The sequence below is a fragment of the Bactrocera tryoni genome, chromosome 3 (genome assembly GCF_016617805.1).
Source record: "Bactrocera tryoni isolate S06 chromosome 3, CSIRO_BtryS06_freeze2, whole genome shotgun sequence".
In the NCBI taxonomy this organism is placed as follows: Eukaryota; Metazoa; Arthropoda; class Insecta; order Diptera; family Tephritidae; genus Bactrocera; species Bactrocera tryoni.
The window spans coordinates 43,799,460-43,943,638 of NC_052501.1; the positions used below are offsets into that span (position 1 = coordinate 43,799,460).

The window sequence follows — 144,179 nt, forward strand, 5'->3', positions numbered from 1 at the left end:
CAAATACCAATCAAAATCGCATTTATGCGCCAAGCCAACGGCAGCCAACAGGGACAGAACCATACAGGCAAGCCACTCATGCAGTCAATCAATCCAACAAATGGCGTGGCCACCGGCAACAGCTGTTTTGGTGTGGCTGCCACAACTACCCGGACAATTGCGATCAACAGCCAGCGGCTAATAAGCGAGCGCTTGCAAATTATTGCACCATTAAAATGCGATTCGATTCGTTTTTGCTGATTGGTCGAATTGGTCGAATTGGCGGCATCGGCGGCTTTGGATCAATTGACTGAATTGGCCCGGCCGAGTGATTGCTGAAATTATATGACGGCCAACAGCAGCAATGGCAACTATTTGCACAAATCCAACCGCGCAATGCATTCGTGTGTATATGTATTTGCAAGCGGCATGCAGTGGTAATTGCAATTGTGGCAGTGGCAACATCCATCGCCAGCAAATTGTGGCAATGGAAGATTGGTGAGCGGCAAAACCTGTCAATGCGCAGCAATTTGCAATAACCAGCAAAGCGTACAACATAATCACATGTTGCCCGCAGTGCGTACATACATACATATGTGTATATGTATATAAGTATATACGAGTACTACGTATATTTATGTACATATATAAACGAAGGCATATGAGCATAAGTGCAGCAGAATAACAATAAATGCTCATCTCTGTAATTTGCGTTGGGCGCTGCTTTGTTGCCAATTACTGTTTTGTTATTGTTGTTGTTTGTGTAGTTCAGCGTAACTGTAAAATTGTCGACTGTCATCTTTTATTGAATGCGATATTGACATTTGCGGTGAGTTTTCAATGCGCTTTCGACGGCCCAAAAACGCCCAAAACCGAGTGAAATCGATAATCACTAGTCCAATACTTATTACCGTTGTTGCTGTATAGGCCGTTACGCGCGATCGTCGTGTAATTGTCACTCATTAAAAAGGAGTTAAACATTTTGCTATACGCTTGATGTTAAACATATTTATCATGCAACAATTTGCTGGTTGAAACAGCAGTGTGACGAAGCATAGCCAGCTGATCTCCTGTCGTTGTTGGTGTTCTTGTTTTTGTTGTTGTTATAGCAGTGTAAAACATCCCTGAACTAATATGGAGGCATGTTGCCGAGTTCGCAATCCTTGGTCGAATAAAAATGTGAGTCCGTTCCGGTTCGTTGAACCGACTGTCGTGGGAACGGATCGCCACAACTCTAGCGGTATACAAAGAAGTTTGAAAAAATATGAATAACTAAATCAAAATAAGTGCTCAGTATATGGTAAATGCTACCTCTGTTCGTTAGTCGCAGTGAAGAAAATATAGCAGCCGTAGCTGAGAGTGCACTCGAAGACCATGGAGAGTCGATTCGTGACGTATGGAACGACTTGGCGCATTTTACGTAGAGATCTTAAATTGAAAGCGTACAAAATACAGCTTGTGCAAGATTTGATTACGCTCGACCTTCTCAAGCGACATCGCTTCTCCTTAAGGGCTCTTGAAAAGTTCTTAGAAAATCCGACGTTTTCAAGCCAAATTTTGTACAGTGATGAGGCCAATTTCTGGCTCAATGGGTATGTAAACAAGCAAAAGTGTTGCTTTTGGGACAAAGAGCAACCTGAAAAGATTTAAGACCTGCCATTTCATCTAGAAAAAATAGAAGTTTGGAATCATCGATCGATATTTCTACTAAAAATAATGGTAGTGAAAACGTAACCGTCAATGACGACCGTTATCTCGCATTTAAATGCGACTATTTGATGCCTAAAATTGAAGCTCGTGATCTCGCGACATTTGGTTTTAACAAGACGGCGCCACTTCCCACACATCGCATCCATCAATGGATTTATTGACAGACTACTTCGGTGGGCAATTAATTTCACGTTTTGGGCCGATCGATTGACCACCAAGATCGTGTGATATCACACCGTTAGACTTTTTCCTGTGGAGATATGTAAAGTCTAAAGTCTATGTGGACAATCCCGCTTCGATTCAGGCCTGAACCGAAATATCACGCATGTCATTCGCCAGTTACCAGTCGAAATGCATAAATCCAAAACTCATCGCCAGTAATAATACGTTTCTTGACATCCTGGTTATAGGAAAGCATTGCTTCACAAACATTAACGCGACGCTGTTTTTCGAAAAAATTGAGTGATTTTGGAACTAGTCGTGCTTTCACTTTTCTTGGTCCCAAATGATCTTTCAAAATGGTTTTCACTGATCCTTCCTTTATTGCAACGATGCCAGTAAAATCTCTGACTGTTAATCGTCAAGCATTTTCAAGCACCCATTTCTTTATTTTATGTTGATCATCAGTTGATGTTGCTGGCCGTCCTGGACGTAGTTCGTCGTTAACGCGTTCTCGACCCTCTTTAAATAATTTGTACCAACCAAAAACACTTACTCGCGACAAACAGAAGGCCTTTTCCAACATTCTGAATGTTACGGCACCAAAAATTCAATTCCGCACACAAAATTTAGTAGAACTTCTTTGTTAAATAATTTCACTCATCGTGAAAATCGCTGAATGTTCTTTATGTATTTCAGAAAGACAAGCGTATACTAAACACTAATGATAATTTTGATGTAACATTTAGCACAGATGTCAACAGTTTCAGCTTAAGTTTGTAAACATGGTCATCATCCGATTTCAGTTCCTTCCAAAGACATTATCCTTTAAAAGTCTTAACTGTACAGCAAATTTCATCATCATATCTCCATGAATACTCAAGTTATCGCTTGGACGGACGGACAAAGAAAATGATTTAGTCTTGTCCTCCTGATCACTTTAATATATGTATACAACCCTATAACAAATTTCATTAATTTACAGACAAGCGTTGTTCAACATGCTAAGCGAGTGCAGTAAATTTTACAAAACCACCCCAAAATCACAAAGCAAAAATATTTAGTAAAACTAATTTATTTGTTTGCATTGTTTTTATTCAATAATCGGTGAATAGTTTTGAATTTTTTTTTTTTTTGAAGCGCCCTGCGCTTTTATCTGTTTTTTATAGTTTATATTATATTTATTTTTGACAACCCATTATTTCATATGTACTGTGACTGTGTCTTGGCTGGTGGTTTGTGACTTTGCTCAAAGAAAATAAAAAAGAGGTCACCCTGTGTTTTGGGACAATCCAACGAGAATGTTAACGCAGAGAACGTATATGGTAAACAGAGAACGTTTATCCAGATATAGGAATTCGCCAAGCTCTGGCTATTTAGCAGAATTGAACACTTTCAGTGGCAGAAATACATATGTGTAAACAGTGATGCCCAAACGCATACTACCAAACTGTGTGCTTGTGTTGGAGTATGAGAGAGCTTGCCGCTACTCCCAAAAAAAAAATACAAAACTTTAGTAATAATTATTATAAAAAAAATTTGAAAGTGATTCGACAACTTTTACAAAATTGTGAAATTAATGAAATTCCTTATTAATTTTTTATCAATTACAAAAATAAAGACAATTCACGTGTCAAACAGAAATTAAAATTCAAAAAATTTTAAATATTGAATTTATGTTGAAGTTTTCACCTAAACGGCTGTATCAAAAAACTAAAAATCAATATTTTCATGGTTTTGAACCAACATATCTAAATCTAGTTCGGAGCCGCAAAACTTTATACGAAGTAAGTCTTCAAGGTGCCGATCGCTAATTTTATTTCTAGTATTTGATTTTATTAATTTCAAAGTGGAAAACGAAACTTCGCAACAATATGTAAGTAGTTCCAAACATTGAAAAGAGATTTCACATTTCGTTCTTTAATTTCGGATGAAAGTTGTCGTTCAGATTTTTCCAAAACTGTTGCCCAGTTTCACGAGGCAACAATAAGTCACGTTGCATCTTTTCTCATTCGGATTTTAAATCTAAACTCACCCCAGAAGTATTACACCCAGTAGGGTCGTCATGAATTTCAATAATATGCTTAATTTTATAAATGTCATGAAATCGGTTATGAAAATTAGTCTGCAATATATCAAGGATTGGTTGATATTCTTGCAGACTTGCATGGTTAGAATATTTTTCTACAATAAAGCGTGTTCTTCTTAGAACAGTGAGGTCGTTTTCTTTAAAATTATTAATAAGCAAGCTTAATTTATGGTGAAATTTAAATAATTCTCTAGAACTGCCCGTTACCGATTCATAAATAGAATGGTTTCCGCTATAATGCCTTTTAACATAGTATTCCCTATTTCGTTTAGTTATGTGTTTACAACAAACAACAACATGAGTCAACAGCCGTTGATCAAGTGATTTTCAAATGCACATTAATTTTCCACAATGTATAGAGAGCGCTTAACTAATACGTGTGAGCGAATTTGTGACAGAGCAATAAAGTCGGCCGCCCGCGGGCTAGGTAAAGCGCTTCACCAAAGCAGATAATATGAAGAGAGATAAATATATTAACATGCCCATGACGATTTTCGTTTTGCTTGTTTATATTTTATTTCATTTTGAACAGCGAAAAATATGTACAAAACACACGTCTCACACAGAGAACATAAACAAATTTTTTATGTTCTTGTCTCACATGCCCAAGAATATGAAGAGACATAAATATATGTAAGTATGTATGTATACATGCTCCTTATGATGCTCCCAACAACAACGTTGTGATACTTAAATGCTTCAATTTTTCTTTAAACTTGGGAATCGCAATGTATGCAAATATGTATGCTTTTGCGTTTTGTCGTCGGCAATTCAATATTGACATGTAAACATACATATGTAATTATGATATGAGTATAATTTTGTATGAATGCATGCATAGTAATATTTATCGTCAATTTGGACTTGCATATTTAATAATTTTCTTTGATGATTACATAATATACTATTCTAATAAATATTTTTGTATTATATTTCCTACTAATAGAAATTAAATTTATCACAACAATATACACATACATATGTATGTATGTATGTGTGCATGTATGTACATCTTCTATCATATTTATCCTATGTCTCTGCACATGCTCATATCATAATCTTATTATGTACACGCATGTGCGCATTCAGAAATTCAAATCATGATTTTATCACTTATCAATATAATGTATTACATGCGCGCATTGATCTGCATGTTCATGCATTCATATATATTTATATGTATATATATTTGCATACACTTCCGAACAAATAATGCACAAGCATACAAACATACATATGCGTACACATGTGAATATGTCACCAACAATAAATTGAAGCATTGTTCTACAAAAACAACAATTGTCTAAATAGCAGAAGCATCACAAGTCAATATGGCAGCCAAATTGGCGAAGAACAAATGTAGTAAATTTTACAACAAAAACGATTTCATTCATAAACGCAGGCGCAAATTCCACAAGCGGCCTCGCTTCATTCATAGAAACAGACGCCGTAACATCTCCCCGAGCATGCCTTTGCCAACAAGCGTATTTTCGCGACGATGGCAAAAGCTAAAAATCATAAATTGAACAACTTTCTGAAGCTTCTTCACAGAAAGAAGTGACAAAAGTGGCAACATAGCCGTTGTCGATTTACAATATTTGTCTAAAATATTTTTCCGTGACTCGCAAAAATCTGCGTCGATATGTATGCACGCTCATACATATGCATACATATTTACGCTGGTTTGTAGGCGGAGCTGTACAGCGGCAAGGGAAGCGGTGACAATTGGCGGCCATTCGTTTATTTTTTTCGGCACAGCTTGGATTTTCTATCATCACAGAAGTGCTGCACACAATGAGCGCGACAGACTGCAGGCGACAATTGTCAAATATTAGAATACACACGTTCCTAGGGACACATTTATTGAGGCAGCTTCACTGTGTTCAGCACTTGACTCTTTGACAAAACGCAAGTTGCGGCCATTGGTTGACCGTGACAACGGAGATACGAAAGAAGCGTGCGACACTTGTTATTATGAATGTATATATGTATGTACATATGTATATGGCTCGCATTTGCTTTCGTAAATATGCAGACAAATGTGCCAAAGAAATAATATATGTACATATGTACATATGTATATGCCATAGAAATTCTATTGGTGCAAATATGGAAATGATAACGAAATAATGCGAATATGCATATTTCATGAAGGTCATCAATTTTCGTTGAAGAAATGAAGTTCATTTGACATATCTTCGCTTTGTAATAGACGAAATAAATAAAAATTTTTTGAAATAATTAAAAAATTAATTATTTTTTATCTAATTTTTTACGATTTTGTAAAAAACTAAAATTTTTACAATTTTTCTGAAAAAAATGGTTCATATGACACAAGATCACGCATACTTATGTGTCTCAGAGAATGCTTCTTTACATTCTTTGTGTGACTTTGCATTGCACATGCTCAATTCTGCTAAATAGCAGCGAGAATGGTGAAGTTCCGTGTCGCAATCTTATAAGCTCTGTTAGCCGTCCAATCGAACATCATACAGAACTCAATTTGCACCTTCTCTATGTTTTATGTTCTCTGATTGAACAATTTCTGATATTTGTATGAGAAGGAAAAAGTGACAACCTCGCAAATATAAGTATTCAAATATATTAGAATAAAATTGACAACATAGCTTATTTGTCGATATTCTAGTCAAGAAATGTTTCAAAGAAAATATTCAATATTCCTCTGATTTATGTATACAGTGATTCCCGGTTAAATAGTAATCTGCTTAAATGAAAATCATCCCTCTTAACTGCCTATATCTTGCTGCATCTCACTGTTTGTTTTTTGAAATACATAGAAATTATTGTTTTAAGTACCACTCACTTAAGTATCCGCACTCGCTTATGTACCATATTATATTTTTATTTTTAACAAACCACAAAAATCTGTATCTTTGGTTGCGGCACATAACCGGGATTGACTGTATTTGTGAAGGAATGTAAAAAATATTTTTACGCGGTTTGCAAAAATCTGCGTCGATATGTATGCACGCTCATACATATACATACACTAGCCAGAAAAAGTCTCCGCTCATGATAAACAAATGCTTTTAAAACTTAATAAAATCCAAACAGCTGTTTCAAATTATTTTTTTTTGTATGTATTTAAACATTGACATTAAAAGATAACACAAACATTTTTAATGAGTATTTCGTTTGTTAGAAAATAAAATAAGACACATTTTCCTAAAATTCTAATTCTAAAAATAAGTATCAGAAAAAGTCTTCGCTCATAGAATAAAAAAATTTTAAATCAATACAAATAAAAGTAATTAGTAACTAGTAGGATAACCCCGGCGTTTTAGAACTTCAGCCAGCCTTTTGGGCATCGAATGCACAAGTTTCGTTGTTTCCTCCGCGGATATTTTGGACCATTCTTCCAGGATGACATTTTTCAGCATGTCCTTGCTGGTGATGGTATGAGTGCGGATTCTGCGTTCCAATAGAGCCCACAAATGCTCTATGGGGTTGAGGTCAGGAGATTGTGGAGGTGTATGTAACAACTTTGGAGCGTTATATAGGAGCCAAAGGCGCACAATGTCAGCAGTGTGCTTTGGGTCGTTGTCCTGCTGAAAGTAAAACACCCCTGGTAACCCCAATTTCACAGCACTTTCTTTCATTTTTTGCTTCAAGATATTTAAGTAAACAAACTTATTCATTATGCAATCAATGAATTCTATTTCCCCCACTCCACTTGCCGACATACACCCCCACAGCAAAACTCCTCCGCCACCGTGTTTCACCGTCGATGAGAGATTGTGGACATCCAACGCCGTGCCAGGTTTTCGCCATACCAATTGCCTTCCTTTTATTCCAAAAATGCAATATGTTGTTTCATCGGACCACAAAACTGATTCCCAAAATGATAGAGGCTTATTTATATGCTCGTTGGCGAACGCTAAACGCTTCAAATAATTTTTTAGGGATACAAACGGCTTTTTACGTGCTACTCTAGCCTTAAAACCAGCCCTTTTCAAAATTTTTCTAGCCGTATCACTACAAATTTGTTTTTGAAATCGTTCTTTAACATCTTCCGCTATCTGCGCAGACGTAAGGCGGGGATTTCTTTTAACCAAAGATATAACTTTTCTTGTTTCCCGGTCTGTTAATATTTTTGGGCGACCGGAACGAGGTTTTGAAGTAATGATTCCAGTTGTGTTAAAGGCTTTGATAACGTATCTAATTGAAGACTCAGCTCTACCAACTATTACTCCAATTTCGCGAAAAGTTTTACCCCTTTCTCTTAATTTTGTAATAATTTTTCTTTCATCCACTCCAATTTCTTTTCGTTTTTCGTTCATTGTTACTAAAATAAATTATTTTAAAACAAACCTGTTGCAAGACCACACATTTTTACTTACAGCTTACGAATTTTTAATTCTTAGCGGAGACTTTTTCTGCTCGTTTCGTTCAAGCCTAACGGAAAATATGCCGTTATCTTAGTTTCTATGCAAACAATTTTAACAACATTTTGCACACGTGTTGCTTAAGCTATAGCTAACTGATGTTCTCAGAATTTTTGCTTTAATATAATTTTAATAATGTTATTTGCGAAAAATGAAAATTAAAAAACCATGAGCGAAGACTTTTTCTGGCTAGTGTACATATTTACACAAGTTTGTTGGTAAAGCTGATAGAGCGGCAAGGAAAGCGGCGGTGACAATCGGCGATCGTTCGCTTATTTTTTCGGCACAACAATTTTTTCTACCAACAATACAATGTTGTGACGCTTTGTTGACGCGTAGGTCCGTCGACACTTTGACTCTGACAAAACGTGAGCTTCGCCATTGGTTGTCCGTGTCAACGGAAATTTCGCATGAAGCATTGAGTGTACATATTTACATACATACATATGTTGCATGTACACAAATTTACAAACATTATGCGTATGGTCTGTCCTATTTGTTTACATGCACACATAATTATATATGAGCACATGTGCGACTTCTAGATCTTTTAAGACGATATGAAAACTTTTAATGTTAAATTAAATTTGAAACGAATTACCTTAAACTTATATATATATGTATATTTTTTTTTTGCGGGTGAGGGGGTGGAAAATGCCTTCCGCATCCTCGGTGCTATCGTCACAGCAGCGGTATGTGCCACTTGCAGGTCACTAAAAACGCCCCTGTAAGGAACCGTCGCTCACCATGGGACCGCATTTACATTACTTCAGGGTGGCGTTCCATTTTTCTCATTGAGAGATTTACATCTGCGCACCTGCGTCCAGGTCCCGCTTTGATGCGAAATTCTTGATAATCTCCCAGTTTGCTTCACTCTCCAACATGGCGCTGACTAAATTGTCCGCGTTTATTGGGCCAACCAGGTTTTCTACGGCAGTGCGTTCTCGTTGCCAACGCACACATTCAAAGAATGTGTGTTCAGCGTCGTCTTCTGTCACGTCGTTATAGAGGCATGACGGCTCTTCGACTTTTCCCATTCTGTGGAGGTACTTTTTGAAGTATCCGTGACCGGATAATAGCTGGGTTGTGTTAAAAACGACTTCTCCGAATTTAGGGCTTTTCCATAAGTCTAGATTTTTTATTAGCCTGTCCGTCCTTCTGCCGTCCTTTCATTCTCCCATCTTTGTTGCCATGTTTTTATTGTATCTTTCCTTATTCGTTGTATTGCGCTCTTGTTATTATCGAATGATTTCTTTAGCTCCCACAGCTTTTTCCTTTCATATGCTAGAAGGTCAATTGGGGCATTACCGCTTATAACTAATATTACATTGCCTGATACTGTCCGGTAGGCTGATGCAACTCTGAGGGCTGCGGCGCGGTGCACTCTGGCCATTACCTTACGCCGGTTTTCCTTTTTAAGCGCGTCTGCCCAGATCTCGGCTCCATATAGTAAGACGCTGATTGTCGTCGACATTAGGAGCGTTCTCTTTTCTTGGCTGGGGCCCCCTATGTTGGCCATTAATCGGCTCAGTTGAGAAGTGATCTTCGCTGCCTTTCCTGCGGCGTGCTGGATTTGAACCCAGAAGGTTATTCTGGGGTCCAGTCTTACGCCTAGGTGGTTTACTGCTCTCTGTGTCCTAAGAATATCCGTAGTTGTGTGCATGATTATCTCGAGAGGTATGTGCTTGTTTGTTAGCAGCAGTAGCTCTGTTTTCTCCATAGCGAGCTGGAGGTTGTGTGTGTCGAGCCATGTTTGCGGCCGTATCATGACCTGATTCAGCTTTCTTTGCGCTTCTTCTGTATCTTTTGCTGTGATTACTGCCGCAATGTCGTCCGCGTAGCCAATTAAATATGATTCGTCTGGCATTTTTAGTTTTAATATAGCGTCGTAGCTAATGTTCCATAAGTCTGGGTCTAGAATGGTTCCTTGTGCTGCTCCTGACGTAACCGCTATCTGTCGTGACCGTTCTTTAGTTTCATACAGCAGTTTTCTGTTGCTAAGGTCGCTCCGCACCAGGTAGTCGGGTATCTTGAAGCTTTTTTCGAGAGCGTCGATCATGTCCACCCATCTAGCACTGTTGAAAGCGTTTCGGACATCTAGAGTCTAGAGCCAGTAACACTATTCTTTTATATTTATGCCATCTACGCTGCGCTGCTTCTACGCTTTCGATGACGCATTTTATGGCTCCTATTGTTGATCTGCCGGGTCTGAAACCATGTTGTCCTCCAGCTTCGCTAATAGCCGCTTCGAGTCTGGGTTTTATTAGGCTTTCATATAGCTTTCCCGCTTACATAGTGGATGGTATGCTGATGGCGAATTGGGGTCTCCTTTTCCCTTACTGATTAGCACCAGCCGTTACTTTTTTCATGGTTCAGGGAATATTCCGGTTTCAAGGCAGACGTTGTACATGTTCAGTAGTACTGCCGGGCGCTCTGCAGCGATTATTTTGAGGATTTTTGCTGGGATCCCGTCCGGGCCGGGTGATTTGTTGGCCTTGAGCTTGCCAGTGGCTAGCTGCAGCTCTTCAGGTGTGAACGGGGGGATTTGCGCAGATCTTAGTATTTGTTCTGGATTACTAGCCCTGCTTTCGTGTGTAGGGAATAGTGCGTTCACGATGTGATCCATTTTGACAGCGGTTAAGTCAGGTACCTTAAACTTATTTTAATATTTGGGTAATAATACAAAATTTACTCTGATATATGTACATTTTTAATGACTTTATGGAATCATCATGAAATACGCATATGTAGGTAAATTTTAATATATGTACATGCATACATACTCTGTTTACCACAGAGAACGTTTATCATAGAGAAGGTTCACGTTTTACGATATAGTCATATACCAATACTCCCACTACCAACAACATACACTTCCTTCTTCATTCTTTCTTTACCTGTCTTACTTATCCTCTCATATCTCTTTTTCTCATTTCATAATTTCCATACTTGCTAATTGATCTTTCCTTAAACTAAATTCTCTCTTTCTCTTAAATAATAACAACAACAATAAACATTTGCACTCATTAGTTTTAAGCTCACATACATTATGTTAACTTCCTAGCTGTAAGGATTGGAAATTGTAATTAATTAATAAAGTTACATTCGAAAAGAACGGACTTGTTATTATATCTAAAACGCGATATCTTTTCGCAGGGGTACTAGGCAGAGATGAAGGAGTTTCACCAGAGTTTTGCAGCAGGGGACTCGAAAATAGCAGAATTGAGCATTTTCAGTGTTAAATGAGAAACATAATGCTAATTTCAATGTAAAGAAATGTACGCCTACAGATTCGTTTATCTTCTATGCGCAACCGACTCGGCATATAATTTATAGATGATCGGTATATATTTGGTATCAAAGCATATACTTAGTGTATAAGTATGTATGTATGAATATTAAAATTTACCTACATACATATGTATTTCATGATGATTCCATAAAATCATTAAAAATGTAGATATATCAGAGTAAATTTTGTATTATTACCCAAATATTAAAATAAGTTTAAGGTAATTAGTTATAAATTTATACATTTCCTTGATTCGGTCATTAAGGGATCGTCTCAGTGTGAAATTTTCGAAAAAAAAAAAAAATCGGATAGACTGTAATAAACATTCTCTCAAATTTTGAAATCGAAATTCAAATTATTACGGTCGCTACAGCGTTTCTTGTAGAAAGGTAATAGAGTAGGGAACATAGCGACTCCAATCTTTAAATGCGAGAGAACATCTTTAACTTTATTCTCTATCGCGCTATGGAAGCTTTTTGTTTTTTTTTTTTTAAATCTTCTTTTTTTTACGAAAAACTGACGAAAAAAAGGTCCGCCACTTTGTTAAGTTTCAAAAAAAAAAATGTACCTAGCGCGATAGCGACTTTCCTACAGATTAATTAAATTTTTGAAATGTTTGTTGTAGATCAAAATTGTGGCCGCAATCGTAGACATCGTACAGAACCTTTTTTGTATTTATCATTTCAACAATTTATTTAACTATTATACGCCCAATAAATAATTATTAATTTATTTTAATAAGTAATTTTGTATTTGCCTTGAATGTATGTATTTATTTGGAAAAAAAACAACACCCGGCCGATTAATTAAAACATTAAAGCAAAAATCGCGAAAATCACGCGATTTTGCAACAGGGCGCCAGTCGTTATTTGGCGGCTTCCACCGGCGGGTACTGCGTAGAATACCGGACACTGGAGCTGGCGTGTTTCCATCCATTCGGACGACATGACCTATTCAGCGCAGCCGCTATGTCAATGTAGTCGTACATAGCTCATCGTTCCACCAACTGCGGTATTCCAAATATGTGTGACCATATTCAATATATGTTTCATTAACATTCTCCGCTCTGTCACCAGCCATGTCTGCTGAAATGATTAAAAATTATTATAAAATTTATTAAAATTGAAATTAGGTGGATAGTTATTTTTCCAAATAAAATATTTGAATTAAAAATTATGAACAGACTAGTTTTTCGAAACCATGTCACTGAGGCCGACTTCGTTAGACAAACATAAAAAATCCAAGAAATGTTTCTACGAGTTCGTGCCTTAAGTCTTTTGTTGGGAGTCAGTTATAAAAAATGCGCTGCATTGTTGTTGTTTGCCCTTTTAAATCGTTTGGAATTCATAACGCAAAGGCGTAAACAATTTTCTCAAAAACACCTGTCAAAATCAATATATTTCACCGTGTTTAGAAAAGTCCATTTATTTCTTCAAAAGAAATTGAATGTGACTTGAACATTGATGTTGACCCATCAACTACCCGCAAAATGCTTATAAAGAAAAATCCCAAAAAAGTTCCTACTATATGTTGCCAAAAAAGATCGTCCCACAAATGCTAAAATTTGTAAAACAACATATGCTTTGGCCTAAAGACAAATGACGTAACGTTCTCGAGCGAATAAAAATTAAACTCATTTAACTATCATCGAGGTACTATTCAAGTAAGAAGAGTGAAAATGAAGTCCGCAACCATATGTACACGAAAAGAAGGCGTGACACATGGTGGCGGAATCATCGTTTGGGTATTGAAAACTTGTAGAATACGGCGAGGGGGAAGAGTTCAACAGCGAGCTTTGACAACTTAAAAAATTAATTATTATAAATTTCAATTTATTCCCAAAAATTTGCTTAGTTAATTAGGTGCAATGGGATTTAGTCATGCTTCTGGGTAAGCAGATACAGTCGTACCCAATTCCTACTCTTGTATCTTCGCCGCGCATCTTGGAAACGTGAGTAGCCCTTGTGTAAGAGGCGGTATCCAACCCGTGTGTAGCCTGAAGTCACGGCTAAAAGAGCGGAAGCTTCAGCGGAATCCCTCCAATATATTTGATTTAAGGGTTCGCTGAAGTCTAATTGCGGCGTCTGTTCACCAGCGGTGTGACTATGAGCGGGCGCCGGTCTTGAAACTAGCGACGTGCTATATAAATGTGTATACAACTTTATGCCACTCGCTTAGTGACGTTGTGCGCTGGGTTCTGGACAAGCCAGTGAAAAAGAAACAACAGCTTCGGATAAAAGACGCCATTTTTGAAGACGACCACTGCAAACGTAATAAGGACTATGATTTAAGGGCATGCACCTGGAATGTCTAGTCCCTAAATTGGGAAGGTGCCGATGCCCAGCTGGTTGATGCCCTCGTAAAAGTAAAGGCTGACGTCCTTGCGATAGACGGGTCAAGGACTGAGACGAGTGGGTCCTTGTGGTTCTTACTACAGTGGCCATATAAAGGAACGCAAATTCGGTGTGGGATTTACGGTGGGAAAAATATTCAGATGTCGAGTCCTGGCATTCACATCGGTGGATGAACGTCTAGCCACAATCAGCATCAGAGCAATATTTTTCAAGATAACACTGCACCCAATGTGCCCATTACAGCAGTCAACCAAAAGATTTTCTGCTCGCCTTGCACTTCTGCTCTCTGAGAGCACTCATCAGCAACTCGGTAGATTCCAAGATAGGCATTTGCAGACAAAAAAAGTGAGGGATCGAAATATATGAGTACGAAGAGCTTGACAAGGTGGCCGACAGGGAAATTGCTCGAAAATTCTTCGAAAAGATGCGGCGAATAACAGAAGATTTTAAGACCATAGCATGCTGAAATTATGGAGGGAACACTTCTTCAGTCTACTGAATGGCAGTAAAAATATAACAACAGGAGATGGTGAACCCGACTCAACAATCTATGACGATGGAGCAGACGCTCGATTGCCCGAACAAAAAGAAGTTCGAAGTTGGATTGCCGGCCAAGCTATTCAAATACGGCGGAATTTAAGCATGCTTTCTCCAATCCACAAAACAGGAGACCTGCACCAACTACCATGAGAAAAGCTTCCTCAACATCGCCAAATATTCAACATGCACCAATTCTTGGAAAACACTCGTGAAAAGAGATCGACCCACACCACATCTTCGTCGATTTTAAAGCTGCTTTTGACATCACGAAAAGGAACTGCATTTAAGCCGCGATGTCTGAATTTAGTATCCCCTAAAAACTAATACGAATGTGTAAACTGACGTTGAGCAGTATCAAAAGCTCCGTCAAGATCGGGAAGGACCTCTCCGAGCCGTTCGATACCAAGTGAGACTCCACACAAGACGACACCTTATCGTGCGACTTTTTTAGTCTAGTCTTGGAGAAAATAATATGAGGTGCAGAATTAAATAGAGAAAGTAAAGTCTTCTATAATAGTGTACAGCTCCTATCGTACGCCGATGATATTGATATCATTGGCCTCAACAACCGCGCCGTTAGTTCTGCTCTCTACAAACTAGATAAGGAACGAACCAAATGAGTCTGCTAGTGAACAAGGGCAAGACGAAATATCTCCTGTCATCAAACAAACAGTCATCGTATTCGCAATTTGGCTCCCACGTCACTGTTGACAGCCGTAATTTCAAAGTTGTAGATAATTTCGTTTATCTTGGAACCAGCATTAACAGCAACAACAATGTCAGCCTGGAAATCTAACGGAGAATATATCTTGCCAACAGGTGCTACTTCGGACTGAGTAGGCAATTGAAAAGAAAAGTTCTCTTTCGACGAACAAAGACCAAACTCTGTAAGTCACTCATTATTCCCGTCCAGCTATATGGTGCAGAGCCTTGGACTATGACAACAACAGATGAGTCGACGTTACGAGTTTTCGAGAGAAAGGTTCTACGGAAGATTTGTGGTTCTTTGCGCATTGGTAACGTCGAATACCGCTTTCGATGGGATGATGAGCTGTACGAGATATACGACGAACTTGACAGAGTTTAGCGAATTAAGACACATCAGCTACGATGGCTGTGTCATGTCGTCCGAATGAAAACACTCCAGATCTGAAGTACTCGACGCAGTAACCGCTGGAGGAAGCAGAGGAAGACGAAGACCTCCACTCTGTTGGAAAGACCAGGTGGAGAAGGAACAAGCTGCACTTGGAATCTGCAATTGGCGCCAAACAACGAAAAGGAAAAACTACTGTCGCGCTGTTGTTAACTCGGCTATAACCGCGTAAGCGATGTCTACGCTAATAAAGAAGACCTATTAACAAAATACAGTTGACGTTTTTGGTCAGCAGTGAGGCCGAAAAGCCTGATAAAGGGAAAAGTTTAAAAAACGAAAACAACGCAAAAGTGCATATATTTTGAATAAAGTTACATGATTCTTCCAATAGCAAGAGGTCTTCATCGAAATCGATTTCAGAATGAAAAGAGGTAGCCATCCGAAAGCCAATATTAAAACAACTGCCATTAATTATGTATATTTCAATTAATTTATTTTTATTATAGCTTAATTATTTACTTCTGAACTTACACAAATTAGGATTGCAACTTAACTAATACTTAGTGACAAAAAATTACAAAACTAAGTACAAAATTAGTATTATAATAATAACATACATACAAAATTTAAATATTTTCACTTTCATGTTTGTGTGTGTGTATGAGTGTGCATGTATGTATGTCACATACACTCGCTCTAAATATATATAATATTTATATATATGTATATGATAAACATTGAAAATATTAATGCTAAGAAAATGAAAATTCACACAAAATTTCTTACAATTTTCTCACTTTTGCTCTTTTCGCACTTGCTCTCCCTGCGAAGCAAGGTCGTGGCGCCACAAGTATTAATCAGTAGTATTGAACGCGTTGCGGGTTTTCATTTATTTTACTTTAGAGTTTTCTTTATTTAATTTCACTTAAATTATTATCATTTGTTATGTTAGTTGTTGTTGTCCTATTTTTTCTTCTTTTTCTTTAAATAAAAAACAGAGAAGTAAAATAAAAGTAAAAAATTCATAAAAAATACTGTAGTTTTTTTATTTGTTGTTGTTGTTGTTGCTGTGTGTGTGTGTTAGTCAAATTTCTAAGCTTGCTAAGTGTGTGTGCTAACGGTTTAACGGTATTTTCGCAAGCGAATTGAGTTGCCGGTAATGCTGCTGGTGGTACATGTGTATGAGTTAAGCGTGTGTGTGTGTGTGTATGCGTGTGGTAGTGGTGACTATGTATGTATTTGTTTTTTTGTGTGTATTTATGTTGTGTATGCGTGTGTGGGGGGTTTGGGGTTGGTTTTGTAGCGTAAAAAGTTTGCCTTAGCTTTTGTACGTTCTTTATGCTGCTTCTTCTTTTTGTTTGTTTTCTTTTGACGTTTTACGATTTTTATTTTGTGTTTTTGTTTTGCTTTAATTATTTTACTACTGTTTTTGCATGGCTTACGTGTTAGAGTTTTGTTTTTTATTTTTATTTTTAATAAAAGTGGCCTTTTAAACTAATTAAATTTAATTTTAATTTTAAAAAATACTCAAGTGTCGTGTATTGTGTTTGCATAAATTTTATATTATTTTTCGTTTACTTTAAATTATTTTTCATTGTTTGTTGTTGTTTATTTATTTGCTTCATGCAGCGCAGTTGTCTATTTGGAAAATACTTTGTTATTTTTGTTTTTGTTTAAATTAAATTTCGTTTCTACATTTTTCTCCTTTCACATTTTTCATTAATTATTACAATTAATAATTTTTGTTTTTTTGTTTTTGTTTTATATTTACTCATATACGCTTAAAAGTATTCGCTACTAATGTCAACTAAAACTAGCTCATTTATATATGTATATGTATGTGTGTATGTATATATATTTTAAATATTATGCAATTTTATTTCTTTTCGTTGGGTGTATATTGTATACATGCAGTAAATTGTATATATATAAATATGTATGTATGTATGTATGTATGTATGCGTTAATTTACTTTACTTTAATGGAAAGCTGCTTTAATTTTTTATTTTAATTCTTACTTTTATGCATTTTTCTTTGTCTCAATATGTACAAGTGTTCGCCCACCAACGGTGTGTTTGTGAGTAGTGTTCGTTTGCGTGTGTGTGTGTATATATATAAAAGTTAAAAAAAAAGAAAATTAATTAGCGCGTGGGTACCAACAAATTCAGCAAGTGGCCGCAGCGTTGGCGTTAATGGAATATTTTTATGAAATAATTAACAAACTATAACGCTCAATTTGTGAGGAAGAAGCGTGTGTGCGCGTTTATGTCAATGCATGTGTGCACTGTTTCGAGTGTTACAGTTACTTAAAGAAAACTGAATAAGAAAAATATTAAATAAAAAAATGTTCATATGTATGTCAGACTAAAATTTGTGGGGCCAAAGCGATTTTTGACAAAAATAAAAAATAAATAAACAAAGAAAAATTATAAAAAAAAATATAAAAAAAAAAAAATAAAAAAAATATAGGTTGTCAAAAAAGTCTTGCGGTATTTTATTGAATTTTCAATTGTTCATAAAATTGGTTACAATAATGCGATTCAAGTCAAATATGCGCAAATATGCCCCTCTCATAGAAGCTCGCTTCCCTATTGGCAAAAAACTCGGAGAGTCAATTTTCACAGGACTCTCTTGTGGCCAACTTCAGACTACCAAGCGCGATCGCCATGGGCAGAAACAGGTGGTCATCACTTGGTGCGAGATCCGGACTATGCGGTGGATGCAAAAGAACCTCCCATCCGAGCTCCCGGAGCTTCTGGCGCGCCACTAAAGATGTGTGTGGCCTGGCCTTGTCCTGATGGAAAACAATTCGGCCTCTGTTGATTAAAGATGGCCTCTTCTGCATGAGTGCTGCCTTCAAGCGGTTCAGTTGTTGGCTGTACAGGTCAGAATTGAGCGTTTGGCCATAGGGGAGCAGCTCATAGTGGATTAATCCCTGCCAATCCCACCAAACACACAGAAGAACCTTCCTGGCCGTCAATCCAGGCTTGGCCACCGTCTGAGCCGCTTCACCGCTTTTCGACCACGACCGTTTGCGCCTTACGTTATCGTAAGTGACCCACTTTTCATCGCCAGTCACCATACGCTTCAAAAACGGGTCGATTTTGTTGCGATTCAGAAGCGATTCGCATGCGTCGATACGGTCAAAGTTGTTTTTTTGCGTCAATTCGTGTGGCACCCATACATCGAGCTTCTTAGTGACTCCAAGCTTCTTCAAATGGTTTATAACGGTTTGATGACTCATGCCCAGCTCTTGACCGATGCTACTGCTGCTACTATGCCGGTCTCTTTCGACCAATTCAGCGATTTTATCGCAATTTTCGACGACAGGTCTTTCGGAGCGTGGCGCATCTTCGACCAGCTCTACACCAAAACGAAAACGTTGAAACCATCGTTGTGCGGTGGAAATGGAAACTGTATCGGGTCCATAAACTGCATACATTTTATTGGCGGCTTGAGATGAATTTTTGCCTTTATCGTAGTAGTACTGTAAAATATGCCGTATTTTCTCTTTATTTTGCTCCATGTTTGCGACGCTATAACTCACGAACGACTTAAAAGAAACGTCAATCAATCAAACACGTGTTAGCGCGTGAAATGAGCTTTCCAAAAAGGTATAGCATGACCCGATGCGACGAATAAAACTAGAACTACGCGCTTTCAGCGCCAACTAGCGAAAATACCGCAAGACTTTTTTGACAAGCCATTATAAATAAATATAAAAAAATATAAGAAAATATAAGAAAATATAAAAAAAATAAAAAAAATATAAAAAATATAAAAAAAAAATTTAAAAATATAAAAAAAATCATATAAGACAATGTAAAAAATTAAAATACAAAAAATTAAAAATTACTTAATATTTTTAAATGGAATATTACCTTTTTTGGACTATGAAAAAATTATATAACAATTTAAATTAAAAACAAATTAAATTTTCAAAAAAAATTCATTTAAAAGCAAACAATTGTAATTTTTTTTGTAATTTAAATTTTTTTATTTATTTGGTTTATTTCTATTTAATGTACAAAGGAGAATTAAAAAATTAAAATTTAATTCAGAAATTTCCAAATAAATTTTAAAACAAATATTAAATAAAAAAATTAAATTAAAAAAAATAAAATAAAGAGTTAAAGCATTTCATTTAAAAACAAAAGTTTCTAACTTTTTTGTATTTTTTTTTTAATTTTTTTGTTTACTGTTATTTTCTGCCCAAAAATTTTTAAATTTAATAAAGAAATTTTCAAATAAATTTTAAAGCAAAAATTTAAAAAGACGAAACATTTTCATTAAATAAATAATAGATAAAAAATTCCATTTTGTTTTTAATTTATTTATTTTACTATTATTTACTGTCCAAAAAAATTATAATTTAATTAAAAAATTAAAAATATAAAATAAATTTAAAATTAAAAAAAATTAAAAAAGTAAAAATATTTGATTTCGAAACATAAAAAATTAAATATGATAAATTTTTAGAATTAATAATTGTAGCTCTTACTAAGACCACAAATATTCTCCCTCTAAAAAACACAAAACAAAAAACATTTTCCACATACATAAGTACTTGTACACTTACTTTTGGCCCACACTATTAACCACTATCTACACTCGCCTTTGTCTACACCAAATGTTTAATTTAAAATTAATTTCTTTTACGTTTATCTTTTTTTGCTTTCTTTTAGCCTTTTACATGATTGCTGATATATTTCGTTACAATTTCTTTGTTTTTGTTTTTTGAGTTTCTTTTGTTTTGAAAATAATACATTAGTTATTATCAACATTTCTCTTAACTAACCGACTATGCATATGCACTATATACTACATATGCATGCAAGTTACTAAATATATATATATATATGTATGTATGTATATGTATATTTATAAATACCACATCACTGTTAGTGTATCTTCTTCTTCTTTATTTAGCTTTTGCCTTCTTTATTGTGTTGTGACTGCTTCGTGCTTGCTTCAGTGCTTCAGATGGTTGCCACACTTGTCCATGCAATCGTTAATAATTATGTAATATGCTTAGCCTGAATGTTTGTTTTTGTTGTGTGCCGAAAGATTCATATGATTTCACTTAAAATTGCTTTTTTACTGTTTTTTTTTTAATAAATTTTGAATTTATTTGTTTTTTTTTGGATAATTAAAAATTTTAGTTTTTCATATGATTTTTTTCTGCCTTCTACTAACATTTACTCTCTTCTAATTTTACTGCTGCGCATTTTTTGAATATGGATTTGCATTTTACTTTTCTCTTCTTCAGCTTTGTGTTCACTTAATCACTAGAATACTTGAGGTGGTGATGCATTTGATATCATGAGTGCTTGTCGGTCAACTCAGCCCAGCGCAGCTCGAAAAATTTGCGCATGCCGTGACCCGCCTTGCCGACCGGCGAGTCATCCTCATTGAACATTTCACAGTTGTCAAATATTTGACGGACGTCAACGCAGAAGTCTTCGCGACTTTTGTAGCTGTTAGGAGAGTGAAGTGGACTAAAATTAGTTGGTATTATAACAGCAAACTTAATAGCTCTTGTTCAGGGTAAATAAAAGTAACAACTTTCAAAAATAAAAAATAAAATAAAAATAAAAGAAAGCCAAAAGCAACAACAAAATAATATTAAAACACCAAAGAATTGCACTCACGTCAAGTCCTGTAAGCGTTTCTTGATTGTGGACAAGTCCATGGGATTTTTAATAATCTTACGATAGGTCGGAAATTGTTTGGTATTCACTGGCAGCAAGAATGGCCACGAATCTTCGTGCAACTGCAAAGTAACAAGTAACGGTATAATTAGAACACAGCCCATAGTCTAGACACAACCATACACTCACCTCCATTTCGCCAAGCAGTGTTTTGCATATGGCCAACTCCTTCATCAGCTTCTTGGTGGCGTGCTTCTCCTTCTTCTCCTGCTTCAGTTTCTCTTTCGCCTCCTGCACCGCATGGATATTCAGTGGCGGCGGCGGTGGTGGTTGTGGTTGTGGTGTACCGCATTGGCTCATTGGCGACGATGTCATCGGCGAGAGACCGCCAAACTGATGAGCGGCCGGCGATTGCGACTGCGAGTGGTGTCCAACCGTTTGCGGTGAGTGTTGTGTTGGCGTGCTGGCACGCGGCGAGTGCATGTTGGCGGCCGTCGGCGCATGATTGCTGCTGTGGTGTTGTGGCGACAAAATCGATGATTGTAGCAGCGGTGACAATTGTGGCTGTTGTTGTTGTTGTTGACCCATGCCGGTTGGCGGCATAATGAGCGGTAGTGTTGTGGCTGGTTGTGGCGATGTGCTCAGAGCGCTTGTGGGCGGCAGAAGTGTGGGTGGCGGCAGCGGCGATTGCGCGGCTGCATTGTAGGGTGACGATGGCGGTGGCAACTGCACGCCACCGTTACTGTTCATTTGCAGATGTGCGAGATGCTGTTGCTGGCTGGCGGTCAGCGCCATGTAGTTAACGGGCACTGTGGATGCGCCACCGGCCGCGCTACTTACTGTTGGCAGGGTGGATGGCGTCGCGTGTGGCAGCAACGTGCCACTGGCTAATAGTGGCGCGTGTGGAGTTTGTGGCATCGCATAGCCACTTGAAGTTGCGCTGTTGAAAATGGGCGGCGCAAGCGGAAGGACGCCGCCAGTCATGGGATTTAACATAGCGGTTGCTGTGGCCGGAGCGCCATCTCTGCAGCCATCTGTTGTCGCGTACTCGTTATTCGTCAAATGTGCACCGAGTATGTTGTTGTGCACCAGCGGCGTTGCGCCACTAGCATCTGGTAACATTGTAGTTGGTGCGGTCATACCTACACCAGCGCCAACATGCATACCCACTGCCAAAGCGGCAGCATTACCACCAACCATTTGTTGCTGTTGTTGTTGCGGCTGCTGCTGATGTTGTTGCAGTTGCTGTTGATGCTGAAAACGCGTCGCGTCAATCGAGTTATTGTGCTGCTGATCATCGAATGTGGTGGAGGCAATCGAATGCGCCGGACTGCAAATACCAGAGGCGGGTTAGTAACGTCAGGCGTGACATGCGGCGCTGCCTGAGCGACCTACCTGAGCGGCGTCGGTAACGAGGTCATCGACTCGTCATGCGACGAATTCAGCGATAGCTGCGATGAATTGTGCAGGTGGTGTTCCGCCGAGGCAGCTGCCATGGCCTGCGCCTGCGCTAGAACCGCAGCCTGTTGTTGTAGCTGTAATTGGTGTTGCTGTTGCTGATGTTGTTGTTGCTGTTGTTGTATGTCTATATTCGATGAAGTCGATGAGTTGCTGTGACGATCGCGTCGCTTCGAGGAGTCACGATCACGTCGCGGTTTACTGCTTGTGCGCTTCTTCGGCGGCGGTGCCTTCGTGATGCAACCGTGACAGTACCACTTGCCGCGTGGCACTTTCAGCAGCGGCGGTATGTAGCAGTCGGCATGATAAGCGCGCGGACATAAATCGCAATAGATCATTTTGCCAACGGGTGAGGGCCGCAAGCCACCGCAGACGATACATTTGCGTTCGTTCGTCGCCTTATTGACGCATTCATAGCAATACCTGGAGAGTAGTTATGAAATAAACAAAAAAATGGTGGAGAATTAATAAAATAATAGATATATTGAAAACAGGGATGTTTTATGAGTTGAATTGAGAAACTCGCTGGAGGGGACTTTAGAATGTGGAGAGCGATAAATTGTGAATTAGCAGGAGAATAATTTTGAGATAAGAAGGAAGGGGATCGTAATTTAAAGAAATAAAAAACGACTTAAGAGGTCTGAGGAATAATGTTTTTGGGACGAAGAGCAACCTGAGCTGCCATTTCATCCAGAAAAAAACGGTTGGGTGTGGTTTGTGAGCTGGTGGAATCATCGGTCATTATTTCTATAAAAATTATGGCGATGAGAACGTAACCGTCAATGGCGATCGTTATCGCGACATGATAACCGACCATTTGATGCCTGAAATTGGAGCTTGTGATCTCGGCGACACATCGCATCAATCAATGGATTTATTGAAAGAACTCTTCGGTGAGCGGATAACTTCACGTTTTGTGTGATATCACACCGTTAGACTTTTTCCCGGGGGGATATGTAAAGTCTAAAGTCTATGCGAACAATCCTGCTTCGTTTCAGGCTTTGGAGTAAAACATCACGAGTGTCATTCGCCAAATACCAGTCGAAATGCTCGAAGGAGTCATCGAAAATTGGACTCAATGTATAGACCATCTTAGACGTTACCAAAGCCAACATTTAAAAAGATAATCTTCAAAAAATAAATGCAAAGAATGTTCTTTTGAATGACAATAATCATTCCCCATTAAAGTTTTTGTGCTTTTTCATTAAAAAAAAGTAGGGAATGTTAACGAGCTCAAAATGAAAAATGAATGAAGAGTTGTGGAGCTGTTTCCAAGTCAATAAGGCTATTACGTTAGAACGACGCGGACTTATGTATGTATCGTTGAAAAAATTATTATTAAACATTTTTAGTTTGATTTCGGGTCGGATCGGTCAGCCTTTGCAAAACGGAGATTGAAACATCTCGGCTGTCTTATCTTCGGCGAACCAGGAGACATAGTGAGACTGATATTAGTCGCCTTAACAAATTTGTGCTCAAATCATTTTGTGAATTTGCGAGGGACCAGTTCTAACCTGTCGGAGTAACATCCCTGTTAGGATCGACTTCTTAACCTAGCACAACCTAAACTGTTAGCCATTTGCAAAGTTCCGAAATACAATAGAACTTTGGCAATATAACTTTTTCATAATTCATAATTAACAAAAAATGTCACGTATGGGATGATTTTAAAGGACAGAATTGTTTAATGTATGCTTAATTTTTATATAAACTACGATGGGACTCTAAATTAAGTTGATGTGAATATTATTAGATGTGTCCATTTTGAGGTTATGTTGCCATAGTTAATTTTTTTTAAATCATATAAATGGAAAAGTTTGGTTTTCATTCGTGTTACTGTTATTGATAACCTTACTAATATCTACCCGAAATAAAGGAGCTAAATATACTTTAAATACCGCAACATGTTCTATATACTATATTCATTTCTCCATACTAAAAATATCCGATTAATTTCGGTATATAAATGAAGCGGTGACATAATGCTTTGGAGGTCAGCTAGAAAAATTGCAATAAGCCGCTAAAGCGGCTTTAAATCGTTTAGTTAATCTTATGATAAAGTGATAGAAATTGCTTAATCGGTCGAACTCAGATTTTAAGATCAATTGATACAGAAAACACTTCGTGTTATCGGTTGTAGAGATTTCTATAATATTTGTACGATCTTTCGGTCACTTAGAGAAGTTTCTCAGCGATAAAATAACTAATGGTTGGTTAAGGGGTTTTATCCACTTTGGTATTTCAAAAAGTTTTATTACTTTTACTTTTTTGTACTTTTACATATACATATTTCGAATGTGGCCAAAAAATAGTAAGATTTAATTTAAATTTCGTGCGAAAACTTATTCCTAATGATCAACACTTCAATAAAATAAAGGAATCGGTGCTTGAGAATCGACGAATAACAGTCAGAGAACTTACTGTCATCGATGGAATATCGGAAGGATCAGTGAAAACCATTTTGGAACGATCATTTGGGCCTAACAAAATTGAAAGCACGATTGGCTCCAATATCATTAAATTTTTTTGAAAAACAGCGTTGCGTTAACGTCTGTGAAACAATGCTTTCTGACTACCAGGATGTCTCTATATGTATTATTACTGCCGATAAGTCTTGCACCTCTGCCCACGACCAGGAAACAGATGATTAAACGGACGAATATCGTGGCAAGGGAGAGCCGAAGCCGAAAAAACACGTCAAAGCGTGTTAAAATTATGTGACAGTTTTCTTCGATTATCAAAGTGTGGTGCACTCCGAATTCCTTCCGACCATCCAAACTGTCAACAAAGAATTATTTGAGTCTTCTGCGTCGTTTGCGCGAAGATATTCGTAAAAAATGGCCGGAATTATGGGCTGACTACTCTTGGTTTCTGCACCACGATAATGCAATTTAACAACTGTTTCGAGAATTGGAAAATACGTTGGCACAAGGGGTATTACTTTGAGGTTTGAAGAATAAATTGAGAATTTTAAAATTATGAACAGAGTATTACTATTTTTTGCCCATAGTAGTACATATAATTGGGTATATTCTCCGAATATTTGAAATTTACCAAGCTTCAAAAACATTGAAAAGCGATTAGATACTTTTGGGGCTGACAAACATAGTAAAATAATAAATACAGTTCTATTCCGATTAAGTACATCCGTCTAAGTTGTAAAAATATAAGACACCCCTAACTCCCCAAACTAGTTATATACGGGTATGTGAGCTTGTATGTAAATGAATATGAAAATAAGTGTGTAATCAATACTCACCAATCACCATCGGGTATATTGTCCATTTTCGGTTTGAAGCAGTAGGTGTGATAGCCTTTGTCGCAGCCGTCGCACAACAGCAGCTTATCCTCGTTCTCGCCAGACGTGCAAAACTGGCAGTACTGTAATAACAAGGAAGAGCGTACGGAGAGGATGGAAGATGCGTGGTGGAAGAAGAAGAAGATCAAATTGTTGTTATATGCTGTTTGTTATGTTGTTGTTGTAGTTGCACAGTTGCAAGTGAACACACACATACATACATACAGACAGACACACTTGAGCTTGTGTCAGTTACCTAAATTGTTGTTTTTGTGTGATTTGTTTTTCGCTTTTAAACGCTATATTTGTTGTATTTATAATTATTGAGAATAACTGTTGCCTTAACGCTATTGCTTACTACAGTTGTTGCTGTTGTTGTTACTGTCAGATAGTGTTGTTTTCTTTAAAATAAACCGAATATTTGCGAAAGTGTATAGCTAAAAGCCCCGAGTAATTTTTGGTTCAATTCCTTTTTTGTTTTTGTACTTTGCCTGTTTTGTGCTTTTATTTGCAATTTAGAAATTTGTTTTCGGCGTCTTTGGCCCGCCAGTCGCCCCCTTTTTCCAGTTTTATCTGCGCCTCTTGTGCTTTTTGTTGCTGGAGCTTCTCGTCTTCTTCGCCTGATTCTCATTCTGCGCCTTCAGATTGAGCTTGATTGTCGTGGTTAGCGGCGGCTTAGCGCCATTGACATTGCCATGTTCGTCCGCGCCGCTGGTGGACACGGCGCCATTGACGCCACCGCTGGCATTCTCGACGCAACTCGTGGCGATCACTACGCCGTTCATGCGCGGCGCCTTGGCCGTAGCACCACTCACTGCCACGTCGGTTTCCTCTTCGCTTTGTGAGCCCAGCTCATGCTTCTTCTTTTTGCGCTTCTTATGCTTGTGCGATTTTGCACGCTTATGTGACTTCGGTGTGCTCGGCTGCCGCGCGCCGTTGTCGTCGGCTTTTGGTTTGGTGCGCTCCTGCACCTCGTTTGTCGTGGTAGCTGGCGCCTCGTGCACACTTGCGCTGCTGTTGCTCGACTCCTCCTCCACCGGTGTGTCCTCGCTGAGCGGACTCGGTGGCTCGACATAGCTGATCGCATAGCCCGTGGTGGGTGTCTTAGCTTTGCGTTGATACCTGAAACGCGACGATGGAGTGGTTTGCGTCTGTGGTGATTGTGCTGCCGTTGCGGTTGTGGTTTGTGTCTTTGCTTTTTTGCTTGCTTTCGACTCGTTGGTATCCGCCACTTGCAGCGCGGGGCTTTCACGCTTGCGCTTGCTGCACGTTTCGGCGCGCTTAGCGCTTGTTGGCGCTTTGGCTTCATGGCTGGCGCCTTTCTTTGCCGATTTGGTTTGTGCGTTGGTGGGTGTGGTACGCGGTGTGTGCTGCGCAGGCGCTTTGTCTTGCTTCTTTTTTGTAGATTTGGCTTTTGTAGGCGGGTCACTTTTGCTAACTTTGGACTTTTTATCTTTTTTCGACTTGTTCGCTTTGGCTTTAGTCTAACGGTTTTTTTAATTTTGTGTGTGTTTTGGAATGTGTGTGTGTGTGTGAAAATGAAGGTGTGATTTACATAAATATATATGAACATATGCAAACATGACAAGCAACATATTCACCAAAAATTATTTTGTGTTTTTTTTTTGTTTATTTTTTGTAGTTGTTTTAGTCAAATTCGTTCAACAGCAACGTGCAACAAAAGACACGAGCGCAAGCATAGAACATAAAAAGCGTGTTTTTAATGCGTTTTCGGCGCGCACACATACACGCGCATATATGCATGTGTGTGTTTATATTTTTGTGTGGGCATTCACATACAAATTAAGTGAATTTTAATCGAAATTATTTGATTTATTTTTATTTTTAATTTTTTGTTTTATATTTAAAAACAACAACAATTAATCGCGTTATCAAAGTTTGTAAAAAGAAATGAAAGGAAAAGAAAGAAAAAATTATGCAATTAGTTTTAACGAATTTTGATAAACAATCGAGATAGAGAGGCAGGCAGTTTTTTGTATTTTGATTTCTTTTTTGTTTGCTAATAACAACAACAAGCAACTATATACTATGTACTTTGTAAGGCAAACGGTAGCGTTTTTATTTGGAACTCAACTAAATTTTGCTAATTGAATAAAAGAGCAACTACTTTAAATAAATAAAAAAAAATTTTCAAATTTTTTAATTTAAATAAGATTTAAAACCAAAATTAATTTTAAAAAATAATTATATAATTAAAATTAAAAACATTAAATCAATTAAAAATAACTAATTTAAAAAAATATTAAATTAATTAAAAATAATTAATTTTAAAAAAGTTAATAAATTAATTAAGAAAATTTTAATTTAATTAAACAAATTATTTTTTTTAATTTTTAACAGCCGAAAAAATTCGTATCGCATTTTTAGCTAATCACATTATATTTATTTTAAAGTGAATTAAAAAGAAAAAAATGAGAAAGATAAATAATATTTATACAAATTTTAAATTTAAGTAAAAATTACAATAAAAAAATATTTTAAAAAATTTTAAATTCAATTAAGAAAATATAATTAATTAGAAATTTAGTAACTTAACAAATTTAAATAAATTCAATTAAACACTTTTTTTTATAATCTTTAATAACCGAAAAAACCAAATCGCATTTCTAGCTAGTTATATAATATAATAAATATTATATAAAAAGTGAGAATAGAAAAGTGAATTAAAGTGAAGAACAATATGAAAAAAAAAAAAATTAATTAAAAAAAAATTTTAATTTAAGTAAAAATTAACAAAAATATTAATTTTAAACAAATGTAAATTTAATAAAAAAGTTTAAATTAAAAAATTAAATTAATTAAAAATTATTAATTTAAAAAAATTTAAATTTAATTAAATAACTGAATTTTTTTATAAGAGAGTCCGAAACACATTTCCAGCTAGTCACATTATATTTATTTCAAAGTGAATTAAAGCGACGAAAAAAATTAAATAAAAAAATGTGTAATTTGAGTAAAAGTAAAAAAAATAATAATTTAAAAATTTTTTATATTTAAGTAAAAATTAAAAAAAAAAATATTTAAAATTTAATTAAAAAAGTGAATTTAAATATTAAATTAATTAAAAATAATTAATTAAAAATATTTTTTTTTTTAATTTTTAAAAACCGAATCGCATTTCTAGCTAGTCACATTATATTCATTTTATTTCATGCAACAAAAGTTAGAAAACACTTGAACTTAAATGATTTTGTAATTTTGTGAGGGTGGTCCTCTAATCTAACTCTATTTCCCTCAAAGTTCAAATGTGATGAGGATGATATGAAATGTGCTGAGGTGAGCAACATTAACGCAAGGCAGTTGATTTTGTAAAAAATAGAAAATGTCTCAATATTTTGTTTCAGTTTTAAATGAGCAGATTCATTTTTTCAGGAAATATAAATTTAGCGATGAATGCTGTTGCATTAGAGAGGTTCTAAAACCCTTTATATAGTATTGCGAGAATATCTTCCATCATTTTTAATGGTACTATCGGTTTTCTGGACTACTTTCTCCTCCCTTATTACGGTATCGTTCAAAACTTTGATCTACTTAGCATTGGCTCTTGGTGAGAAAAAGACGTGTGCAAAATTTCAGATCGTCATCTCAAAAACTGAGAGTCTAATTCGCGCAAATATAGACGGACATGGCTAAAACGCGTCAGCTCGTCAAGCTGATCACTTACATATATATATGTATATTTTAAAGGATCTCCGACTTCGCCTTACAGGTGTTGCAAACATCGTGATAAACTTAATAAACTCTGTTCGGAGTACAAACACTTAGAAGTGAGAAATTCAATTCATCCTTATGTAATGAATTGTCAAAGTTGGCTTAAGCAGTAAAATGTTATATATTCTGCACTACTGAATGCCTTATATTCTATATTTTTTAATCGACCAAAGTAGTCGTGAGGTTTTTTCAAGGTTAAGTATTTCAAATTGTATTTTATTTTCCATAAATAATATTACAGAACAACAAATTTTCCATAACGAGAAATTTTAATTTAAATTTTCTGCGAAATAATCGAACGAAGATACTATGAAACTTCGAAAACTATATTTTTTAAGGCAGTGTACACTCACTTTGTCTGTATCCCGTAAAAATATACTTCACGCAACACTTTTCGGTGAGTCACTATTTATTTAGGAGCCTTGATCTCAAATTGCATTTCAAGGGAAACGAAATGAATTTGCAAATGATACTCCACGAGCTTTCCGACACTATTCAAAGGATTGAAAAACATATGCCGAATCTCGAAATATAACAAGAAACAATTTCAAAATTTCATTAATTCCCGATTCCTTTCGCTGTATGGAAAAAGATTTTTTCGCTTCATTTTTAATTGTATGACCTCAAAGAGCTATATATAAATAGTATGCTTAAGTAAAAATTGTAGTAACTTCTGTGAACATACAACAAATCTGAAGAAAAATGTTGAATATAAAGGGGAATCTTTATCTTGGAAACTCCAAATTTCTTCGAAGATTTTAGCGATGTCGAATAATCGAGGCCGAATTTCTTGAAGATAACTTGACAAATAAAAAAGTTTTCCATGCAATCATACAAGGTCTTGAGTTCGATGGATCAGTTTGTATGAAAACTATATGCTTCAGTTGCCCGATATCGACGGTTTCGACAAATGATCAGCTTCTTGTTGAGAAAATGACATGTGAAAAATTTCAGATCAATAACTCACACGCTGAGAGACAAGTTCGCGTATATACAGACAGGCAGACGGATACGGCAAAATCGACTCTTCTTCTTCACAACAGAAATTATTAAAAAATAATAATGAAGTCACACAAAAACAAAACTTTAAGACCTACTACTTATTTAAAAAAAAAAGAATTGAAACAAATAATGCAGCAACAACAACAACTGATTACAATTATATGTACCTATAACAAACGATGATAGCGAGCACAAGTGTTGGTCGTGTCGTATACGCGTTTGCTTGTATGTGTACGTGTGTGTGTGTTTTACAAATGCGTTAAAATACCGCAAATTAATAAATTATAACAAAATGTAAAAAATAAAAATAAAAGAAATAGAAACAAATTTCCGCCACTCTTCTGTTAATAAAAAGTTTGCTTCTGCATACTGCGCACTTACCGCTTTCATGATGCTCTTGTCCCAGGCGACACACGACTCCAGCACGTAGAGCGCCATTGCCAGCTGCGCGGTAGTGTGCGAACGAGCGACCGCGTCACGCCACGACGCCAATCCTTTGGGTACATTCTCCACCTTCTCGTCCTTCTCGCTGTCACAATTGCTTGCGGGCGAGTCGCCACCCGAATTGTTGCCGCTGGTGTTGGCTGTGTGACCGCCCGCTGCATCCGTGCCGACGTTGCCAGCAGCGGCGGCGGCAGCGGCAGCATTGGCAGCCGCTATAGCCATGGCGCGCTCATTGAAGGCCGAAGCGTTGATGACATTCTGTGTTTGTTGCGTTTGCATATTGATGAGCTGTTGTTGTGCAGCCTGTTGTTGTTGCATTTGCAGGAGAAACGCCGCAGCGGCAGCCGAGTTCTGCGTCTGTGTGGTGGTGTGCTGATTTTGTGCGATAACCGCCAAGTGAGCGTCACCGGTTTGCGAGCCGAGCGGCGGTTTCAAGTAGCGACGCTCAATGTTCGCCTCCAGATCGATGATGCGTTCACGTATCATTGGTATGATGCTAATGAAGTCTTCTTCAGTGACATCTTCCAGTTCGAGATTGATTTCGTTTTCGATGCGCGGTGGCAGTTGCCAATTCTTCAATTGCATAGAGGCGCTGGCGATTTTGTCCTCCAAAGCTTCGAGTTGATCGAGCAGCGCAAGTTCGGTGCGTTTGGCTATCTTTGGATTCCAATCGTGTGGCTTGTCCGGTTGCATGTATGGCACATCTTCGTCTGGTTTGCTTGCGAGCGGATATTTGATACCGATGGTGGGCGGATCTTCTTGTTGCATGAAGCGCAAGAGATTCTCTTGTAGATCGCGTTCGCGTAAACCGCTCGCATCGAGAGTATCGATGACGCGCTGCAACATTTCGAAAGTGTCGAGCTTCCACCAGCCGTATCGTAGATCACGTGATACATATGAGCCGACCAACTTTTTGGGAAAGCCTTCTTTTTTCACTTTCTCCAATTGCTTTTGCTCTTCCGGTGTCATTGAGAGCGGCGTTTGAACGTCGTATTGCAGGAATGTGGTGAGATTTTGCAGTGACATATTGGCTAAATTCTGTATGGACATGCCGGCGATGTCGTCCATGCGTATTTCCAGTCTGACCGTGTTGAAGTCCTGTTCTTTGGCTTCACCGTTGGCAGCATCGTTGGCGTCTTTGTTTGGCTTGCACTCGACACCGCTCTCAGCTTTTGTGTCATTCAAATATGGAAAGAACTTTTTCTCTTCTGCGCGATCGTCTTCATGTTCCTCACCCTTCACTGCGTCTGTTTTGATGGCTGGCGTTGTTGATGATTTGACAGCAGCAGCCGCCGCTGATGTGGATGGTTTGCAGTCGCTTTCGTACTTTTGCTCATCCTCTTCCTCCTCATCACCGCTCTCCGCGGCATCCTCACTCTTCAATCGCTGACGAGGAGACTCTAGGCAGTTTTTTGAGTCCGCCAGTGATGCCAACGCTGTATCGGCATCCGGGTCTTCGGCGGCTGCGTTCGCTGCCAAAAGCATTTTCTGCTCATATTCACGTAACTTCGCCTCCATTCGTTTCTCGTCGAGGCCGGAAAGTGATAATATGCACTCCTGCACGAATTTGCTTGGATCCACTTTGCATTCGTCCAGTGTTACGTTGAAGAACGGCACGACATTCTGCACCTCCCACGGATGGCCCTGTGTCTGGAAGAGAGAGTCGCATGAGATATTTGCGATAGACATCTTGTACTCTTTGAGACTGGCTTCATCCATCGGCTCGGTCGACATCAATGGCAATTCGCGATCGAGTATCGAAAACCACTTATCTGAGACATTTACCGGCTGTTTGAAGAGCGCATCATCGGCGCTCGTGGCCGACACGATAATGCAGTCGTCCTCCTTCTTTAAGTCCTCGGCCTTCACAACGCTATCGATAATGGCTGCTGTCGTGCTGCTCACATCCGTGACGCCAATGCTGCCAGCGACGGTGCTTGGAGCGCTAGTTATTATTGCTGCATTGTTGTTGTTGCTGTTGCTGCAACTGACTATTGTGTTGTTGGCGCTGCCTGTTAAACCCGTTGCTGCTGGCAGCGACATCGGTAATGGCATTGGCATCGGCATCGGTGTTGATGTCGGTGTTGGCATCGTCATCGGCGACGCAGAGCCCGACGCTGACGGCGACAACATTGCAATCTCATTTTTATCACAGTTTTTTTCGCCGATAGCATTTGTCGTCGTGGTGTTTGTGGCGTTCGCATTGGCTGCAGCTGCAGCGGCGGCGGCGGCGGCAGCAGCGGCAATTGCTGCATTGAATTGCGCCGGTATGGCTGGTATTTTAATCTCGGCCTCGAAGTCGGTCTTGGTGGAGATGGTGGCTGCGTCCACATGTGGCTTTTTACTCAAGCCGTAGTTGTCCACATCGATATCCATGCGCTTCGGCGCTGGTATTGTGGCGGTATGCACGACGTCATCATCGTCGTCATCGTCATCGCGCAAATCGACAATCTCCGGTTCGTCTTTGCTAGTGAGCACAACGTCATCGTCGTCATCGTCTATCACCGCTGCGGGCGTAATATTGCATATATTGCCATTGGTGTTGTTGTTGTTGTTGGTGTTTATGACATTTGGATTGGTTGTAGTCACTTCGGCTACGTCATCGACTTGCATTTTTTCAACAGGCTCCTTCACGGCTAAAGTTGTAGCTGTGGCCTCTGTAAATTCGCCTTCATCCTCATCATTTTTACATACGTTGCCACTTTCCTTGTTGCAATCGACCTCAGCGCCTTCGTCAGCATTCTCTGTATCTGCACCCTCCTCATCAGCTTCTTCGCTGTCCTCTTCTTTGCACTCCTGCTTAGCCTCACTTTCGCCATTCAATAGTTTAGCAGCACGCGCCTCCTCAGCATCCACTTCCAAAACCTCCTGATAGTGGAATATATCGTTCTGTGCAGATTCTAATGCCTCGATGAAGATACCGCCGGCCTTCGGCAACTTCCAATAGCGTCGCCAGAAACGATCTTGTCCAAAACATGTGGCGCGCAGCTGATTGGTGCTCTTCTCCAGCAACTCTTTGCAATTCATGGATGCGCGCAATATCTTATCGAGCTTCTTCTGCAGCTCATCGGCGCTCAAGCGATTGTCCTCATCTTCCTCCACATTTGTAATCTCTGATTCCAAGTCGCTGAGATCATCGTCCAAACCCACATCGGTTGGCATTGTCTGCTCATCGTTGCCCTTTTTCGGCAACAGATTACTCAAATCGGGCGTTGCAACGTGTGCCATTGCTGATGAAGGGCAAACGCCCGACAAACCGGCTGGCATGCTGGCGATTCCATTCTGGTAGGCTGGCACACCAACGATGGACTCATCCAACTTTGGTTGCTTGTTGGGCGTCACCGCGTTGTCGCTGTTGTAGCCCTTTGCGGGGCTCAGATCGTATTTTAGACCATCGAAGACGTTAGGTAATGTTGGCATCGGCAACACATGTGGCAGTGTTGGTTCCGCCAGATTGTTGGCGCCAACAACTGCTGCAGCGCTTGCGTCTGCGCACAAAGGTAGTGACTGATTATCCTTTTCGGCTTTCAAACTGTTTGATTCTTCGCAGTTATTAATGATGGACACATCGCCGTCAATGTCCATTTTCTCGACATGCGCCGTTGCTATATCGTTCTCATCCTTGCTGTGATGCTCACCATTGTTGGTGACGCCGCTGCTATTGTTATTATTATGCTCGGCGCCAGTCGGTGAGGGATTATTAATGTTGCTGCTGACCGCGTTTTCGCCACCGTTGACGCCATCAACAGCTGCGGCGTTGCCACTGTCGCCATCTTTCTCTTCGCTCGGCTTCGCTGCCGTCACGACATTGGTGGTCGCTGCCGCGGCGGCATTGGCCGCAGCTTCGGCGGCTGCCGCAGCGGCTTCCGCCTCCTTCTGCATACGTTCGGCATCGGCTTTCTGCTGCGCAACAATGGCGGCTTGCATGGCCGCCTCGCGTTCGGCCTGCACCTTCTCGTACGCTTCAATGCGCGCCTTGCGTTGATGCAGCGCCTTATATTTGCGCACCTTCATGTCGGTCATATACTTCTCTTTGCGCATTTGTGCGCATGTCTCTAGGCTGCCGTCGATCTGTTTCAGCACCGCCTTGTTCATTAGCAGGTCATTGCAGAGATGGGCGAGTATTTGTGCCTTGCGTGTGGGATTCAATGCGACGAACGGACGATTCTTGAGCGAATGTGATAGCTTCCAAGTCTCATTTTCATGTAGCAATTTGTAGTATTCGGCATTTTTGCCTGAATGCGACGCGGTTTCGGCGTCCACCTGATGATGATCGGGTATGCGACGCTCGCGCTCACGATCCATGGTTATGCCGTGCAGTTGACGTATCTCACCGGTGGCGGTGGCATACAGATAAATACGTAGTATCTCCGAAACATTAGAATTGGTAATGTCGGCGTTACGCAACGATTGTCCGAGCAGTGTGGTGTGTCGTCCCGGATTCGGTATGCCGGGATCTTCGATGGCGCACACCAGCAGATGGGTCATCACAGATAGCAGCTCCTCCTCAGCGTCGGGATTGCTGTCACTAATCAGTGCGTCATGCAGATTCTGCAAGCTCGGCAGTGACTCCATGTCTGTAAGGTGGTTATGTGGTATGTTAAAGCAAGCTGTATTACAATATTAATGGTAGCCAAGCACTTACCGAACCCTAAAGTTTCACCAAAGTTATGCAAGAATTCGAATACCATCAGCAGATCGGCCATAGCTTGACCAGGCAAACGATTTCCACCGATGCGTTCCAGCTCCGGCAACTCGTGCGGATGTGCAACTTCAGAATCCTCATTTGGTTTTCTAGTAAAGAAAAGTGTGAAAAGGGTTAGTAAACTGTTAGATTGCATTTGCTGCATTCAGTGTGGTCTTCTATTTGCTTTGCTGTGTTGTCTTTTGCTGTTCATGTCAATATTATTTGAAAATTTCTTTGACAGCACCTCACCTTATTTGGGCTAAAATTTCAGAGTCACGCTTTCGTATAGCCATACGCTTCTCGCGCAATATCAGACGGTCTAAGATCATTTGATGCTTCTTCTTCTCACGCTCGACAAACTTGCGGCGCGCCTCCAGCTGGCGCACAAGTGCCATATGTTGACGACGGCGTTCGCGTTCCTGCGTTTAGAAATGTAGAAAAGTGAGGTTAAGGATTTAATGGTATAAGAAAATATATTTTTTTAATTTGTAGACTCACCATCTCGGCGGCAAGTAATGCTTCTTTTTGTTTTTGGAGTTCCTACAGGTGAAGTAGTTTGTATTAGTAAAGATATTTATAGAGTAAAAATTATATTTTCAAACAAGCAATCAAATCAACAAATGCTACGGAAGTAAAAATGGTGAAAAAAAACTTTTAGTATCAGAAATTATGTCTACTTTTACTCTTGGCGAAAATATAAACTATTTTTAACAAGTGAGGAAGCGCTTAGTACAGATGGGACCGCACGTTAAGTACTCTTGCAGATTTTAAGACTTGAATTATCATATTTCGAAACTGCCGATACACCGAAGCTATAATACCCTTCACAAACAAATTTCATATAAGAACTTGATTTTAATCGGACAGTATTGTGACAGCTATTTCTTCGGCGGCTTTGACAACAATCTATGCCAGATATGATATGGAAATAACTTTAAGCAAATTTAAATTTTTCAACTGATTCATGTCGGTTTCTCTTTAAAAAACATTTCTATAGTCAAACATTAGAAATCAGTCGAACTTCTAGGACTTATAGTAGTCCACATATGGACTAACTGGAAAACGGACAATTGGACGCAGATGATTGTTCAATAAGTTTTGTCGTTCGCTAAGAGAGGGCGTTGCTATTAGCACAAATTTTTTTTCGTTTTGCTGGTAACTCTGCAGCATATGAACGTATGTGAAGTTTCATTTCAATCTGTCAATTTATTCTTTGTTTACAAGCCATGTCACTGTATTTTTTTACACTGGAAAAATTTTAATATCGTGCAGTAATAATATTCTTATTTTTGGAAGGTGTGGCACCAAACAAAATTCACGAACGAATGTAAAAAGTGTATAATGGTTGTTCACCTACAATTAGAACGGTAGAAAGATGGGTTGCTAAATTTAAACGTGGTCGTACAAGCCTTGGTGACGATCCACATCAAGGATGAGACTTGGGTCTATCACCATGATCCTGAATCAAAACAAGAGGTTAAAGAGTGGTGTGAACCTGGTTGTTCGGCTTCGAAACGAGTTCGTGTCCGGAAGGCGGCCAAGAAGGTTATGGCATCAGTTTTTTGAGATACGAGAGGAATTTTGTTTGTGGATTACTTCCAAACTGGTAAAACAATTAAGTCTGAATATTATTGCAACGTTTTGGACAATTTGAAGGAAAAAATTCGTGAAAAAAATACCCGATTTGCAAAAGAAAAAATCCTTTTTCATCAGGACAATTCACCGTGTCACAAGAGCATTTTGACAATGGCTAAAATCCAGGAATAAAAATTCGTTGGAGCTTCCACCGTATTCACCAGATTTGGCCCCAGCGACTTTTATTTGTTTCCAGAACTCAAACAATTTCTGCGTGGCATGCGTTTTTCATCAAAAGATGAGATCATAACGGCTGTTGAAGCGTATTTTGCAGACCTTCCGGATTCTCACTTCAGGGATGGGATCCAAAGATAGGAGGATCGTTGGAGCAAGTGTATTAATGTTCAGGGAGACTATACTGAATAATAAAGTGTTTTATTCATAAAATTGTGTTTTTCTTATCAAACGACAAAACTTTTTGAACAACCGGTTCAATGTAACGAAATCGATTCGTCTCGCCATTCTAAGCACTTTGATGTACAGGATGTTGTGTTATCTATCTGTACTAATTTTATAGCACTGTGCAACATGTTGTAAGAGTATAAGCGTAAAAAAAGAAATAAAGATTTTAAATTTACTGTTGCCAAAACTTTTAAACCACAATAAAAAAAAATTAATTTTTAGACGAAAAAAACAATTTTTAGGAAAAATAATTTAACAAAAAAATTTGAAGTAAAATAATTTAATAAAAAAGTGTTTAAAAATAATATTATTATAAAAAAAAAATATTATTAAAATTAAAAAATGCTTTAAAAATTAAAAAAAAAAATATATTCTTCAAACATTTTTTCCTAAATTATTTTTTTAAATATTTTTTTCGTTCCAAATTCAAAAAAAAAACGAACTTTGCAAATTTCAAATAAAAAATTTGTGCAAAAAAAAATTAGAGAAAAAAAATTTTGAAAATTTTTAGAAGAAAATTTAAATCGAAATTAGAATTTTTGTAGCCAATAAAGCAAATCATAGAGAACTACTACTACTAAGCGTAGAGAAAAGGTACTCAGCTAATACCTGTTCTTTAGCTAAAATAGCTTCTTGACGTTTCTTTTCTTTTTCCTAAAGGAAAAGAGTAAATAAATAAAAAATATATAATTAATAGTGAATTTTAATGCAAGTTGCCAGTTCAAAAATGTGAAATTTTAGTTTTGTAATTCTTTTTTACGAAAATTCAAAATTGTGCAAATGAAAAAGTAGCGAACAGTTACTTTTAAAGCACACTGTACCTGTTGTTTCTTGAGCAGCTCCTCTTGCTTGATGCGTTCTAGTTCTTCCTGACGCTTCTTGCGCGCCTAAAATGAAGAAAAAATAAATAAGTAACAACAAGACCTTCTAAGAAAAAACAACCGGACGCACCTCAATCATTTGCTGGTTTTTTAACTCCTTTTCTTTACGTTGCTGCTCAAGCTTCTCGTTTTTTTCCTGCCGTGCTTTTTCCTTGTTGCGCGCCATTTCCTCCTTCTGCTGTTTCTTCGCATCGCGTATGGCCTGCTGTTGCTTAGCAATCTCGATGCGTTGCTCCACATTCAAGGTTTGGCGTGTGAAAATCTTCAAATCCTCCAAACGCTTAGCGACATCTTCGTCGGTCATGCGTATGTATTCGCCATCGTTGGCGTATGGCGGTGGTGCGGGTTGTAGGAATGAACCGACTATAGCACGTGATGAAAAGCTGAAATTGTCACGCGTCAGCTTCGATGGATTCTTCTCCAAATGCTGCAAAGGGAAATTGAAAGAACGTTCAAAATGCTGCACTCACGCTGGTGGCACACAAGAGAGGTAGTAAAAGTTGTCTACAAACTCACAGAGATCACTTGACCCATGTTCTTCAGCGGCACTGTACTACCGGGCGCATAGTATACAACTTCGCCCCGTATTTGACCGGCCTTCGTTAGGCCACGTATGACCGTCTCACGCTTCCAGCCCAAATCGAGTGGCACACGTAATTCGGTTACATTTAGAATGTTGGCATCTTCGCTCTCCGATTCGGAAAGCCCACTTTCGGCGGCAACGCTTTCGGAGTCGGTCGAGAGGTCCAATTGTGCATTCGCTTCATTCAATGCCTGTCGGATTTTCTCCTGCAATGAAGAAGAAAAGTTTGAACTATTTCGCCCTACTACGTAAGCTTCACACTCGACACCCACCAAATCGGCGCCTTGCTGTAGCAACTGCTGTGTAGCTAGCATTGGTTTTATGCCCACTGCACGAGACTGTGCCAGCAATGAAGCGACGGTGTTCTTCTTCGGTTTCGACACGCCGCGTCCGAGATTGCGCGGCCGCCCCTCCTTAAAAGGCGGTTGCCCTGAACGTTCACCACCACTACCACCACCGCCGCTACTGGAACCGGCCGAACCGCTGCTTCCCGCATTTCCACCACTGCTGCTGGCGCCACTACCTGGCAGCGGTGTGCTACTGCCACCGCCCAGCGCTGCTGTTATCGAAGTCAAGCTTTGCAAACTATTCGAACCACCGCTGCCCGTAGGCACTGCCACGGTGCCGCCCATATTCACCGGACTGCTGTAGTCGCTACTGCCGCCCACCATTGAGGATGACATGCAGGCGGAGGAACTCTGTTTATCAGCCGGTTTCATTGACAAATTCAATGGCGCATCATAGTCTTCGATCATTATGGGATTGGCCGCGGTTCCGATAAGCGCCGAGGCTACCGTTGTGGCATTGGTCGTAGCGGTGGAGGTGGATGATTTCATGCTGAGGTTCACACCAGCACCGCTGCTATTGTCCCCCGTCAAATCAAGCAAGTCTTTGTTTTTATTCGAAAGATTGTAGGCGCCGTTCGAGGTGATTGTTGGCGGTAGTTTGATCACTTCCACACGGTCCGTTGATGAGTCACGACTATTGCTAGGTGTGGCACTCAGCGTGGTTGCGCCCAGTGCGTGCGTATCTAGACGTCCGGTTGGGTTGCCTAAGCCGCCAACCCCACCCAAAGCACCCAAACCGCCGAGTCCGGGCAAGCCCATTGGTGCACCCATGCCAAGTCCACTGGCGCTTAAGGCTGCCGCTGCCGCCGGACCACTCAATTGTCCGAGCGCCGCTGCTGCAGCCGCCGCCGCCGCTGCTGCTTGTGCCGCGGTGGTGGCATTTGTGCCACCAACACCGATGCCACCGAAACCGCTAGCTGCGGCCACATTTAAAGCATGCTGGTGTTGCTGTTGCAATTGTTGTTGTGCTTGTTGCTGTTGTTGTGCCTGTTGTTGCTGCTGCTGCGCTTGCTGTTGCTGCTGCGCTTGTTGTTGCGCCTGTTGTTGGGCCTGCTGTTGCTGCTGCTGCTGATGTTGTTGCTGTTGGGCTACATTAACCGCTGCCGCCATTGCTGCATACTCCATTTCGAGGCGTGCCCGCTTGGCCGGACTCAGACCTGGTATGGAGAGCAGCGAGGAGAGTGCATTTGTGGCGTCCAGCTCTTGTTTTTGCAATTGCTGCTGCTGGAGTTGTTGTTGTTGTGCGAGTAATTGTTGTTGCTGTTGTTGTTCGTCCGAAATGGTTTTCTTGCGTCCACGTGAAGTAGTGCCGGGTATTTTGGGTCCCACAATCGACGATGTATACTTGATGATCTCCGTATCGGGCGGCAGTCGTACACCCAGTAAGGATTGGTGATCACTGTAAGACGAAGCGACGAAACGTGCGTAAAATAAATGGGAGCAGCGATTAGTGTACAGCGATGGTAACGTAAAACACACAGAGTTGCATTCCAAGTGCAATAAATATGTAGATATGAAGTAAATAAAGAGCTGAGAGTATATGTGAAAGGATGTATGACACGTGACTGAGGAAAATTTATACTGTTTCGATAAAATTTTGTGAAAAAAAACCGTTACTATGTAACACCGAGTGTACACACATACATATATTATCGTTATTAACAAATAATAAATTTAATTTTAAACACTTTCAGAGAGACAGAGAGAGGGAGAGGGAGAGAGGCATTCAGTTTTTACTGCATGCTGCGCCAATTGGTGTATAAATTAGATTAGAAAGCTTCTACAGCGATATCACTTAGTATATGGAAATGTATGTGTGATATGAAATTTGGTATCTGTGTCCAAAAAAAGAAAACAATTTCAACTAATTTAAATATTTGTAATTGTATTTAGAAGAAATTTGATCACAGTTACACAGTTGATGAGCGTATGCGCATGATTATAACAATAACAAAAATAATCGTTAACAAAAATCAGGGTCTTACTTTCCTTCCAGTGCAGCACTACGTAAACCAAGGTGTACATAGTTTTATATGAGTGTACATAAGTGATAAATTCATTGGTTTGTGGTGGAAAACGTACCAAATGCCGAGAATAAAAGAAATGCAGAAAAAATTATAGTCAAAGTTAGAAACCAAACAAACTTAAACCAAAATAAGCCCATACTATCATTAAATGCCACACCACACAAACTAAATTCTTAAACTTTTGCACTTTCACTTAGATAAGATCTTACAGCCGTCTCATACACCACACCTCGTACTTATAACACGAAATCCAAAGAAAAATTATACAATTTTCGCCGCACACTCACCTGAGTATGCCACTTGGCATGTAGTCTTTGCCACCTTTGCCACCACCGACCGCCGCCGACGCTGCTGCTGCCGCTGCGGCCGCAGCTGCCGGATTAGATGCAGCAAACGCGTTCATTGCGGCCTGCATACTTTGCTGAGGGCTCATACCGAGTGCGCCGAACTGCGAAAGCGAGCTGAGCGCATTTAACGAAGCGTTATTCTTGTCACGTTCTACTTTACTGCTCGATGCCGAACTATTGCTGCCACCACTACTGCTAGCACCCATATTACTGCCACCGCTACCCATGCCACTGCTGCCGCCCAATGAACCGTGCGGCGACATTAACGCATTTATGTGATGCGCTGTGGAATTGCTGCCGCCCACATTACCACCCAAGGCGCTCAAATGATGCATGGCCGCATTGCCGACACTGCTCATGGGTGAGTTTTTATTGGAATTGTTGCTGCTGCTGCCGCCGAGCGACGAGGAAGCGCCACTGGACATGCCTAAGCCACTGCTACCACCACTGCCACCGCCACTGCCACCGCCACCACCACTACTGCTGTTGTTGTTGCTGCTGCTCTGATGTGACTGTGTATGATGATGCGATGAGGACTTCTTCGACGATGAGGAACTGGAAGAGCCACCGGACGCGGCTGCCACTTGCATTGCCAACAATTCTTTATGCAGCTGCACTGGATCGTATGCCGAACCGGGTGGTGGCGGTAAAACCGGACTAACAGATGGTTTGCTATAACTGGTTGAGCTCGACTAAAAAGTTTTTGGGAAGAAAAAAATTTAAATATTAATGAAACGCCAGTATTTAATAAAATCAACTGCACATCAACACACGAACTCACTTTGTACGACGAACTACTGCCGCCGCTACTGCCACCAACACCCGTGGTATTGCCTGCACTGCCACTACCACCCATGCCCATCGCAGAGGAGTTAAGCGAACCACCGGCACCAACCAAACCGTGCATGCCAGCCAAAGCCGCCGCCGGATTAGCACTAACGGCCGCTGCTGCTGCCGCCGCTGCAGCTGCAGCTAGATTCTGTTGTTGCTGTTGTTGTGCCTGCTGCTGTTGCTGGCGTTTCTCTTTGCGGGATTTACTTGATTTGCTGCTCGATGATGAACTGCTGCCACTGCCTACATTACTGCCACCCGCACCGGCACCCAAAGCACCGACACCACTACCGGCGCTGTTGACTCCTGTACCACCGGCACCGGCTGCACCACCTAGACCCAGTGCTGCTGGACCAAATGCAGCCATCACATCGGGATGTGCGAATGGTGAGAGGCCGGAAGCTTGGAGGCGGGTAAAATAGTCTTGAGCTGCCAGTTGAGCCATGGACCACCAACCTGCAAAGGTGAACAAGTGAAAAAGTAATTTTTAACTATAAATATAATATAATACATAAATATATAAAATTAATATTTCGAATCAATTTTTTTTATATTATTATTCTTAAACCAATTATATAATGGTTTGTTATTTTATATGAATATATCTATTTATGAAAAAAATTATAAATTACTACAATGTTGTTCACACACTTCCTTTAGATCCACACGACTGCACATGTTGAATGATTCTATATTTTGGGGAAGCTTAGTGTAATTTTATTCTAGGAGCGTTTTCTTCAAACGACATCTAACGGTATGCGAATGCGTTTGCTGTTTCACTCCCTTCTTATTATCAACCGAGTAAATTTAAATTGCATATCAAGGATTTAGTTGGAATTCGAACTCATGACTCTTCAAACATAAAACCGGTGGGCTAACGAACGTGCCATTAACCAAGTTGGAAGATATGCAATAAACAGACAACTATTTATCACTAAACGATAAATAATCAAACCGATGTATGTATTTATGTAACATAACAGAAATGCACTCAAAATGCAAAAATGAAATGGAGAAATTTCTCTTCTTAAGTTTTAAAGTTGCAATAAAAAAAATGCAATAAAAAAAATGCAATTAACTTTGACACAAACAAACAATTTTGACACAATAAACACTTTAACCTCAAATTCTATCTACACCATCCTTTAAATACATATCACAACCGTTCTAAAATATATAACTTCACTTTTCAGACCATCAAAAATCATTTTTAATACATAATTTCCTCACAAAACCAACACCATTTTCAACGATCGTACAGTTTAACTCACTTGCTGGATGCAGACTGGCCAAACTGGCCGCCTGAGAAGCCGCCACTGCCATGGTGTTCTGATGATGATGTGACGCGGCGGCCGCTGCTGCAGCTGCTATCGAATAGCGATCATTTGCTGCACTAGCTGGATTCTGCAACAACCCCAAGCCGGCTGCTGCGGCAGCATTAAATTGTGAGTTGAATAGCGGATTGGAAGCGGCTGCGGCGGCGCTTGCTGGATCACGGCCCCAATAAGCTGCAAGTGAACAGAAAACATGTGCATTATTACACAAAATACATGTTTATTAGTATCAAACCAAATTCAGAAAAAACAAAGCAAATAAAAATCAGCAATTTGTTGCCTCCAACACTTACCGAATAGCGAGGCGGCATCCAACAATGCGGAGGGATCGTGCACTCCGGCTCCACCGCCCCCACTGGCGCTAGAGCCGGCCTTACCACTGCCGCCACCACCCAGACCGACGCCGACACCCGATTTACCATCGCTGCCGTCGCCGCCGGCATTTTTGTCCATGTTTTTCATCAAACTGGATGGATGATTGCTGTGGGGTTTCTTCTTATTGTTGCGTTTAATTTTGAAGGCTTTTCTTTTCTCACTTGTTCAAAATAAACTATATTCCTACGCTCTCTCTTGCTCTCCACTTTTTCTTTGAAAGTATTCCTTCGAAAATAAGTCAATTACTTTCGCTGCCTACTTTATTCACTTTATCGCGTTTTCACTTTGTTTATATTTTATGCTCTACTTTTCTGGCATGTACGCGTATTATTGCCAATTGTGCGTATTTATGTTTTATTCCTTTGATTTCTTCGGTTTGCTTATTGTGCGTTTTCACCACATTTATTTCGGCTTTATTATTACTTTATTTATTGCTGTTTATTTGCATTTGCTAACTTCTACATTTTTTTAATGCATTTTTGCAGATTCTCCAACAACAAATATTTTATGAATTTGAAGTCTCAGATGTTCATTGTTTTCCTGTCATATTTGGTACAACTGTAAAGAGAGCAATACGGAAATGCAAGTTAATAAAAACAGTAAAAACAAATTGCAAAAAAAGTTAGACAATTAGTATGAGTTGGAAATCGTGGTTGTGTTGGTAATCAAACAAGTTGTATATGTCCATGAGACAAGTTTGACAGCAACAAGTTCGCCGCAGACATGACAACGCTCTCAAGAGAGTCTCCCGTATACACTCTTTTCATTCATTATTTTTTATATGCAATTCACAAACATTCACTCTCTTTTAAAATTACGGCAAACTGTTGCCAGCAGCGTATGTTGCCGCATTGAATGTTAGTTAACATTTACTGCTTGAAGTTTGTTACAAATTTAATCACATACATATGTACACTTTTAGCCACCGTAATCAACATTTCTAAAGGCTAAAAATAACTTTGTTGTATTTAATATAATATGTCAAACTTTTTCATATTCCAGCAACTTAAAAGTTCAAGGACGTTGTAGTTACGCAGTACAAGGTCAAGTTCGCTTTTATACAAACAAACATAACCTTGAACACAATTCAATGAATTTTATGACGTTTTTTTTTTTGCATAAATGTACATATGTTTGTATCTACATTTACACATACAAACACGTGATAAAAAAAATAATCATCTCTATAAAATAAGATAAGTGATTATTCTTTTACTAAGACTTTTCTTTTTAATACAATTTTATAAGAGATATTGCGTTATTAGGTTAAGTTAGAGGGCTATCCTCTCATATGTTACAAAAATTGTACGTCCTATCCCTCCTATTATCACATCAAAACGCTCTAAAATAATATGAAGTTTCGTGTCAATCAACTTGATAAGACGGTATTGAGATTTCAATGCTTTAAACTCTCTATTCTATGAGTTTTATCCGTCAGATATACTCTTCGGGATTTGACATAGTCTACCGATGTTTAGAATTCATTCCCTTTCAAAATTCGAACCTACGAACCAGTTGAGCAAAAATGAAGTACAAGAAAGAGAGGGTCTCCATTTGCTTTTTATTTTAATGGGATATTTTATTTTTGGACTGACTGAACTATAGCTAGAGTTGTCCGATCTAAAAGATCGCCGTTGCCTTGAAAAACAAAATCTATGTAATATTTCGTAAAGAAATAATAAAGTTGTTCATACAAGAACATAATTTTATTTGCATGGGTCTGATATCGTATATGTAGAAGGGCAGACGGATCTTTTCAACGACAGTCGGGTTTAAGTAAGCCGAACGGACCAGGTTTTTATCTGGCCAAAGGCTGTCAATTCGGCACCATGCCTCGAATTATATCAGAAATGTTTTCTGCCGCTACAACAACATCAACAACGGGTAGACGGACGGTCGAACATGTCTAAATCGACTTAGCTCGTCATGCTAATCATTTATATATTTTCTTTATATTGTCTCCGACGTTTCCTTCGAGGTTTTTAAAGCATTCCTCAATTCGTTACCACAAACCAGGTGAGTATTAGAAAATGTGGTTGTGTACGAATGAAAAGTTCCCAAAAAACTCGATAAAATCCTTTCGTCAATTACTTCAAAATCTTATAATTTCAACTATAAAATAGAAATATACCATAAAACCCAGTGCAAACTCATCCTTTGCTACGAAACCGGCCGCGATATCAGACCTACCTCAACAATTGAATTTACTCCAATAAGATAAATAAATCGAGTAAAACATAGTAAACAAAAAATGAAACTTGTTTTATAATAAAATATAATCTTTGCCGGCAAAGCTCATAAAGGTTGCATTAAGGAAAGAAAAGACGATGCAATTCATAGCGATAAACACAAAACAACAGACCAAAACAAAAATAGAAACGCCACTTTAAGTTTTAACAAAAAAGAAAGAGATACAAAAACAGAATGCAGATAAAGTATATGAGCAAAACGTAAATCAACAAAAAACAAAAATTAGTTTGTAAAAGCAAGCAGCGATGGGTACACAAAACTAAAGTAAACCAGCTAACTAGTGGACAGAGCGCAATGAGACACGAAATGGTGGACGAGGACAGATAATGAATGGAGCACAAGGTAGAGCGGCGAGCAAGCTGGTTGAGAGAGAATACTATAAAACATGGTAGAATTGATTTTTGGTTTATTAATTTTTTATGAAACGACAAATTTCAATGGGGTAGTTGTATAAATTTATGGTAGATGCTTGAATGAATTGGCGTGGACCTTAATTATATCAAAAATTTTTGTTGTTTTTTCTCGGACGGTTAGTCGAGTTTTATGAAAAGTTTTTATGGCGGAAATGCAATAGAAGGTTAACTGTTACCAGTCTAGGGAAGACCCTTACAGAACTAAAACTTAAAGTATTATACAAAATTTTAAAGTATAAAAAGTGAATATATCGATATTTTCGTATATTTTAATTTTAATAATATTTATAACAAAAGTATTTCTTTGACAGAATAACGAGGAAGACGCTATCAGCAAACGTCACTTGCTTAAGGAAAATGCTGTGAAACAGCTGATTTTGCTTTTTGTTAACGAATAAATTGTTTTGTTTAAAAGTGGAAGACAACGAACATTTTATCGAAAATTAGTTTAAAATGTTGAAAAAAGAAAAGAGTTCGCTCTTGGAATTTATCAAGCTGTTGTTGTAGCTATTGATTTTGTTTCTGACAAATGAGATGCCTTTTATTTTAATCGTAAACAAAGAATTGTTTGATTTCACTACAATATGGTCATATGAAAGTATACCCTCTGTTTCTTATGCATTTTAAATGTTTTTTTTTTTTGTTAATTTTTTTACAGTTACTTATATATGTACGTAGGCGTATTATACGAAGTTAGACCTTAAATTTGACATTTTTATATTTCAACATTTTTAGTTCAAATGAGAAATTTGTGAACAATTTGATTGGTTTCTAGGAAACCAGCTTTAAAAGAGTTTTTGCTGGTTGTGGCTTTAACTTTATACCAGGAGGTTGTATGTATAACGCTTCAAATATATTAATCGATTTTAAAAACTCTGATGACGAAATCGCTATAACCATTTTTGGTAGTATTGTAATATTGAGTTTCTATAAAAAAACTTTAACATTTTTATTTATGCCTTATTAAGATTAAGAGTTTTGCAAATTCGGCTGCAAGTATTTGAAGGCAATAACATTATTTGAACATTTGTAAAGTTTATTTAACATTTGAAGCTGAATTATCCAAAACAAAAAAAATTTGATTTTAAAATAGCATTTTCCCGTTTAATTTTTGTTGCAACGCAGTCGAATCATTCACGCTTTTTTGTCAGATTTCCAACCCCCTGGAAGTTCATTGAAACAAAGTTGTTTAAATACATGAGGATGGGTTTGCAAAACCAGCTTCTTTACCCTGTCACACTTAAGATCGAAGGTTATGTAAAGAAATGTACAAAAAAAATTGTCCACTAATATCCGTATCGTAAATTTTTTCCGGTTTGAATGCATGAATGTCTTCATTCGTATTAAAATAGGAAACACAAATTAAATATCAATAACACACAAATTAGTAGATGTGTTAGTCGGCTTATTAGAGCTAATTTGAACAAAATATTTGCACAATACTACATGTCCGTGTCCGCTTAAACGAATAGGATGACGAGCTGAGTCGATTTAGACGTCTGTTCCCGTGTCCGTATATAGGCGAACTATCTGAAATTTTGCACACACCTTTTTGTCCCCAAGAAGATGCTCATTTGTTGAAATCGCCGATATTGCACCACTATTGCACAGTGAAGCTATACTAACTGAACGAGAAAAATCAAGTCCTTGTATGAATTTTTTTTTTATTGGACAAGATAACTTCAGAAAATTTAATATGGATTACTGTTTAAAACAAAACTACACTTTCTGGTAAGGATTCGTCAACTGAAGCATAACTGGCATACAAGGTGAAGGGGTTCGGTGCAACGTTCTTTTTTTGTATGAGGATATAAAACGTTATATTTGTCCGATTATGCAAGTTGTGCGGTTATAACGGCTGTCCATATTGGGACAATTTACGGTATAAATTTGATTTACTATTTAACCAAACAAAAACTTTCGGATAGAAAAATTTAGCGTTATACTCTTTGACCTTTGTCCTATCTTGTCTATAAAAACGTTTAAACAAAAAAGTGAGAAGCGCTAAGCACTCTAAGTTTTTACCATTAAAATTTTGAAAAAATTATCAAAATTAGAGAAATAGCAACAGGATACATAACCATCTGAGTTAAGGCTTTAATCCTTGATTGTGTTTTCTGGTTGAGTTTTTCTAACCGAAATAATATTTTTATAGATAAATACTTCTTTTTCGAAGAATTTAAGTTTTACGTAAAATCCTTTTAATTGATTTTGAGTAGACACTAGAAAACACTTTTGAAACCGTAAATTAAAATGTTTACGTAATAAATCGAGTTTCTATTACTTTTCTAACACTTTCAGTACATAGCAATATTTATATGTAAATATGTAGGCATGCATGTAGTGTGTCCATATGTTTGTATTTGAAGTCAGGTTGAATGAACTTCGTTTGGTTAATTTTATTATTATTTGTTTTTATACAAGAGCATTTAAACTTCTGTTTAAAAACACATATACATAGATATGTACATATGTATGTATGTCAGTTGACAATTGTCGACTCTTTTGCCCACTCATCTCACAAGCGCACACTATAATGCTACACAAACACATTCAAACAGCAGATATTGCAACAAATTTGCAGACAATAGTTTTCAAAATTATTATTTATTTGAATTGTTTTACCACACATTCACTCGTTTTAAATACAACTTTTAATTATCACTTTTATATTTGCTATTTTGTTTATATTTTCCAAAGTGCAGTCAAATTTTCACACGACACTGCATACGCTTAGCTATTTGTTTTTGCCATTTCTCCCTTATGAAGTGCGCATGAAGCGAACGAGCGCAAAAGACACGCAGCGAGAGCGCGACACTAAAAGCCGACAAGCGCCGAGAGTGCCAGAGATCAACGACGAAAATGTAGACATAGAGAAATGGCAAACAGCGCTGCTACCAACACACCTGCGATGACGGCGACGACGCAGCGCTGCTGACCGCGACAGCGCTGTGTGTATCTATGAGTTTATCTGTAGATACATGCTAATGCTTGTGTGTGCGTGATGCGTACGCACATCTGCTTGGTTTATAATTTTCACAGCGTAACGCACATACGATTTCATTCATTATACACAATTTTAATTTCGGTTTACACTTTGCTTGAGTTTCATAATGCTTGTATTTGGCGTCTTTTATTGGTAGATAAATTGAAATTACCAGAAATAATCACGGTTTCTTTTAGTTTAACTGAGTGCGCTGTATTTTTCTCACCGGCGTGTATGCGTTTTTAGCAACTAGCGATTGCAGATTTTTGCCGAGCGTTGTTCACACACCCGCTAGCACATTTGAAATGCGTCACTTAGGCGTCACAGCTGGCTATGCGAGTAGTCAACGTCGTTTTGGCGGCTTGTTTTTCATGCAGTTTCACATTTTTAATTATAATTGCACACATACATAAGTACATATGTATGTATGTATGTACATACTTATGGATATGTTTGGATGTAGTATTAACAGATTTGACATATTCACATGTTTTATTTCCGCAGAAAAACACATTGGTCATTCATTCATAAATAATATTAAAGATTTTCATAAAAATGTGCACGGCAGAATTTGTTTTCGTTTTCTTTCATAATTTTTTGCAATTTTTTAAGATACTGTCTTTACTTTATTTATGAAATTGAGTTGGGTTATCAGTTCCTAGCAGATATTTGATGATACTAGTTAGCAAAAATTCCGGTGATCATAGGATATGCTAGCATTTATAGTAATGCTAATTTAGTCCTTGCACGGAATTAGAATGAAATATATTTTTCTTTTAAAAATATTTACTGAACTTGAACTTTAATTATTTTTAGCAATGCCTTCAAATTTTATAATATAATAATTATTATATTTTATATTATGTTTCTTTTTAAATGTTAAAAGATCTCGAATGTATTATTTAAAGAAGATGGTATGTATTTTGATGCTCTCAGCAAATTTAATATAATTTGCTACGAAGTAAATAACAGCCATAAGGAATCGTCGATAGACTATAAAAAATTTATGCATATGTAAGTATGTACATCTAGATGATCAGAGTGACCAGCTGAGTTAATTTAGCCGTGCCCATCTGTTTGTCTGTAAAAAATGTTGCATAATTTTCTCCCAAACTGCTAATTTGTCTGAAACGCCAATATACCGGACGACTCTAGCATATGTATATGTACATATGTATGTACATATGTAGCTGCCTTACAAGCTGAACGACGGAATCTAGTGTTTGTATAGAAAACTTTTTTTCTTTGAAGATTGCTATTTAAATCATCACTACAAAACGAAAAAAATGTTGACCTTTGTCCTCGGGTAGTTTTTTTTTCATTAATCGGAACGATGACAAGTTTTAGTATGTTATTTTTAACCATGGTTTGAACACAATAACTCACTTACTGTAAATTTATGAACTTTCATTCCTATTTCCTAGTCTAATTTGACCGTACTATTAATATTTGTGTGAATATTTTTGAAATTGAGACTCCTTTAAGATTTATAATGGCATTTTTTTGTAAATGGTTAAACAAATTAAATTTAAATTTTGGTTAAATTTTCGCCATTTTTCAATTCATATTAAACATGTTTACCTAAAGGATCTCTGAATGTTTTTTTTTTTTTAATTACTACAAGTTTTTTATTGGTTCCGGTTTAGGTCGGTCCGAAAAACTCAAGAAGAAAAATGCCATGAAATTAATAAACTACACATCGGCAAAAGAAAATCGCGTAAACAAAGGAACAATTTTGTATTATTTAAAAGTTTTTTTTTATTCTTTAATTTAATTCTTTTTTTGTTATTTCTTTAATGTGTGTATATTATTTTTTTTATCTTTAATTTTTTCATATATTACTTTTATATTTTTATTATATTTTTTAAATTTTTTTCCTTAATTTTTCATATTTTTAATATTAGTTTTTTTATCTTTAATATTTTTCCATTTATTATTATTGTTTTCTTGATTTAGCATTTCAGTTGATTTTAATTTTCTATTTTTTATAATTACTTAAGTATTATTTAAAAAAAAAAAACGAACTTTCATTGTCATATTTCGGCTCTTTTTTGAAACCGTTTTGTTCAATTCTACTTATTTGCTTATATTCTTGTGCGCTTTTCTATTTCATTTGTTTCAGTTCCGTCATTTCTTGTTTCATTTCCAACAGTTTCAATTCTTTATATACCAATTCGACTGCTTTCATGTCATTTTACTAGAATTTTACAAAATTGCACTTATTTTCATATCATTTCACTTCTTTTTGTTCCAATTCTCTATATTCCTTTAAAAGAGCTCTCATTCCACTTCGTTTTCAATAATTCCATGCGTTTTAATTGCTTTGTTTTCACTTCAAACCGAGTCTTTCAGTTGTTTTTCTGTTGTTGAATATAACTAAATTTTTTCGCTTTAATATAAATTAAATGTTTAAAATTTGAGCCACCCTACTTGTTTAAATCTTTTGTTTTCCCATAAGGCACCCTTATGTATGTTATTTAACTATTTTGCTTATTTGTTTCTTTTTTTTATTGTACATCACTAAATTTTTACAACTTCACCGCTTCACGCACAAAACAACAACTCTGTAAATGATATTTACCCAACAACCAACAGCAAACTTGGCAATAAACAAACAAACCAATAAACCAGCAATACAAAATTACTTCATACCGAATAAAATTGTTGTTGTTGTTGTTATTTTATTTGGCAACGGGTAATTAACCTTTTCGCTTTTAGCTGCGGCAATTTGCTTTGGCTCAGCAAGTAAACGGCTAAGACGCTGTATATGTGCTCGGCTTACGACAATTGCATACAGACATACATACATACATACATATGTACAGACGTGTGTATGTGGTTTAGGTGCCGCCAGCTAAGCAGCCACTGCCACCACCAGCCTTGTATTCCGGCGGCTGTTGGTGTGGTAACGCTTTTTTCCTTAGTCTGGCCTCTTTGAATTTCGCACCTCCACTTCGGCCACTGTAACGGGGCAACCAAATATACAAGCAACTAAGCGACCGACCGACCGATCGACCAACACCACCACTTTTAGACACTTCTTACTTCCACCAATTCAAATTATGTACTCCAGCAAAATTTTTTCTTACACTTTTCTTCGCCACAGTGGAAATAATACAATACAGCAAGAACAGCAACAACAACAGCGCTGCTGCTATACTAATCGCTCAATTGCGAACGATTTCCACTCGCGTTTTTACCACTTCCACAGCACTTTAGCGCTTATTTGCTGCTACCACTGCTTCTTCTTCTTCTCCTTGTTATTTGCTACACAATTTTTCTGTACACACATGCACACACACACACTACATACGTATGAATCGCTATATAGGTATATACATATGTATATATGCATTTATTCGAATATGTATGAATTTTTTCCGTTTTCCTGTTGGCTTTCACTGTGCTGCTCTTCTTCTTCACTAAGCTTATAGATTTTTTCACAGCACCTTCGATTCACTACACAAAATCCACCATTTGTCGGCGGCGCTTCATTGACTTTTCGCAATTTGTTTATTTTTCGTGGTTTAGCAACGGGTTTTCGCCAATATTTCACGCATTTCACATTCTCGCAATACTATTTCACAGTTATTTGTTAATTTCGGTAATTTTTAGTGCACTTTTACCCATTAAAAAGTGTAATTTATAATTTTTTCACTATTACAGCGGCGAATTTCACACGGAACGCGTCCGCCGATACGTCAGCGCAGCGCCGTATCTATCGGATACCTAAACGGGCGGCAGACAGCGTCGCGAGCAATTGCCGCCCGTCCGTAATCGTAATCGTCGTCGTCGTCGTCGGTGTCGTTGCCGTTGCCGTTGCCGTCGTCGACGTCGTCGTCGTCATCACCATAGCCAGAGTCAGAGTCAGTGCTATAGCCATTGCCATCGCCATCGTCATCGTCATCGTGGTCGTTGTTGTGTTTTGTGTCGTCTCAGGCGCTGCCCCTGCCTCGGTGGCAGCATTCGCGCTCTATAGCCACTGCCACTGGCACTCAGCGACTCGATGGAATCGGTGTGTCGTTTGGGTAGTTTTATTTGTAGTTGATATACATATTTACCGCTGTTTTTGTTGTTATTATTATTATTATTGTTGTTATTTTTGTTGTACGTACGTTTCGTTCTCGCTCGTTTTGCGTTGAATGGCTGGCTAGCAGGCAGCAGGCTGGCTGACTGACTGGCTCTTCGCCTGTTGTATTCAACTGCATGGGTGATGGCGTTGTCTGTTTGTTTGCATGGCTGTGGATGTGTGCATGTGCGTTTGTTTGTTTCTACATTTGGTTGATTTGAGGTTCGGCAACAACAAAAGCAACTAAACTATTAAGCAAGCAAGCCAAGCAGCTAACAGATGTGTGTGCACGACTACCGGGGGGAGAAATGCTGAATGAATGAACACACACACATACACGCTTGCAATTGAGTATGCAAACGGCAAGCTGACGAACTGTCAGACCAAACTGACTGCTTGACTGCCTGGTTCCATCAGCAGCGCGACAGCCAAGCATTTCTACATACATATGAGTACCTACGCAGCTCAGCACCAAGCCGAACACAACGATTTATACACATGTCTGTTTCGTATGTTTGTGTGTGTGTGGCAGATACATTTTGTGTATGCCGCCGCTCACAGGCAGTTTAGCTGCTTGTATCTTGTATCTTACAATCGGCATTGTTGTTAAAACTGCCACCACCACTACCAGCAGCAGCCGCCAGCCAACAGCGCCGCCAGAGCCAACGCCGAGTACTGACTTTACGCATTTTCTACATTTTGCCTACAAGACACACACATACTTACGTACGGGCACATACGAGTGCCAAGAACTCACATAATTTCCATCGAAAAACACGCATATGCGCTCGAAATGGCTGCGAAATGGAACGAGTGGATTTATCGATGTTCGGTTGGATGGATGGATGACCGGACAAATGGATGGCTGCTTGATTGCACGGCGGCGCACATGAGCGCACACGCACTTACATAGTAGCATGTAAACAGCGCAGATAAGTGAATACTAGTCTACAATTGTTTGTATGTACATATGTATCTATGTTGGTAGGTAGCTAAACAGCCAGACAAAATTACAAGTGGGCGGATAGATGAAGACGAAAGCGCAGAAGACCTTACCATATGACAAAGACTCCAGCGCATACCACAGCAACGCGCTTGCAGTGAAAAACATAACCACAGAGACATTTATGTATGTATATGTGCGTGTGTGGTTGATATCGAAAAAGTGTCACCTTTGCAGAGTCAGTCCAAGTGACAATAGTTGTAGTTCGCAAAAAGTTACCTCAAGCGTTCGGCGCATAGGTTATTTGCTCGGAAAGTGCTTGTTATCTAAAGGGGGTACCCCACCAATTCAAATCTACAGGTACATACATACATATGTATATGAATATGTGAGTCGTGAGTGACAATTTTTTTGAAAAATCCAAACACACACACATATATTTATATTATTAGACCGCCGTGCTAATTGCTTTCGTATTATAATGATATCTGCTTAATCAATCACTTTGCACCGAAGATTTACAGCCACTTAGTACTCTGGTGAAATGGTACCTGAAAATATTGACAAGGTAGGCTAGAAATCTAGACACCAATAAAACTAGCTCTGAAACTAAATTTTATTCGCAATCAATCATATCGCTCATAACTACATAGATTTAACATAAAATGTCAAACAATTTGTAAGACCCCCTGTTTGCAGTTGTCAAGGTTTTGGCCGTTCTCCCTATTTACATACCACGCACCTTTCGATGGTTGTAGGAATTCTAACTGGACACTGGTCGATCGGGATTCATGAGGTACCATTGAACAGCTGCATCAGGTTTTTGGATGCTGATATATGGTAGAATCATCTCAACACTCCCTCCTCGAAAGTCCAGATTAAGGGAAAAACTCATCGGATCTCATACTTTTAGATATCCAGGTGAAGTAGCGGTAATAGATATTAAGTACCTAAGCAGATTTGTGATAGGATCAGAGAGTGTTTTTTTGCCGAAAGCTGATATCTCTCTAATATTCTCATGAAATAAAAAATGTATCTATCTATCTGTTGGTATGACAGCTAATCTTATGGTTAAGCCAGAGGACATAAGACATAGAGAAGGTGCAAATTGAATGTTTTATATTCTCTTACAAAGTACATCCGAATTTCGAATAGAATAAATTTTCGAATTGAGTTACAGAATAGGCCCTCAGGCTTCCTAATGTTTCGTTCGAATTTTGACCGGAACAGAAACAACTTTGGGCACTATAAAATCTGTTCTTTATTTTGATCATACATGAAAGATTTATTTATCCTGGAGTAGATCTTAATTGTGGCAAAGCTTGGTGCCGGCATATGTTATGTACCACTACAAGAAACTAAGGAACAAGTATTCTAACTAATAGAACGATGTTGCTTTCATTTGGCTAAGTTTCTTGAGATTCGGCACACAATGATTAAAACACGATTGGTTCAGAATTGTGGACCGACAACTCTTGGTTTTTGCACCACGATAATGTATAGTCGCATACTGCATTGATTCTTCGTGAGTTTATCGCCAAATTTTCAACCAATATCGTGGCGCAATCACCGTATTCGCCTCCGACGTCTGGCTTTTCAGCAAACTCAAACAACCGCTCCGGGGAAAACGTTTTGAGTCAATTGAAGTCATTAAAGGTGAATCGCTACGTGCATTGAAAGCTATTCCGGAACTTAGCTTTAACACTGTTTCGAGAGTTGGAAAAACCGTTGGCACAAGTATATTGGGGCCGAGAGACGACATAGCTTTTAAAGAACAAGTTAAGTATTTTAATAATATAAACAATATTACATAATATTTTGCTCATAATAATATTTTACAGTTCCATGATTATTTGTAATCATTACTGAGTGAAATATTTCAACACTTCCGAGAGGGGGAAACGTGGGTCCGAAAGGGGTTTTTGTTTATTTCAGAAAATTTTACGACGTTATTCTTTTAACATTGTTGATAAATCGCAGCTGAGAGCAGGGAACAACTTCCATTTCAATACAAAAAAAACTCCTGAAGTAATTTAGAGGATAGTTGCCAAGTTGGCGATCTTCGGTCGAAAAAAAGTCCCTGTCCGATCCGAACGTGGGCCCGACTATCCTAGGAACGGCAATTTTTAGACTTAAAGCTATCTCAAAGTAGTTAGATATATTTTGGGAAGGAGTTCCCAGCTTCCATAGAAAGTATCAATAATAAATATATTAAAATGTGTGTGCTAACCACAAAGCATTTAGGAGATCATTCGTTTTAGAATATAACGTTTAGACGTACATATTTTGGTATAGAGTTGCCACCTATCGAATAAAGTAAAAATAAGAAATATATTAAAAAATAAATGCTTTAAAAAAAACAAAGGCATGTTGAAAAAGTATCGTTTAGATATACAAATTTTGGTACAGAGTTGCCACATTTGGAAGAAATAAAATTGGCAATTATATTGTAAAATATGAATAAAAAATAACACGACTAGTGTCAAAGGCTTTCAGAAAAATATTTGACAATACCTTACTTGGACATAAAGTGGAAGAGAGTTGCCACTTACTACAAGTAGTAAAATTAAAAATATTTACAATTTTTCAAGTTAAAAATAGTCAAACGGCTATTAAGTAAAGCATTTTCTTAAATTATATACATTTTTGGTTAGAGTTGCCACCTATCGGAAATATAAAAAGTGAAAATATTGCAAAGAGCGCAAATTGAAAATATCGTATAAAGTTTTAGTAAATATTTTATTCAAATATATTTTGGAACAGAGTTGCCACCTATGGAAAAAGTCAAAAAAAAAAAAAATGTTACAAAATGTGCTAAGGCCGCTTTAAATGTTCGTAAAGCATTTTAGTTAGCAAGATTGAAAAAAAATATATTAAGTTCATACACACTTACTCATACATATGCATATCTGTAAGCAAAAGACAAAAAAAGAGCTAGAACAAAAATCAATCTAGAAAATAGGGTAATTGGAATTTGGTTTGGAAAATCTGCAAATTCCATTTTTTTCTTCAACTATTAAAAATAGAGTACGAATATATTTCTATATGTATGCATGTATGTATGCGCGCACATGAGCGCGTATATCAAAATTTTCTGCTGGCCCTGAGCAATCACATTGTGTCGGCTCAGCGCGCTACAGGCACACACAGGCAATCGCGCGCACAGAAATTTGCGTCATGCGAATAAAAATCTACAATCGATTGCTTTTCAATACCTCTTACTCACAGCCGAACACATATGCAGAGCTAAATTACAAACACACATACATAAATATGTGTATGATATGGGCGAGTATTTGGAACTGGCGATTGTAGAGATATTCGCGCACTTTGTATATACAGAACAAATGTCATGAGCCATCACGGAATCTGTATCTACTACAATTCGTACATTTGTAGCTGTAACTGCATCTGTAGCGCTGTAACTGCCGCTGTACAGCGAACGGATATGCACACATAGCAGAGCAACAGAAGACGCGCTGTCACGCGTATGTATGTATGTGATGTGCGCGCACATTGGAAGCTTGAATGGGGAAATGGAAAGAGGCATGTGTGGCTGTGAATAGTAGGTGGCGCGCACCGCGGAGAGGGCAGCGGAGGCGAGCGCCTTGAAGAAAATAGAGAAAAAAAGTCATGAAATGGGAAAAGTCAGCAATTGAGATGACAAATAAAAGCAATCAACGCTTGCTGCTGCCTTAGCGCTAACAAAGAAACGTAAAAATATGTGTGCATGTATGTAGACATGTGTGTTTGCAAGTGCATTTGTACGAATGAGTGTGCGTTTGCTTGTAGTTTGTAGCGAGAACGCGCATACTCAGCGCAATCAATGCGCCGACAAGCAGCGTCGCACCTTGCGCCCAGCTAGAAGCATACATATGAAGCAACGCGTCAGCTAGCGGCAGGCGGCGCGGACGTGTGCGGCATGTCGTTTAATCCGACGACAATAATTAATAAAAATTCGTGCGCGCATATAAATACAAAAGCAAACAAACATATTTGCGCGCACTTGCATATACATACATATGTATATACATACACATGGGTATGCCGCGCACTCCACTCAAGTGCGTTTTGCCAATTGTTGTTGCTGCGCGTTGCGTAGCCGAGTGCCGAGCGACTACGCATCTGTGCATGTCACATACTTGCACACACATACACTTACGCTAACGCATGTCTTGAGTTTCCTCTTGACTGCGTCGACTGCTCGCCACATCGTCAGCATATCAGCGCAGCCAACGCACCGCGCAGTGTCTTCAACGCCTCACCGCACACAATCGTCCGCGTCAGTCAGCAACAATGAACGGTGCGGCGGCCAGCGCCATCTTGTAAGTGACTTCGCCGCCAAACCAGTCAGTCAGTCACTCAATTGTCGTTCGATGGCGCAGCTAGAGCGTGGCAGGTATGCCCAAATATATGTATGCATGTGTAGCGGCGCAGGTTCTTAACTAAACGACATGGCTGGCGAAATTGGGAATCCAGTAATATATTAATGGGACCGATAAGATTTTGAGGAATTTTATTTATGCATAAAGAGGAGAGGAGTAAGAGAGTCTCCAGCATGAAGAATCAGTGGAAATTAGAACTCAGCGCGTCTAAGCGATAGGTCTTTTCATGCCATTCGATCAATGTGTAAATTAATGTTTGTATGAGCGAAAGTAATACCTGAGCTAATAAATTGGCGAAGTTCGTAGACAAAAGCTTTTGGTGTTAATATAATATTAACTCTTAATCAGTGTCAAATAAGCCAAGTATTCTGCCAACAAAACCATTCGTACGTCCTGCTCTCTCCTGACTGGAAATAATTTTTGATTTCCTATCACTCAAAAATTATAATAATTTACCAACCCAAAGAGGTTCAAGAGCTGTCATTTCATCTATAAAAAACAACGGTTTGGTTTGATTTGTGAGCCGGTGGAATCATCGGTCAATTTTCATGATGCCGGTGAGAACGTAACCCTCAATGGCGACCGTTATCGCGCCATGATAACGGACTATTTGACGCCAGGAATTGAAGCTCGTGATTTCGGCAACATTTGGTTTCAACAAGACGGCGCCACTTCCCACACATCGCATCAATCAATGGATTTATTGACAGACTACTTCGGTGGGCAGTTAATTCCACGTGTTGGGACGGTCGATTGACCACCATGATCCTGTGATATCACACCATTAGACTTTTTCCTGTGGAGATATGTAAAGTCTAATGTACAACTGCAGGCGTACGCTGATGACATCGATATCAATGGCCTCAACAACTGCAACTGGATAAGGGAGCGAAGCAGTGAATGAGGCCAAGAAATATCTCCTGTCGTCACACAAACAGTCGTCGCTGTCGCGACTTGGCTCCCACGTCACTGTTGACAGTCATAACTTCGAAGTCGTGGTCTTGGAACCAGCATTAAAACCATCAACCTCGACATCCAACGCAGGATATCTCTTGCCAACAGGTGCTACTTCGGACAGAGTAGGCAATTGAAAAGTTAAGTCCAACAAAGACCAAATTCTACAAGTCACACATCATCTCCGTCCTGGTATATGGTGCAGAGGCAGGGACGATGACAACATCTGATGAGTCGGCGTTACGAGTTTAAAGGTTCTGCGAAAGATTTATGGTTTTTTGCGTATTGGCAACGACGAATACCGCAAACGATGGAACGATGAGCTGTACGAGATATACGACGACATTGACATAGTTCAGCGAATTAAGAGACAGTGGCTACGCTACGAAAAGGAATAGCTTTTAACTGTCGTCTAATTCATGGATATCTAAGAGAATTTTAAGATTGAAAGGCTTTTCCAAATTCGAAATACATTGCACTGTACAGATTCTGCTAAAAGTACTCGCCTGAGGGGGTTTCATTCAAAAACCCCTTGGCAAGTCACATTGCCCTCATAAATATGTAAGTATGTACGTTTGTAATTTAAAACATATTGGATTCGCTCTTAAATGATTTGGTGTTTAATCAAATATCGTTGTCATTGACGGCGATGTGCGAAATTACTTACTTACATACACACATGCACATGGCTATAAAAACTCACTGTACATACAACAACAACAACAACTGCTCAGTATTTATAGTATTTATTGTATTATTCGGCGCAGCTCAGCCGGTTTTACGCTTTAGTTTTATTGTTTTAACTTTTTTTATTTTCGGAATATTACTGCAGTAGCTGGCAGCCAATACCCGGAATATATGAAGTTGACATACATATCTATGTATTTTTTATGACATTCGCAGCTGGCGTCTGTATCTGATGCATGCAAGCGTTTTATGGCATTTTTATTTAAGCGCTGGCAAGAATACTTGATCGCAATGAAATCAATGAATGCACATACTTATGTAAGTGTGTACGTATGTATGTGTGTATGTATCTTAATAAAGTTCGCCTCTGTATGTTTTACAAATATTTTCGTGAATATTTGGCCAATAAAAAATTAAGGCGAAAAATGACGGCGAATTTGTCAGCAGATTTAATCTACAACAAGAAAAAACGAAAACAAATTCGAAACAATATGCTTAAATGGGTAATATATGTATATTTTGCGCAAGCATAAATAGTAAACTGTGCATATATGTATATGTACATATGTATGTATGTACATACATACATACAGTGGACCAATAAAGTCTACATACACCTAGTTCTATTAAATTAAGACACGTTTATTTGTTATAAAATGAATAAATTTTGTGGTTTTTTTCTATCCATTTCAAAAGATGTATATTTAACATTAAATTTTGCATACCAAAATATTTTTTTTTTACACAAAAAAAAAAATTAATGCTTAAGCTTAAAATGGGCATAATTTATATCAAGAAAGTTTACGTACACTAATGATTATTTATATAAATCAAAAGTAATTAGAATAGTTTTAGCGGTTGTTGGGCTACATTTTGTTGCTATTATTGTCCCTAGACATCGATGTATGCTCCCCACTCAATTTCTAGTATTATTTCCGGATATTTTGACCCGCTAAGTCCATGATCCAGCTTTTTAGCCTTATTTTGAAGAAATTCGATGTTTTCGAATACGATTTTCCAAAAAGTTCCAGATATTTTCAATAGGATTAATGTATGGTGATTGCGGGACCTATGGAGTTATTTTTAATTCCACAACAACCCTGCACGTACAAGATAAGACGGGTGTTTTCGGTCGTTATGCTGTTGTAAATAGAAGTGGCCGCTATTAACAGCCGATTTAAGCACACTTAATATTTTTTTTTTTTAAATGTTCAGATACATATGCTTATGAATTTTTTTTACTACTACTGTACTGTATAAGTATCTATGACTCACGGCATTGTCTTCTGCGTATCTAATTATTGTTTGTTCGCTCGTAAAATTTCTTATCAACATGAATTCTTAATAATTTTGATACAAAGTGGGCACATGAATACATATGTACATAAAAATGTTTATTTAGTATAAGGGGTATCACATTCAAGGCATTTGTTAATTTAGTTTAATAATTTCATTATGTAATAAAAAAAAAAATTGCGTAATTAATTCGAAGATATAGCTTTGAGAACTTTTTTTTGGTCCTGTAAGGTAGGTAGGCAGGTAGGAGGGCAGCCCTGTTGTCTTTCGGACTCAATTAGCACTTGTTGTGTCATTTTGATACACTATTCGTATACCTTTTATATTTGCTGTTGTTGCCTCATTGAGGTTTCGATGAAGCTACTTATCTCCGATATGCTTTTAGTAGAAATCCATTCAAGGTTTGGTGCTTGATGGATTCCAAGTGTTCTGTGTCGGATCTGTGATAGCGCTCGGCATTCACAGAGAAAGTGGAAAATTGTTTCCTTGTTCCCTGCTATTTCGCAGCCTCGGCAGATGTTGTTGTAGGGCATACCCATTTTGGACGCATGTTCTCTAAATAGCCAGTGCCCTGTTATGGTAGCTGTTACTCTGTAGATACTTTTTCTAGACCCATTTAATAAGTCGTTAGTTCTTTTCTTAACATATGTTGGCTATAACTTCTGTAAGGAGTTTTCCTGCCAACGCGAGCGCAGTTTTGTTCTGAGGGCTCGCCGGAAATGGCGTCGCAGTGGCCGAGTTTGAAATATTTTTTTTCTAAAAATTTCAGAATTTCTTTGTTAATAGTGTATGTTTGTAACAATAAAAAAAGTTCTAATAAAATATTTCATCTTTTATATGAGAAAAAAATTGTTGAAAAAATGCTTTTTAACCGAGGAAACCCATGTTACCCTTTTATAATATTTTGTGTGCCTAATCAAATTTCTAGTGAAGAAACGTCCAGAAAATTGGAAGAAAGGCTTCTTTGATAATTATTTGTCGCGAGCAAGTGTTTTTGATTGGTACAAATTATTCAAAGAGGGTCGAGAACGCATTGATGATGAACACCGTCCAGGATGGTGCTTAACAATCGACGATCACCTCAAAGCAAGGTTATGTTGACAGTTTTCTTCGATTATCGAGGTGTGGTGCACTCCGAATTGCTTCCGACCGGCCACAATGTCAACAAGGAATACTATTTGAGTGTTATGCATCGTTCGCGTAAAGCTACATAATCGTAAAAAGAGGCCGGAATTATGGGCCGACAACCCTTGGTTTTTCACTACGATAATGCACCGTTGTACATTATTCTTCGTGAGTTGTCGCAAAATTTTCAGACAATATCGTGCCGTGTAAACGGTTTGAGTCAATTAAAGACATTCAATCATGAATCCCTACTCGCATTGAAGGCTATTCCGAAAATTGACTTTATCAACTGTTTTGAGGTTTGAAAAAACATTGATGCAAGTTTATTGGGGCCAAGGGGGATTACTTTGAGGAGGACGTCAAAGAGTTTGAAGAATAAATTAGGAATTTTAAAATTATGATCAAAAGTCTATTTTTTGCTCATAGTAGTATATACATACATATGTATGCATACGTATTTTCATAAGTACAAATATACACTCTACTTTTGACTCGCAAACTCATAATTATGCCGAACAGCACGCCTGAAGCGTTGTACGCTTTATTTTTATTATTGTTTGTAATCCAGTAGTAGCAGGACATTTCCCGCATACGTGATGGTATAGAAAAAATCGACCCGCTCTAATGAACATGTGTATATTTGGCTTTAGCTCGTACGAAGCTGATGAAAGGCCGGCGCTCTTTGTGAAGACTAGAACGAATTGTGTAATCCTTTATAAAGAGAAGGCAAATCAAATAATTTAGTCTGAAGTTGTTGTTGCCGATGAATGTTAATTTATACGAAGTATAACCATTTTCTTCGAACTGCCAAGTCCGCACTAAATCACCAAATTAAATTTAAGAAATTCGTGTATACTTTGGTTACCTCGAGTTTGCGCTTCGCTCTCCTACGCTACTGCCGTGAGCAGGAAAAATGTGCAAAAGTAAATAAGATTGCCGCAATTCTTTCTTATTGTTGTATGTGACATATGTACATACAGACATGAGAACAATTGTGTTTCTGCATGCGGCACTCATTTGCTTGCGGGGCCAGAGAGCGCGACACCTTTTGCCTCAGCTCCTTCACGCCGTTGGACTTGCAATGGCAATAAATTGTTGTTGTTGTAATTAATGCTTTGTTATTTGGTTTACTGTTTGTCTCAGCATTCCGCAATATGACATGCAAATGTAGAAAACCAACTGCCGAATGCTGAGAGAGCACTCCAAGGGCTACGATGGCTGCGGAAAAGCACGCGGACCTGCAGACATTCCGCATTGGTGGCGGCGACAGAGCAGCGCATGCGAAAGCCCTCACACAGCAAAGCGAAAGCGAAACAGCGAGACTTATGAAAAAAGTTGTTGCACTTTTAAATATAAAAACGGCAACTGCGCGGCAAACAAGAACAATGGCACACAAATATGCTCAACTGCCACATTCATCAGCAGTAAGGAACCAGAAATGCAGAAAAAAGCCAAAAAAAAAATGCGAGCGCAAAAGGAGCTACACACGCACTCACATGTACATATGTACATTTGTATGTGTATTTGTGTATGCGCTGGTGCAAACACTTGAACTCGCCAAAGAAGTTCTCCGAGAGTTTGCCACGCTAGCTCGTTTGCATGTTGCAGAATCGTGGAGTCTTGCAGTGGTGGCCGACAACGGTCGCCAATATGTCGAGAACAACGTTGAAGTTTATTAAAGAAACTGAGTGCAAAGAAAAAGTTGCAAAATAAATGCGAACTATAAAAAACGAAGCGTTGCAATAACAACAACAATGATAATATACAATAAACGTGGAGACATGTAAGGTGGAGCCAAGAGCGTATAGAATTGCTTTTAATCATGTAGTCTTTCTGTAATTGCTGGTTTTTTTTCGAAATTACCGTTATTGCGAAATCGTTGTAGTTATTCGACGAAGATGTTTTTTCCTAAGAACTGAGTTAGATCGACACATACAACCCCTTGGTCGATTTCAAAACTGATTTTGACAGCACGAAAAGGAGCTGCCTCTATGTCTGAACTTGATATCCCCGTAAAGCTTATACGACTGTGTCAATTGACGTTAAGCAATACCAAAAGCTATAGCAGGAGGTTTCAGACAAGGCGACTTCTTTTCGTGCGACTTCTTCAATCTACTCTTGGAGAAAATAGTTCGAGCTTCAGAACTAAATAGAACTCTTCTATAAGAGTGTGCAGTTGCTGACGTACGCCGATGATATCGATATCATTGGCATTAACCACCGTTAGTTCTACTTTCTCCAGACTGAATAAGGAAGCGAAGCAAATGGATCTCTTATAGAACGAGGGCAAGACGAAATATCTCATGTCATTAAACAAACAGTCATCGCACTCGCGACTTGGCTCCCACGTCACTGTTAACAACGTGCGGTGTGTTTAACGTGAATTACCTGTCTACGAAGGCCCAAACTCACGGTGCTTTCTGCCAGAAGCACGTAGATCAAAACAATGCGTTGATCAGCGCCCCAAAGTTTAAGTGCAAGCCACAAACACTCATACCCTGGAGAACCAAAGCATGAGTGCCTCCACACACACTTACACTTTGGTTCGTCACTGTGGACAGTCATTACTTCAAAGTCGTAGATAATTTCGTATCTCTTGGAACCAGTATTAACACCAAAAACAATGTCAGCCTCGAAATCCCACGCAGAATCACTCTTGCCAACTGGTGCTACATACTTCGGACTCAGTAGGCAACTGAAAAGTAAAATCTTCTCACGACGAATTAAGGCCAAACTCTATAAGCCACTCATTATTCCCGTCTTGCTATATGGTGCAGAGCCATGGACGACGACAACATCTGGAGGAACACTTACGGCTAAGGTTTGACAACTTTTTTTTCCATTTTTTTAAATTTTTTTTCCTTAACCATCAACATCTCAAGAATATTGTGTTAAAGTTTTAGGTCATTCGGAGAAAAACTAATGAAGTTACAGCAGGTTGAATAACGGTACCTCTAACTACCTGCGCTGAGTGTACAAAACTTTGAATCGATTTTCCCAAATATGTAATTTTTAAAGTCGGTGACAAGCCTACAGAAAAAACTAAATATTCTACATATACATATATAGCTCTAGAATGACGTCGAGTTTTTCCAAAAATTATAATTTTTAAGAATTTTACAATAACAAATAGGTCGATTTTTTCGTCTAAAATCGTCATTTTGGCTTGAAAATGGTACCAAAAATTGAAAAATTGAAAAATTAAAAAAAACTCGACGTCAATTGAAAGATAAACTAATAAACTACAGAAAGCATTTTAATTTTTTGGTTTCAGATGATCCAGTGATGCTGTAGGCTGGTCACCGCACAACAACTTTTTTTCGAGGTGCCTGCAGAGATCGACGATAAATTCGTTATTCCTCGCTATTTTTCGATAAAACTTTTTTTAAGTATCCTTCAAATGTTGTACTTTCATATAATAATAAGTAAAATAAACCTGCAGCAATAATTTTTTCTAAAAAAATTCACGAAAAAACGTCTTTTTTCGACGATACAATAGAAAGGTTTTGGTCGAAATTATTGGAGTTTTACAAAGGTATTGATTCCTCTCAAAACTCGAACTTACTATATGTTTTTAAAACCAACCATCCATTGCAACAACTTGCGTTGGGTATAAAAATTATCTCCGACCAGAGCAACCGAGCCGTGCAAATCGAGGCGTTGCGTTGAATTTGTTGTTGCACCACGTTGTTTCGCGATGGCACGGAGTACGAGCGTGCAAATGGCATTTAAAAAACTATATTCGCTGTTTTGTTTTTATTATTATTGTTATTACTTAAAAATTCGCTTTTTTCGCCAGCGCCGACATTACTTTTATTTAATTGCTCTTATAAATGTGTGTATATCGGTTTTTTCCTAAGCGTTTAGTTGCTTTAAGCTGTTTATGTATGCAACGCACGCATTGCCACACTATGTTGCAACGTCTGTTGCAAGCGGCAATGCGACGCATTATGAGCTCCGCGGGCGCTTGTCGCTGCATAATCAAGCGCTTACGCAGCGGCCAAGAATGCCGTTGGCCATTAGGTGCGTTCGGCAAAAATGCGCACACACATTATTTTCCGTCAGCTCAATCGTGCCACATGTGTGCAGCATGCTGACTCTAAATCGGTGTTTAATCAGCCAAGTGCGAGATTTAAATTCAAATAAAGCTGCGCCTCGTCTTCTGTGCAACTAACGGTGTGGGAAAATTTTTGTAAAAACTCAACGAGAAAATAGCGAAATTGCGCTTAACGGTTTGAGGTGAGGCGTGAACAAAAAAATTCCCGCTATTTATGTTGGATGATTGGAGAATGACTGTGCGAAAATCCAGAGGAGTTGGGGACAGTTTCTGCTTAAGTTGGCTACTTTGATTTTTGGGTGAGAGAGTATTTCATTTGGAAACCTAATTAGGAGCATTGGTTATTAGCGGTTTATTTTGGAATAACTCATATAATGGCTGCCATAACATTTAAATTAGATCCAGCTCCACAGAATTTTTCAATTACTCAATACTTACTTACTTTTTTTGGCCATGAAATGTTTTTTCGAGTTGAAGAACAGAATTGTAAAATGCAAATCTGTTGTCGGAGAAACAAAAATCTAGCTAAACCAACAATTTTGACGAATTAATAGACTAGCAGTGTCATGTATATTTTAATTTATGAAAATAATTAGATAAAATGTTGGCAACCCTATTCAAATATGTTTCCATAAATATTTTTTAGATTTTTTCTTTATATTTGTTAATTTTTTAATTTTTTGAATATTATCATATTTTAAAATGGTGGCAACTCTACTAACACAAAACTATTGAATATATTTAAAATTCTGGACACTGAATGTGGTCAAAAAAGTTTGGGATTAATTTTTTTTTTACCTGGAATATACATACTATATGATGGTATATGAAAATATGGCAGCCCTTCAAACACTTTTTAATGCTATACATTGTATTGATATTTATATGAACTTCTGAAAAAAAACTAACAGTTAAATTAGGTTATCTTTTTATAGATGTTTGGGATTGTTGAAGATAACACCTCGCTAAAACGAACGACTTAAGAATATTAAAGGACTCATTTATTAATTGTACAATTTTCATTTTTTTAAATGGTGGCAACTCTACTAAAACATTTTCTATCATTTTTTTCAAGCACTTAACATAGTCAATATTTTAATTTTTTGTTTTCAGGATTTTAAAGTTTTTATTTTTCGATATGATGGCTACTCTATTGAAACAAAAATTTCAATGAATGTTTTCAAACTAAATATGGTAGATATTTTAATTTCATATGATTCAAAGATTTTAAGATTTTCATATTTTTAAATGGTGGCAACTCTATTGAAACGAAAATTTCTATGCATGTTTTCAAATTCTGGAAACTAAATATGGTATAATTTAATTTCATATGTTTTAAGGATTTTAAGATTTTCATATTTTAAAGAGGTGGCAACTCTACTGAAAAAATATTTTCTATAAATATTATTCAAATACTATACACTAAAAGTGGTGCATATATTAATTGCCTATCTATCAGGATTTTAGGATTTTATTTTTTTTTAAATGGTGGCAACTCTGCTGAAGATTTTTTTCTATAAATATATACATATGTATGTAGAATAAATATGGTGAATATTCTAATTTGCTGTTTCAAAAATTTTAGAATTTTTTTATTTTAAAATGGTGTCAATTCAACCAAACATTTTTACACACTTGCAACATGTTGCTACAGAGTATAATAGCTTTGTTCCCCTAACGGTTGTACGTATCACCAAAAACTAAGCGAGATAGATATACATATAAATTATCAGTATGGTGAGACGAGTTGAAATCAGGGTGACTGACTGTCTTTCCGTCCGCCTCACAGTGAGACAGCCCAATAGTAACCGCGGCAAAAAATGGTTTTTGACGTGTCGTCCAATTTGGATGAAATTTTCACAGTATATTAACAGATATATGAGTAACAATTCCCTGAAATTTCAGCTTCATAACTTCATTACTTTTTGGTCTAGAGCAAGTCAAAGTTGAGGTATGCCAACGCGCTTGAAATATGTTAGTTCAACATGTAATAATCAAAAGCTTATTAAAATAAAAATACATAATAAATGTAACTTTAAAGTATTTTTTAATTAATATAGTTATTGTAGAATGAGTAAATGAAAAAATAAATTAAAAAAAACACAATTTTTTTTTTCTTAACAACAGAATTGTGGTGCAAAAATTGAACATTTTGCATTTTCAATGGCCTAGGAAATATAGAGCAGCCCCTCGCCCTAGGTGAAGACTTATACCAAATGAAAGTTTGAAATCTCAGCTTTAATTTAAAGTAGAGGACATATAGCAAAAGTTTGCAAAAGCACATTAAACATACAAAAAACTACAAAAAGTACGTAACGCGCACATTCTGTCGCTATACGTATGTATGTACATATGTTAGCATGCAATAGCATGTTTACAACTTTTTACTTTTGTTTTTTTTAATTGTTTACTATTCACTTATTGTGCAAGAGAATAGTAATAAATTACATTTGTTTTTTGTTAGTTATTCAGAATTATGCTTTAAAGATCATTTATGTATGTTTTAATAAAAATATTCTTGTTTACATAAATTTTATTTACCAAATTTAATAGATAATTTTGTTGAAGGTCATTGACTTTGGGTTAGATAGTTGCATAATTTTTAATTTAAATTGATAGTGCAAGATATTGTTCATATCTAAGTTGTGTTATGATCACTTTCTAATGTGGTTAGTTTAATTGTTATATTGTAGTGCCGCTTGTCGCCTGAAAAATAGAAAATAGTCGATGTGGTGAAACAAGGCATGGGAACAACCAATGATGGTAATGTCTCTAGAAGATTTTTTGAAGATCCAGAAATAACCGCTGACATAACTGGTGTAAATGTAGACTTAATTCACCGCTTTAAAATTATACTAAATACTATAAATAGTAGTAAAAATATAGACGTTGGTAAATTCCATACGTATTGCATGGACACTGCAAAATTATATGTAGAGCTTTATGGCTGGTACTACATGCCTATCACTGTGCATAGAGTTCTCATTCACGGCAGCAAAATGGTATCTGAGGCTATATTGCCAATAGGTTTGTTTGCAATTTTTATTTTTGAAAGTATTTTTTTAAACTTTATTTAATATTAACTTTTTTTTTTGCTACAAAAATGTTATCCGAAGAAGCGCAAGAAGCAATGAATAAGGAGTATAGAAACTGTAGGCTATTCCATTCTCGTAAAAATTCACGTATTTCTACGAATGAAGATGTAATGCACTATTTGCAAATATCATCAGATCCTTATATTAATTCATTTAGAATGAGAAACAAATTGAAAAAATTAGAATACCATGATGATGTTAAAAAATTATTGATTAAATGAAAACAAAATATTGGTTTTTTTATTGCATTTCAATGGGAGGTAGTAATTTTTGCATGAAACATTTTAAATGATATAAATTACAGTAATATAGAATTTGAAGGTTGTATTTAACATATTTTAGAAAATATGGCACTTTTTATGTTGAGGTAATGTGGGTGATGGGGTTTAAAAGTGGGTCAAAGTTCAATTTTTATTTCAAATAATGTTTGTAACTATATAACATTCAAGTATACCAAAATTGGAAGTTATACCTAAAGTATTACGGACAATACGGCATTTTACAAATTTCGACTGTATGGCAGGTGGGCGTAAAAGTGGGCGAATTTTATTAATTTTTTTTTGTTTTAACTGGAATTGTCTCAAAAATAAGCTGTGCAAAATTTCAGAGCTCTACAATGACTCCTTGTATTTGAAGCCGGCGTTGTCTCACTGTGCGCCTGTCCTTCCGTCCGTTCCTTGGCTAAAAAAAGTCGAGTTCATAGAATAAATTTCAAAAAGTGGGCGTGGCCCCGATCTCTAATGAGCTCCTAAACCACTAAAGCTACAACAACCAAATTCGTCTAGCGGAAATATGATAAGAACTACTACTGACTGAGAAAATGGATGAAATCGGATGATATTGTTGTTGTTGTAGCGGAACAATTCTGTCGAGTTGACAGTCCTTGACCGAATAAAAAATCCGGGTCTGTTTCGTTACGTAGACCTGACTGTCGTGGGATCTTTAGACGAAATGACATATCTCGAGACCCTCCCGACCGATTTAAACCAAATTAGGTTCATGGCATTATTTTAGCATTCATATGTCAAAGTGTGAAAATGCCTGATTCCCATATCAACCAATTCCTCAGACAACCAGTTGCATGGTGTGAACCTTGCTTAATTTCACTAAATCAATTTCACCGCCGTGAGTACGAACTTCGCAAGCTGGCTTTCTATAAAACCTTTAGCACCGCAGCACATAAATTGTAATTATTATTTTCCCCTCAAAAAAAGTAACGGACATGCTTAATAATTTATTACTTTAATAAAAAATATGTCCAATAATTTGAATATTCCACGTCAAATGCATACCAACGACAGCACAGCGCGTCGTGTTCGCTGGACGCGCCACACTTGGACAATGCGATTTCGCAACCAATCACTTTGAACGGTCGGATTTTCGTCGCGACGGACTGCTGTCGGCAGTCCAACACGTTGCACAAACAATCAGTTAAGCTGCAAATATCTCAAATGGTCAGCTGCAATGGCAGCATACAGAATGTACTTAACCGAACGGCCGAGTTGGCTGCAGCCGGTGCCCTACCCACGGGCGCACCGACTAAGCCAGCGGAAAGAATATGGCAAATAAAGCGATAAAGCGGTAGTTGCTGTTGCGGCGGTGTGCAACTGATTGGCAGCAGCGATAGCAGCGATGTGCGCGTGTTGGTGTTTGCAATGGTCGCTGTGGTGGCGCTGGTGGCGGCGGCGGCGGAAAAGTTGGCAATACAAGAACCAATAGACCTTACGAGTCAATAACCTCACTTAACCAACCCACCAAGTAGGCAGCCAGCAGTTGACGATACTGTGGTTGTTGTTGTTGACGGCGTGATTGGTGATGCGCTATTGTTGGCTTTGGCTCTGGCTCTGGCTTTAGCGATGACGATTGACCAACAACAAGCACGCCGGCGCGATCAGAGTCATTCAGTCAGCGAAAAAGTCAACAAGCAATGGTAACAATAATAATAACCAGCGCATAACAGTGGAGTTACACAACAACAACAAAAAGCAACAACTATAGCAAACAGTAAGCGACAGACATACCAAAGTGAAAATGTATAATAGAAAGACATTGGCGGCGCGGCACAACGCGACTATGAGCCATTGAAGTGAGCTACTCAACGCGCTGCGACGTGGTGGCGTGTGGAGGCGCGCAGACATTGCATGGTTGCATGTCGAGGAAGGCGATATGTATGTAGTATAATATGTGCGAGCGCGATTGGTGCGCATTGCCATGGAGCGAATGCCTGTGGCTGTGGTCGCAGTACAGCGCAGAGTTTGTAGCACAGCGCAGAGTTTGTAGCACAGCGCGGCCAGTAAACACTAGCGCAGGCTTTGCAATGCGGCAGCGACTGCGGTAATTGAAGCGCGCCAGACGGAAATCGCCAACGCGCCGCGATAGGAAGAGGGCGCGCACGAAAGAGAGCGGCACACATACGAACAAATTGAAAACTCGGCGAACAACCATTTCGATTCGATTTCGATTTGATGTGCGCGACGATCAGTATGATCGTTTATGCAACGGCCACGATGCGACGCCGACGATGGGTAAGCGCGCGGCGAGCAAGCAGACAGACAAAGGAGTGCAAAAAATTACGAGTATAGCATAACAAGAAAATGTTGCGAAAAAACTGTGCAAAAGACAAGTGAAACTACCGAAATAAAATGATAAAAAGTAATAAAAATAAAAAAATAAAAGACGCACGGCGCGCTTTGTCCGCCGCCGCGCGCGACGTACTGGCTGACCGACTGACAGTGGCTGGACACGGCGGCGCGCGCCTGATTCCGCTGCCGCGCAGTGCAAATTCGACAGCGCGCTGATTTGCAAATGGCCGCGACAAGTCGAAAACACACACACACACACAAAATTGAAGTAAGAAGCCAACCGCAGATAAACAGTTCGACAGACAGACAGACATACAGGCTTGTGATATGCAATAAAAAATCGTGAAATAATAACAAGCAAACAACAACAATAACTAGCATGTATGTATGCAAGCGCTGAGCTATGCGGCTACAAAAACAAGCCAGAAACAACCGAATTATGTATACAAAAACAACAGCAAGCTTAAAGCAAGCAAAAATGGCGTGACGTTGCGCACCGCCAAGGCAACCAAGTGGCGTGCGAAACAAGAAAAATAAATTTTATTTCTTTGCGCTTTAATTTGTTTGTGTTATTTAACATTGTGGCGTTGCTAGCGCTTTGTTGTTGTTATTATACTGCCGCCTTTATCGCTTATTTCTGTAAGTAGGCATACATACATAAGTTTGTTCATACATACATACATATATGAGAGTATGTAGTTGCGCGCATGCCGCGCTGCGCTTGGCGGCTGAAACAAACACTCAAAAGAAACAGCGCGGATTTGTCCAAAAAATTAAATAAAAATTACGCATATATGTGAATTGGATTTGGATTTACGCTGAAAGTAGGCGCGCACAAAAGCGTTTAGCTGTAACAACCGCGCTGCCCGCGTACGCACCGTGCCGCTAACTAGCGGCGCGCAAACAGAGGGCGAGGAGAACAGTTAAACTTTTCCATGTTACGCACATCAAGCGCGCAAACCTCATGATGTTCGTGCGGTGCGGGAGGGTGATGGAAACGCGGCGTTCGAGTCTGAGTGGACTTGTAGACGATGGCGCAGCGACGGCAACGTTTGCGCTGCTATTTAAGTAGAGTGTGAACGCCGTTGATTGTTGCAACCTTATAGAGTGATTGTAATTACTGCAAAAAACAACAAAAATAACTATATTATGCGAGTAATATATGCAAATTGCATGCAAGCATATACATACATACATATATACATATGTAGGTATATGGATTTGTTGGTTGCCATTAACCATGGCCGTTTACAGGCAGCCACCAAAAACATGTATTATTAATTAACAGTGTGTGACGAATGGTGACTTTAATGCAGCAGATTATGTGATCATAGATTCGATGAATAAACTGTTTTATGCGAAAATATGGCCTATTAATTTTGCATCAGTCTTAAAAATATTTAATTGTTTTTTCTGATTTTAAGTATGAAAAATAGTGTGGCAGCTCTAAGATCGGCAAAAATCTTGAACCATTCCCGAGTTTGCCGAGTAATAATAGATTCCACAGTATCACGACGATAATAGGAACGGTCTAGGAACAGTTCTCCCCTATTGAGAGGTACTTATCTAAGGTCGGACTCTTTAGTTGGATATTCGTTGCTACAGCTGTCTAAAGATGTCATGCGACACGTGCCGCGGATTAGCCTGCTTGCCAGGAGGTTCTCAAATAGCTCAGCCTCGAACGGAGATTACGGATATCTGGCGATCTCCTAATAAGTTAGTCTTAATAGCGTAAGCCGGTAGCCAAAGTATGACCACAAAGAAGGGAGAGGAAGGAAATGCCAAAATTGTAGCTATTGTTGGATCATCAAACGTACGGTACTATATGACGCAGAGGCATAGACGATGACAACATATGATGAGTTGACGTTATGAGTTTTCGAGGGGAAATGTTCTGCGGAAAATTTATGTTTCTTTGCGCATTGGCAACGGTGAATACCGCAATCGATGGAACGATGAGCTGTACGAGAAATACCTCGACGAGCGAATTAAGAGTTACCGGCTCGCTATTGGTCCGAATGGATGAAAATACTGTAGCTCTGAGAGTATTTGACGCAGCACCCGCCCTGGCTACACTTGTAATCTTGGCAAACAGTGAAACGGAAGAACGACTGGCGCGCTGTTGTAAACTCGGCTATAACCCTATAAGCGCTGTCTACGACAAAAAAGAACTCTACACACTTATATTAATATAACATTTCTAATAAATTGAAGGCTTTCGTTTTATTGTATAATAAAAAATGGATTCATATACACACAACCAAAAAAAAGCCCCGCCAATTAATGAATTTTTATTGCACACATTTCGGTTACTACCTTCAACCCGGTTTCGTCATCTTCAAACCCCTTTCGCCAATTGTAGCAAAATCGCCAGACAGCCAGCGAGCGAGCCAGTTCTATGAGCATGATAAATGACTCAGCGTGTTTGAGTGATTGACTGACAGGGTGTGTGGCTCTAGAGCCAGCGATCGCCGTTGCTGCTTGCCAGCGGTCTCACTCGGCACCAGTACGTGACTTTGTCGCTATGTCTCAGCTTAGCAGGGCGATGCTCGCCGTTCGGTTGTCAGTTGTCTGTCTCGGGTACAACTTGAATTTATTTATCTAATTATAGGTAGTGCTGGAGCATTTAAGCGTTTCATTTTGATAGCTAGTGGATTTGTTGTTTTTATTAGCAGAATTTTTATGTTTTTTTGTCGTTTTTTTCTCAAGCTATTGTTTGGGGTGAGATTGCTTTGTTTTGCTGTTGTTATTGCGCGCTTTTGTGAAAACACATATGAATTTTACATTGATTTCTGCGGTGCGACTGAAATTGTTTAATGCCTCTGAGAAGTTTATGACTTTTTCCACAAATTCAAATAAAACGGATCTGAGACAAAATCGGACGGTATGGAATTGTGTTTTATTGCGTTTAGACGAAGCTTTAGGTGCGCTTTTCTAAATATTATATGATCAATTTTAAAAGAAGAAGAAATCGTCTTTAAAATCTTTATAAGTACGACCCCACAAAGATTATTGTAAGCCATTACCAACTGTACAGCTCTTAGAACATGATAGAAAAGATTAATAATCGTAAAGATAACTTTGAGAACCAATCTTTCAAGATGGGATCGATTATAAATCTCAATCTTAATCAGATCAACCAAAGTGGATTGTATTGCTGAAAATCTTTCGATCATTAGAAATCATGTGCGGCAGTCATCTTGAAAGTTTTCGAGGAAGTCTTAATTGAAATACATTTTTTGGTTTTGAATTAGTTAGGTTATGTCAGGTGTTATGATTCAAAAACAATGGATCTCAAACGGACAGATATTCGACATTTATGTTACCCATAACCTCCTAACAGTGGATCGGCTTACCATAAATTTATGAGGCGTTTAATATCCGTCGGATGAGAGACTCTCCTTTCGATGACGATCACTGCAAACGTGTTAAGAATTAGGATTTAGGGGCAAACTCGACTATTACCGCGTAAGCCGTGTCTACGCTAATAAAGAAGAAGAATATCGTTCCCAACCACTTTGCTAGGTTCTCCAAAGATGTGTTCATCGATATATTTCAATCTCAGTCTGGCAAAAGCCGGACAATAGAGCAGAAAGTGACAAGATGATTCTAACTCAGCTTTCTCCATACAGGTTTGGCAAAGAGTAACCGACAAAACCTATTGGACAGTGTCCAGTCAAAACGCATATAATTGCGGCGAGATTGATTTTTCTGAGAGCACGTAGTTCGTACAGCCTCTTCGGGTTAGCTGTCTGGCCCATTTGAAAATCGTTTATGCTTTTGTAGCTTCTTATTGAAAAACCCGCTACAGGTCCTAGAAAAAGGTATAAACTGGAAATAGTGATCCTAAACACATTAAAATTAACTAGTTTGTAACTAGTTTGTTAACCGGTAGTGTAATATCAGTATCATAAATAAAAGAACCTAAAATATGCAAATTTTTCATGCAAAAAATAAGGACAAAAATTACAATAAATAAATTAAAACGACAACAAAAACTTAAAACTTTTATATTCCATTTATTGGCATTGTGAAATTCACTTGCATTCACAAGGCGCATTGAACTACAAAAGCGTGAAGTCAGGGCAACGAGCACACATATGCATGTATTATATCATCTATTGCATCAGATACAAAAAAGACTAACGGATAATCCCAACCAGCAAATGGTGGGCGAAGTGCGGGTGGGCCAATAAATGCTCGATGACTCCACATATACATGTTGCTGTTGCTTTTCTTGTCGTTGTTACTCCGAATCTGTTTGTTGTTGTTGCTGTTGTGGGTGCGTAGTAAAATTGCGAAATTTTTGCATATTCAAATGAAGTGACACCCAGCCGGTAGCGAGGCGCCAGCATAATCGAGAGCAAAACCGCGCAGCTTTTGGGCAAGAAATACAGGAGCGGTGTGCGGTTGTGTGCGTGTGATTTGCATACGTGTGTGTGTTGAAATCTGCATGTGCAGGCGTTGCGAGCGAGGCGCGGCGAGTCACTGCAACTGAATGGGGCGGTTTGTGCGTTATTTTACGAAATTATAGAAATAAATAAAACAATGCATTAACAAAAATGTTTGCCATTGTATTTACGGTTATAGCTGTGTGCATGATTACAGGATGTGTGGTATGAAAATATATAGAAATAGTGGCAAATAAGCTGTGCTCGATTCCAGCAACATTGGAGAGAGATTAATATATTTTCTGTTGGTGTTTTGAGAGATTTTTACTGCATTGCTGCAAAGATCGGTCTAAGGCTCAGGGAAGCTGGTATATGAATGGGTCCAAACAGGAATAGCTGACAAGTCATGGAATGTCTATCCTCACCACCAATTCCAGCAAGCTCCTTCATTATCAGATTCAGCGTTCAGGTGAGCGGTCATAGCGGAATCGGTGGAAACTGCAGAGCTCACGAGCTCGCAAGAGACGGCGCATCCGTTCTTCTTAGAACGAAATAGGAGCAAGTTGGATTGCCGTTGTCCTCCGACGTTTTAGCACTGGATCTATGCACCGCGCATGAGCTTGCCTAGCTTCTGTCCGACTGCGAGGTCATTCTGAGTTAGAGTAGAACACAGAAGATCCACAAAACTATTTACTCTCGTTAAATTATCTTGCCTCTATAGTGAGAGTTAGTACTTGGACATTGTCTCATAGGCATCCGTGTGGTAAGGCGCATATTGTCAAAGCTGTATGGTGGCAGACGAGGATGAAACATGCAAACACAGTTTCTTGAATTACCCATCTTTTGCAAGACTGTGGTTGGAACATTTCGGCGTTATACTTTCCGCGAACCAGAAGACATGGCCGAAATTGATGTTAACCGCATTAACATATTTGGACAGACTTTATAGATTTATGAGGGTCTTATGATCCATTATATAGGGGTTTTAGGTGCCACAATGAATCGGCGTTTCAAGTTTTCCGAGTGAGAACCCTGTTAGGATCGACTTCTTAACCTAGCTTTGATTCGAAGTGGTCATTTCGACCAATTTCCAATTCTGAAAAAATCTGAAATTTTTGTCTAAAAGATATACTTGAAAGTTTATAGCAGCTCTTTCAATAAGTTTATTTATTAAACTAACACTTATCTAATCATGTGTTATGGAAACTTGCTTTGATATCGTCAAAGCAGTACAAGATTTTTACTGAACTTTCTCGCAGTATAAAAAATAAATTTAAACTGAGAGAAAGTTATAACTTAGCTTCAAACCAAACCATCATGATCTTATGTATTTTACTAAAAACAGCATTCTAAAGAGCACTTGTTGAGTTCACTGCAGGTCCATAGGCCCTACGCCGGTAAGCTAGAAGATATTAAAAAACCAATGATTCCAATCGGATGAAATTAGAGAAAGGATGACCCTCCTATCAAGCTTATCAGCATTCCGTCCCCTAGAAGGAAGCATCGGAGACCTTATAAGCCATATATACGATGACGAACTTAGTCGATGTAGCCACATCCGTTAGTCTGTTCGTCCGTCCATCTGTCGGTATATATGTTTTGAGATATCGATCTGAAATTTGTCACACGTCCTTCTTCTTCCAAAGAAAAGGAGGAGTTATATTCACGAAATTTAGCGTATGTTATTGTCTAAGACAATGGTGCAATCTCCGGAGAAATTGTTCAGATCGAACCACTATAGCATATATGTAGCTGCCATACAAACTTCCCGACCGCAATTAAGTTCTTGTATGGAATATTTTATATTTTTGAAGAGTATTGTGGCTTCGCTGCAACCGAAGTTAATGTTTTTTCTTATTTTGATACCTTTTATTATTTTTTCTCACCCTGTATGAATGGCAACAGCCAAATAAATGGCAAGGCAAGTGAGACACACAATGCAAATGTAACAATTGTGACAAGAGCAAAGTTATGAAATGAAAAAAATAGTAAATTTATGCCGGTACTTACATATGTGCATATGTGTGTGTATGCGTGTATGTATGTACTCTGTTAGCACACATTTGTCTAAACGATGGACAGCGCAGCCATGGATGCATGGCTTTTACGCTTTGGTGATGCGTGGAGTTTTTGTTTCACGCAAGGTGGCAGGGTCAGCAAATACATATTTACAAATACTGTACATGTAAAAACACATACATGCATTGAAATGTGTGAATGGAATGGTGTTGGTAAGCAGAATTTTTCTGCTATATTTCACTCGCTGAATGCGTGTAAAATTATTTCAGATACAGAATGCAGAGTCAAGCATAGAACTTCTCTGTAATTGTATTTGCTTTTCATGTACATGTATGTATGGATGTGTGCGAGCAGATTTGTAAAATTTCATTTACTTTTTTCGATTGCGAAATAGATACAATTTGCATTGCGCTGGAAAGGGCATAAATAAAACAACAACTAATAACAAAACCAACAACAACAAAAATCGAAAAAATGTGTGCAGTGAAAGCCGTTCGCTCCACCAACCCGCCCGCAGCACAAAAATTCTACAGCAAAACTGTCAGCAAACGTGAATTATGAGACTGTTTAGGTTGAAGGGCAGAAAAACAAGCCGAGGTGAGAGAGCAAAAAACGGGGAAGTAGGGGGATAGAAAACAGAAAAAAGGGCGAACGACAGTCACACACACGAGCGAACGCATAGCAAAGCGGAATAGGCAAAATTAAACGTTTAAAGCGCTGTAAACTGCAAGCCGCATACAAACAGACGCACGATGGCACGAACGGCCATTTGGAATGTGGATGACAACAACAACAGCAATAACAGCGAACAAAACGACTACAGGCTTTTGCCAAACATGAGTGTCATCAAGAAAAATTTTCACTTTTTGCAGCTGCCTAAACTTTTGTTGACGCCACACCGACGAACGACGACCGACGGCCGATAGAGCCAACGCTCAAATCGGTAATAGGTAAGGACAGAGGAGCGCGCGTCAGATGCATGTACATTTGTATGCAACGAATCGATCTGGAAGCAGCTTCGTTTAAATGTAAACTGCGTTAGGTGTGGGCGTCTTGTAGGGAATTAGTTGAACGCAGGCACATGCAGGTGTAGTACGTATACTCGGACTAGGACTAGGTGCTTAGGTGTGTGGGAGGTTGGCAGGCAAGAGCATGAGCAGCAGTTAGGCCGGAGGCCGCACAGTTTAACAGGATAAAGCAGAATGAACACAACAACAAACATACAACAAAAAAAAAACAAAAATACAACAACAAAAACAAAAATACAACAACCACAACCAATTCAAAAATAACAACTACAAAAATTTTCAAAAGCAAAAGCAACAATATTTGCAAAAAATCACAACAATAACAACAACAACAAGCACCATAAACATTTCGGCTTAGGTGGCGTGTCGAGGCATGAAACTCTATTAAAATGTGCAAAACCGTAGAATCCAATGAAAATGCAAAATGAGCGTAAAAGCTGAGAGCACCCATCGAAACGGCGATTGGTTCGAAATGCTTTCGCAATTAGTGTAGAGTGGTATGAGTGGTGTTTCTGTTTTCTATTTTGCAAGTTAGTCGCAGCATCGGAAATTTCGTTGCACCGGAAAAAACTTAATGATCTATTAATCGTATTTCGCTATAAATTAATTGCACGAAGTGTATGCCACAAGAGAGTGCACAGAAACTTGATAAGAAGAAAAGCAGAGTATATGGTTGATACATATTGTAAATGGCATTAAGTCTCTCAAGATTGGATCGATAGTGATAATATGGTTTATGGCGATGAGGACCATTTCTGACTCAATAGTTATGTAAAGAAAATTTCCGCATTAGGGACGAAGAGCAACCTGAAGAGGTTCAAAACCTGCTATTCCATCCACAAAAAACTACGGTTTCAATGGAAACCGTTATAGCGCCATTATAACCGACTATTTGATACCTGAAATTGAAACCCGTGATCTCGGCGACATTTGGTTTCAACTAGATGGCGCCACGCTCCCCATATTCTTTCAACCAATGGATTTATGGAGCTCGAGTGGCCACAAAGTTCGTGTGATATCACAGTGTTAAACTTTTATCCTGTAAGGATATATAAAGTCTAAAGTCTATACGGACAATACCGCTTCGATTCAGGCATTGGAGCCAAACACCACGCTTGTAATTCGCCAGTTACCAGTCGAAATCCTCAAACGAGTAATCGAAAATTGTACTCAACGGATGGATCATCTGAGACGTAGCTGCGGCCAACATTTGAAAGAGATAATCGTTAAAAAATAAACGTCAAAGAAAGTTCTTTCAAATGATAATAAACATTTCGCATTTAATTTGAAGTTTCTGTATTTTTTATTAAAAAAAAATGTAGGGAACCTCGAAATGGATCACCCTTTATTAGTTTAAAAGTATGAAAACCGTCAATTTGGATCTCTAGTGTAAAATTTGCTCAAGCTTGAACTTCATTACCGTTATTTATGCAGATAAGAAATATAAAAAAATATCTCCCTTTTCTCCTTCCCTAAAAAGAGCATAATACCTCTAAGAAACTAGAATTTCACCATTAGAAACTGTAAAAATATAGAAATGCACGAATTTCCAAACAAAGAGAATTGCAGAGAAAACTCTGGACGTATTTTCCCACATTTTCATGTGAAACCCCTAGACAGAGGGGAAAAGCGCTACTTGAGCAGAGATTACGTAGTGTATCCAAAGCATTAGTAAGATACAAAGCAGTTTGAAAAAATGCCGGGCGCAGAGCAAGAGCTAACAGCTGTTAGGGGGACACGTAATTTGGCAATTACCACTGCAGCGATAAAAAGGATGTGGAAGCAACAACTGCAGGCAATTGAAACAAAGAAATAAACAAAATGCATATCAACAAAAAAATGTTGCAAAAAAAGATAAAGAAAAAACAAATAAAGCAACCACAGGCAAGACATCTCGTGCTCAGCAAAATGGGAAAATAAATAGATACTCACACATATTCACACATACCAACAAGCCTGGAGATAAGCATGGAGTGAGACAAGTAATGAGAAACAACAACAACATTAAAACACACAAATACTTCAGTTAGGCGCAAATATATATGCTTAAAGGACAATAACACAACAGCAAGGACGCCAAGGATGCAGGCGCAGAGGGCATACATATACGGAGAATACATAGAAACACACACACACACACACGCACACATGCTTACATACTTATTTGTACAGCACGAGGCAAAGAAACGAATGCAAAGTTGAGGATTTACTGAACTAGTCGCTGCATAGAAAATCAGACTACAGCAGCTCGCAGCAACAGCGCAAAGTACCGTGATCTAAAGAGAGCGGGAGCGAGCGAGACAGTGAGAGAGATAGTTATGCAGTGATGCCAATGACAAAGGCTACACGCAGAGGAAATGCAGAGGCAAATGCAGTATAGTGCATAAAAGATATAATAAAAAGAAAAATCAAACAATAACTATAACAAGAACAACCAGCAACATAGAAAGTGTGCAGGAGTTGGCGCAGCATTAAAGCCAAAGGCAACTGAGCCACCGCGAACAGAGTCGAAGTCGAGTGCTGTGTTAGTAGCGCTCTAGCGCAGTGGCTGCGAGTGTATGTGTGTGTTTGTGCACAAGGAGAGGGCGCAACAATAGAGTAACTGCAACTACTCCTTTCCTTCCTTGGCATTTGTAAGCGTCCGGAATTGTAAGGCACATATTTAGAAACCAGAAGACACCAACACACACAATCAAAGGCGATTAAAAGTAAACAGACTCTGTAGGAAATTGTATAGTTCTTTTGTATGTGTTGGAAATAAAAATTATAAAAATCACCTTATGGTTAACGCTCTATCGGTCTACTGAGCGTACTATTCGCAACACCTACACCCATCTTGAGAACAAGCATTCATTATTGGATAATATTCGACTTAATAGACCAAGTCCAGCACGCAGTGAAGAAAATACATCAGCCGTAGTTGTGAGTGTACACGAAGATCGTGGCAGTCGATTCGGCGCCGGTCGCAACAACTCGGACTGACGTATGGAATTGAAAGCGTACATTTTGTATGAACTGAAGCCGCTCGACCGTCCAAAGCGACAGCGCTTCACTCTATGGGCTACTAAAAAGTTCCAAGAATATCCGACGTTTTCGAAACAAATTTTGTTCAGCGATGAGGCCCATTTCTGAGTCTATGAGCATGTAAACAAGCAAAATTGCCCGATTTGTGACGAATAAAAACCTGAAGAGATTCAAGAGCTGCCATTTGATACAGAAAAAACAACGGTTTGGTGTGGTTTGTGGACCGGTGGATTCATCGATCCATATTTCTTAAAAAATTATGCCGGTCAGAACGTAATTGTCAATGGCGACTGTTACCGCGCCATGATAACCTACTGTCTGACGCCTGAAATTGAAGCTCGTGAACTCGGCGACATTTGGTTTCGACAAGACGGCAGTGCTTCACTCGCATCGCATCAATCAATGAATTTATTGAGAGGACACTTTGGTGAGCAGATAATTTCACGTTATGGGCCGGTCGATTGGCCACCAAGAACGTATGATATCACACCGTTCGACATTTTCCAATGAGAATATGTAAAGTCTAAAGTGCATGCGGACAATCTCGCTTCGATTCGGGCCTTGCGTGAAAAAGTTTAACATTGGAATAGTTAACTACAAAAAGTCAATATTGTCCATTTATGTGTTTCCTTAATTGATCTACAAAACTGAAAGCAAATATTTTTAAACCCAGAGACAAACTCTCTCAAATTCAACTTCCGGTTCTCTGAATAAGTTCAGACTGAGCTGCCGAGTGAGGTATTTGAAGTGAAGTGCCTCAAAGCATAGAGACCGATGCTGTGTAATAAAGTCTGAGTGCTTAGTGATACCAGTATGGTGTCGAACTGCTGTTATGTTTCCACAATATTCTATTAGATGAACAAAGAATATGGTAAGCCGAAAGAAATTGGTACCTAATACAGATGCATTGAATTTTCATAACATTTCAGAAATGTTAACATCTATAGTTAGGGATATAATGAATGTTAAATTCTAAGCATATACCCATAACCGAAGAAATTATAAAAAAAAAGATTTCTTCACAACACCAAAAATGTTTCTGCAGTTTAAATCGAGGATGCGGGCTATTAAACGCTGATAATCGGAAAGGATTATAAATATTCTATAAAAAGTGCAATAATCAAATAGAGAACAGCTTGACCTTACTTTACAAAAGACTGATTGAGTAGTTACAGTTTCCAAGAGTATAAAAAGAAGCATTACAAATATTATCTGATTTACCTGTTATCGATAAATATATGATATGGTGTATAATCTCCTGTTCCGACGACCGTCGTGTCTAAGTAACAGGGACGAACCCGGACTTTTATGCGGCCAAGGACTATAATTTATTATATATATCTCTGAACATAAAGAATAATATCATATATTTAGGTCTCTTCCGAGACGTGCGAGGTCATTCAAAGAGGTTTGACAGTGATGTTACTAGCATCTATCAGTCTTATAGTGACCATCTGGTACCAAATACTTCCAAAATAGGTAGGAAGGCCAGAATATATTGCTAAGCTAATAAAAGTCTGTGTAATTGTTGGGAGAACCGCATTTTCTTTGACAACAAAATATAGTTTTTTTAAGATGTGCACCTTTCAACTTGTGTTTCGGAAACTTGGCTTGTCGAATTAAATGTTTAGCCTTGGAGTTACACTTTTCTCTACATATTTCCCATTGTTCTTGCTTGGACACTATATTTAAAACAAAAATCGAAATTTCCAACAAAAAGTAAAATTTAGAATTTTTCATTGCAGGGTTGTTGCACATATTTATCCACCCGTATATTTATTTACAGCTATAAGTGTATTAGAAAGCTGTGTTATTAAAAAGGGCTTGCTCTTTCGCGGACACTGAGGTGTGTGGCTTACTGCAGCAAAGTCGGCTGATACAACTGTACACCGGCTGTGGCAGGCTTGAAGAGCACATGACACCCTGGCCGACTGGTTGGCGAGCACTGCAGCAGGCGGCGGCGATGCTGGTACGCCGTGTGCAAGCATTTTGCACTGCTGCTGCCACTGCCACCAGCGGCGTCGCAATTCGCAAAGGGCAGCATAATTATTATTTGACGTTTAAGCGCGCGATGCCGCACGCACACACACACATACAGCTTCGTTTTGTAGTCTTTGCTTCGACCAAGCAGCGAATCAGTGAATGCAGCCAGCGCATAACGCGCAACAACAAAAATCAAACACGCCACATGCTCTGAACTCACTCAGCAGCAGTATTCGTGAGTTGTTGTTGTTGTGATGGATGCTTGGCAAGCGCGAAGGACGTGCAGTTAACAATGCGAATGCTTTGCCTGCCAAACGAACTTTAAACTGAATAACGCAGATTTGCCTCCATGCCATTGTATTTATATGCATTTGTTGTTGTTGTTGTTGTTATTGCTGTTCTTGTCGCCTTTGTCTATGGCATAAAGATGAATCTCATTCACTTCATTTCGACTATGTGCGCAAATCTGAAGCTCTCATGCTCCGAGTCTGCGGCGGCTGTACATTCTGCAGCATCCTCGCCTGCACAACACATCTTTTGTTGGCAGACAGCAAAGCGCGAACTGCATATTAAGATAGTCGTAGTCGCGTGGCGCAACGGAAATGACTGATTCTCATAAGGAAGTGCAAAAGAGCCGAAGAAATTGCAATGGAATTGCAGAGGAAGGCTTAATTCATGATGATGAACTTTCATAATTGCACACATGCATACAGATATACAGACATACAAACACATATGTATGTATATGTATATACGTGCACATAATATATGTCGTATATGTACAGAATAAACATACCAAAATTTATGTAGACACACGCCTGCAACATTCTCGGGCTAAGCTCGTAACAGCGTGTGTTTTAGGGAAGAGACAAATTCTCTAAAATATACAGATTTCATTTCCACCGGGAAAAACGTAATAGAAATAATCAATTTTCCATACACGAACACGATTTTTTCGGACAGTTTGTATAGACGTTGGGCAAGGACAAAAGTTCCGTCAGGATCGGGAAGGACCTCTCCCAACCGTTCGATACTAAGCGAGGTTTCAGACAATAAGACTTCCTTTCGTGCGGCTTCTTCAATCTAGTGCTGGGGAAAATAATACGAGCTGCAGTGCTGACTAAAGAAGATACAATCTTCTATAAGAGTGATATTGATATCATTGGCCTCATCAACAACCGCGCCGTTTATTCTGCTTTCTCCGAACAGGATAAGGAAGCGAGGCGTATGGGTTAGGTTGTGAAAAAGAAAAAGACGAAATATCTCCTATAATCAAAGAAAGAGTGGCACTCTCGTGCCATCGCTCTCACGTCACTGTTGACAGTCATAACTTCGAAGTCTTGGAACCAGCATTAACACCAATAGCAACGCCAGCCTCGAAATTCAACGCAGAATAACTCTTGCCAACAGGTGCTACTTCGGACTGAAGGTAATTGAGAAGTAAAATCCTCTCTCGACGAATGACGATGTTAGAATAATTTTCGAATCTTTTTTACAATACCTGTATTGGAAAGCCCATATAGTGACCGAGATGTTGCCTCAAAAACAAAATAACTCTGCTGTTGGCTTGGAGTACTAAGCTAAACTAGAATACTGTGAAAGTTTAATGACTTCATCTACTGCCTCAGTACTTCTTCTTCTCGGACTAACCTTAACTAGAATACTGTGAAAGTTTAATGACATTTACTTCAATCCTTCTCAAGTTATTGGTGTCAAAATTATGCTGCTGTCTTTCCTTGCAGTGAAAATAAAAATGAGTTTTGTTTCTTGATGGCAAAAATTATGCTTGATAAGTGGTAAAGAAATCCCGAAATAAGCTTAGGTTAAAATATTCATGAATTTTTTCAAATGAAAGTGTTTTACGAGCCATGGATGATGCGTGCGATGAAAATGGTAAACTTGTTCGACTTTCAAAGGACAATCTATCACTGGTTAAACACGACGAATGATTTGTGACAGAGAATGAAACATGGCTACAAGGCGGTTGTTGCCGGTGAAATGTTTTAACCAGTATTTTTGGGATTTATTGTATATGGAACTATTTTCATCGAATTTGTTAAGAGTTTACATGAGTTTACGGGATTCGAAAAATCTATTTTTTTATTCAGAGGTGTTGTGGAATCTGATAGTTGTTTGTGTCGGTTTTAGGTGTCACTGAAACCAATTTCATCGGTTTTGCTATCAGAAACAAAGCAAGAAGATAGTCGCTCACAGATTTGAAATGTAAGTTAAGAAATCAATTTATTTCATTATTTCGAATTAATTTATCTTGATTTCTATAGGGAAAATATAAATAAAAAAACACGAAATGTCTTAATTATTGAGGTTTTGAAAAAAAACGGATATTTAGAGATATTAGATTTACAAAACGTAACAAACGTAATTTAACACCCAAAATCGTCTTTATTCATTCGATAAATGTTATTTCTTAAAATCTTTCTTTAATTCGGAACTCATTAAAAACTTTAATAGGATTGCTTCCAAATAAATGTATTTGCAGGTTTTGTCACATTAGTACACAGCTGATTCGAATATTGGTTTTGCGTATTTTCGAAAAGACGAAATTCCAATCAGATTCTGTGACATCATTGAAAATCAGAATTGGTTTGCATTTCTGACAGCTAAGCAATTCTGTCTTGGATTCCACAACACCCCTGATTGTCTTATTGAATTCTACAACACCTTTAGAATATTAGCCTAAATTTTGCGTGCGCTCCAGGCTGGCTAGGCTAATTGCGGGGTCTTTAAACGCGTTTTCCTCGAAAATGTGTTTTTGAAGTCGGTTGGAAAAATTTCTCGAGAACTACGCAACCCATCTTCATGAAATTTTACACGGGTCTTTGAGATACAATTCTTAAAGACTTGGACGAAGGATTTTTTTCGATTACTACTATTTGAAAAAAAAAAATCGCGATATTTTCACTGAAAATTTCATTTTTTTGTAAAAATGTCTGCCAAAAATACAGTTTTCAGTTTTTTTCCTTCGTTAGTTTCAGGGTGCGTAGATCTCTGAAACCTATACTGAATCGATGAATGAAAACAGTACAAAAATCATAACAAGTGCAGAAATTTTACTCACTTTAGCTGAGTTGTGAACCCATTATGAATTATCAGAAAGGGTACAGTATTTGCTGAACGATTCCCAATTTTTATTTATAGCTCTCAATTTCATCCATGAAATCCAATGATATAAATGCATATTTCCATATCATAATCCAATAGGGCAGGAGGTGCCAAGCCACTTTTTTGAATACGAGAACGCAGTAAAATTTTATATTCTTTGTATCAATGTAAATTTATGTACATACAAATACATATGTACATACATACATTTAGGTAAACGAGTATAAAACATATACATAAACCCATTCATTCACGTTAACTCCGAGCATGAACTTGAACTTGACCTCCACAAACAAAAGACAGCCGATCATGTTAAGACTGCTTTTAATAAACATCCGAAGAGTGCAATGAACAGCAAAAGCAGCAACAACTCTACTTTTCCCTTTACTCACGCATATTTATATATCGTTAATAACTACAAAATACAATCTACAAATAAAGACTAATACCTTAATCGCACGAAAATTTATGGAACGACCATTTAGGTATTTAATATGAAATGTAAATTCATGCATGACTGAGTTTTTGTTGGCTTAACGGCTGTGGAGAAATTAAAATTCAAACTTTAAGTGTCTCTCGAGCGCAGAGCGGAAGGGCGAAGAGCAGAGCGAGGCAAGAAATGTGTGAAATGTTTAGTTTTTCAAGTGAATAAAAAGAACACACAGGTGGTTTTGACGAAATTTACATTTACAACCACGCATACAAGCATATAATATAGTATATGTGTATGTGTAGGTCTGTCTGCGTAAAAAAATTGAACAAAGCGCTGAGTGAACGGATATGGGAGAGCGGCACGCCAATTAAGGGTTAGGACGCATAAAAAAAATAAAAAGATATATATATGTACATGTGTGTTTACATTGTATATATTATATACATATATTTGTATATACATGTAAAACAACAACAACAAAACCGAAAATTACAACAACTATATAAGAAAGTACCTAGCAACTTTTATTTTGTTTCGCCTCGCGAACACCAAAGCCAAGTCAATTAAGCGCACTCCACCAACAAAAGGTAAGCCCGGGAAGTGAAAGATATCTCGTAGAATGACATACCACGAATTTATGCGTAAATTAACACAAAGTGGAGAAGCAAGAAAGCATAAATAAAGCTTTTGATGGATGTGTTCATGGCAGTACAAAAAATCCAAAAAAATTTGAAAATGTTCGAATTAATCAAAGTAAACAAGTGCCACAAACGCGAGCAAAAACCCAACACACTCAAGAACAAAGAAACCAAGTGCGCTGAAAATAAGCAAATGGACACACGAGTACGTTTTACAATATTTGCTTTCATGGAAACACCGAAAATTCCGACACTGATGCGCGAGCGCTGATATGGAATTCAAAACATGCTCTGATTTCGAAACATCTTGGCAAACGCTGCGCTTCGATTCGACGTGGAAAGGTCACAACTAGAACACAGCAACAGCGACAAGTTAACGACCAAAAGAAAAGTTGAAATTCAAGTGACGTGAAACTAAAGAAACAAAAATAAAATTGAATTGAATTGAATTAAACAAAAAAGAAATTCTATAAAATGGAGTAAAGGAAGAAGAATTAAAGGTATATAAAGTATAACCCCACAAACTTTATAATTCATCTGAGCACACCAACAAATGTTCTTTGTAAAGGCATTTTTATGAGATAATATTTCGAGTAAATATTTCATGCTCAACATAATGCAATTGAACTTTAAGCTTTTCACGCGATAGTTCGAATTCAAATGAAACATTTGACTTCGAGATCTTAAATTGAAAGGGTACAAAATACAGCTTGTGGGAGAACTGGAGCGGCTTGACCTTCCCAAATGAAAAGTTCCAAGAAGATCCGACGTTTTCGAGCCAAATTTTGTTCAGCGATGAGGCCGATTTCTGGCCCAATGGTATGTAAAAAAACAAAATTGCCGCTTATGGGACGAAGAGCAACCTGAAGAGGTTCAAGAGCTGCCATTTCATACAGAAAAAAGAACGGTTTTGGTGTGGTTTGGAATCATCAAATGTAATTTCACGTTTTGGGCCGGTCGATTGGCTACCAAGTTCGTATGATATCACACCGTAAGACCATTCCTATGGGCATACATATATGTAAATAGTCTATGCGGCCAATCCCGCTTCGATTCAGGTCTTGGGGCAAAACATTACGCTTATCATTCGCCAGTTACCAGTCAAATGCACGAACGAGTCATCGAAGATTGGACTCAACGGATTGGCCATCTGAGACGTAACCGCGGTCAACATTTGAAAGAGATAATCTTCCAACAATAAATGCCAAAGAGTGTTCTTTCGAATGATAATAAACATTCTCCACTAAAAATGAAGTCTCTGTGCTTTTTCTTTAAAAAAGTAGGAAACCTCGATATAGATCACCTTAATAAATATGTGATGCAAAAGTGAATTCAATCCTGGAATAAAAAAAAAATACTTCGAACACAGGCCTATTTACCGGATTCAACTAATAAACCGGAGCACATATACTCGGGGTACACATTCGGGAATTTATCGAAAACTCATTTAATTTGTGGATTTATGATGAATATTTTACACCGTTTTTGCCAAATACAATTACATAAATGACTTGATAAAAATGGCGAAAAGATACAGTTAAAGGTTTGACAATTCTGATTATAGCTCCTGTTCTTATCAATACCCTCTGTCGGGTGGCTTCCTTTAAATGCTAAAAATTTTACGTAATTGTAAGTAATTTTGTGTGAATATATAGGAGAGATAGAAGTAAAAACTTTCGCCCTCCAAAAAATGCAAAAACAATTTCAAGATTAACTAAAAGAGAGCAATAGCGACAGCGGTTTCAATTCAAAACCACAAATATGAAGAATAGAAGAAAATTTAAGTAACGACATATGTACATAGATAAATCATATGTATGGGTGTCTATGAACGTTTTTATGTAGTATATGGTATCCGTATATCTAGTTGAACGCCTGCCGCCATTTATCAAATACACATCAACGGCGTTAGCTGCGACGCGGCAGCGCAGCCGTCAATAGCTACACCACCCGCCATCAGAAGTTGAAAAATCACAAACTTCAATATGAATAAAAGCAGATAATAATATACATACATACATATGTACATATGAGCCGCACTAGACACATACACTGTCATATATACGCAAGTGTACGGAAGTATATGTGTAAATGTATGTTACATGTGTATTTTTGTGTTCATAGGTATGTGTATGAGTCAGTAATGACCAAGTAAAACTTACCGTGTCTTCCAGCGATAATCGAGTGCTCGCTACGGAGAAATTCATTTTAGCGGCGGCAAACGATTTGGCAGCTACGCCGCCACTAAACTCGGCCGCAATGGAGGAGGTGATAATTGAAATATCCATACTTAAGCCATCTAACGACTATTGTTTTTGTTGTTGTTGTTGTTGCTTGTAAGCACAATAAAAATTATTATTTTTTTTACTTATGTATGTACTAGGCAGATGAAGCGTTGCGTGACTTTGCGTTTGGAGCGTTGAGCGTTGAGCGATTTGCTGTTTCTTCTGTGCTTGAGTTTAGAACAGCAGCGCGTTATTGGACTCAAACGTCAAAGCGACTTTGGAATTCCAGCGCTTTGGTCTCTACGCCTCGCTGTTGCTTGTTATGATGATGAGCATTGCTGTTGCTGATGATTGTTATTTTAGGCCGCTAAGCTGTTTGATGGCGACTGCTTGCTTGTTGGCGGCGGTTAATTGCGTTGCTGTAACACATATACACACACGCGTCACAAAAATTATAACACTAACACATGCAAGCACGAACAAAAACATTAAAACGACAATTAGAAGTTGTTGTTGTTATTATAATGCTTGAATACACGTAAGTATAATTAATATAATCGTAATTTTATTTCTGCAGGCGGTGGGTGATTCAACACCGACACCTTTTAAATAATTTTCTTGTTTTTGTAACTTTATCAAAACTTTTTTGTTGTTGTTGTAGTTTTCATCACAATATTTTGTTGTCCCTACACACGCTGGTGCACAAGAAAATAATTAATTTTTGCATTGTTGTTGTTGTAGTAGAGTTTATTATGTTGTTGTAGTTTGAGTAAACATGTTGTCATTGCATTTTGCTGAAACCATGTTGTTGTTGTATATAGATGAGAACTTCTTCTTGTTGCTGCATTTCAATGAAAATTTATTGTTGTTGTTGTATTATTATAAATTGTTGTTGTTTGTGTTGAAAACTTTTTGTTGTTACTGTATTTTGATGAAAACTTTTGTTTTTGTAGTATGTATGTTGTTGTAGTTTTTGTTGTTGTTATATTATATGTATGTACATATATATTATTGTTGTATCTAATATATTCTGCGTACAACTTTCACACAAACACTGCCTACACCAACACAAACACTCACACTTGGCATAGTCGACTTAGAGGGTATTTGCTTTCTTAGAAGCGCCGGAAATTCCTGTTGCTGCAGAATTATCATGGCAATTTTATATGTATGTATGTTAGTGAATTTATTAATTTTAGTTGTTGTTGTTACCTTCTTCTTTTACCAGACACACACTTTTGTAGCACACTGTGACACTTTTGCGCATATTTCAGACACTATTGCAATTAATGAAAATATTTTAACACTTCTTGTGCAATTTCATCTCATAAAAAGTTCAAATTTTTGCGAATTTTTCAAAATTTAGATTCTTTGATCTTTCAGCACTAGACACACCGCTAACCACAAATATAATGATATACATATATGTATGTATGTATGTATGTATGTATGTATGCATATGTACCCGACAGGCGATCTCACCAAGTCAACGTCAATTGATCAGCGCACGCCAACTGAATCGAATTCGCCGTCAGCCGCCGACAAACGCCGAAATGAGCGACGAGCTAGAGAAGAGAGGAAGAGAGAGAGACAGAGAGTTGTATATCAAAAGAGTGGTCATCGGCAGAAATATATACGTATTTATATACAAATATATGGCGTATAGAGATTATTATAAATTATTTATTATCAAAGAAAAGTAAAACGAAAACGAAAAGCGAAAAATAATCAAAATAAAAAAGTAAAAAACATAACAAATTGACAGCTGGCCGCAAAAGTAATAATATTAATAATAATAACAACAAACACTGTAAAAAGAAATAAGTATTATTTATTTGTGCACAAGAACAACATCACTGGAGCGTGTCTCGATGTGTGTGTGTGTGCGTGTGTGCGGACAAATGAACTTATCGAGCAGCCGGCGCATTTTGGCACAGTCGGCTTAAGCGGAAAAATTTATTTAATATTTTATGTAAATACAAGGTGTGTTCCAAAGTAAACAGGACTTAAAAAAAAAGAACAAACGGTTTTTTCGGCAAAATCAATTTATTTTATTAAAAATAGTCTCCTGCTTCAATACAGCGGTCCAAAAGCATGTCGGTCCAGTATGCCGGTGTAAGCCTTTTGAATGGCCTCTACGTGTGTATAACGCTTTCCTTTCATGGGCAAACGATTTTTCCGAAAAGGAAGAAGTCGCACGGTGCCATATCAGGTGAATACGGTGAGTGGTTAATGGTTAAAATGTGATTTTTGGTCAAATAATCGGTCACAAGCGTCGATCGAATGTTGGATTCTGAGCAATTTTTGGTCGTCAGTCAATTTGTGCGGAACAAACCGTGTACACACCTTTCGTAAGCCCAAATGTTCGATCAAAATGTGATAAATCGAAGTTTTGGATATGTTAAATTCCTTTTCCATGAATTTCGGCTGATTTTTGATGAATTCACAGTTTCGATGGAATTTCCGGTGATTACGTTGAAACCCTCGTGCTCTCTGCTACGGGATAGGCAATCATCACCATAAACTTTAATGATCAGCTAAGGTACAATATACGTAAAGCAAAAGTTACATACATATGTATGTATGTACATAAGTCCAATTTTAATCCATTACACCTCTCAACAGGATGGTTCAACAATTACCAGCTTCATAACAGTTTGTTTTTCATACAGCTCTTACTATCGCGGAATGGAACAGGTGGGCTGATAGTCGTCGACTAACATAGAAAACTTTTTTTTGATAAAAGTTGATTTTATTATACAATTAGTTAACTTCGAGGGCGATACAACTAGCCGTTATAAAATATTCCAATATAATTTTTTACTCTAGCAACATGTTGGTATAGAGAATAATTATTTTGTTCACCTAACGGTTGTATGTATCACCTAAAACTAATCTGTGGACAAAAAATGTTGAAAAAGTGGGCATGACCCCGCCCTCTAATAATTATATCAACCCGCTTACTTCCACATATAATGGTACTGTTAAAAACTACTGAATGCGCGCTAAATCAATAACTAAATTCGCCAGAGATATTAAATTCGTACACCCCCCACCAGCCCCCGCCCCCAGAGATGGTATGAAAGCGCTTTAAAGGAGCCGGGATCAAAATTGGGCAATGATGTGGCACCAGCTTGCTTTGGGTGCAGCCATATGCATTGGGACTTGCTCGACCGATTTCAACCAGATTCGATATATAACATTACTCTCACATGCCTACGTTACAATGAGAAAATGGCCGAAATCGCGCTATAATCACGTTTACTTCCCATATAACACAATTTTAAATTCCATTTGATTCTTTCACTTTCGAAAATCGAACCAAAACTGGTACCGAATATGCGGACCTTTTTGACTTTTTACCAAAAATATCGGTCAATGTGTGCGATAGAATTGAAATTCAGAGAGAATTCTTTCCAGATAATAATAAATGTTTGTGTTAAAAATGGGTTGAATCGGGTCAATACTTCCCTTAACCCCCATATACTTAATATAAAGATTTTCCACCTTCCGGAGTGACCACATATGAACATCGGCCAATATGTTAGTTATCTTAATAAAATTGATAAAGCGTGTTTTACTTATAACCGAAAACTTAACATAGACTTCATATAACTCATACTGTTGTACAAGTATGTGAATAACCTCGATGAAACCCTGGGAGCATTTCATTAGCCTACCATCTTTCAACTGTTCGCCGCGGCTACCTCTCAGATGATCCATCTGTTGAGACTAATTTTGGATGACTCGTTCGATCATTTCGATTGGTAAGTGGCGAATGACACGCGCAATGTTTTGCCCCAAGGCTTGCATCGAAGCGGGATTGTTCGCATAGATTTTAGACTTTACATATCTCCACAGGAAAAAGTCAATCAGTGCGATATCACACAATCTTGTAAGCCAATCGACCGACCCAAAACGTGAAATTAACTGCTCGCCGAAGTGTTCTCTCAATAAACCCATTGATTGATGCGATGTCTCGTTGAAACCAAATATCCTCAAGACCACGGGTTTCAGGCACCAAATAGTCGGTTATCATGGTGCGATATCGGTAGCCATTGGCATTTACGTTCCCACTGAAATCATTTTTGGAAAAACATAGACCAATTTTTCCACCGGCCCACAAACCACACCAAACCCTTATTTTTTTTGGATGAAATGGCAGCTCGTGAATCTCCTCAGCTTGCTTTTTATTCCAAATGCTCGAAAAAGTCGGATCGTTTGGGAAGGTCGAGCGGCTTCAATTCCTGCACAAGCTATATTTTGTACACTTTCAACTTAATCCAGCCATCGGCATACCCGAAAATGCCAAATAGGAACCACAACGGACCGGCCTTATAAGCTGTCCAACTGAGATCTTTCTTAGGATCGACTTTTTAATGAAACAAACCTTGCCTATAAACTTCGCGGCAAAGTTAAATATACCCTGTTCAGGGTATAAAAACAAATAAAAAATACTGACTACCCGCATTGAGCTCAGTCGAAATATTCCCAATAATTCATTATTCATTGCATTCTAATAAAAATTGATTAGTATTTATATATGTATTTCATGGGGAATTTTAGAAATTTTTGCAATTCACTCAAATTCATTACACCGTCATTGGTTAGTATTTCGTAGCGATATTAATGTGTAAATAAGGTAATCGACATTGTTTACTAAATTATTACACCTGTAATGTTTAACAGTATAATACATATACAAGGTATATGCATATATATATAGGGTCTTTTAAGAGGGATAGCAATTTTTAGAACGATAACTGTTAAAGAAGCTGTCAGAAGTAATTTAATGCATTGTTTTATGCATTTAATAACATGGTGAATTAGTCAAGAAATCACCAAATCAAAACATGAGTCATAGACTGTGGAGAGTCGATTCCGCGTCGTTAGCAGCAACTCGGACTGACGTATGGAACGACTTGGAGTATTGCTCTTCGAGATCTTAAACTAAAAGCGTACAAAATATAGTTTGTGCAATACCTCAAGCCGCTCGACCTTCCTAAGCGACATCACTTTGATCTATAGACTCTTGAAAAACTTCAAAAAGATCCGACATTTTCGAGCCAAATTTCATTCAGCGATGAAGCCCATTTCTGACTCAATGGGTATGTAAACAAGCAAAATTGCAAGTGGGATTTGTGGACCGGTGGAATCATCGGTTCATATTTCTTCAAAAATGATGCCGTTTAGAACGTAACCGTCAATGGGGATCTTTATCGCGCCATGATAACAGACTAATTCATGCCTGAAATGGAAGCTGGTCATTTCGGCGACATTTGGTGTCAACAAGACGGCGCCAATTCACATACTTCGCATCAATCAATGGATTTATTGAGAGAACACTTTGGTGAGTAGGTAATTTCACGTTTTGAGCCGATCCATTGGCCACCAAGATCGTATGATATCACACCGTTAGACTTTTTCCTGTGGGGATATGTGAAGTCTAAAGTATATGCGGACAATCCCGTTTCGATTTAGGCCTTGGAGTAAAACATCACGAACGTCATTCGCCGGTGGCCAGTCGGAAGGCTCGAACGAGTCATCGAAAATCAGACTCAACGGATGGGCCATCTGTGACATAGACGCGTCTAACATTTGAAAGAGTTAATCTTTAAATAATAAATGCCAAAGAATGTTCTTTCGAATGAAATAAACATTCCCCATTAAATTTGAAGTTTCTGTGTTTTTTCTTTCAAAAAGTAGGGAACCTATCACCCTTTATATGCCACTCATACAATTTTCCATGTTTTATTATAAATAAAAGTTCCACACTTCTAAAACGACACCCCCTATATATCTTTCGCAACACTTCTAATTATTGTTATTGTAAATATCCATGCCGCAAAGATTCGAGTTAAATGCGTGCTATGACACAATTGATTTAGCATTAAAATGAAAACGCTGCGATTCGCGATAAAAGATTATTGACTGAAATAAATTATTTTATAGACACAAGTGTACTCATACATACATACATACACACATAGATATGTATGTATATACAAAAGTACAGTATCTATGCACGGGCATTAGTTGATTTGCTTGTTATTGTTCTCTTCGTGATTGCGATGATTTCATTTGGGGCGTTTCAATCGATTTGCCCGCCCTGTTGTCTGGCGGCAGGCAAGACGCTGGCTAATTAATGAGACTCGCAGAACAGCTGTTCTCTTTTTGTGAATTTGCAAACTTTTCGCGTTAATAGAAATCAGAACAGATGATTGAAAATTGAAAGGAATCTGACGATTATGTGCTATTCAAGGCTTAAAACAAAGAACAAATAAATGGCTAAAAAGCTTTGAAGATTTTATATTTATTTAATAATCTTTTGTGTAAACAGCTTACGTTTTCAACTGGGAATCTCTTTCAACAAAATGGTAGGATATATGTATGTATAATAAAATTATAATCACATAGCAAACACTGACAAGAACAAGTAAGGAAGGGCTAAGTTCGGGTGTAGCCGTACATTTCATACTCTTGTAACTTGCCAGGATCGAAACCAAGGATATATTATGAATGCTAATAAAAACAATAAAGAACCTAAAACACCATCATCTAAGATCGCGAAAATGAAGCGACATTTCTTTGCTAAAGTGTATTTCAATAAGGGAATCAACTTTTGGGTATAAGGTAATATTTTCGGACGAAAGTAAATTCTGCGTGTACCGATAGAATGGACGTTCCTTGGTGTGGGGAAAAGAAGGTACAGCGTAAATTAGGATAGCATTCAGGCTGCTGTTCAGTTCGGCTGGGGTTATATTATATGTCATCAACAGGAGTCTGTGAACTTGTCTAAAATATAAAAGACAAACACGTGAACCTAAATATTTTAAAATAATATTTAGAAAAAATAGCACCAAAGCTTGGTATAGAATCCTAACATCACTTCAAATAGGACAACGATCCCAAGCATGTTGTCGAAATAATTCGCTTGTGGATCCTATATAACACACCTGAAACCTTAAAAACACCACCTCAATCATCGGATCTGAGTCCGATAGAGCACACGTGGGATCATCTGGATATAAATAATAGAGAGAACCATATAACAGCAAAGAGTATACTTAAAGGAGTGCTACTAGAAGAATGAAAAAATCGGATCTAATGTCACGAACAAACTAAATATTAAGAACTGATATTTTATATAATATTTGTTAATTAATTGTAACTGACGAACACTTTTTTCTACATAAATTAGTACATATTTCTCTTAGTATCTTTCTTATAAACAATAAGAAATCAAATAATAATTTGTTGTTCGAAAATCGTTCTATTAGTTATATGGAGGGTAAAGAAATTATTCATTCGATTCAACCCATTTTTGGCCCAGAGGTTTACTATTATTTGGAAATAATTCTCTCCGAACTTCTACAATATGTCTCACAAATTGATTGATATTTTCGATAACAAGTTCACAATTGGAATTGATCCACATCTGGGGACTTAAATAGTTATGGGCCGATTTCGACATTTTTCGATTATAAGATGGCACTCTAAAGTTTTATCCATTGGATTAGTTGGCTTGATTTGTATTTTAGAAAATAAATGAATCTATGGTCCCATTTAAAATTTGGTTTTATAAAAAGTAGCCGGGATTGTACTCCGATTTTTCATACTGGAACATAGGAATGTCAAGATTATATTAAATAAATTTGGCGTATTTCATCGAAATGTGGGCGCTGACATTCTAATGGGCTTGGCAGTGGTCCGATTACGCCCATCTACGAACTCCTCACTTTTTTGCCAAGGAACACATGTTCCAAGTTTCATTAAGATATCTCAATTTTTACTGAAGTTACAGCTGACACAGACTGACATATTGACGGACGGACAAACAGTCATCCGGATTTCAACGCGTCTTATCATCCTGATTCTCTATAATGAGTGATCTAAGTAGAGGTACTTTCTTCAATAAGTAGTCTTTTTTGACGCGTGAGTCGTGTCAAACTGTTATGTAATTTTTGTTCAGTATTGATTGGCTTTTCATCATGGAAAGACTTACAACTGAACAACGTTTACAAATCGTTCAACTTTATTACGAAAATTCACTTTCTGTAAAGAAAGTGTTTCGGGCGCTTCGCTCAACTTATGGTCAACTTAATCGGCCTACTGAGCATACTATTCGCACCACCATCACCCATCATGAGATCCAGCATTCATCATTGGATAGCATTCGACCGAATAGACCACGTCCAGCACACAGGGAAGAAAATATAGCAGCCGTACCTGAGAGTGCACAGGAAGACCATGGACAGTCAATTCGGCGATGTTCGCAGCAACCCGGGCTGTGGTGTGGAACGACTTGGCGCATTTTAAGTCTTAAATTGAAAGCGTACAAAATACAGCTTGTGCAAGAACTGAAGCCGCTCGACCTTCCCAAGCGACATGGCTTCGCTCTATGAACTCTTGAAAAACTTCAAAACGATCCGACATTTTCGAGCCAAATTTCATTCAGCGATACGGCCCATTCTAGCTCAATAGGTATGTAAACAAGCATATGGGACGAAGAAGTTGGATTCAACGGATGGACTAATTGAGACGTAGCCTCGGCCAATATTTGATAGAGATAATCTTGAAAAAATATGTGCCAGAGAATGTTTTTTCAGATGATAACAAACATTTTCCAATAAATTTGAAGTTTCTGTGTTTTTTTTTCTTAAAAAAAAGTAAAGAACCTTTATAAAGACACATAATTGCTTTGGTATCTTATGCATAGACATATGGGCCGAGGAATAGTCAAAATATTGAGCACACAATAGAATACATAATGACTTTAATTACTATTTATAACACGTTAAGAGACTCGACCTTTGACCTAACTAGAAATCCGCAAATGATAATGATCTTTCGGAAAATGCTATTAGGAAGGAAGGAACAATCTCTGGTATGAACAAAGCAGAAAGGATATTTTTCCTTTTGAAATTCATACGCAAATATGTATTGAATAAAATGCTAAAATTTCAATTAGTTCTCTGAGAAAAGAGTATTCTAATTGCTCTTGAGTTTCCAAGGGTTTCTTTCGGGTTACGACCGTTATTAGCCGCTGGTTTTATAATTTCATAAATCTTCACTTCGACTGCCATTGATATCTTGGCATCCGACGCTGCCAAGTTCTTCTTTTGCTTCGAGTTTATATACTAATACATATACAACATATGTATGTACATTTGGAAGTATGCGAGTATTTCTGTACTTTTCATTGCTTTGCAGATTTGAGTTTATTCTTTTTCTGGAGCAAAACTTAATTTCTCGTTTTGTCTTACTTTTCTGTACTTTTCCGTTTCGTTGTTTTTTTTTTGCTTTCGGTCGTTTTTAATTGAATGCGGATTTGACGTGTGTTTCTTGTGCACACGTATTCTTGGCCAGCAATGAGACTTTATCAGCAGCAATGGCAGGGAGCAACAACATACCTATTTACAACAACAGCGGCTTTAGCGGCAGCAGGAAAAAAACTGTCAAGTCATTCTCTTGGGGACACATATACACATACGCATACATACATACAAACACATGTGTTTTCACAATCGTGTGCTCGGCAGAACTGGGCTCAATTCGTAAGTGACTTTTATATAATAGTTTTGTTGTTGTGTCCATATACAATTTGTTTTCATTGCACGAACTTTCGTGTGCTGACTTTGCTCGTCGCAATGTAAGCAGTAACAACAACAAAAACTACAGTACACATATGTAAATATGTATGCATGGCTTTAGCTGCCTGCTGCCTACGAGTTGCACATCCGCAATGTATTTTTTTCAAACACACCAACACACTCATACATATCAACAGACGCAACAAATAAATGAGTAAGCCCACGTAGAATTCGTTGCAAGAGAATTTATAAGTGCGCAAGTGTATACATAAGTACAAATATGTACGTAATGTTGGTAGCACTTTACTCCTCCAACAGCACTTAGAGCCAACAATAAGGGTCCTCCTGATACAATTCAGCTTGTACCCCCGCTCGTTGGCACCTTCTTCCAATTCTTCTGCAATGGTATCACTTTGCGTTTCAGCAACTTTTGTACGCCTTAGCTCATGCATATGTATATGTATCTACATTTAGGTGTATGTACAGCTGAGAGAAAGGAAATGGCAACAGAAGAGCAATAGTAAAATAAATAGAGTAAAGAATATGTTGACAAGAGAAAGTTATAAAAGAGACGTTTTCATTCCGAAAATTTCACAATTATACTTGATAAGTTCATATACTTTAATTTACAGACTCTCGAATGTTTCCTTCTGGTTATTACAAACTTCGTCGAAAACTTTTTAAACTCTCTTTAGGGAATGTTCTGAGATTTAGCGTTGCCTTTGTAAAATTAGTGCCAAACTTCCTAAAAATAACTGATCTAAAGAATATCTTTGAAGATTTTATCATGGCCTAGGATAAAAATATGTGCCATATTTCGTGAAGATAACTTCTCAAACAAAATAGTTTCTCATACGAGGACATGATTTTGATCAGATCAGTCAGTTTTTATGGCAGCTATGTGTTATAGGGGTCCGATATCGTCAGTTTCGACAAATGAGCAGCTTTTTGGATAGAAAATTATATATGCGAAGTTTCAGATCAATACTTAAAAAATTAAGGGAAGTACATATGAGGATGGAGTCATGTGTAGAAGTTCTCGCAAGTGAGGAAAGTTCTCTAAGCTTCATTTACTTGGAAGTGGCCAGAAACGATTACATTCGGCTCAAGCAGCTCACGACTGTCTTCCACCAAGTATCCTCTGGATGGCCAAAAAACATCCTTTTTAAGGCGAGCACGCTGGGTTTGTGACCCGCCACGTAAAAACGCCACCAATGAAAAGGTAATAACAGCCTCGGATAGGATACCCCCTTCTTGATGACGACATAGCACGAAAATGAGCAAATAATAGGTCAATTGAAGAGTGCCCGGCCTGATATATAGATGGCGCTACTAAAATTAAATCCATATAATTTTTAGTTAGCCTCAACCTTAAAGAGGCACATTTATAAATTTAGCAGCTGTCAGATAGCTAAAAAGACGTTGTTACCGACGAAACCATCAAAAAAGTCCACAAATAGTTTAGGATGACCCTAAAATTACGTTGTTGATGATTTGAGAAAGTGGAACAATAGATGAAACACAGCTCCATCTTTTCACTCCGAAGTCCAATCGGCAGTAATTTGATTGGACTGCACACGATGAACCCGCTCCAAAGCGAGGAAAACACAGCTAGTCTGCTGGCAAGGATATGAATGCGTATGGAATAATTTTTATTAAGTACCTTGAAAACGGAAGGACCATCAACAACGACTACTACATAGCGTTATTGGAACATATGTATGAAGGACAAAATCACCGAAAACGGTCGCATTTTAAGAAAAAAAGCTGTTTCACCTAGACCATGTACCGTGTAAAAACCCAGTGAAAACGATGATAAAAAAAACATGAATTGGTGGGCTTCGAATTGCTTCCACATTCACCGTATTCTTCAGATTTGGTCCCCAGCGACTATTTTCTGTTCTGAGATCTCAAAACCATGCTTGGTGGGAAGAAATTTTCGTTGATTGAAAAGATGATTTCCGAAACTGAAGATTATTTTGAAGCAAAGAACAAATCGTACTATAAAAATTGTATCAAAAAGCTGGAAGGTCGCTATAATCTTTGAATAAAAAAAAACGAATTTTAGCAAAAGCATCTGTTTACTATGGAAGGCCGGAGATTTTCTATTGATATAGATACTTTATAGGCTCTTAAAGATTTCCCTTTGGTTGTTACAATCATCATGGCAAATAGACTCTGTTCAGGGTGTTTGTAGATGTCAGTTCGTGAGAAACTTGGACTCATTAAGTATAATGACAGACTTTTTAGTGCAAAAAGATATATTGACGTTCAAAAGTAAAAGCATTTATTGACCACCACTTACCTTAGATTTGTCCCTAGTAAACCCTATTATGTTTTAAGTACTAAAGTCTCTCTAAAATCGCAGATTTTAATTCGAATTCAGAAGAACTTACGAAGTAACATCAAAATTAAAGATATGTATGTTTGAAGAAAAAACTGCCAGAATTAAATTCTTGATCCGCTAATGGTTAAGGGATCGATCGTTTCTCCGACCAACGCCACAAAAACTCCTTTCTAAAAGGAATTGGTTCTCGGAACGCTATGAATAATATCAGAACATATCTTTCATTCTGGTAAAAGCCAAGAGCCGTCGGGATTGTTTCAGTTTCAAAAAATGGAAGCACAATATCAAGGATCAACCACTTATGGAAGAAGAAGCTGTGGACAAGTACTTAGCAGAGTAGTAAAGTAAAACTTTTAATAAAAGCTCACTATTTCTTTGGAATTGCGATAACTTATTAGCAATAAATAGACAAATTCACGAAAATTCTGTTTCTTCATCAATGCAACCGTGCGAAGTATAACGGTACTTATAATAAAATATCCTCAGAGTTGCTATATCTTATGATTTGTTGGTGCTTTTCCCCTTAATATTAGCAAAATTCAATTATAACGATTAACAAGCACTGTAATTTTTCGTAACTGTAGAAATATATATGGACACACACTTCACATAAACTGCCAATCGAAGAAAAAAAAATTTTTTCTGCTTGCTTTACTTACGAATCGGTGCAACACCGCATAAACTTACTAAGTTTTGTTGTTGTTACTCAGTGAAATGTATGTATATACAAACACAAACATATACATACATACATATTTCATTCGTTCACTTGTACAATTCTTACTCGTCCTCTACAATGTTTGTTGTTGTTGGATTTTTCTTGGTATACCATAATACTTGGCAGCATCAATAAATCTGATAGCCAACACAATTCTTTACATTTCTACCGACATGCGTTCCGGAGCGCCCCTCACGCCCTCATAGACAACGATCACCAGCCTCACCCCTCAACCACCCACATTGCACTCTCATATGTAATGCATTCTGTCCCTCTCTAGCTCTCTGGCACTACTCAGTGGCACTCATACGTGAGTATAGTAAAATATTTATAAAATATACTTTTTTTCTCATCGTAGTTGTTGCATTCAATTCCAAATGCATTACACACTAAGTGGAATTGGAATCGGGAGAGCCCAGCCAACCAGTCACCCTAAGTGAGGTGTGTATGTGCACACAGTGTGCGGAGATTGCAAGTCACTGGCGTCATTACCAACAGCTCGATTCGCCTGCAGCTCTGTGCACACACCCCCGACCGCCATTCGGCTATGACAGCTCAAATCCAGCGGCTTTGAATGAAACGAGGAAAACAAATTTTTAAACGTTAAAGGTTTTTCCATGTAAAAAATTCTAAACGCCGGGAGCGATTAGCGTGAGAAAGCTTTATGCATGTATAATTTAGTGGACGGCAGAGCACAAAGTTTTGCTGCTGGGTTTGACAATAAATTCCCGACACTGCGTTATAAAAATGTTTCGAAATATTTATTAGATAAAAATATTTGTAGTAAAGAGGAAAAAACCAATCTTGAAGAACTTGGGAAGAGCACATCTCCACTTTATTAAAACTTTTCTTGCAATTCAAATGAATTTGAAGGTATGACAGTATTTTAAAAGGTGGCAACCACATCTGTTTGAAATCTTTGTTATTATACTTACTTTACAGGTAGTGGACAAGAACTAGTATATTGATTAGTTGCATCGTCAAACTTGTTATTAACTGCTAGGGTTCCGGTCCTTCGACTTCGACTTTGCCAGCAATACACTCGTTTATATACATTGTGCGTTGCTTGCAACAATTAAGCAAAGAGAGATCATTGTTAAGTAGTTCCCATATATTCTTTCAAATATTTCAATGATCATTGATACTATTGGACCAAACTATGCTCCGAGTGATTTGTGGATTTATTAAAATGTACTGGAAGTCATTCTAAATGACTTCGCCCAAGCGAATATTGGTCTAAAATCGGTTTCGATCCAGCGATTTTCAAGGGACTATAAAAATTTGTTCGTCAGTTTTTGAGATATGTTTGACGAAATAGTAACCGGAAATTGTAAATAAAACGCAAATATTTTATTATTCCTCAATATTTATTTTGTGGCCTTTAAAGTAATCCTCACCAGATGTAATACACTTATGTCAATTATTTTCAATTATTTTTCCTGTCCTCGAAACACTTTTCATAAACACTTTTTGAGATGGCCTTCAGCTCCTTCAGCGAATTTAGTTTTATCTCTTTGATCGACTGAAAACGGGTTTCACCGAGGAACGATTTCAGTTTGGGGAACCAGAAAAAATCACACGGAGCCAAATCTTGCTCATCATCCATTCCGATGACTATTGACTTGTTTGCATGTCAAACTCATAAAGACATGTCTCTTCGGCAGTTATAATGCTCTCCATCAAGCATGTCCAAAGATACCTGTTTACTGTACACTTTTTGAAAAAAAAAAAATCAGCTTCGTTGGGGCGAGTTGAGCAAGAACGCGTTTCTCCCCAAAATATCTACCAATATCATTCGCACGGACCAGCAAGAGATGTCAAGGTCTCTTGTCATCTCTCCAACACTTGCTTGACGATTTTCTAGCATCATGTCATTCACATTTTTAGTATTTTCATGAGGTGAAGTGGTCGAAGGTCATCCAGAACGAGGCATGTCCTCAACTCTTCTCTCAACCGTCTTTGAAGTCTTTGTACCACTCGTAGGCTTGTGTTTTTGATAAAACTGAATCACCGTAAGTCTTTTCCAACATTCGCAACGATTCCGCGCACGAAATTTGGTTAGAAATACAAAATTTGAGATAAATTCCTTGTTCGATATTTTTATCCATTATGAAAATCGCAAGGCACTACTGAGATGTACCGATTTAAGCAGCTGCTGTGACTTTTGCCTATTACCACAAGCAAAGAGAACCTTAAAAAGGCCAACGTTTTACAAGCATAAGTGATAATACAAGGGCATCACTGAGCCATCTACAACCTATCCTCAAAATCAAATTTGAGAAGTTTTTGGACGATTGGAAGAAGCGCTGGCATAAGTGCAAAATATTGAATGGGGACTATTTTGAAGACGAATGTAGACGAATGAATAAATATTATAAACCTTAAAAAGGTGCGTGTATAAATTTGACAGCTGTCGGATCATTGGTTTGTGAATTACAAGGTCCGTCGCAAAAGAAACAGAACTTTTGAAATGTAACTATTTCTGCTGGCGCCACCTATTGGTGGGTATATGAAATAAAAAGTTTGATCTCTTGTTGACATTTCGTAAAAATTTCAAGACAATTGGATAGCTAGAATCGATGTTATCGATCAAAAAGTGACAGCAGCTTTTGGTCATCGGTCGTAAAATGCAAAGAGCGAATATTAAATTTTGTTTTAAACTTGGGAAAACGTTTACTGAAACATTGCAAATGATGAAAAAGTTTATGGTGATCAGTGACTATCCCTTAGTAATGTGCATAAGTGGTTTAAGCGATTCCAAGAAGGTCGTGAGGACCTCTGTGACGGTCAGAAGTCGGTCGTCTTGAGAAGTCAAAAATAAAGACAGTGCTGATTTGTTAAACGATTAATGCTGTGTTTTACCTTGGTGTTATGAAGCGTCTTTTGTCACACATTCGTCGTGCTCGATCACAACACCGTGAGGCAGGGTCCTGGCGCCTGTTGCACGATAATCCGCCGTGCCATCGGTCGACGCTTGTCACTGATTTTTTGACAAAAAAACTCCATATTAACCATTAATCACTCACCCTACTCACCTGATCTGGCACCCTGTGATTTTTACCGATTTGGAAAACTTCATTTGCCCATGAAAGGACACTGGTTTTAGGACATTTCAGCTATCCAAAAGACGACGACCGATATTCTCAAGAGCATTCCGAAAAATGACCTTAAACACTCATTTGAAATGCTAATTGACCGGGCTAAACGCTGTATCGAAGCACAAGGAAACTACTTTGAATAAAAAAATATAACTCTTGAAAAATATTTTTTGTCGTTTTTTTAACAGTCCTGTTTCTTTTGCGACAGACCTTGTATACCATTTTGAGTGAAGCAACTTTTGTTATTGTAAAAAAACGGATAAGAAGCATTGATAAAATATTGCTCTTTGAAAAGAAAAATACAGTTGAAGGAAACACTTGGCTTGATGAGGAGTTTCCGGGCACTGCTCTGGAATATCAACCATCATAGCTAGGTATGCTTACTTTAGACGTAGTGAAATGAGCACCGAAGACGGTGAACTTGTTACCGACGAAATATCAAAAATATCAACTGAACGTGTACATCATATCATTCACAAAAACTTGGTTACGAGAAAGCTCTGTGCAAAGTGGGTGCCACGCGAGCTCACTTTTCACCAAGAACAAGGACGAGTAGATGATTCGAAGCAGTGTTTGGAGATGTTTAAGCGTAATAAACCCGTAGTTTTGCCTCGATATGTGACAATGGATGAAACATGGCTATATCATTTAACTCTGAATCCACAGTTATCCGAGTGGACTGCATCATTTTTATTGACTACCTTGAAAAAGGAAGGACCATAAACAAGAACTTACACAGCGTTTTTGGATTGTTTGAAGGACGAAATCACCGAAAAACGACTGCATGTGAAAACAAGAAAAAACCGTTAACAGACGGACAGACAGACGGACATGGCTAAATCGACTCAGCTCGACATACTGATTATTTATATATATACTTTATAGGGTCTCCGACGATTCCTTCTGGGTGTTACAAACTTCGTGACAAACTTAATATACCCTGTTCAGGGTATAAAAAGAAAGTGTTGTTTCACCAATGCAATGTATTGTGCCCCAAATGCGCGAAAACGATGGCTTCGAATTGTTTCCGCATCCACCATACTATCCAGATCTTTCCCACAGCGACTATTTCCTGTTCTTAGATCTCAAAAGAATGCTCGCTGGGAAGAAACTTTCGTCGAATGAAAAGGTGATCGCCGGAGCTGAGGCCTATTTTGACGCAAAGCACATGTCTTACTACAAAAATGGTATCGAAAAGTTGGAATCTGTGTATCACATCAAATTTTGTCAAAAAAATATGTTTTCACATAGCAAGCCGGAGACTTTTCAATTGACTTGTTATATTTATAATTGTTTTTTGTATGTAAGTGCAACGATATCGAAAATAGCACTGATAGCTTTAGAGTATTGAATACTAATGAGCATGTAAAGCAGTATTAGCACTTACTCAGTAAGTACCTAAGTATGTACATATGTATGTATGTAGAAAACTGTGAGTATATACACATACTACATACATATGTATGTTCATTTAGGCAGTCGTTTAGTCAATCTAAACGCAGTCCGTTATTCTTGTTTAGTTATAGAAATTAATTTCATTTCACATTCGTGCAATAACGAACTGCCAACAGAGGAACGAGTGTACGCTAGAGCGTTGGTGGGGTCACACGAAATATACACATATGTACATACGTATGCAATTATGTTTGAATGTGAGTGAAGTGAGTGATTTGGTGCGACGCCGAATGCGAGTGAGCTCATTAAGTTTATCGATTACTGTACAATGAGCAAATACGACTGGGCTATATATGGATATTCTTTCTATACTTCGGCATATGCAGGTGTGTGTGTGTGTGTATGTGCGTGCTCGCACGTCGGATTGTGCACACAATGTGGAGTACAATGCGAATGAATACAATGTCGCCATAACACCAACAAAGTCATCAGCACCGCCACCAGCTGCGTTGCTGGCATGCGATGGACGAACGGACGGACGTTCGTACGGATGGATTGATGGTTCGTTCGTTGGTTGGCTGGTTCTGCCACATTCTCTGGTTGCAGTTGGCGTTAGCGCTAATGGTGGCTGGCAATAGCGCTGCTATGCATATTCGTCAACATTAATGGTACACACGTACACATAAATATGTATGGTATGTATGCACAAGCGTGCTCCAACAACAATGCCACTACAGCTGAGGTATAACGGCGCAAAAATGCAGGGATTCACACGGAAATCGGTAGGTAAGGCTAACACACAGTCATACATTCATATGTACATATTTACATGCCTACAAAACATATTTACTCGGTATACACAAAGTGGTATAGAAATTGAACTCGCCGAAAGCCGCCGTTGTGCACATTAAAACTGAAAATATATCGCATGTGACGAGTTTAGCGAACGTGCAAGTATCTCCCAGATACATCCATATACATATACATATGTATGTACATACATGTGCTTATGTATACATGTATGTGTGCTTGTTTGGCGGCAGCGCTGTCAGCGTCAGCGCACGTCTGTCAAACAATACAAAAAGGCAACAAGAAGAACGTCAGCATTGTGTACAACAAGAAAAAGCTGGAGCTACAATAAAATACAAAAAACAAGCAACAACAACAACTGTGGGCTATCGCAAAGAGTCAGCAACAACAATAACTTAAAACAGCAGCTATCCAACCACCAACTCGGCCATTCGCATGAAATATTGTATTTAGATACATATCTCATATATGCACATACATACATACGCACACACACATGCAAGTTTAGCGACATATGCGGCACATACAAGCAGGCACAGACGCCTATATGAGCGCTTTGGCCTGCTGCGATGGCTATAGCTGGCCGTTGGCTGTTACTATTGTTGTAATTGTTGTTGTTTTTAAGCGCATGTTGTTGTTGTTGGCGTTACTGGCTGAATAAGTAAGCGACTGACTGACGGACTGGCGTGCGGCAATTTTACTGAATACACATCTTTAACGAAGATACATACTGCATGCATACATACATACACACATCCACATACTCGTACATATACATACATGCATGCATGCTTATAATGTACACATTTGCTGAGTGCAAACTCGAGCGGGCATACGCGCGCACACATTCATCACGGCGCGAACAAAGCAAGTGACAACAAGCCAAATAACAGGGGCAACAACAACAACAACAAAGACGGTAATATGAACAACAACAGCAGCAGCGTAGGTCAACAAAAGTAAAACAAAATATCTACAAGATACATACGACAAACAGTTCGCGCTGCAAGCCGAGCTCTGCCGTGCTAGCCGCGACGGCACTGCGGAAGAAAATAATTGAAAAAACCTACAACTTTTAATGTCATATGAGCATAAAACGCAGCAGATACAAATCAGCGGGAGCAACAACAACAAGGGAAATAAGCAAATGAAGAGCAATGGAAAAAAATCCAGTTAAACGGCTCGTCACTTGGGCGCAACGGACAAATAACACACACACAGTCGCTCGGCTGAAAATCAAAAACTGAAAATTCGTCGATGATTGAATCACCCATTCATCCTCAGTCAAGTGAGCAGCTTCTCAAAGCGACAGCAAGAGCGATTGCACAAACAACAGTGATTACAACAACATTTACAACAAATACAACAACAATATTAAATACAGCAAAAACATAGAGTCCTAACCTATGGATATTAGCAGCTCAGGCGGTCGAGCTCGATGACGTCCGCCTCGCATGGCCGTAGGCTTTGAAAAACAACAACAACATGCGCACAAATCAAAGCACTTCGCAGGAAAAAAAATTAATAATTTTAGCCCTGATTAAATTTGTTGATTCATTTTCGGCTGTGAAGTCCTTAATGTGGCGCTCACCGATGTGTGGTAAAGGGCAGTGACCTGTGTGTGGTGAGTTGTCGAGTTCGGCGCGTGATTTGAATCAAACAGCGCTTTAAAATAGATTATTTTGGGAAAAACGTGATTCTTCTTGCTCTAGGAATCACACACATAGCAGCATAAGGTTTAATACCTTGTCCTACAGTGTTTGCGTGCATATAATCTGTATAATCTAGTCGGTTTAGGCTTAATCCGGAATGGATTAGATCGTCTGTTGTGACATACCAAAATGAGGGCGAGGAGGTTTTATGAAAATGTACCACCTGCTTGACCAGAAGAGGTTCACACTTATGATACTACATATACACTATACAATCGAGAATTACGCCAACAATCTTGCGTCAAACATAAGGTGAATGAGCAGTATGTTAAGTGAAATATCTTCAGTGAAAACTTAGCTCAGTTTTAATGAATTTCTATAAGATCGATGGCGATATACCATGCCAAAATATTGTGAATCTATTATACTTGTACAGCGGTGAAATGTGGACAAGCAGGCTTACTGAATTCCATCGAAAGAAACATAAATCTTCCTCAGAACTTTTCGTTCGTCGAGAGAGGACTTTACTTCTCAATTGCCTACACAATCCGAAGTAGACCTGTTGGCAAGAGTTATTCTGTGTTGGATTTCGAGACTGACATTGTTGTTGACTGTCAACAGTGACGTGAGAGCCAAGTCGAGAGTGCGACGACTGTTTGTTTGATGACAGGAGATACATATTTCGTCTTGCCCTCGTTCATTACCAGACCTATTCTCTTTGCTTTCTTATCCTTTCTGGAGAAATCAGAACTAACGACGCGGTTGTTATGACCAATGATATACATAGATGTCATCGGCGTACGACAGCAGTTAGAAGATTGAACATTATCTTTTCAGATCTGCAACTCGAATTATTTCATCAACGAGTAGATTGAAGAAGTCGCATAATAGGCAGTCGTAACGAACGACTCGTAGATGTCCTTACCGATCCTGACGGACCTTTTGGTCCTTTTCGTGCTGTGAAAAGCGGTTTTAAAATCGACAAAGAGGTGGTATGTGCTGATCCTCTTTTCACGAGTATTTTCCAAGATTTGGCGCATGGTAAATATCAGGTCAGTTATTGATTTTCCAAACCTGAAGTCACACTGATAAGGTGCAATCAGATGGACCCTTATATGCGATGTTGTGGAGACTTATCCCACGGTATTTGGCGCAGATTGTGGGATCTTCCGTTTTGTGGATTGGGCAGAGCACCCTTAAATTAGGATGGAGCCAAGTGTAGGAGTCTCGCAAGTTAGGAAAATTCTCTGAGCGCTTTTCACTTGGGAGTGGCCACAAACGATTCTTTTAAATATAGTTCAAGCAGCTCACGGCTTCCGGCTTTAAACCAAATATTCTCTGGGTACCCAAAAGACATCCTTTTAAAGGAAGTGAGAAGGCAAAACACCGCTACCCAGAGTTGTGCGCTCGGCTTGGGACTCGCCACGTAAAAAATATACCCCTAATGAAAACGTTAAGTCTTCTACATTTGCCTATTCGCCTGGAATTTGTCAAAAAATTATTGAAATAGCCGAAGATGCCAATAACTTGATAAATTGCCTGTTGAGGCCCATTTTGATCTAAATGGAAATGTAAACAAGCAAAACTACCGTTTATGAAGTGAATCAAGTCCAGAAATAATCCACGAAACGGATCCTAAAAGTATACAGTGAATCTAAAAAGTTTTGGCACACTTTGATTTTCTAAAGAAAAATAGTTACCTACTAAATAAACAATAAATTTTATAAATTCTTAGCAAATAAAGGTGCGTAAGCAATATTTTAGCGATAATGACAAAAACAACAAAATGCATAGCACCAAACATACATACATATCTACATAAATGCTACTAGAATTGGCTAAAAAGTCGCACAAACAGTCGGTGTGACAAGTAACCCGACAAAACGGCGAAAATGCAGACGAACGAAGCAAAACTGATCAACTGAACGGCCACTGAAAGGACAGGCAAATCGCACTGCATTCATCAACGTCAAGGGCGAACAGCAGGAAATTATACTCGCAGCTCGAACACAAAAACAACATTAAGGAACCACAAATCGGCAGCTGAAAAATGTACCAACACACAATCGCTGGAAGGGGAATGAAAGTTGTTGTTGAGATAGCTACATTCATTCATACAGGTAATATGCATAAATGGGTACTTGTTATAAGGCAGCTAAGGCCTTTCGAGACACAACAGTGCTCGAGTTGCTCCAAAGGCTACGAACGAATAATCCGATGAGGCCTATGAGGGGTTCATCAGCAACAGTTTGAACGTGTCAAGTAATCACTCAATGCCGATTATATAGTTATTTGAATCTAAGTAGAGTAATTGTGCTTGAGCGTTATTACTTTTGATATGGTTGTTGTTGAGCGTACTACACAAACAAATTAAGTATAATAATCGGAGCGCAAGCAACACGAGTTGCACATATGCATATATATGTATGTATGCAACATACATATATTATATACTTACGTATAACTGTGCTTATATCACTTGCGAAACAGTTGGCGAAAACAAGAGCATAAAAAGTTAAATTAATGAGTATGAATTTATGTGCCACACGATGAAACTTTTAATTTATTTCATCACAAAACAGGTGCAACAACTAAACGATGCAGGACGAACAGTAAAGGAGAGAATGAAACTAAAAATAATTAATAACAAACGAAATTTATTTATAAATATTTTTATATATTGATAACGAGATTCGAGGAACAGAGAGTCAAGAGAATGCTATTCAGGAGCGTAAGGATGCATAAAAAAAAATCTAAGATTGTTAACCTAAGGAACCAATTGCAGCGAGGATAGCCCGCTTCAAGATAATTTAATATTAGTAGTCATTAATTAACTCATTTTATAAAAAGGCTCTAGGTTGGTATGTAAGTAAGAGCTCAAGTGATGCGGATGGAGCCATGTGTAGAAGTTCACACAAGTGAGGAAAGTTCTCTGAGCCGTAATCACTCGGGAGTGGTCAGAATTTTTTTTTTACATAAGACTCCAGCAGCTCAAGGCTTCCGGTCTTACACCAAGTATCCTCTGCCGAAGTGAGAAGGCGAGTGAACCCTCCTCAGGATTGCGAGTGGTTTGGGAACTCCGTCGCCGGGTCCTAGCATTCACACCGGTGGATGAACATCTAGACACAATCCGCGTCAAAGCGAAGTTCTTTAACATATCGCCCCGACGGAAGAAAATACCGATGTAACCAAACGAAGTTTCACACAAGGCGAGTCCCTATGGTTGGACTTCTTCAATCCACTACTGTAGAAAATAATTCAAGCTGCATATCTGAATAGAGAAGGTAAAATCTTCTACAAGACTGTAAAACTGCTGGCGTACACCGATAATATTGACATCATTGGCCATGACAACCGCGCCGTTAGTTGTGCTTTCTCCAGACTGGATAAGGAAGCGAAGCAAATGGTTCTGGTAGTGAACGAAGACAAGACGAAATATCTCCTGTAATCACACAAACCGTCGTTGCATTCGCTACTTGGCTCCCATATCACTGTTGACAGTCATTACTTCGAAGTCGTAGATAATTTCGTCTATCTTGGAACGAGCAACAACAACGCTAGCCTCGAAATCCAACGCTGAATTAATCTTGCCAACGGTTGATACTTTGGACTGAGTAGTCAATTGAGAAGTAAAGTCCTCTTTTAACGAACAAAGACCAAATTCTACAAGTCACTCATCATTCCCATCCTGCTATAAGGTGCAGAGGCATGGACGATGACATCTGATTAGTCGGCGTTACGAATTTTCGAGAGAAAGGTTCTTCGAAAGATTTATGGTTCTTTGCGCTCAAAGTTAGTTAATGAATGCCTATTTTCACCATCAATAGCATCAAGCTACTTCAATATCAGGCTCATTAGAATGCCTGTCTATAGCGGAATCGCTGGAAACTGCAAAGCTAATGATATGGTATCGGATGTAAATTGGCAGCAGTTTTTCCTCATTCGTCCAGCTTATGATAAAATATTAACTCAGGTTTAAACATCTCAGCAGTCATGCTTTCGGGGAACCAGAAGGGATGGCTGAAACTAATATTACAGCCTCAAAAAAATTGTGGTAGCGAAATCATGGGGGGCTTTTTTGTCATTATATTGGTATTTTATGACCAAAACAAACCGCCGTTTTATGCGGTCCAAGTGACATCCCTGTTGGCAATGAACCTGATAAATTTACTGATTATAAAACATTTTTTACTTTATGGAAACATGGAAGTCCTTAAAATATTCACAATTTTTGTGAGATAGTACATATGAACTTGCTCTGTTACAGCTTTTAGTACTACAGTAAGACTTTCTGTTTGTCCGCAAAACCTGAGCGTCCACTTCGCTTTAATTGGAGTGATTCCAATTTAACAAGGAACTTATCAATGGACTGAGGCGTCGTTAAATAAAAACAAGTAAGGCAGGGCTATGCTCGGGTGTAACAGAAAATTTCATACTCATGCAACTTAACAGAACCAAAACATAGAAATACCTTAAGGTACAAAACGTAAAACAGAGGATGGGAATCCAAGCAATTTTATATATACATATAGCCCATAAAATGTGCGTTCAGCGGACACATTTTTTTAAGAGAAGTGAAAACTCAATATTAATAAATAATTCTGTTTAAATTTTTTACATGTATTTCTTCTTTATATTCTTCAATTCAAAATACAAAAACAAAAATGTATATTCCTATTTTCATTTTTGAGATAACGGGATTTTAGTGTAACAACAAGTAAATATAGGCACCATAAAGTCTGCGTTCAGTTTTAAAATTATTTACAAAAGCATTAAGAATGATAAAAAAGTTAAGTTCAATATTTTGTTGGATAGCCACGTTGTTTTAAAACCTCTCGCAATCGATTTGACATTGATCTTAAAAACTTATCTTTTTCCTCAGCTGTAATCCGGGACCATTCTGCCTGCAAAACACTTCGTAAAGCCTCTTTACTTGTTATCGTATGCTGACGAATTCTTTTTTCTAACAGATCCCATAGATGCTCAATAGGATTGAGGTCAGGTGATTGAGAGGGCGTTTTAAGCTGTCTAGGAGCATTGTATAAGAGCCAAAGTCTGACAATTTTAGCAGTATGTGTCGGATCATTATCTTGTTGGAACCAAAACGTCGAAGATAATCCAAGATTCTCTGCACTTTGTTTCAAATTATTTTTTAGAATGGTCAAATAACCCCATTTATCCATTGTAGATTCAATAAATTCAAGCTGACCCACACCACCAGCCGCTATGCAACCCCACACCATAATACCTCCACCACCGTGTTTCACTGTACGAACAAGATTTTGTTTTTCAAGGGCAGTTCCTGATTTACGCCACACAATTTGTCGACCTTTTATGAAAAAAATACAAAATTTACTTTCATCCGAAAATATCACTTGATTCCAGAATTCCGGAGACTTATTTATATGATTATGAGCAAATTCAATGCGCTTTCGCCTGTTTACAAGTGAAATATATGGTTTTTTTCGGGCTACTCTGCCATGATATCCAGCTTTTCGCAAAACTTTTCCAGCAGTTTCGGCACAAATTGTTTTCTTAAAGTTTATATTTACGTTTTCAATAATATTTTTGGACGTAATTCGAGAGTTAACTTTCACCATATTTATTATTTCGCGTTCTTCCCGGACTGATAATATTTTTGGACGGCCAGATCGCGGCCTTGACGTTAAAATTCCGGTTTTTTTTTAAATTGTTTACTACACGCTGGACCGAGGAATACGTTCTTCCAATAGTCTGCCCAATTTTTCTGAAACTTTCACCATCTTTCCACAACTTCATGATAAATTTTCTTTACGACAGACTAATTTCTTTGCCTTTGGTTTCCATTTTTTTTAAATATTATTAAAACGCGTCACGAGCCCTTTAAACGATTAATTATATTAAAACACAATAGAACCTACGCAAATAGAAGAAACAAATTCACGAAAAGTAACGGTATTTCCAATTTAAGCAAACTGAACGCAGACTTTGTGGTGCCTATGTTTACTTGTTGTTACACTAAAATCCCGTTATCACAAAAATGAAAAGAGGAATATATATTTTAGTTTTTGCATTTGGAACCTAAGAATAAAAGGAAGAAACACATGTAAACAATTTAAACTGAATTATTTATTAATATTGAGTTTTTACTTCTCTTAAAAAAATGTGTCCGGTGAACGCAGACTTTATGGGCTATGTGTATACAACTCATATTTGGCGTATGGTTTGTTTGAGTAACGAAAGTAATTATATATAGTAAATACTATATGAGAATTAGGGTAGTTCGTAGAATTTTTACATATTTTTGGCATTAAACCATAGTATTTTCCATATGACTATATAACTGAACGTTTAGTTAATATTTGCGAAAGGTTGAAGCTGTTTTTGACACACAGACACACTATTATCAGGAAGGAATGCGTCTCTGACCCACACATTGAGCGATATTTTCGGACAAAAGCCAACGAAAGGTACTGGATTCCGCATATTCGGCACCTAGGGGATTGAGCAGTTGTGTTTTGATTCATGCAATTTTTGGTCATATTAATTTCTTCTTAATTTGTATACCGGAAAGTGAAAGAATAAAAAGGAATATAAAATTGAGTTATATGGAAAGTGGGCGTGGTTGTAGTCCGATTTCGTCCATTTTCACACCTTGATATAGGAATGTCCAAACATTGTTATGTACCGAATTATGTTTAAATCGGTCGAGCGGGTTCCGAGATATGGGATTTCACCTAACAGAAAGGGCGCCACGCTTATTGTCCAATTTTTATTCGGCTATAAGGCTGTATAATACTATCTCGCTGGCAAATTTTAATGTCTCTGGAGGTTTTGGTTAGTTTTGTTTTTAGTTACGGGAGGCAACCTCGAACGCATTTATCGCTGCGGCGCTGAGCTTGTGTGTGTGTTTCTTGTTGGAACTTGGCGCTCAAAAGCCGTTACAGATTTATTGCATTTTTTTCATTTTGTTAAAATTTCTTTCAAATTTGATGCATGTGATATGTATGTACTACATATACACATGTGCATTAGGGTGGCCCTTAGTTGTGTGAAGAGAAATAAAAGCGTTTATATTCTCGGTCTCTTCTTCTACTTTATTGGCGTAGACACCGTTTACGCGGTTATAGGCAAGTGTGATACAGCGCGCCAGTCGGTCCTCTTTACGTCCTTCGTGACCTGGTTTTTCCAACGGAGTAAAAGTCTTCCTTTGCTTCCCTCGGCGGGTACTCCTTCGAAAACTCTCAGAGCTGGAGTGATTTCATCCATTCGAACGAGATGACCTGTCTCTTAATTCGCTGAATTATGTCAATGTCGTAGTATATCTCGTACAGCTTATCGTTCGATAGACTGCGATATTCGCCGTAGCCAATGCGCAAAGGACCATAAATGTTCCGCAGAACCTTTCTCTCGAAAACTCGTAACGCCGACTCATCAGATGTTGTCATCGTCCATGCCTCTATACCATATAACAGGACGGGAATGATGAGTGACTTATACGAGTAGAGTTTGCTCTTTGTTTGTCGAGAAAGGACTTTACTTCTCAATTGCCTATTCAGTCCGAAGTAGCATCTGTTGCAAGTGTTACTCTGCGTTGGATTTCGAGGCTGACGTTGTTGTTTGTGTTAATGTTGGTCAACAGTGACACAGAAGAGAAGTCGCGAATGCGATTACTGTTTGTTTAATGGCAGGATATATGTCGTCTAGCCAGACCCATTTGCTTCGCTCCTTTTTCCAAACTGGAGAGATCCGAACTACTACTATCTTTCGCTGTGCCAAATTAGACTTTTATATCTTAATGTAGTGCTTAATTATGGTATATTATACGGTTTCGGTTAATGGCGATCTGTGAGCGAGGCAGTGGTCCGATTACGCCCATCTACGAACTCGTGCTTAATTTTTTGCCAAGGAACGCGCATACCAAGTTACCTCAAGATATCTCAATTTTTACTCAAGTTAAAAGTTGCACGGACGGAAGAACGGTCGGATAGACAGACAGTCAGTCAGTTAGGTGAACAAAATTATTATACTCTGTAGTCACATGTTGCAAAAGTATAAAAATTGCTTAGGCGATAGCAGTTTGATTCGAGAATAAGTATATACTAATGTATAAGTATATGGTATGTGTACATACATATATGTATGTAGGAATAAGCTTCTTCTGACATTCTTGCAGTAGAGCAACGCTGTGAGTGCAATTGATTGATTCCCGAAAATCAGTGAATGAAAATTGATTACCGCTAAAGTAATGAAAAGTAAATAGAAACAGTTAGGTATGAAAAACTCCCATGAAATAATCACTTAATACACCGGCATGTCAGCTAAGCTTCAAAGCCCTGCTGTATCATGCCGCCGCAAGCAGGTTTTCCCCAGAGAATTTCGAGCTCAATCAATGCTGGTTAAATGGGTGTGGAAATGTAAAATTGAATGGTGTTTTTTTATAAAATTGTTGATAAGTACATGTGTATAGTATATACATACATATGTATGTATGTATAAATAAGTATTTCCTTCTGTAGTACATGAGAATAAGAATAAGAAAATAATAAACATGTGAAGGGCGGAAATGAGCTAAGGTGTGCTGAGAAATGAGACAACTCGTCAAAGTCATTGGCAAACTGAACCTTCAAGGAAACAGAAAATAAGAAAAATACGGAAAACGGTAAGCAACGGAAGAAGACCGAAGAAAGGAAATGTAACAAAAGGCGGTAGGGCATGAGCGGACTGCCAACTGGCAAACGCTAAAGTGGAATGGCAGAGCAATTTTGTAGTACATTCTTGTAGCAGTTGTTATTGTGAATGCTTTATAGCCGTTATGTCGTGCTCTGGTGGTGCACACACATGAAAAATTACCAATAAAGTATGCGGAGGGAAGAGGTGAATGTATGTTTGTGGGCTTCCATATATTTAAAATCCAGAAAGGGGCGCAGATACAGATAATTCAATGCAAACTCGAACGAAAATAGTGGAAAGCAACACGAAGCAAGCCAAACAAATTAAATAAAATGAGGCAACAAACACAGTAGCGGTTGCGGCGGCATTTGGTGGCAAGGGTCAGCGACGGCAAAGGACGAAAAGGCAGCCGGAAAATATTGTACGGAAAAAATGTACGGAAGAAACCGAAGGCAAAGCGAAGCCTGAGCGCAACTGTAATAACAATTGTAAAACCGAAGCACAGCAACAACAAAAGCAAAGGTACTAAAAAAATTAAAGACAAGGGAAGGAGCAAATATGTATGTATGTCTGGATATATGGAAGTGCCATGCCACCACCAGCAGTTGTTGTTGAGAGTGGCATAGTAATTTCTACAACGGCAACGGTGGCAAATAAAGAAACACAAAGCAAAAAAATTAAGAAAAACCACAATAACAAGAAAGGAAAACGAAAAACAAAAATGAAGACAAAATGCGAAATGTAGAGGTGAAGGCAGCGACGAAGCCGAAGCCTCAAAACTAGCGGAGTCTAGCCGCAGGAAAGCGTTAACGGAGCAGCAACGGCGAAGGCGTCCCGAAATTTATGTGCGCCTGGATGCGATGGGCCGGTGGATGGACGTCGAGCACATCCGAGGCACGAACTGGCAAGCAGTGAGTTCCACCAACAAGGCGCACATATGCCTATCGTCGTAGCAACGAATGCGGAGAAACGAAAATTGAAATGAAACAAATTTTATTTCATATCAAAAACAAAAAGACACATTGTGGGAATGCAGCTAACAACCAACAACTGTCTGCCAGGCTAACCCAAGCAATCGACACAAACAACCAGCCAACCAACTAACCGACCGACCAACCGACCGTCGACGAGCAGGACAAGCCACGGAAATAAAGCCAACCAACCGCCCGACCGACCGTCCTCGAGCTGGACAAGCCACGGAAAAAGGCGAAGGAAAACGCGACAGTCAAGTAGCCAAAGCGCCGTTGTCAGCCAGTCAGACTACCAAGCGAGTTCGGTGCGCACAACAACATACTCACACTGTCACACTGACCAGTAAGAGTGGCTAAAAGACTGACTGATTGCGAATGCAAGCAAGGCTTGTGTTGTTGCTGGTGAAAAAGCAACAAAGTTGAGCATGAAAAATGAGTTGATACAAAAAATAAATACATTTAATGTGAAAAAAGCGCTTTTAAGTTGTGCATATGCAACAAAAACAACAATAACCTAAACCAATGACAACAACCATAGTGAAACCAACAACAACAATTACCAGCTACTCAACCGACAATCGTAGCAACTGTAGCGGCGTTGAAACGGCATTAAAGTGAGTGCAGAAATTGTGGTTGCAGCCACCATCCACCAGCCACCACAGCCAGCAACCATCAGCCATACCTAACCTCGCCGCCTGCATATGAAATGCGCAGCAACAAAGCCAACGGACGAAGAAACGGTCGAACGAACGAGCGAGCATACGAGTGACATGGATAAATGATTGCAGGGCCAAGTGAAGTTGGTGCGCTAACTGACTAGCCAACTGTCGAGGCTGGCTAACTGGCTGCCCGGTTGGTAGCTCTGTAGCTTGGTTGGCTGACTGTTCGTTCGGCTGGCATGGACATGAGAGACGGCCAACAGACGCGCATAAATAAAAATAACTAATTATAATTACCCAAAACAACAATTCATATCGCTTACTACCTGCAATCGAAGTCAGCGCCAGCACGCGATTCCATAACCGCTGAGCAATGGTAACACGACGGCGTTGTAAATCAAAATGTAGCAATGAAATTCGTTGAATTTCAATTAAGTTTAGTAGTCGCTGTGGCTTTCACAGTGTATTTGTTACAGTTAAAGTACCGCTAACAATGTAAAAATGCGCTTGTTTGACACATTTGACAAAAGCTGAGGGTAAGCAGCAAGCAACCGTGTGAACGATAAATAACCGATGGGAACCGAAATTGCAGTTATGTTTGAGAGCGCAGGCCGATCGAAACAACGAAATTCTATGTAATATTGTGTGCAAAGACTTTGTTACTGTGATAGTCTAAAACATTAGACATTATTGCAAATCTGGTTACAGCACATAAACATAACCAACCCCGGTATCCGATGTTTCAGAGAAGAGGACTCTTATGGTATGACTTCTTCAATCTACTACTGGAAAAAATACTCGAGCTGCATATCATTGACCTCAACAACCGTGGCGTTAGTTCTGCTTTTTCCAGACTGGATAAGGAAGTAAAGCGTAAGGTTCTGGTTGTGAGCGAGAAGAAGACGACTTATCTCCTTTCATCAAACAAACAGTCGTCGCACAGTAGGCACAACTTCGTATTCGTAGTCAATTCCGTCTATCTTGGAATCAGCATCAACACCAATAACAATATCAGCCTTGAAATCCAACGCAGAATCACTCTTGCCAACAAGTGATACTTCGGACTGAGTAGGCAATTGAAAAGTAAAGTCCTCTCCCGACGAACAAAGGCCAGATTTTACAAGTCGCTCACCATTCCCATCATCTGATGAGACGGCCTTAGGAATGTTGGAGAGAAAAGTTTAGCGGAAGATTTATGGCCATTTTGCGCTACGGGCAAGAAAGAATACCAGTACATTGACATAGGTCAGCGAAGCAAGAGACAGCTCTGAAGGTTTTTGATTCAGTACCCGCCGGTGGAAGCAGAGGAAGAGGAAGACCTCCATTCGGTTGAAGAGATCAGGTAGAGAAGGACCTATCTGCACCTAGCATTACGAATTGGCGCCAAATTGCGAAAAGAAGAAACGACTGGCGCGCTGTTAACTCGGCTATACCACGTAAGTGGTGTCCACGTCAGTAAAGAAGAAGAATATTGCGGTTAGGTTACGTAAGGCTGATTTTTAAGGCATGATCACATTTGTACCACATAGTGCTTTATGAGGCGATAAAAACTCTTAAAACTGCTCAAACATTAACATTATGGTTTGGGCCCAACACAGATCTGTTTAGGTACTTTATTTAAACTAGTTCACTTGAATGTCTGAAGGTGTGAGATTCGAAATATTGAGATGTTTCTAACTCGTCTTCTTCCAATCGACTGAATTACCACTTAAAACTCTTACAACCAGCCAAGCTCTTGAGTCCTTGCCGAGGGTGATGACACACTAAACAACTTATGATTGAAGTAATATCCTTTTGACTTGCGATAACGCAAATACTAACTGCCGGGTATTTCGATACAAAACGAATACATAAGAGACATAGGAGTGACAGCTGTAACGGGGGAAATAAATTTGATTATATATAGAGTTTAGTAAAAAAAATATTTAGCGCAATAAGAACAAACCGACTTAAATCAAGTATGTGCCATTTTGTTCGATATTTTGTTTCCATTTTGAAGGTTGTTCAATAATTTCAATCTCGCAAAAACCCTAAACCAAAAACAGGGCGAAACCAATTTTTATAGGATTCTCTTGAGGCTCACCAACAAAATCATTTGTCGTACGTAGGAAATCGGTGACACCCCCGGACTATGAAGTGGATGCATAAGGATTTCCCAACCAAAGTTTAGGAGTTTCTAGAGAATCGCTATCGATGTGTGTGACCTGGCGTTGTCCTGAGGAAACATACTTTGCTGGTCGCTTCTGGGCAAAGACGTTCTCCTTGACAGTCCAATCGTTGACAGTAAAGGTCTGAATTAAGAGTTTGGCCGTAGGAAAGCAGCTCATTGCAGAACACAATAGCAAACCCTTCGTATTCGTAAACCCTAGCTTGGCCACCGTTTGCGCCGAGTCACTGACATTCGACCACGACCATTTTCGCTTGACATTGTTGTAGGTGGGCCACTTTTCATCACCATTGTTTCAAAAATGGATCGATTTTTATGTGAATGAATTGAACTCACTTTTATAGTGTTTCAAGATGCGCGATTAACGGTTCTGGTGTAATAACAAACCCATATGTGATTTGTGGTTAGGAAAGAGTGAGTGCATGAGCTAAAAAATACCTCTAACATTAGGTTTAAGAATACATGTATGATGGCGGCGAATCTAATATGGTATCGCGCTAAAATCTTTCTCCTACTCTCTCTTCTATCTAACTCCTCTAAAGCATGCTTCTGAAGCACTCAGACCCAATTATGGACTAAATAAACTCCTGCGCTTGTCGAGATCTCCTGAATGAGAAAAACAGATTTTGTATTTTAATTCAAGTTTTCCACTGTTCAACGCCTTAAAGTATGCAGAAACTGTTGTGAGGAGCTTAATGTCAAAACTCAATCATATACTTAAAGAGAATGCCATATTGTGTTTGTTAAAATTCTCTCCCAATGGTCGTGCTAAAGCGCCAGAGTTCACATAATTTAACTGAAGTGCATTTATTTACGTAAGTATATCTTATTTTAGCAAGTAGTACGTATAGATCTCTGTTTATAAATTGCGCGTCTGCAGGTGTCAGTGACCTCAAAGATTACACCGTCTAAGTAAAATGAATGTAAATGGCAATAAACTTCTACATACATACAATATATACAGATGTGCATATACACCTTTTATATAAGTACGCACGCATGTCCATTTTTATATACACATAAGTAGGGTTATGGAAGCCAGCTAACAGATGACGCCATCGTGATGAATAGAAGACAAATTCCATATGAAGGGGTTAAAAGAAAAATAATAATGATAATGAATGTAATGCTATAGAAAGTATGCATGTATTCACTGTATATACTACTGTGAGCAAAAAAGTAGTAAGCGATGGTGCATCATCGTGGTGCAAAAACCAAGAGTTGTCGTCCCATATTTTCGGCATTTTTTACGAATAGCTTCGCACAAACGACACATAACACTCAAATAGTATTCCTTGTTGACAGTTCAGTCAGTTGGAAGGTATTTTTAATGTGCTTTGACGTGGTTTTCTTAGCTTGGGCTCACCTTTGTCTCGATATTCGGCATATATCCAAGACTCATCGCTAGTAATTATACGTTTCATGACATCCTGGTAGACGGAAATCATTAACAAGCTTTAACGCGACATTATTTTCGAAAAAAAAGTGAATGATTTTGGAACCAATCGTGCTTTCAGTTTTTTTAGGCCCAAATGTTGTTTCAATATAGTTTTCATTGATCCTTCCGATATTCCAACGACGCTAGTAAGATCTCTGAGTGTTAATTGTCGTTTCTCAAGAACCAATTCCTTTATTTTATTGGCGTGTTGATCATGGGTTGATGTTGATGACCGTCCTGGACATGTTACGTTCCTTTTCGAATATACTGAACATTTCGCGAAATTTCATTCTGCACACACAATTTAATTGAACTCCTTTGTTGAATAATTTCACTTATCGTAAAAATCGCCGCATGCACTTTATGTACTTCAGAAAGACAAGCTTATACTAAACGCTGATGATTATTTTGATGTGTCATTTGGCACAGATGTCACTGACAGTCATTTCAACCAGAAAAAAATTTCGACGAATGTGTTTTCGCGCAAAATTTTAATTAAGAAGTCTTACTATTTTTTGCCTTCGGTTTGTATTGATTTACAATAGATACCTATGTTGAAAACTATACAGCTAACGGAACTATTATGGATCACGATACTCTGACATCTATAATCATAATCTGACACTTCCCTTTTCGTATATCAAATCTGTCGCTCCAAAGCGAAACTTCAAAGCATTTATCACGGTACCTTTCTAATTGAAGATTGTACTATATCCAAGGGCAATATGTTCGTAATCAATCGAGACATTTGACTATAAATTATGTTTGTATTCCAAATTATTTTGTATCCTATATTAGGTCTCGTAGACCTAATCGAACTGATTAGTGCATCATAAAAGCCATTCTCAGGGGAAGAAACGTCAAAAGATTGGATATTTACACAAAATACAAATGGTACCGATCTCGAAATTTTTTGTTTCAAAGATTTTGCAGTTACTTCACACGATTTTGGCAAGTAGCTCTTCAAGATAACGCTATTTTTAAATCCGCAAGCTTGCTTGACTTGGGAAAAGATAATTCAATTAAGAATATCTTCTATTATCCAAAACATGGACAGCTTCGAATCGTAAAAACGGGAAGAAATAGGGATAATTTAGCTAGCTATTAATTAACGAGGCACTCATTTGCTCTTTTTTCTTGAATTGAACTGAATAACTTTGTTCTTGTTCATAGATGAGAGAAGACCGTAAAACTAACGATTAGGGTAGTGGCGAATCGAGGTCCGACTTGTGATAACTTGCTTCTAAAACTTCAATACCAAAGCCATTTCCTAGGTATTTGCGGAACATTAGAGTCGTTAATGAGATTTTGAAAGAGACATTGTCAAAGTTGCATGGATGTTACGCCACGCCAGCTCAGCTTTTGCAAGACCGTCATAATTAATAGTTCATACTGGGACAGAGGTGTCTATCCACCAATAAGTACTAGGCGAAAAAAACGTTAGATTTTTGGACCAACCCTAATGATACATGTAAAACATGTGTGTGCAAATCTCTTGAGCAGAACCTACTGCTTTTTGTAATATTGCTTGCCTTTGGGTTAGGGGCTTAAGTAATTCCTCGCATTCATTCATATTTTTATTTATTTTATAAACTTATCCTTCTCATACAGAAATTATTTTTTGGCTTTTCAATAACATACAAATATACACATGTGCACACATACATTCATATATGTAAGTGAAACCTCCACATTTCATTTTAAACGAAAATTTCCCAGCAGCCCAGAAACTATATATTGATTTGGAATCGAAAGGTGTTTTCTGTTCGCTATTTGCTTTCGCTATTTTCTTTTCAACTTTTTTTTTCAAATTATATAGAGCGGCATTCTCAGAGTTTTCTAAAGCGGGCGTATTAGCTCATTTTTTATAGTTTCCAATTTTATTTATCATACAAAACTACAACCCACAAGCATAATCATATACATACATATACATATTGTATATGTACATGTTTGTATAAATATATGTACATATGTATGTATATATGTATCCACATATGTACGTATATTGATTTTTATGTTCGCATTTCTGAATTTGATTGCTAGCAAGAAGAGAATTTCGTCAAATCGTCAAATGCTGTAAAAAGAATAATAGCAACAATAACCCCCTCTCCGTAAAGGGCAGATTGTTTCACTCGTTGAACAAACTTTATCTATAAGAATATAAACATACATATTTCTAGGGTGTGTGTATCTAAATAACATAAGACGGAAGAAGAGGAAAGTCGCATAAAAACATTAAAATGCAATATTTTGTACGCGATAAGGAGTTGCAACCAAATGGATTGCAATGTGCTGCTGGGAATTGCTTGATGCAGTGCAGAAAAACGGTAGCAACAAAAACGGGATCATAATGATTATAATCAAACAAGAAGAAAGCCTTAACTTCGACTGAAGCGAAGCTTTAGTAACCTTTGCAGGTGTATTTATTATAGCAAATTTACCATCTCGGAAACCATTTTGTTGACCACGTTATTTGATATCAACAACTCTCAAGTGGAACTAAGGTTACTTAATAAGGAAAAAATATCCTACTTGTAGTTCTTTATCTTGATTTTGATTGGACAGTTTAAATATCAGCTATAAGCTATAGTGGTGCGATCTGAACTATATGTAAGAAAATTGTAGTTTGGCCTTGGGCAATAATCTATGCCCAATTTCCTGAAGGTATCTCGTCAAATAAAAAACAGTACCTGCTTATGTCGATACACCTCAATAGTGCGTTACGATTTTTACAATGGAAAAAATTTCGAACAAAGAATTTTGTATTTAAAACAAAATTTCGTGAATCGTTGCAAATGTTGGAGAAGGCTTACGGTGACTCAGTTGTATCAATAGCACAAGCCCACGAATGGTACAAAGCCCTCAAAGACGGTCATGAGATCGTTGAAGACATGCCTCGTTTGGACGATGATGACCTTCGACATCTTCAACTGATAAAAATATTAAAAAGGTTAAGAATATGGTTAAAATCGTCAGGAAAGTGTTAGTAATATGGCAAGAGAGCTCGATATCTCTCGCGCCCGTTCGAATGATTTTGGTGGATATTATGGGTATGAAAGGCGTTCTTGCTCGACTCATCCCGATAAAACTGAACATTTTCCAAAAAGAGTACCGTAAACAGGTCTCTTTGGACATGCTTGATCGTGCGAATTCCGACGCCACATTCATGGAGAAGATTATAACTGCAAACAAATCAACAATCATCGGAATAAAATGGGGAAAACCGAGCCGAAACACAAAAAAAAACACACCAAAGCCGCTCAAAAAAGAAGGTGATTTTCATTGTTTTTTCGAAATTAGTAGTTTGGTGAACCATGATTTTTTTCAGGAGGGAGAGACAATGAGGAGTTCCATTTGACCGGATTGAGGCGTTTGCGTGAGAACATCCGTCGGAAACGGCTGGAATTGTGGATTTACACGATTTTACACGATGATAATGCACCATCGCATCAAGCCACGATTCTGTCCGAATTTAAAGCCAACAAGTAAGGAAGGGCTAAGTTCGGGTGTCACCGAACATTTTTTACTCTCGCATGATAAAGTGATAATCGAGATTTCATTATCCGTCATTTACATATTTTTTATTTTGCTGTAAAATTAACTAGATTAGTAGTTCCTGAGATAAGGTTTTTGGTCCATAAGTGGGTGACGCCACGCCCATTTTCAATTTTTAAAAAAGCCTCGGAGCAGCTTCCTTCTGCCATTTCTTCCGTTAAATTTAGTGTTTCTGACGTTTTTTGTTAGTCGGTTAACGCACTTTTAGTGATTTTCAACATAACCTTTGTATGAGAGGTGGGCGTGGTTATTATCCGATTTCTTCCATTTTTGAACTGTATATGGAAATGTCTGAAGGAAACGACTCTATTTGGTTGACATAGCTATAGTAGTTTCCGAGATATGTACAAAAAACTTAGTAGGGGAAGGGCCACGCCCACTTTTCCAAAAAAATTACGTCCAAATATGCCCCTCCCTAATGCGATCCTTTGTGCCAAATTTCACTTTAATATTTTTATTTATGGCTTAGTTATGAAACTTTATAGGTTTTCGGTTTTCGCCATTTTGTGGGCGTGGCAGTGGGCCGATTTTGCCCATCTTCGAACTAAGCCATCTTATGGAGCCAATAAATACGGGTACCAAGTTTCATCACGATATCTCAATTTTTACTCAAGTTACAGCTTGCACGGACGGACGAACGGACGGACATCCGGATTTCAACTCTACTCGTCACCCTGATCACTTTGGTATATATAACCGTATATCTGACTCTTTTAGTTTTAGGACTTACAAACAACCGTTATGTGAACAAAACTATAATACTCTCCTTAGCAACTTTGTTGCGAGAGTATAAAAACGTAATGAATGCCATCAATCAACCACCGTATTCACCATATTTGGATATGATTTTTCTAGTTCCCCAAACTGGCATTGCCACTACGTCGAACTCGTTTTCAGTCGATCGAAGAGGTAAAACAAATTTCGCAGAAAAAGCTGAAGGCCATCCCAAAAAGTGTGTCGAGGACTGGAAAAATACTTGTCATAAATGTATTCCATCAGGTGGGGAATACTTTGAAGGCGACAAAATAAATATTGATGAATAATTAAAGATTTTACGTTACAATCGCCGTATTTTTTCGTCACAATGTATGTATCATCATGTTAGCTTGGGATTATCCGATTATTTAAAGTTCCAGCAACAACAACAACGTACATAAAAGTCAAGGAGCCAATAAATTACCGTATGAAAAATGCTAAATGGTGTTCTGCAAATAGAGTCATGGATGCTTTTAAAGGACGTTCCAGAATATAGTCGGGTAAAAATAATTATTTTATTAAAATTTTGATGAATTCTGTGAAACCCTGTGAAGTAATTGGATTCGAAATTAATAAGAGAGAATGCATGATTTAATGTTTCGCGGTCGCACTTCCTCCACACAATGACAACATCTGATGAATCGGCGTTACGAGTTTTCGAGAAAAAGGTTCTCCTTTGCGCATTGGTAACGACGAATACAACAATAACAACAGTCGATGAAACGATGAGCGGTACGAGATATACTACGACATTTATATAGTTAAGCAAATTAAGAGACAGCGGCTACGCTGACTAGGTCATGTCATCCGAATGGATGAAAACACTCTGCCGGGGCAAGAAGAGAAAGAGGAGGACCTCATCTCCATTGGAAAGGCCAGGTGGATAAGCACCTGACTACACTTAGAATCTTCAATTGGCGCCAAACAGTGAAAAGTGAGAACGACTGGTACGCTGTTGTAAAATTGGCTATAACAGTGTAAACGGTGTCTACGCCACTAAGGAAGAAGAATTTTTATTTATCTGAGAAATGAGCCCCTTTGGACTCACGTTGTGACGACAGGAGGTTAGAAAATGATTTTCTATCCATTGGGTAGATCTAATGAACAGGGACATGAGGAATTTTAATGGCTGCGCTATAAGAAATTAAGTTATATTTGTGTGCTATGCTCTCATGTAACAGCACTGATCTTCTTAATATTCTTCGACACTTACGGAGAAATAAGCAGTTCAAGATTTGGTCTAATTTGCATGCATGGGTAAAGAATTGTAAAATATGTGAAAACTTTTTTTGATTTATTTATTTACCTTTTCCTTTTGACTGAAGAAAGTTGCTCATTAGATTGGATCCAACGAACTTCCTGGCAGAGGGAATGCTCTATACTCGTATTAATTCTAAACTGTAGTTGGTTTCAAAGAGGAAGCGAGAATCCCCAAACCGCAGACGGCCGCACTTAAGCCACCATTATGTCCATTGTGCTCTTAAGTGGAAACCACATAAGCCTTACTCAACAACTCAGTGAATTTGATAAAACAAAACTTGATAATTTTCCATCCCTGCTACCCAATATCTTCAAAGTTGGAACCTTATAAACCGAGGCAGCTCGTCTCAACCGGCTGCAGGCTGGGAATTTGCAAAGGTAAACTTCCAGCGTCACATTATTCTCAGCATATGCTCTGCATTCTGCTGACTCCATTTTACCAAAATTATAAAGGTGAAATCTTGGAAGTAGGTGCCCTATGATGGCCTCAGTTATTATTTAGTTCCTTCTAAAAGTTAAACTAAAAGAAGTTTTTTGGTTCGTCCAACAGCAACACTACATTAAAGTACTTTTATGATATGCCTTGATTTGCTAGTGTTCCAAGATCTGATGTGTTCCTCGACAGTGCATTGCTTCAAGCAAGTCTTGAAGGAACTGAATTTTCTGAGGCTGTTATGGGGTATGATATTCCTATCGGCCTCGAGCGGACCAACTCGTCCGTCTTTTCGTTTCCTTTTAAGTACATATACTTATATTAACGGGTACTCATACCAATTTGAAACAATTTCTTATTGAAAGCCTAATTGTTGTGTACGAGACGCTACGGATAGCCTTAATTGCCGTTTGGTGAATACACCAGAATGTTAATGGATTTGTTGGTTATAGCAAAATACTGCTTAGCACCTTCCATTATAAGAACAATTTCGACCTAAAAGATATCTCGCTATTTCTCATGTTTTCCGTGAAATGGGTTGGCAGAACTTGTTCCATCCAATATTAATTACATCTGATTGCAATTTGAGTAGTTTATGCTTCCATGAAGAACCATTCTTCGTTTTCTTTATATGAAGAACCTTTAGATGGATAAAACTAAAATATTCAAAAGCAGCACGGGCGCTCGCCTGATTGGGGATGTAAAAACGAAACATATTTTTACAAAAATTTACAAGAAATATAATTAAAGCAGCAACTTGATCTACAACAATAACAAGAACCGGGTAAATAACTTTCTGCGTGCAAATCACTAAAGCAAAGGAGGGTAGCAATCGTCAACGGCAGTGCGATTATATACTGAATCCTCCAAAGACTACGTAAATGTCCAGGTGTAGGTGTGTGTGTGTGTGTGTGTGTGTGTGAATTTTGCATTTGTATTTGTTGTGGCTCATTGTAAAATGGCACCTTAATCCAACGTTCTTCGCCGCAAGTAGCGAAACTTTTTCAAAGGCACAACAACAGCGCTAAGCACCCAACAATGGCGCAGCAGCCACAACAGCAACAGCAACAGCAACAAGAACAATAATAATAATAATAATAACAACACTGGACGCGACTGCTGCATTAATCACAAACAACGCCAACAAACACCATTAAAGGAGAAACGAGTCCGTGGAATACAAACAGCCAAGTACAACAACAACAACAGCAACTCAGTAAATTACGAACAAACAATACAACTCTACAAACAACCTAGCGCAGCAGCGCCGCATCATGTGCTGAACACAATGAGCGCGACAGACTGCAGCAGCACGACAGTCAACTGAAAATGGCGTTATGAATCCTACTACATGAACATTTGTAAGAAGGCAGCGACATAACAATGGGCGGCATGTACACAAGACAACACAGCTCTCCATTTTGCATGTACACAATTTCGTTGTGGCCATACTAATACCTTGCACTTCAATGAAATTTTATTATTTGTTCAAAGTGGAATTTTTTATACAAAAAATAAGTAAATATGTAAATTTATTTGCTTTAAATTATCAATTGTTATTACAAATGATATAATGAGCTATTTTATGCTTTTATTTGTAAAATAACGTATTGAAGTTAGCGAGAACGACAACTGTAGGCCTGCAGTCGTGTAGTCGTGCAGCTGTCAAAATAACTGTGTGTATAAGAACGTGTGTATTTGAATATTTGACAGATGTCGCGCTCATTGTGTTCAGCACATCAAGCATCCCACCAAGAGCGTGGCAAGCAACAAACCAAGCATTTATTTGCAGGCCAAAGCCAACCGAGATTTCGAGCACTGCTACAAATTTCTGTTTGATAAACTCTACATGTTTATACTTATGTTCTTTGAACTATTTGTTGCTATACTTTTTTGTACAAAAACGTCGATCAATCACACAATTCAATATTGTAGACTTTTGTTTTTGAAATTTTCGCTTGATTGGGGGTGTTTGGATTGCTCCACTGCATATCGCGACATACACACGATTGTCTGCATATATATGTGTATATAGTATATATGTACTTATATATTTACTATATATACTGCTTACACAAGCTTTTGGCTTGGCTATGCGTTCTTTTTATGTGGCCTTACGAAGAGATTCAATTGCAAATCAAACAACTTTGTCGATTTTAAGCTCTTCCACGCCTTCAAGCAGCCAAATGGTACATCCATTTGTATATAGCAAGCGTGTGTATGTTTTATGTGTGTATGTGGGAGTAAAGTTCACACCTGTACTTTCGTAAACCAAATTGCGCAAATAGAACCGTTTCACAAAGGCTTCGGTGCGAATAAAAGGCACTTTTTTTGGATTACTGCATATGAATATAGGGTTTGTCTTCCCATACTTGTATTAGCAGTATAGCTATACCTATTTTAAACAAAAAAATCTTAATTCTGACTGTCACCGAGCAAAACTAATACAGCTGTGCAAACTGACGTTGAGCAACACCAAAAGCTCCGGCAGGATCGGGAAGGACATCTCCGAGCCGTTCGATACCAAACGAGGCTTCAGACCTCATAACAATCGGGGCATTAATTCTGTTTCCTCCAGGTTGGACATAGAAGCGAAGCATATGGCTCTGGTAGTGAAAGAGGGCAAGACGAAATATGTCCTGCCATCAAACAAACAGTCGTCGCACTCGCGACTTGGCACCCACGTCACTCATTATCCGGGTCTTGCTACAGGGTGCAGAGCCATGGACGATGACAACATCTAGTGAGTCGACGTTACGAGTTTTCGAGAAAAATGTTCTGCGGAAGATGTACGGTACTTTGCGCATTGCCAACGGTGAATACCGCAGTCGTCCGAATGGATGACAACACTCCAGCTCTGAAAATATTCGACGCAGTACCCGCCGAGAGAAGCTGAGGACTCCGTTGGAAAGACCAGATGGAGAAGAAGATATCACTTTGTTAAACCAATTACCATAATTTCCTATTCAACTAACGCTCCTGCAGTTCCTTAGTTAATCTATGAATCAGCCAGGCGGTATTACAATGCTAGAAAAGATTATAAACCGATTTTTAAAGAGATGTTTACAAAAGTGGAAATGATGTAATTCCCAGGGTAAATCTTGGTACTATAAAACCACAAAATCGAAAAACTACAGAAACCTCATATTCTTACATCCATCCAGCGAGCTGTCATTTGATTACGGTAGGGGCAAATCATCACGAAGAAGGTCTCGAAAGATCTCAGTTGTACAACAGAGAAGGTCGATCTTAGTATTATCAAGATGGATCTGAAGACCCTCATGTCTTGGCGAAGCTGAACACATCACAAATTTGGCTAATATCGTTCAGATCGCGGAAGGTATGTCTTACGAGATAACGAGATATTTCAACTTCGTCTGGCGAAAATTGGCCAAGAGAAGAAATGGCTGAATTTTTCACTTTGCATTCCACCATATAACTTTGTCAATTGGCGTTATTAAGTATTTTTAACCGCATCAGATGAATGAACATATGTATTGGTTTTTAACCAATACTTTTCGAACTGCCGGGAAGTCCAAAGAGCCAAAGCTAGAACGCCGGTGGACACCAGAGTACCGACTCTTATCATTTGAGTTTTTGTTTAGTAATCAAGTAAACATTTCGGAACATCAGAATAAGACTACTTAACGTATTTATGAATTGTGTTGGCGCTCACAGAAACATAACAGTTGGTATTGAAAGAACTGATGAGTAAATCAAGGTCCAAACACCACTTAATGATTTCGTAGCAGCGATAATACAATGAGTGTTATAAGCTCTCAGCTAATCTTTCAAAAGATATGTAGCTGTATGTACAAAAGGCAATATGTAGATGTGATCCAGATCAAACAAGATCTCACGAGTTAAACAGCAAGAAGCAAACAGTTTGAAGAGAAGGCTACACAGCCTTGCAATCAAAAGAACATGTTATTTTTCCTTAAGGGCGCATTTATAAAAACGTATCGTACTGTGCCTATTTTGGATATAAGATTTAAGATACATTGAAGAACCGCGATAGGAACGGACGACCACATGGCTGTACAATAAAATGCCACATTGAGGAGGCTTATAAACTCCCGATTTCAAAATTCATAGTTATTTCGATTCCATCTTCTTTCTGTGCTGTTACGTTTTGAGTTTGAGGATACTTTTTATTTTGGGGATTAATTTTTGGGGTTTCGAGCTTGTTCCGTACCGCAACTTGCACTAAATCGGTTAAGACAAGCTCTGGACAGCTAAATAACACTGATTCCGATTTACTAATGATTGTAGAAATTTGGAACGATAAATGGTTAGGTAAATATTACAATTCACTAAGAAGTTTTAGGGTTCCGACATGGCCTAATAATCGATTGCATCCCGATTATATTCATTAACACTCGATTTACGACTGGAAACCACAAAATTTTGCTGGACAGAGATTAAATTGAAATTATAAGAGGGTCCATGGTATAGGCATCATAACCCTTAAAGTAGTTCTTACATAGAATTCCAAAGATAAAAACCAAAACAGGAGAACGTTCTAAATAAAGTAACTCTACAACTGTTCCGTAAACATAAAATTTTCTACAGTATTCATCAAAGCAAACCAACAAAAAAAATCCCGCGCTTATAAAGGTTAAATATTGTCACTTTAAGGTCCTTCAGTACACAATCAAGGGTTACCAGACTTGTATGACGCTTAAAATAAACCCCCACTAACCCTTAAAGCAGATAATCCAGTAATCGGCTATTTATCTTACTTATCCAGTGAGTATAGACAAATACTACAATTTGCCGTGAAGACGACACAACCTCCTACCTATGGTAGAACCAACGCTCACTTATCGACTTATTGAGCGCATACGACGACGACACCTTTACTTACGAAGTACGCCAGCAACGAAATTGCAGAAACTCTGCGAAGTAATTGTCAATAAATCCAGAATTTGTTTCGCGTCCAATATTCAAGTGTCGGCGAGTAATCATTACATTATTGCCGTCGTGCAAATCCAAAATATACGAGTGTTACTTGGAAACGCGAACACATTACTACCGTTAGATATGTATGTATGTATGTATTTAAATATGTATATTGGCGCTCACTTTAGTATGCTCGCTCGCAACGCAAATGTATCCATGGGATACTTAAATTCGCGAATTATCATTAAACGATTTTATTTTGTTTTAATTAGTATTATTTGTATGGTGCTTTTCTAGTTTTTACGCGCACTCGCGCTCTCAATCTAATTTACGCTCCCACCATTTGGGCGCTAAACTGCCGGCAATAAACAACAACAAGAGCACTCGAAGCGCTAAAAAAACACAAAACGCGCACACACACGACTCCAAGCACGACGAACGACTCTCAGCGAAGTAGCTTTGTTGCTTTTGTTTTTATTTTTTATTTTTTGGTTTTTGTTTAAACGGTTTTCTTCTCCGACTGGCGGTTATTGGCTGCAAAATGCGGTAATACGGAAAATTCTAATTTTCTTGCTGCTTACGCGCCGAATTACCGAACAAAACTAAATGTGACATGGCCACGAAGAGCAGGCCCAGCCGAATCGGGAGAACGCAGCAACAGCAACACTCGCATAACCAACAACAACAACGAAAATAATCAAACAGGCTAGCATACATACAGACACATGTAATCAACAACATAAATGGCAATGCAATAGCAACAACAACAACACGGCGTTATTACAAAACAGCCATAACAAGCAACAGCAACAACCTCGGCAACGACACAAGCAACAGCGCTGCCAAAAAGCATCCTAGCCCCGCAAGCCAGCAGTGACTACCAACAACTCGGGCGCAGTCGGCTCCAATACAACAACAAAAGCAATAGCAGCAACATTGGCGGTAGAAAGCACGCCAGCGAGCTAGTCAAAGCAAGCCAATGTGTTCACACACACATGCACATAATGCGCACACCAAATCAACCAGTCATGCGGATACACATATAAACAGCCCACCGCCAGCAACAACAACATTAAGGTGCAAAAAAAAAGCAAAGCAAAAAACTGTTAAAAAGTTGAGGAAATGGCAGCATGGGAACAACTAACAGCAACAAGCTGTGTGGAACGCCGAGCAGCGCAGCTATGAAAGCCAGCGAAAGAAAAATAAGCAGATGCAGAAGGCAGAAAAAGTGGGGGCAGTCGACAGCACGGACTGGAGAGCGCATAACAGCGCGTTGACGACGACGACGGCGACGTCGCGACGGCAGCAAAGACGTTGGTGATGGCGTTGGTGAATGAGAAAGGAATGTCGACGGCGTTTGCGATTTATACGAAAAATGCATGCATGCACATATGACTATGCATGTGTGTGTATGTGTGTGCATGTATGTATGCATGCAGTATGTAAGTAGTGCATGATTTCTGCAAATACCAAAATAAACAAAAAGCGTGACAATAATGTACAATACTCAGAAATGGCGTTGTATAAATAATCTTTGTCACATGTGTGAGTGTGTGCATGTAGGTGCGCGGGTGTGTGTGTGTGTGTGTGTGGTCAACTCAAATCATGCGAATGTGCACATTTGTCCAATCAACGGACAAGTTCAGCGGTTCAGAAGCAGCAAATAATAGGGTTACAATATGATGAATGTCTTTTAGTCAGAAAGCAGAAGAAGTTCCTAAAATATTCATATGTATATTTAATTAATTTATGAAACTTTAGAATGACTGGTAACACTGTAAAAAAGTGACACAAAAAATAGAAATAAACAATAAAAAACCTTCAAAAATGCAAAAGCTTTCTTAAAAGGACTTGATTTCGATCGTTCAGTACGACAGCTAAATGTTATAGTGGTCCGATGTGAACAATTTTTTTGGAGATTGTACCACTGCTTTGGCTAATAACCTGTACCAAATTTTGTGATGATATCTGGTCAAACAAAAAATTTTTCCATATAAGGATATAATTTTAATGGTTTAGTTTCTATGGCAGCTACTTATATGCTATAGTGATCCGATCTGAACGATGTCTTCAGAAATTGCTTTACTGCTTTCGGCAATAACCCATGCCAAATTTCGTAAAGAGATTTCATGGAACAAAAAAGTTTTCCATACAAGTATTTGATTCCGATCGTTCATTTTGTATGGCAGCTATATGCTATAGTGTTCTGATATTGTCGGTTCCGACAAATAAGCAGCTTCTTGAGAGAAAAAAACATGTACGAAATTTCAGATCGTTATCTCCAAAACTGAGAGGCTGAAACGACTCAACTCCATATATTATAAAGACGTCCGATTAAATTCACTTGCTCACGAGAAAGGCGGTGTGACCCGGGGAGTTGTCGTGGTGCAACTTCCAATCGGCTATGATGTCTTGTCGGATCTGATTGACCCTTCGTTTAAGTCTCTTGAGGATCACCACGTATAACTTGGTGTTGACGGTTTGTCCTGTAGGAACAAATTCATGGTGGACGATGCCTTTGATGCCAAAAAAGACAATGAGCATCGTTTTCAATTTGGATTTACTCACTCATCAGTTGCTAGGTCCATGAGGAGTAGTCTTCCATTAGGATACCTGCGCTTGACTCGAATTTTAACAGACTCTGCGGCCTCACTGACGATACCTCCTCCATTGAATCATACTGCAGGGACCTCAGATACTTATAGCGTAGTTTTACCAATGCGGCACAAGTGCACAAGAGATGCTCCATTGTTTCCCTTGTACCTTGCTTTAGACATTGCTCATCAAAATTGCTATAACTTTTTCGCCGTTTCGGTATTAACCGATTCACGGTTGAAATTGACGGCGGGTTTCCAAAACCGCATCAATCAGTCATAAGTTTAATTTACAGGTAAGTTGGACTCTTATGATTGGCTTATGATTGAGGTGGTATTTACTTTAATGGAAGCAACTAAAATGTCCTTAGAATTGCGATAGTCCGTTTAATCTTAAATTATTTATTCAAATTGAGAAAATGTCAACAAATTTGAATGTGTGTTTAAAATGGCTTTTGTGTCCTTTCACTCAACCTCAAAAAATCCTGTTAATAGCAATATAATGCTGAACTCAGAAAAAACACTTCACTAAGTTTACAAAAACCGTGGTACCACCCTCTCTGAACCGGAATAAATATCCCAGTTTGAGTCGTTGTATTACTTTGTTATTCTAACGAATATTTTTCCACCACACTCCCTTCTGTACAAAGGAAAAAGAGATCAAATCACATCCTCACGGCCTTCATATGAACCCAACCATCTAGGACTTCAACATTACAACAATAACTAATATCACCAGCGAAAGGGAAATGAATGAACTCATCTGACATATGAGAGAGTGCGAGTGCAAATAAATTTATGCTCAGAATTTGAGAGAAAACGAAACACAGTGCGACCACAACAAGTTAAAGGGACAACGCCGATTAAAGTGATGGCTGAGCATGAGCGCCGCAGTGACGAAGGGCGGAAGTGCATATGTACACACGTAAACTAATAATAAAATAAATGCAACAAATAACAATGGGAATGCCAGAAAATGGAACACATGAGATGGCAAAGAAGACGAATGCGCCGTAGAAGAGACGGAAGAAGGCGAAGAAGAAGACAGACTACCGTAAAACGAAGCCTAGAAGGAAAAGAACTCCAAAAGCTTGAGCAATGAAGCACGATGGGAGTGCGTCCGTGGATAAGATAGAAAGAGGGGGGAGTGTTGTTGTGACAGTTGGCAGAACGCAAAAGACAGTCGGGCATAAGAACTACAACAAGAATTGCAACAACTTTGCGCTGGTTTTTGTATGTGTGGCAGCTTAAGCACGCGGCCAACAAAGGCAGCGGCAACAACAATAGCAAACGTAACAACAACAATGTCAGACAATATGAACAATTGTATGTGGAATATGCGAGGCACAAAACACCTACAGCTACAACAGCAACGATAACCATAGCAAAAATAACAACGATGACAATAAAAACAACAGCAACAAGAGCTACACATACCAGTGTAAAATTTGTTGAATTTTCGACAACAACGACAGCAACAACAACTTGGAGTACACCCGTTCACGGCGATGGCAATGACGACGACGACACCGAAGCCGATGATGATGATAATGCCGTTGTTGATGATGATACCCGTACAGCTTGTGCAACGGTTGCGGTGAGGAGCACACGAGCAAAGCAAAATGCAGAGTAGCGGCGCAGGACAATGCAATCAAATAACGGCAGAGGTGAGCCAAACGTCATGGCATAGCGTCGCTGAGTTGGTGGCATGTGCAAAAGCAGCGTGCAACACAAGGAAATCGGTATTGGCAATGCGAGTGTGGCGAGTGCCTTGTGGCGAGCAATTGCAGCCCAACTGTTCGTTGTGGCGGTCGGGCGACTGGAGTACGTGTGGAGTTCACTGAAGTAGAACAGGAGTAGAATGAAGTGCAGCGATGAGTAAACGAGTGCAACAATAATGCGGCGGCGTCGGTGGTGGTGGTGGACAAGTGTGGTGGCATGCTTTGCCGTAGTCGAATTCGTGTGGCGTCGCAGGAAGGCGACAATGCAGAATGATGGCGACGGTGTGCGTTGCACGATGGGCTAATGGGAGGATGGGTGCTGGTGGTGGCGGAGTGATGTGATGTAGTTTAGTAATCAGCAGCAGGAAATGAAGATGCGCTTCATACCAAAACACACACATATACATGTGTAGCGGATCGTGCGGGCGCTACGCTTGGCAGTGACAACGTTGAAGTGAACTGTGGTTGACTTACATACAAACAAAAGTAAATATTGGAGGTGAACTACAACGACTACAAATGCGGCAACGGCAAAGTACTAGCAACAACTTACGAATATAATGGGGCAAGTGGCAAGCAAATGTGCCATGAACCCGATGCCAACGCCAAGCAAAATAGAACAAAATGCGGCGGTGGCGGAGCAGCAACAACAATGGCAAAGAATTCATACACCACACTCACACGCTGGTTACAAGAAATAAAAAATAACAACAACAACATCACACCACACTTACACGCTGGCTACAAGAAATATAAAAATAACAACAACAACAACAATACGTATTACCAGTTGTCGCACTATTGGCACAAAATAAATTGATACACAATTTTCCGAAAAAACGTTTTTCACCCACAAATTTGGTGCAAGTGCAACGAAGTAGTAAAGAACGAGAAGAATTACAAAGTAAGGGTAATAATGAGAGTTTTGGAGATGAGGGGAGCAGGGGAACATAAGAGTACATATGTTGTATTTTTGTTTTTAATACTAGACAATGCCAGTTAATAATACCATATACATACATACAAAACTATGAAGCTCCATGTGTTCCGGTGCAATGAACACCAATAATGAAAAGGAGAGTTTTGGTGGGACATTTTAGAAGTCTTAGTTTTCGGAACAGAGAAGATCGAGGATTTAAAAACCACCCAAACAAAATCTAAAATCGTGGAAAAGTGTCTTTTAAAACACATAAAACAGCTTTTTTAAATACATATATGTACTTGCTTAAAAGTCTAACGGTATCAAAACGCAGCACCCAAACAACAATACTAAAAGTTACCGATCTAAACGGAATTAGATATCCGAAAACACAGCCCTTGACCGGATAAAATTCGGGTAAATTCCGGTAACGTAGAACCGGCTGTTGTGGGAATCACCACCGGCATGAGTAAGCTTAGGACTACTGTCAAGGCTTTGTCTAATCCGAAGACACATGAAGACCGATTTGAAATCCAATTCAATGGTCATGCCTCTTCGGATCTGAAGAAATGCGCGAGCTATTTTAGCCGCCAATTTACTACACTTTTTGGTAGACAAAGGCAGTTGATGTGTTGCCCGACGTCCGCCCAAAATTCCAAAAGACTGCGCATCACTTACTTTCACCGCTTACGAGGTTCAGATTGTCATCAACCAGTTAAAATCGTCCAAATCTATTGGCCCTGATGGAATTAACATGTTGATGCTAAATCACCCAGGCTCGACGGGAGTAAACTACCTCACCAAGGTTCTCAACCTATCGCTGACCATTCTTCAAATACCCGATATGCGGCAAATCGGAAGAGTGGTCCCACTACTGAAACCCGGGAATCCCGATAACTCTCCTCTCCCCAGTAGTGAAGATACTTGAGGCCTAGCTACTCTCAACCTTCACGCACCACCTGAGACTAGCAAACCACCAGCATAGCTTCGGAAAAGTGTACAGCACCACCACAACACTTGGCGTCATACGATCCTCCTACCGTACAACTTGTCAAAAGCCTTTGACACAGTCAATCACACAACGCTAATTGAGACATCGAAAAATCTACGCCCCCTCTAGGACTGAAGAAGTGGACTGTGTACTACCTCAGCGGTCGTCAATCATCCATTCTATTTCGAGGTAAAAACTCTACATTAAGAAGAATTAAACAGAGGGTTCCGCAGTGAAATCGATGTCATGTGCTCAAACGTAAACGGTTATCTCTCCGATCTCGCTGAACGGAACCTAACACTCCCCTCCACTAAATCCATAGCGACCACATTCACAAACTGGACAAAGCAGTACAGACTTGCCCTTAATATTGCAGTCGATGGGGTTAAAATTCTGACTGTCAATAACCTTAAGCTTTTTTGCGTAGCATCTGACAACCTGTGTTCCTTCACTCCTAATGCGACCGCGATTATTGTCAAAGAAACGTTGTTGACAACATGCATGGCAATCGTCAGGCCAGTGGACGCATTGCAGACGACGAGCAACGAGTTTCCGCGAGAATCGAGAGTGACCCTTGCCCAGCTTCGTTCTGAATACTGTAGCAGATTAAAGTCCTACTTATTCCAAATCAACCCTTACATATCAAACATATGTCCAGCGTGCAATGAATCATCGCAAGACACTAACCACCTCTTTGAATGCCCTCCTAACCCTACACATGTGACACCTGTTACTAGCAAAAGTGATGTGGGATTAATAGTGAAATTGCCATTTTGACTCTTTTAGAAGTTTGGACTTTGTAATCCACTTGTTCTAGTCGTTGTAAAACTGCCTCAACAAAATTAAATAGCTTCCGCGGGAATTCTGTGTAAAGAACTGTAGTCAGTTTCCAGAAAACCCTACAATTCAACATCAACAGATAAGTTAATTGTTGAGAGAGAAACCGTGAGGGTATAAATCTTGATTTTCAGTAGTAACAGTGTTATCGAGAAAATTTAGCAACTCTATTGCTTATAAGCCAAGAATTGCCCACGTTGTGTGATCAAATGTGAAGAAGAAAAAGCTTTGAGTATTCCGAAAAATTCTTAGCATTTGGTGACATCACATCAAACAAACATTCTTCACTTGATGAGGTAGTGAGTCTTTTTTTACATTTTATCCACAGAGAGGTCTTATCAAAGTC

At 38.4% G+C, this 144,179-nt stretch overlaps 1 protein-coding gene across 2 annotated transcripts; it reads right to left on the reverse strand.

Moving 5' to 3' along the window:
- Positions 1 to 20,513: 20,513 nt before the first annotated feature.
- On the reverse strand, positions 20,514 to 93,247 carry LOC120773097. 2 transcript variants are annotated; one of them, XM_040102067.1, is made up of 20 exons: positions 92,300 to 93,247; positions 44,575 to 45,214; positions 44,219 to 44,455; positions 42,898 to 43,403; positions 42,057 to 42,808; positions 41,728 to 41,745; positions 39,668 to 41,141; positions 39,329 to 39,601; positions 38,883 to 39,239; positions 38,753 to 38,818; positions 38,541 to 38,585; positions 36,393 to 36,434; positions 36,144 to 36,313; positions 35,853 to 36,001; positions 31,145 to 35,784; positions 25,991 to 26,112; positions 22,669 to 23,154; positions 21,463 to 22,603; positions 21,274 to 21,395; positions 20,514 to 21,099 (listed from the first exon to the last, which is right to left on the reverse strand). In XM_040102067.1, exons 2-20 carry the CDS (start codon positions 44,741 to 44,743, stop codon positions 20,943 to 20,945), a joined length of 10,926 nt encoding a protein of 3,641 aa, XP_039958001.1. In that variant the 5' UTR covers positions 44,744 to 45,214; positions 92,300 to 93,247; the 3' UTR covers positions 20,514 to 20,942. The 2 variants fall into 2 exon arrangements, with proteins under 2 accessions (XP_039958001.1, XP_039958002.1); XM_040102068.1 differs by lacking the exons at positions 38,541 to 38,585; positions 41,728 to 41,745; positions 42,057 to 42,808; ... (2 more) ...; positions 44,575 to 45,214; positions 92,300 to 93,247 and having other exon boundaries at positions 39,668 to 40,589.
- Positions 93,248 to 144,179: the final 50,932 nt, after the last annotated feature.

Bases quoted from the DNA above. Each gene is read 5' to 3' on its own strand.
- LOC120773097 (XM_040102067.1), bottom strand. From the start codon at position 44,743: ATGAAAAACATGGACAAAAATGCCGGCGGCGACGGCAGCGATGGTAAA. The intron at 26,113-31,144 runs GTAAGTGCGCAG...TTGTTATTACAG, and splicing joins ACAAGAGCATCATGAAAGCG to TACTGCCAGTTTTGCACGTC. The intron at 23,155-25,990 runs GTGAGTATTGAT...ACTACTCTCCAG, and splicing joins AATATACCCGATGGTGATTG to GTATTGCTATGAATGCGTCA.